Source organism: Rutilus rutilus, assembly GCF_951802725.1.
Source record: "Rutilus rutilus genome assembly, chromosome: 13".
Lineage (NCBI taxonomy): Eukaryota > Metazoa > Chordata > Actinopteri > Cypriniformes > Leuciscidae > Rutilus > Rutilus rutilus.
In genome coordinates, this window is record NC_140218.1 from 29,582,885 (window position 1) to 29,718,820 (window position 135,936).

A 135,936-nucleotide genomic window follows, 5' to 3' on the forward strand; every position below is an offset into this window, starting at 1 on the left:
TGATTTTATTTATCCATTTTTTCAAATTGCTTTGAATCAGCATAAATCTGTTCATTGTGAAAACACTAACATTTATTCAGTTATAAAGTATGAAAAGAGCCAACATGATTACCTGCCACATCCACAGACTTAAAATGGAAGAAAAAACAAGGCTTACACTTTTCATTTTTTGATGGTCCACTTTAGACATTCTACTAACTATAAGTAACTTGTCAACTAACTCTTATTAGATTATGAGTAGAATGTAGTAGACTGATATATATATATATATATAGGCTTATATCAGAACATTTTGGGGTTTTTTTGTGCACTTTTGTTTGTCCCATGGGATGTATGTGCTGTTCCTTAATCTACTATAGGTGACAATTTCATATGATGCTTGATGAAGGGGTCGCTCAGCATCAAAGAACTCAACACCAATCTGCCAGTCACTCACATACTGTCATTTACATTTACAGTGCAGCCTTATGTGGGAACATTGACACCCCTGACTCTGGTCACAGGAACCACAGGAACTACAGCTCTGGCCTGAAGGCTAGTGGAGGAAACGTTTCTCACGCCTGCAGCCAGCAAGTCTGAAGGGGAGAGTGATGAAAGAAAAAGGAACAAACGTTTCGAGACAGTTGCAGGAAGGACAGATATGAGACATTAGAAGAATCCTTTTTGACTAACCAGTCACATTTTTGCATTCAGCATCTGCATACATTCTTGTGATATCAGGAAGACAAAAAAAAGAAGTGCTAAATGTGTTGTGGTTTTTTTTGGGGCGTATTTGCAATTTGGATTCTTTTTTTCTTTTAGACAAAACTGTTATTTTTGTATTATTTATATGATATTATATTTCTTAATGTTTTGAATTATATATGTTTTTTTAATCTTCAGTTTTATGAAATGTCATTTTAATTGAGTTAAGTTTTAGTACTTACTTGTTTTCTAAAAATATTTAGCTAGTTTTTGCAGTTTTAGTTTTATGTCACTTTTGCTGAAATGCAAAATTTCTGGTTCTAACTTTCTCTGGTTTTCATCTAATATTTATATTTAATTTTATTTCAGCTTTATTTCAATTAACATGCTTTTTTAAATAGTTTTAGTATTAACAATAGCCACACTGCAAAACAATTTGGGTTTCTTTCACAACTTCATGTCCAATGTCCAATCTGGGTTTTTGATCAAAACCAGCTGAGATTCACAGATTTAATTAATATAAAAAAAATATAAAATAAAAAAAAAGGATACATTTGTCATAATTTACTCACCCTCATGTCATTTTAAACCTGTGTGACTTTTGTTTCTTTGTAGAGCACAAAATGAGATATTTGAAAAATTTTGTTTTGGTCCCCATTTTTAGGGCAAACCAACCTTCATAATATCTCATATATGATTGGAAAGAAACCAATCATACAGGTTTAGAGTGAGCAAATGATGACAGAATTTTCATTTTTGGGTGAACTATCCCTTTGATATGCAGCATTTAATGTACTTTTTGTGTACTTTTGCCTCGCCTGCCCATTAAACTTCACGCACAATGCCAAGAGCCAGTGTCCAACACATCTACCATTCTAATATACCACAGCAACAATGGTGCAAGTCACAGCGAGGCGCAGACAGGCTCCACAGTATTGTGCTGAATTCAGCTCCTCTCTCTTGCCTAAGCAACTGTGTCTTACAATCCAGTTGTTTTGAAGACAGACAGGATGGCTAGTAAACATCTTGAGAGGTTCTATGCCCAGTATACAGTAAGGCTTCTGACAAATATGCTGAGAATAGCGAGACGTAGGAGTGACTTCATTGGCACATCTTTGCTGAGTATTAAGGCTTTGGTGTTAGAACATTGATCGAGATCTCACACCCTCTCCAGCCTCAAAGACTGAAACGTGCAGATGTTCACACCTCTGAAACCTGAAAGGAATTGAAAGACCCTTTGTCTGCAGACAAATGCCTCTGTCCGATGACTTTAACCCCCAACTCAATAATACTCCAGAGACCTTCATATTTATAGGACTGTAGATTTTGATATAGTGGTTAGTAAGTGTTATGACTCAAAGTTTTAGCATCAATCTTGGAGTACAAAGGTAAAAGCAACACTTTTAAGATCTAAAACGAAATTGAGCTACAGTAAGTCAGACAGTGGGTGAGATGTGGAGAGGAGAACACAGTAACTGTTTCATTCCTGTCTTGTGTTGTGGACTCTTATGTGGATGGATGTATCGTTTTGTTCCCATTGTTCCTGTGTTCTCAGTTCCTGTTTAGTTTCTGCTTGCTAGTTTCCATAGTTTACTTCGTCTGTTGCCATGGCTACTCTTTGCCTTCGCCTGTCCCTTGTTACCTTGTGAAGTTATTAGCGTAATTTCGGGAGGAGTACAACCATCTAATCTATAAAAACCAGCCTCTTACCACTTCTCGTCGTTAGTTCTTTCGGCATCCCTCCTCCTCCCGTTCTCCTCATTTTGTACCATATTTTGCCTGTGTAATGGGGGGGCAATTGGAGCTTGAGTAGAATATCCTCTCTGAGCCCCTCTATAGCAGACAGCAAGCCAAATCTGTTAACCACTTATGCTAAGATTATATGCGCACACAAACTCGTGAAGTGCATTTAGGGTGCGTTTACACGACAACGATATGCTTTGAAAAAGTTTTTCCTTTGAGTTTTCTGCGTACAGACGACACCATTCTCAAAACGATCCCCATTCGAAACCGACTAAAAACGCTGTATTCTGCTGCCAGGAAATTAGATGGAGATGAAACACTATAGACTGAACACGTAATACGCGTGTGCATGACGTCATCGTCTTCAGAGATTCACATTTTTGTTGTTTACATGGAGACCGTTTTCAAAAACTTGTACTTTTTGCGTTTTCCGGCTCCCAAAACGCTGTTGTTGTGTAAATGAACGGCCAAAACGCATAAAAAGTTTTACGTTGTTAAGTTTATCCCCTGTGTTTCTTCTGTTTTGTGTCTGGTGTTGTCCTACGTGGATGTTATGTGCGCTCTGTTTAGTTCTGTTTATCTCGTGTTTGGAATCTCCTGTTTGTTACCTGGATTTACTTTTGTTGTTTTGTTTTAAGAAATCAGTCACTGTATTTGGATCCTCCTCTCTGTCATTTCTGAACTGCCTCATAACAGAACACCAGACCCTGTAAAGATGGATCCAGCAGTCACCCTAACCCGGGACCACATCAGACACTTTCTGGACGATCGACTTCTTATGCCATGGACTAAATATTACACCCTTCAGAAATGTGGTTCCCCCTGAACTGTGGTCTCTAGATACAGTGGTGGTCATGGAGTTTGGGCCACCACGGGTCACAGCCATCATGGTTGCCATGTCAGATCCCTCAGCCGTCATGGCCACTATATCGGAATCCACGAAAGCACGAGGCGGTTGGGATGCGCTGAGACCACCGGACTCTGAACCACCGGACTCTGGACCACCGGACTTGGATGCGCTGAGACCGCCGGACTCTAAACCACCGGACTCTGGACCACCGGACTTGGATGCGCTGAGACCGCCGGACTCTGAACCACCGGACTCTGGACCACCGGACTTGGATGTGCTGAGACCGCCGTAACGGGACAGGCAGAGAGTTCAGAGACGGCCTTCTTGGCCAACATCCCCAAAATGAGGAAGTTCCCAGGCACTGTAGCAAGACAGGTCAGACAGCTGACGTCATCTGAGGGGCACGAGACCTCATCGTCTGAAAATTAATCAAATAACATGTATTGTATTAAAGACAAAGACTGTGCATGTCTTTACATGCTTGTAAAAAATTGTACAGGCATGCATTTTCTCAGAACCGATGTGCATCATTGGCCTAGACAACTCTCCGTAATATGTAATTAGTAAATAGAAGGTCTTTAAAAATAGTTTTGCAATATAAATAAAAAGTTTTTATGCTTTATGTGATCACGTGATCAACGGTTTACTTTCCATTGCATAATGCAAATAATGATGCAAAAAGAAGCTCCACATCTCCTGTGGATTGTCTCTAAAGCCTGACATGTGAAATATGAAATAATAGTCAGAATTATTTAATGGAACAGTTTATTGAACCTTCAGACAAAATCTAAAAAAATCTTTAAAAAAAATTGCATGTTTTTTGTTTTGTTTTTGAGAATCATAATTGATACACCAGGCTTAAGGCTCATATAGGTTTAGTGAGTATCTGGAGGTCATACATGAGGGGGGGGGGGGGGGGGGGGGAGACACCTTAATATTATTCAGAGGCCCAAACTGAGCAAAAATACGCAGTTGCTGATATTTATATGGTCAAAAGTAAGATGAAATTCAGATAGCTTAGTAATGTAAATCAATGAGATATTTATAACAGAATAGCAGAGTACTTACATACAGTGCATATACAGTAAACATCAGTTGTCACTATCTCCCAATAATATGTCTTATTAAGATAATATTTAAATGCTTAGTGTATTTTTATTTTTATCAAAGCTGTAGTTTTTATTGTGGAGGCAAAACATATGCATCCCAATGATGATTGAGAAATAATAATAATAATAATAATAATAAATCCTCAAAAGCCTGATGGATCCTATTTAATATAGCTACAGTAGTCAACATTTGAAGTGGATCAGAACCTTTCATCAAAGTTATACATGAATTTTGATCAATACCCGTTCTTGTCTTAGGACAACTTTGATGATCCACTTCAAGTCTATATAGATAATAGAGTCGTTAGGCGTTTTACTTGCTAAGGCCCCGATCACACGTGACGCGTTTTTTGCAGTGAGAGGCGCCTTTTTTCAATTGTTTTCCTATGGTAGTAGTGAGCGTTCTGCGCGCTGTTTATGCGCCCCAGGCGCCTCGTGTTTTAGTAGGTGTATAAACTATCACAATCAGATGACAGAAGGCATGTAGTAGATTGTGTACAACAGATTTTTTTAGTAAAAAATGTAGAAGTAATTCAGAGACCTTGAAATCAAATATGATACTGGTTAAACCTCACAACCTGTAAGAGACCGTGGTCCGAAGCGTGTCATTTCATGTTTTCTGAATAGAACAAAAATGAGTGAACCGCGCCCCCTCGCGCTAAATAAGTGTCATTACTTTCATGACTCATGAGCTTATGGTCCACAGGATTGTCAACAAACAAGCGACTCATTTATTTACCTTTAAAATAAAATCGCATGGAGCCTCCACAGTAAAATAAACAAATAAAAATAATTAAATACTGTAATAACGCGGTTAAAATTATAATAAAGATAAATTCAAGAAACTATTTAATTCATGCATTATTGTGTCAGTAAATTGAACACCAAAATAAAGTGTTTTTGTCACAGGTCAAAATGTTTCATAGCTAGACAGACAAGGCTTAAGCCTAGTCCCAGACTAAAATGCATGTTTGAGTTGTCTTAACTGAAAGCAACTTTGTCTCAAGGTGCACACTAGTATGTTTTTTTTTCTTTTTATAAAGTCGGGTTCACACTGTACTATTTTGGCCACGATTTGGCCGTCTGAGACAGATTTTGTAAATCCTCCTAAAAGATTCCACTGATCCTATGCCAAAGGTTGCCAGGCACGTCATCTCCGCTGAAGTGGTCTTCAGTCACGTCATCTCTGCTTAAGTGGTCTTCAGTCACGTCATCTCCGCTGAAGTGGTCTTCAGTCACGTCATCTCTGTTTAAGTGGTCTTCAGTCACGTCATCTCCGCTGAAGTGGTCTTCAGTCATCTCCGCTGAAGTGGTCTTCAGTCATCTCCCGTCATCTCCGCTGAAGTGGTCTTCAGTCACGTCATCTCCGCTGAAGTGGTCTTCAGTCATCTCCGCTGAAGTGGTCTTCAGTCATCTCCGCTGAAGTGGTCTTCAGTCATCTCCCGTCATCTCCGCTGAAGTGGTCTTCAGTCACGTCATCTCCGCTGAAGTGGTCTTCAGTCATCTCCGCTGAAGTGGTCTTCAGTCATCTCCGCTGAAGTGGTCTTCAGGCACGTCATCTCCGCTGAAGTGGTCTTCAGTCATCTCCAGTCATCTCCGCTGAAGTGGTCTTCAGTCACGTCATCTCCGCTGAAGTGGTCTTCAGTCATCTCCAGTCATCTTCGCTGAAGTGGTCTTCAGTCACGTCATCTCCGCTGAAGTGGTCTTCAGTCACGTCATCTCCGCTGAAGTGGTCTTCAGGCACGTCATCTCCGCTGAAGTGGTCTTCAGGCACGTCATCTCTGCTGAAGTGGTCTTCAGTCACGTCATCTCCGCTGAAGTAGTCTTCAGGCACGTCATCTCCGCTGTGGGAGAACTGGCCCCCCAACTTCTCCATTCTGTCACCTGATGGAGTCTTGACATTGTTGCCTTTGGCTTTTGGGGCTTGCTTAGTTGGGGACATTTAATATTCAACAATAATATTGATCTGCCTGCATTGACACCATTATATGAGAACTGAACTGAGCTGGACTATGCCATCACGGTTTTCTCCAGAGTGGCTATATATATAAATGAACTAAATTAATAACTTTTTTACAACAAAAATGAACCATTACTGAACTTACTTAAGCTGGACTATGAAGCTATTTTCTTCTAGATCTGCTGTACAGCTCCACTGAAATGGCCGTCGTGGTGGTGTCAGGCTACACCACGTACTTGGCCCTCCTTCCCTGCCCCTAATCCGCCTCCGCTCCACCTCGCTGCTGAATTTGAGGTTCTGTTTTCGAAGCATCTGGAAGCCGCTCCTTTGAGGGTGGGCAATGTCATGATCCCGGTTCTGTATCTTTTGTATGGACTTTTATGTTGAAATGTATTTTCCCATTTCTCTGTGCTCGCTTCCTGTTTTGTTTCCTGTTTCTCCTTGTTTTCATCATTAGTTACACCTGTCACCTGCCATGAATTATCTCTGATTTCATGTGTATTTTAGTTCGTTTTTTAGTCTTGTTTTGTGCATTTATGTATTCAGATAGGGTTAGCCTGGATGCTCTGGTTTTTGCCTTTCGTGTTCTGCGGATCGTGTTCCTGTTTCCTAGTCTGGATTAAATCCCCGTTTTCCTGTTTTTTTTTTTAGTCTTTGTATCTTTGTCTGTGACATAAAATTTGTGCGTGCATTTGGGTGCTTTCTCTCTGCCTTGTCCCGTTGACAGCCTCATGTCAAAAGTACACCCCGCTATAAAAAAAATCAATTAAACAGTGTTACGACCAGCTCAAGCCATAACACAAAAGGGGGATCAGACAGAAACGTTTAAATCAAAATAGGATTTATTGAATTAAACATATCACAAACAATAATAATGAACATAAGTCTAGGGATAAGGGAAAACAAAATATTGACAACATGTGTAAGAAAACACAATGAGCCACTCATGAGGAGAGTTTCCCCATGGAGTGCCTGCCCCAAACAAGGCACAGCACTCTTATATACTCTAACTAATCATCAATTAGGATGAGTAGAACCAATCAGGAACTCCCACGTCCAGGACCAATAGGATCAGGAGACTCAGGGACGTCACACCTCCCACTCCAAAAGGAGGTTCTCTAAAGAACCGACAAAAAAAAAAAAAAAAAAAAAAAAAAAAAAAATGGTACGAATGCAAAAACAATAATTTAAATGTGAATGTACAATAACTTTAATACTCATCTCCATAAATCTCACTCCATTTCAATCCTGGAATCCTGGGCCCTAGGACGTCAGAGAGAAAAACGGAGAAAGAAGAAGAGAGAGAGAGAAGAGATACCAGACACTACTGGGACAGCTTACATACGCGAGAGAGCATCCGCAATTAGGTTATCCTTGCCACGTATGTGTTTAATCTGTAAGTGGAAAGGTTGAAGAATAAGGCTCCACCTCATTATTCTCTGATTCTTACCGCGCATGCGATCTAAGAAAGTCAACGGATTATGGTCAGTGTATACCGTAATAGGACCACATACAGAGCTCAAATAGACCTCGAACTCAACTTTCAACAGCGTTTCTTTAAGCTTCTTATCATTACTCGTTACCTCCACATTAGGGGTGGAGCCGAACCCGAATACGGTATTCGGAAAGCACAAATAATGTGTTTTTTACGAATACTTATTTCGAACAAATACTTTTAAAAATATTTGTATTCGGGAACAAGAAAAACTTTATATCAAAAAGCTGCGTTTCCTCATGAGACATGGCGACCGGCGGTGCTGCTGATGTGGTGGCTGAAATATTTTGGATTAGGCTAATGTCACGTTGTCATAAGGGGTAGTTCACATAGCGCGTTTTTTGCGCGTGCAGATTTCAAATGTAGGCGCGCGGCAATCGCGCTTATAATAGAAGCGAGCGGCGCGCTGCATAGCAACGACAGACGCCACGGGAGGGCAAGCGCTTGTGGAAAGGAGAAAGCGTGCGAACTGCGCTCTTCACGATTACAGCAAAGAATTAATTGATTTCTAGCCCTTGCATTAGCTTTAGATATATTTATGGAGATGAGAAATGAAATAAAAAAGCCGTCATTTTGTCATTAATATCAGTCCGTCAGAAAAGCAGTTCTAGGCTTATTCTTGGCTGGATAACTCTTAGCAGGTTTAAAAAGCTCTTTTAAAATTAAATATGAATGCAGTTTTGGATTAAATATAAGTACAGTCAAGTCAAATAAAACATGTTTTATCTCCTGTTTGGTAACACTACAATAAGATACCATTCATTAACATTACTTAATGCGCATCTAACATCAACACATTGAGTGAACAATATATTTTTACAACATTAATTAATGTTTGTGAATGTTATTTTATACAAACACTTGATTGGTCATGTTTGTTCACTTCATTCATTGTGCATTAAATAATGTTAACATAAATAATGTTAACTTTTGATTTTAAAAATGTATTTTTAAATGAACCCCAAGGAGAATAATTGCGACAGTATATAGCCTAACTATTGTTTATTGTTAGGTCATTTTATCTATTGTTATCTAACAAATGTAATATTAATGTAGTGTTTTTAATACTACAGTTTCCATCTTTGTAACCGTGATATAAACTTTAATATATGTAAATTTAATCTAAATTAAGCTTTACCGAAATTGTTACCGAGAACCGTGGATTTTCACAGGTATTGGTACCGAATACTGAAATTTTGGCACCGTGACAACACTAGTAGCTCTGTTAGCTTGGTAATTTAGACAATAGGCTGTTGACAGAGTAACATTAACGTAGGTAATGGCTGTTATGTTATTTTCTTTTCAATGACGTTCCTTGTTACATGTTCATTGCTGGATTTATGGAAAAACATCAACCAATATTGCATATCCATAATTATTATAATGGATATAATTAAAGAATACTTACACTATAACGTAAATTAGAAGTGTAACGCAAAAAAAATGGATTTTTACACCTATTTTGAAATTTACTCAAATACAAATACAAATACAAATACTTTTCCCCTCTCAACAAATACAAATACAGATACAAATACCGGCTGCTTTGCACACCCCTACTCCACATCAAAGCGCTCGGCAATCTGCAACAACTCGTCCTTCGTACATCTCTCCAATAGAATTTCCGAAGGAAATGAGAAGAAATCCTCAATTACCGACGACATATCTGTTAAAAGATGCAGCAGAGAAACACAATAACAAAACACAAACAACACGCGTGAGACGCCGCGCTAAACTAGAGCATTAGAACTACAAATCCCATCAGCCACTTCGCCCGGAATTGTCACACATACACGCTCTGCAGACTCGGAGCATGCTGCATCTACAGTCCCGCACCCAGAGTCCCGCATTCTCAGACCCCTCGTTTTTCGAGACAGCGCCTCCTATCAAATTAGATCGGATAAACATGTGAAGAACTTAAGCCGAAATGTGAGTATCGTCAATTTTATTTAGCGAATCATACCTCATTCGGTTTCTTTTTTAATCAAACTACTTTATAGCTCATCGATACACCAACATATGAATAGTCCATTTAATATTTGTAAAGGAGTTTGTAACAAAATTTGAGCCGTTAATGTATGTTTTTTCGCCTTTTTTCCCAGAAAATATTTTGATAGCTTACGTTAGCCTTTAACCTTGGACTTTTGGTAGACAAGCCATTGTAAAAATTTGATTAAAATGAGTTGACATTAAAGTAGACCAATTAAATACATTAAGTGTGTTAATATCAAAGAATGTCATCATTAATTATTTAATCAGATTCACAATTTTACCTTTTTTTTAATTACCGGACCTTTTTTCCTAAAACTATTAAGTTGAATTAATTAATGCCGGAGTAATTATTTTACTTTATATAATTTATGTAGACTATTTAAATCAGTTATTATAAAACGTAGTATTAAAATTAATCAATATTAATTTAACTGATATGAAGTTGTTGCCAGCCATTTCCTCCGTGGCCCTATACTTATCACCCTAGGTATGCTTGTAATTTGCATTTGCAAAAAAATATAATTTATTATTACACAATATTTTTGACAATGGCATTCATCTTTTATTTTAGTGAAGTCGAGGAATTTGACAGAGCGATTGCAAAAAGAAGGAACATTCGCCTACCAGAAATTATTTTACCTTATGCATTTACATTTTACATTTATACATTTAGCAGACGCTTTTATCCAAAGCGACTAAATGAGGAGTTTTTTTTTTAATGCAACTGAAGACGAAAAGTAAAGTCAATAACACAATTCTTTCCTTTTTTCTTTCATTTGTCCTGTTTACAGCAAGATGATGCTTAGGTGATCGTTAAATAAAGTACAGAATTGTTTATTATTGGTGTTTTGTCTATTCTTATTTGAGTTTTGCTTCGCATTCAAAATATCAAAAAACAGGTTTTGTAATGTTAGCAGGTATAATGTTAATTAGACCATTATTGAACTGAAAGAAAAATTGGAATTTGAATAAAAAAAACATTGTAGCAATACAGTAAATATCACATAATATTTTTCAGAAGATAGTTCAATATGCAATTGCGACTTTATTTCTCAGAATTGCGACTTTATATCTCGCAATTCTGAGAAAAAGTCACAACTCTGACTTGATATATTGCAATTGTGAGAAAAAACAATCAGAATTGTGAGATAAAAAGTCGCAATTATTATTATTTATTTATTATTCAGTGGCGGAGTCAAGCTTCCATAGTAATTGTATGCCTTCCATCAGTAATTTTCTTTCAATTACACCCACGCTCAAAAAATAACTAGGCTACTGGGTAATTTGTTAGTCAGAGAACACAATGAGTTTTTTTTTTGGCACATGCATTAAGCAGGGAACACAAATATTTATTTGGATAACTTTAAATAAAACGAGGCCGTATTGCATTCTATTGTTTTCAATGGCATTTGGATAAGGGTGTTATCCGATTTTCCGAACAGCAGGAGGCGCTGTCTCGAAAAATGAGGGGTCTGAGAATGCGGGACTCTGGGTGCGGGACTGTAGATGCAGGCTCCGAGTCTGCAGCTTCATAATGTTGCTTCAACCCGCACCTTGGTTATGAGATAAATAAAGACTTACCGAAAGTCATCGCTCAAATTATCCTCATACTCAGCAGGCTTCAAATACGCAGAGATACAGAAAAACAACAAAGTGTTACCTTAAATGAAAAATGAGAGACTCCAGATCCTAACTATAAACAACACTAACTAAACCTAACTAATCTTCAAAGGTGTACCGGACTCGGGGTGGTATTTAAACGCTAAACTCATGGACAATTGGCGTTTTACCAAAAGCCTGAAGCGTACCCCCAACAGAGATTTAAAACCTCCGCCCAGAATAACCTTCAAAAATAAGAAAGGCAAAATAACAAACAAAATAACAAACAGTGTCTCGATGGAAGGATTTTAAACCAGCTGAGAACACTCTAAATAACTGAAGTCTACTCATTCCAAAAAGGTAAACACACTAAGGACATTAATGTATTTACTTACACATGCAGCAATTCCAGGACGAGCGCCCAATTTTATGTTACGACCAGCTCAAGCCATAACACAAAAGGGGGATCAGACAGAAACGTTTAAATCAAAATAGGATTTATTGAATTAAACATATCACAAACAATAATAATGAACATAAGTCTAGGGATAAGGGAAAACAAAATATTGACAACATGTGTAAGAAAACACAATGAGCCACTCATGAGGAGAGTTTCCCCATGGAGTGCCTGCCCCAAACAAGGCACAGCACTCTTATATACTCTAACTAATCATCAATTAGGATGAGTAGAACCAATCAGGAACTCCCACGTCCAGGACCAATAGGATCAGGAGACTCAGGGACGTCACAACAGTTACACTTGCAACATATTTTGTAAAGTCCGCATTTTGTTATAATTATAATTTCTTATTATTTATTTAATAGATAATAACAAGTGACTCAATTTTGATCACTGAATTTTTATTTCAGAAATCTGGTCACATTTATCCCACAAAACAGTAAATAAGTGCTTGTGTCCTTGTTACACGTTACATGTAGTTACTATTACTATTAGTTATTATTTATAGTAACTACTATAAATTGTGCACAATTTGATACAACTAACCCTAAACCAAACCATAATCCTAACGCTATAGTAAGTACATGTAGTTAACTATTATTACTCTGTACTTAAATGTATAATTACACGGTAACAACTAAAAATAAAGAGTAACCCTATTTCCACCACAGAAAATGTTCATGACTTCCAGACAAGAATTTTCCAGTGATTCATGTATGTCTAGTGTTGGACATTGTTAGTAAACAAGTTAAATAAACTAGTGAGAAGTGTGTTGTAAGATTAAGAACGTTTATTTTCTAAAAGTGCACTGTAAAATATTTCCAGGATTTAACGAAATGTTACAGTTACGAATGTTACGAAACTTCTTTGCATTATGATAATTAGTGTTCTCTTCGACATGCAACCGTATTTACTTTTTCAATCCTTTTCTCCCAGTCAGTGTAACAGTGTTACAGAACACAACAAGTTACACTGTGTGATATTGAGAAAACCAAATAAACTCAGTGATTGACAGACATATAAACACCGAGCGAAGCCTTCACTGATGATCCTCACTGCCTAGAGATATATAAACACAGAGCGAAGCCTTCACTGTTGATCTTCAATGCTGGTAGAGATGTTATGTTGCAGTGAGTAAAGGTGCTGTCACATTTGTACATTTCGTGAAATAATTTTTTAGGAATATTACAGCACAATGAGTGTATAGCACTGTTTGTTGTTTGTTTTTGGCATCTGATAGAGCTTTTGGACTTGGAAACAGGGACGTAAGACTTAACAAGCGGACTGAAACACAAATGTTTTAAAGTTAAGTGAAGATGGACATTTTTTATTTAAAAATTTACATTGATTTATTACATGGAACATGTGTTTCCATGCATTTTGTTGAGATGTCTTTTCTTGTGTAGCCTATTGTATATACATGGTTGATTATTCATGTTGCTTATGTATTATAAAATGTTTTGTGTATTCATTGATATTAATCTATTACTAGCTTTTTTCCCAAGTGCATGGAAGTGTATGTATTAAAATGGATCAAAAATATGTAATAACCAATGTAACCCCTCTCACCGGGTCCTTCACACCCCGCTCCGTGCGGATCTCGAACCCGGGTCTCCGGCATGAGAGTCAGGCGCTCTAGCAAGGAGGCTAAAGGCTGCAGCAAAGACAAAGAACTGATTTGAAACTAGGCTCTGGCTCTGAACCAGCACCAACACTGGCTTGGTGGAAAAGGTGTATTAGAGACCTGGTACAGGTAGGAACCAAATTAATATTGTTATTCACCATTCAATTCATCACCCAAGTGGTGCAGGTGCCTTGTGCCCCTGTGAATTGTGGTGTTTTATTTTTGTATTATCTGTACCAATCACTTAATTCATGCTGTATGTGCTTGCATTGTGATAGCCACTATCAGCAATGGACCCTCGTGATGGGCATAGGGAATGCCCTTCATGCCTGGGGATAGCTCATTTAAGAGAGGATGTGGATAATCCCTGCAGTGCGGCTTGTGACCTGCCCAGAGGGGAACGACTTCACCGTGCTAATAGAGTATGCAGTTCTGTACCTGTGCGTGGTAGGGAGAGGGAACGCTCATCGGACAGGCATAGTCATAAGCGTTCTCGAAAGCACTCACGTGATCGCCATGAACCACACAGATCAAGCCATGAGAGGGTGGTGGAAGTGGCTAAACACCCAACTCCTGCTCCACCAGCGGAGGGTGGCAAAACAGACACTCAACTACAGATCCTGGCTGCTATTCAGAGTTTAGCACAGAGGATGGACAGAGTTGAAGCTCGTCACTCATTTTCACCATCACTACCTCCTGGTCAGGAATGCGTTCCTCCACCTGCGCTGCAGGGTAATCCTGACACTGCTGATCCAGATGCTGATGTATTATCTCTTCTTGCTCCCCACTCGCTGGTTGATAATGCACAGCAGGCAGAAGGAGGGAGCCAAGGAGAGAGACCCCATTCAGATTCTGCCGAAGTGGATGGCGAATCAACAGGGAGGGATGATTTTCCAGCAAATTCTCTTGTTGCTTGAGTATTTAGTGCAGCAAAAATTCTTTGTTTGTAGCCTTCTGTGGCTGACCCAGCTCCTGTCGGGGGTGTTTGGGAAGGCATACCTCAGACTAATTCTCCATCTTGCATTCCAGTGGCAGGTGATTATACCTCAATGTTGAGGACAGCATGGAAGAAACCATCACAGAAGCCTCAAATCAATGCAGGCTGCAGACGGTTGGCCAATGCCCATTACCCAAAAGAAACTGGACTGGGGGACATGCCACCGGTAGAACAAAAATAAGCATCATGGACAACTCTGGGACCAGCCTATGCATCTGCTAACCCTCGCTGTCCCAAGAAGGAGTGTGCAAAAACTGACCGTCTGATCTCACAATCCTTTAATGCCACTGCACATGCAGCGCGTACAGGCAATGCTTTGGCCATCCACTTAGCAGCCTCACGGAAAACAGTAAGTGCGGAAGACCAGGATTCTAGGAACCTTGTTGATTCTGCTCTGGCAGCCCACTCACAATTGACACGTGATGTGGGGAGGCTATGTCTTCGGCTGTGTTATGTCGTAGACAGGTATGGCTGGCACAAACCTCTTTGCCATAAGAAGCAAACTAATGAATTTGCCAGTAATTCCCGGTCACGTTTTTAATTCAGATTCTCAGGAGGTGCTGGATAGGACTGAGCGCTCCATTACAACAAGAGAAGCTGTCCAGCGGGCTTGTCATCAACCAACTCCAGTCTTCAGACAGACGTCTCGAGAAACACAAAGGCCGCAGCAACCTGCTTGGTCTAGACACACGAGTGGCAATCCTGTTAGTGTTCAAGGGCAGAGTTTTCGTGCCCAAAGACAAAATCCTGCCACACATCCCCAGAGGAGATTTCAGTCCCATGGGGGAGGCCAACAGAGAAGTTCACGGAGGGGTGCAGGACGTGATGGCGGACCTGCATAGGGGTCAGGGGCTGGCCGTCGACTGTTCCTCTTAACTTTCACGGGCCAGTTGGGAGAGAGTGGTCTCAGACCAGTGGGTTTTATCCACAATAACTCACGGGTATCGGCTACAGTTTCGACGGCAGCATCAATGGTGATTCCCTTAAGCCTACTGAGGACATGGCCGATACAGAGATGGTTCAATTATTTTCGTCTTCATTCAAAAAAGGACAGAAGAACGAGGCTGTTGGTGACAAAGGCCTGCATGCGGGCCTTACTCCATTGGAGGGACAAGGACTTTCTCTGCAGGGGAACCCCACTGGGCAATCTTCCTCACAGAAGATCAGTGATAACATCAGACCATCACTGACAGGCAAATGGGTTCCCCATTGGTCATCAGAACACATAAATGTGCTCAAATTGAGGGCTGCTCATCTCGCTCTCAAGGGTCTGTTACCATTTTTTCGCCACAAGCATGTGCTAGTGAGAACGGACAGTACCTCAGCATTTTACCACATAAATCACCAAGGAGAGACGAAGTCGCTACGCTGTCTCCAGGTGGCAACGAACCTGCTGACATGGACATGGCCATGGCTGTCCTCACTGAGAGCAATCCACATCCAGGGTGTGACAAACAGAGCAGCTGACATTTTGTCCAGAACAGGGCCTCTCCCAGGAGAGTGGCGGTTGCCTCCCAAATTTGGACCCGATACAGGACAGCTCATGTAGATCTCTTTGCTTCCAGGGAGACGACCCATTGCCTGGGATGGTACTCCCTCACGGTAAAAGGGAGTTTAGGCCTGGATGCCTTGTCACAAGAGTTGCCGACAGGCTTATTATATGTTTTTCCCCCCTTTCCTCTGATTTCCCAGGTCCTTCAGAGGATCAGGGAGGTTCATTACACAGTTCTACTAGTTGCTCCACGCTTCCCGGACCTAGTTAAGCTGATTCAGGGTCCTCCATGGCAACTTCCATCACGGGCAGATCTCCTATCCCAAATAGACGGGCAGATTTGGCATCCAAACCCGATGGCACTGCGATTGTGGGTATGGCCCCCTCGTGTTAATTACTGGAATCCCAGTGGAAGGTGTTTAAGCATGAATGTTGATCCAATAACCTGTTCGGTGCCAATTGTCCTTGGATTCCTGCAGGCTCAACTGGATCAGGGCAAAGCAGCCAGTACAATCAGGGTTTATGCTTCAGCTATTTCAGCATCTGATGGGGGAGTGGATGGCCAGCCATTAGGCCTACATCCCTTTGTATGTCAGTTCCTGAAGGGAATCACACTTTGCGGGTACGCAATTGGGATTTGCCTTTTGTACTAGACTCTCTCACTAAGCCCCTGTACGAGCCTATGGCTGATGCAGATTTAAAAGCTTTGTCTCTCAAGACATCTTTTTTTTTTGGGCTATATGCTCTGCTAAAAGGGTAGGAGAATTGTGTGCACTATCCATTAGTGAGGATTGTTTGCGTTGGAGGCCGGATGGCACAGGGGTGACACTCTGGCCCAACCCTGCCTTTTTACCAAAAGTACTTAATCCTCAGTTCTACCAGAAAGACTCGGGAGGCAAAATACCGTAACAAGTATACATTTATCAACAGCCCAGCAAGCAAATATTATGATATAAAGTTCTTTGGTGTAGGCCCCGTCCGTAGCTCGTAATCCGAGGGTACGGAATCTGCATTTCCTGCCTGAAGACGAAGGCAGGGGCACAGCCGACCGCCTGGGAGGTATGGGAAGGGACCATCCTGGTGGTGGTGGGGAGGATGGAGGTGAATGAAAGCGTCAGCATCTGCGAACTCAGACATGTGTAAGTACTGATCTTTTATACTACAAGTATTAGAACACAACTGGATAGATGAGAAGGTAATAAGTGACGTAACAATTGAGTCTTCCCGGCAAAACTTATGCTAAAGCTTTCATTTCAGAAATTACAAAAACAAAGTTCTGGAGGTAGTTCAATTTCAACCCCCTTCTTCACAGGCAGATCAGCAGAGTTTGCTAACCCTATGTCCAGTAAAGGCATTACGCACCTATATAAATTTTACTCAGACCTTGGGGAAGTCTCATTCTCAGCTTTTGTTTGCTATGGAAAGGCCAGACTGGGGTTGCCACTTTCTAAGCAACGTTTATCACATTGGTTGGTTGAGGTTATTTTTCCCAGGCTAATACGGAAAGAGGATTACCAGTTCCTATGGGAATACGGGCCCACTCAACCAGAAGTGTAGCTACTTCATGGGCCGCACTAAAAGGAGTTCCGGTGGGGGAGATTTGTGCTGCAGCATCATGGTCTACACCATGTACATTTGCAAAATTTGACGTAACTGGCACAACGCCTGTCAGCACTGCAGTTTTGATGTCTGTTGCCCAGTGAGGTTTGAATAGTTTGGAATCTGTAAGCTTTAGCTTAAGTTCTGCCAGGAAGACTCAATTACTTTGTCACTTATTACCTTCATTACTATCCAATCACGTCTTTATACTTTTCGTATAAAAGATCGGTACTTACACATGTTTGAGTTCGCAGATGCCGACGCAACAACAACCTCCACCCTCCCCACCACCACCAGGATGGCCTGTCCTTACCTCCCAGGGGGGTCTGCTGCGCCCCTGCCTTCGTCTTCAGGCAGGAGATGCAGATCCGCTACCCTCGGATTACGAACTATGGACGGGGCCTACGCCAAAGAACTTTATAATAATGCTTGCTGAGCTGTCAATAAATGTATGCTTCGTTACATCATTTTATCTCCCGAGTCTTTCTGGTAGAACTGTAGTTCCTCGTGACCCTGTTGACATGAGTCATCCTATTAGCCCGTACTGACGGTCAGAGTGAGGTCGAAACAGATCGTAAGTTATGAATATAACTATGGATCTGTGAGACTGAAGGATGACCGTCACTATCCTCGTCGCTCGGAACACTAGGGTTCAAGGTAAGAGAACGAGCCGGACGTTTAAATCGCCTTTTATAGCGCGTGACGTTCCGCTTCCGGGGTCATGGGCATGACTTTGTTTATATAAGGTCCTGAGAGAAGGCGGAGTGAAGGTTATCATCCTATTAGACCGTTGTGACGGTCATCCTTTGATCTCACAGACTGTAGAGATTATAAATCTCACAGCTTATAAAGGAGTTTGACCCGTGAAGAACGCTCATTTAATATTCAAAAATGGTCTGCCTCCCTCTCACGATGCTGATTGGTTGATGAGAGTCGCGTCTTTTAAACAGCGCAGGCGAGTAGCAGAGATCTGAGATGTGCTGATGGAAGAAAACCTGTTGATTCACTCGGTTCATTTTAAGAGTAAAACAGGAAAAAGCGTGATACTGTTGTGTCTTTCATTTTATTTTGTTTATGTGGTGGCTGTTGTCACGGTAACGGTCTGAAACAGTAAATAATGATTCAGCTGAAACGGATTCGGTGAGGAAGTACTAACATCTCGGCATTTGTGCATTAAATTTCAGGTATAAAATTATCTGTTTGTATAAATGTTTGGACAACAAATATAGAACTTAAAAAACCCGTACAATATATGTAGGCTAAATGTGAAATATTTCTAATACAATGTAAGCAGAAAACTGTAATATACACTTACATAAAGATGAGGGTCAGGATGCATTATGTATGTGGTTTCAATTAAGCTAATTTAATCATTGAAATTAATCAAGAGTTCTGTAAGCCTTTTGACAAATGATATCCTTCAAAAGTGTATAAAACTTTGAAAATATGTCAGATCCTTTGTCAAGTCAGTTCACACATATATCTCTAAATAACTTTTTTGTAGCATGTCAATATCCATCAACTTCTGTCATCCTGATGCCGGTCGTCAGGGTAACGCGGGGTCTTATTTGCACATCAGTCAAAGGAGGACATACTGACATCTGCTGGTCAGAACCTTGTGTTGGCAGGGTATTTCCTGGAATAGAACAAATTTTACATTATTTTGATAATTGAATGGATAATTTTGCATGTGGTGGCTCACACAGTAAAACAATGTTAGTTTAGTATATTATACAGAGGGTCAAAGGTCTTCCCACATCACTTATTGAGGTTTCTAAAGAACAGTTTAAACAGAGAGTAAAATTGTTGCTAAGTTGTCTGAATTTTCCATATGGGTTTGTGCTCTAAATCCAATTTTAAATTGTTTTATAATATGTTTTTAATTTGTTAAATATAATTGTTTCTATGGAGATTGCCACTAATTAAGCCCCTTGAGGGTTTTTCGGCAATTGTCCATCACATTTTTTTTGTGAAACGTATAACACTGTTTTTTATGCTTTTGTTGTGAAAATAAAACAAATCAAATCAAATCAAATCAAATCAATGTGTAGAAGTCTGACAATTTCACTGAGAATCAACTCTACTGTTGCACACATGTGCCCTAATCAGAAGCCATGGTTGACAGGAGAGGTTCACAACCTACTGAGGGCATGAAATGCTGCCTTCAGAGTTAAGGTCCGAAATTTTTGCATGCGTTTTTTCATATTCGTGATTCGGTGGCTCTGAATTGTCAAAACACCATTCAAAATGCTTGCTACGGATGCGAAAAACGCAGAAAATCTAACCTGATCCGAATTTTTTTATGACGGGCGAAAGTTTCGGAGGCAGTGTGCATGCGTGATTGACATAACGCGAGGTCGTATTTACTTTTTAACGTGCGAAAATTTCGGATGCAAATTTCGGACTCAGTGTGCAAGGGCCTTTAGCGATGATGAAGGCCTGAGAACAGCAAGGGCCAACCTGTCCCAGGGCATCAGAAAGGCCAAAAAACAGTAGGCTAAGAGGACAGTCCATAACTTCAGAGACAGTAGAGACACAAGGAGACTGTGGCAGGGAATCCAGAGCATCACGGATTACAAGCTCCCATACAGACCTGTGACAGTGACATCTCTTTGCTGAATGAACTCATTATTTGCATGCTTTGAAGCATCCAACACCACGCCTGCACAGAAGATTCCACCTTCTTTTGACGACCAGGTTCTGTATCTCTCTCCAGCCAGCGTGATGAGATCCTTCTCTAAGATCAACATCCGCAAAGCAGCTGGTCCAGACAATATACCTGGTCGGGTGCTAAAGGATTGTGCAGGAGAGCTCAAAGATGTCTTCACAGACATCTTTAACATATCTCTGAGCCAGGCTGTTGTCCCCACATGCTTTAAAGCTACCACAATTATACCAGTTCCCAAGAAACCATCCCCATCCGTTTTTAATGACTATCGTCCTGTTGCACAGACTTCTATTGTCATGAAGTGCTTTGAATGGATAGTCATGCAACACATCAAAACCCCCCTCCCTGGACCCCTTCCAGTTTGCATATCGGGCCAACCGGTCCATTGATGATGCAGTTTCTACTGCTCTTCATTCAGCCCTCTCTCACTTGGAAACAAAATATTCTTATGTGAGAATGCTTTTCATAGATTTCAGTTCGGCATTTAATACCATCATTCCACAACAGATAATACAGAAACTGGACCAGCTTGGCCTAAACATCTCTTTGTGCAACTGGTTGCTGGACTTTCTTACTGGAAGACCATAGGAAGTTTGGGTCGGCAACAGAACATCCATTACCATCACATCGAACACAGGGGGCTCCCCAAGGATGTGTTCTTAGCCCCCTGCTTTTCACTCTGCTAACCCATGACTGCTCACCAATGTACAGCACAAATCACTTCATAAAGTTTGCGGACGACACAAGTGTGGTGGGTCTCATCAATAACAATGATGGGACAAACTACAGAAATGAAGTGTGCCAACTGGCCAGGTGGTGCAGCGACAACAATCTCTCTCTAAACGCAGAGAAAACAAATGAGATTGTTGTGGACTTTCTCACAACTCAGCTCACACCCAGCACCCTCCTCTGACCATCAACAGTGCAGCTGTGGAGAGGGTAAGCAGCACCAAGTTCCTGGGTGTGCACATAACAGAGGACCTCTCTCCTGGTCTACCAACACTGCATCACTGGCTAAGAAAGCCCAACAGCGCCTCTATTTCCTCCGCAAACTGAGGAGAGTTATAGCCCCGGCACCCATTATATGCTGATTCTATCGTGGCACCATTGAAAGCATCCGGACCAGCTGCATCACTGTGTGGTTTGGTAACTGCACCACTCACAACCAGAAAGTGCTGCAGCACATAGTGAATGCAGCAGGAAAGATCGTCAGTGCCACACTACCTTCCCTCAATGACATTTACAATACCCGATTAACCCGAAAAGCACTCGGCATAGTGGGTGATCCCACCCACCCCTCACACGGCTTCTTTAGTCTTCTGCCATCTGGGAGGAGGTTTCAGAGCCTGCAGGCCCGAACTACCAGACTGAAGAACAGCTTCATCCACCAGGCTCTCCTCAACTCTCCTCCCTCTTACCCCTTCCCTTAGATGCACTGAACTGCTGTGACTCTTCGCCTCCATAACAAATGGACACACACACACACACACACACACTCACACACAATGCACCAGACACTTTTACAATTACTGCACTCTTTTTTTTTGCATACTGCTGGCACTTTATAATGTAAACATATTTAAATTCTCATGTGCCTGATGTTTTTTATTTTTTGTATTGTATTTTATATATATTTTTAATACTTGTCTGTGTTATGTTGGTGTTTTACACCATGGGTCTGGGTGAAACGGAATTTCAATCGTCTGTATGCCCTGTACATATAATTGACCTTAAACTTGAAACAAATGCAATTTGCTTAAATCAACAAGAAATTCAAACATGATGTGAACAAGAAACGAACTGTTCAGAGAAATGAACGTTTTGTTTTGAGTAAAAAAAAAAATCTCATTCAAGAATTGTGCCAAATGGGCAATATAGTCTTCTATTAACAATTAAAGGTATAGGCGATGTTTTTCAAAAACACTTTTTGTTATTCTGGTTGAAAATCTCTTCACATCCTGATAGCAATCAATAATAGAAGTGGTCTACTCTAAATATTAAAACATTTACAAATATTTTCTATATGATATGTTGTTTGTATTGTATTCTTGCAGATCTGTAATAAATTAAGGTGATTAGACTGAAGAATTGCACATACAGATACTTGCACACTCCCCTTTAAATCATGAAATGTGCGTCGGAATATCATGACACCATTTTTCTTTGTAACTGGGGTTGGTGTCTTTAGAAGAAGAATTTGTGCTGAATTTTACATGAATAAATCACAACAATCCCGTTCGATGGGCACAGCCATACAGACTGAAGCAGAAGATTTTTTTTTACGCTACCATTTAAAGCTTCTGCTTTATTGCTTATTTGCAATAAAAATTGCAAATCTGAAATTGCCTACCCTACCATTAACTCACACTTTCCGGGCTAAATCATCGTAACCATGATTTAAATATTTAAATCTACCTTTATTTTTAAAGAAACTGATGACTTAATTTACCCAAGTATTTTAAAATATAAAATAACTAAGTTCACGGTGAAAGAGAAGGGTTCGTTACGTTCATTTATTCCATAATATTCACCGCCAATGCAAACGTGACAGTCCAGAGCAGCTTTAACAAAACAGCTCAGATGATGTATGGCATATTCAAGCTCATAACTCACAGTCTACAGTGACGGTAATCCAACATAACTGCTCATCTAACATAAGTAGAACACGCTGTAACATCTGTACAGTATTCAATCATGCACTTCATGCGAAAACACGCTACATGTGTGGCATACATATTCCAGTAGAGGGCAGCAGATGCTCATATCCAGCCTCCATAGCGCAGTTTATTTGGCAGGTAGACTCGAGTGAGGAAATGAGGAGCGATAGATGCCAGGGACTGGATCTCAGCTTTCTGCTTCAGTCTCTGCATCGTTTCTACCTGAAAAAAATAATAATCACACAGACACATAGATTAGGCGACATCATTCACATTCTTGGCCTCTGCAAACACCTGTCAAAACACTAATGTCACAGACGCATCTTTGACCATATCGTCTGTCCTTTGCATATTGCCTTTGTCATGTCTTAAATGTATAGAAGCATGGAATGAGGCACCTCTCTCTCCCACGCAGGCTGGCAGGTGATGTAGTTTCTGTTCCTCAAGCTGTTGATTTTACGCTCATCTGCTTGAGAAAATGGAATAATACTTTCCTCCGGCACTCTGTACCTGTGACAGACATTCAAATACAGACACCATGAGGCCTTGTGCATTCATAACAATGTACACACAAACATAATCTCAGCAATTTACTCTTACATATAGTCGCTGGCCACTTAACTTGGCACTAGTGTTAGTTGATGCAGATAGACACAAATAGAAAATCAAGTGACTGGAACTAATCTGGATTCAATAAAACAGCACATAATGATTAGCACAAAAATGACTTCTTTAGCAATGCTTTAAAAAGAGAGCTCATTACAGAAATAATATACATTAAAATTGTAAGTGTGAAGTGTAGTGTTTTCAGACACTTAACTGCATGTTAACTGCAATTGAAAATGAAAATGCTATTCGCTTAAATTTATATTAAACGCAATTAGCTGAACTTTAAAGTGCTTTTATACCTACTTCACTAGGACTTAAGTACATCTTTATATGTATTTTCACAATTCTATTGTCTTTAGACTTTAATATGGTTAAAGTTACTGCTGAATGTACTCACTGACAGGCATTTACGGTAGACTAAAATATACTCTAATGCCATTTAAATATATTTGTAATTACACATTTATAATGCTGAAGCTGCAGTTGATTAACTTTAAATATAATATCAAATAACACACAACAGTTAAAATTATAATCAAGTACTTTACATGTGCTTTAGTGTGTTAGTCAACACTTTAAAATAAGTGTATTTATTTAAATCACGACAAAAGATTATTAAAACATGATTTAAAATGTACTTTAAAGTACAACTTTTAATCTGACATTACAACAAAGTGCACTTTTAAAGTGCCAGAAACTCTTTAAGTACACTTAAGTGGTCTTTTATTTCATTGATATTACATTAACTGTAACTACAGTTTAAAAAAAATAAGATTTGAAGTACACTACAACTGCACATTCAGTTCAGTTCATTTTTCACAAGGGCTGTCCCTCCTTTTCTTTAAAAAAAAAAAGAAAAAAGTAAAATTCTGGGTTATAGTGAGGCACTTACAATGGAAATGTAAATAGTACATTTCAATAGTAAAGCTACAAGACGTAAACAATATGCATGTTAAAATAACTGTAGTGTAAAAAAAATTGCTTACTAAACATTTCTGTGTAAAGTTGTATCTAATTTTACAACCTTGCTGCCATGACAAAAATAATGTATAAATCCAAAAGCCACTGTAAAAATGATGAGAACTTCACTGCTCAAATAACAATTTTTTATCAGAACAGAATGTGTTTTTATAAAATTATAAGACCAGGCCAGAATCAATTCTGTTCAGCTATCATACTTTGGTGTAGCAGATTAAATCAGAAAACTGAAACACATTACTTTAATTCAATACATCTGTGCTGAGAATTGTGAGCAGTCTTCTTAATTTCATGTAGACTTTAAGGAGAGTGTTGTTCTACAAATCCTGCCTTTACAGACATGACATTAGTGCATTACAAACATGCAGGATCTCAGTCCAGTAGTGTTTTTGGGATGAGGTGGAGCAGGAAACTGGCAGCATGAATGTGCTGATGCTGTCGGAATCAGAGCAAAAATACCTGAGGATGTTTCCAGCGCTTTTTTGAATGCATGCTGTCATTCAGATTGGTGAATTCACTGAACAGCTGACCCCTTTTACATGCAGTTTGTGCATTTCAATACACAAACCTACAATCCAGATCAGAATCCAGATTCAAAGTCAGTAGCTATGTAAAAAAATGGCGGCGCGTGCACAACGCGAGGCTCAACGTCTCCCCAGTTTTTGCGTTTTAGCAGTGTTCTATTTATTCCTGGCTACTTTGTTCATTCAGAACAGCTTTGCTTTAACATCTTACAGCAGACAGGAACTTATGGGTATTGCAGGGTTCCTGCAGGTTTCAGTTAGTCAAATTTAAGACCTTTTTAAGACATTTTAAGACCATAAAGATTGAAATTTAAGACCTACACGACGCATTGCCCAAAAAATATTCAAATCAAAGAATTCATTTTATTTCAATGAATTCAGTAATTGAAAAAGCATTAACTTAATTTACAGATAAAGCAATCACATTAGTAACCTTCCAGACCCAACAACGCGTGTCAGAGAAAAGAACAGAATCAGATATAATTATTTTATAGAAAATTGTACTTTGCATATTATAGGCCTACTGTAAAAAACACATAATTAGTTGATTTTAGTTGATCATAACTAGAGATGAAATGGCATGAACATTTCATTTAATTATTATAGTGCCAAAAATTACCACTGTTATCACAGAATCCTGTTCAAAAAGTACTAATACTAGTATACTAGTATTATACTAATACTGGGAATACAAGTTTTATGTCGAAAAACAGCAAATAACAAATAAAATTAGCATCAATACACACTAACATAAACATTAAAATAATACGATTAAAAATGATAGCCAGATTTTATAAGTGTATTGCAACACGTTATATACTAACATGTACAAGTTCAAATAATGTTGACAAAAAAGGTTTTTATAAAAAGATAAACCTCACATATTTCAGACTTTAATTTATCTTTTTTGACTCATTCTTTTTATAAAAAAATGATTTACTGACATTTACTATACAGTTTAGCTTATCTTTTATTATTAATAGTAAAATTCGGTCCGATTTTCCCGTGGCGTCTGTCGTTGCTATGCAACCATGCACTGCGCTCTCCACAATGACAAAAAAGTTTTAGTGGCTAATGGATTTCCACCGCCGAAAAACACTTGCTGTAGCTCTGTTACAAGATTTATTTACGGAGAAGAGAAAAACACCCGTAGTGTTTGGGTGCACCCGCATCCTTCATGTCTTTTTTCATGTTTCTGCGCCTGGAAAAAAACGAGCGCGTCGCTTCAATTATAAGCGTGCTTACAGCGCGCCTACATTTGAATGAACTTGAGCGCGAAAAAGACGCGATATGTGAACTGCCTCTTGGCGAGCGACTTCGATACTTTTTTGCTACTTTGTAATAACTTTCTGCAGCCAGCGTTTCTGGAAATGAACGAGGGTAAAATCTTTTTTAAGACCTGACTAAATGAAATTTAAGACCGCGGATGAAAATCTGGCTGTTTTTAAGACGTTTTAAGGCCTTAAATTTAAAGTTCTGAATTTAAGACTTTTTAAGACCCCGCGGGAACCCTGTATTGGATTACAACATTCTGTTACTTTTATTGCCGATTTCGCGACTCATCCCAGAGATCTCCAGAACATCGGAGGCTGCTCACTTTGCCCGGCCGGGCGGAAGTGCTCGCAGACAGCGACAGGACCGTAAACAAAGGCTTAAGAGCTAAGTTAAAGTTAACACCACATCGGCTCTCTTTACCTAGCATTTTTCTCGCTAATGTCTGGTCACTGGTCAATAAAATGGACAAACTTCGCCTGTGCATTACCTGCAATAAGAGAATTATGGACTCTAATATTGAGTTAGCTGAACGCTTCGTTCTCCGGGCAGACAGGACGGCAGAAGACTCCGGTAAGACCAGAGGCGGAGGGTTGGGCATTTATATAAATAAAGCTTGGTGCACAAGTTCTGTTATCACTGGAAGACACTGCTCACCTAACCTGGAATTTCTTATGGTTAAATGTAGACCCTTTTATATGCCCGGAGAATTTACATTGACAACAGTTACTGCAGTATACATTCAACCGGCGCTAATGCTAAGCTTGCAATGAAAGCCATTAGCAAACAACAAACAACTCACCCAGAAGCGGCTTTTTTTTTTTTGCGGGTGACTTCAATCACTCCAACTTAAAGACGGTCCTCCCTTGATTTTATCAGCATGTCTCCTGTAGAGATAAACCACGGATCGGGCGGATGACGTGACGAAAAATTATATTTTAATTAAATTCGGGCGGGTGGCGGTTGAACCAATCAAATGATTGTTAGGCCTGCTGTCTGCCTGAAAAAGACACGCTCTCTTCCCATGCAGTCAATTAACGGGAGTCTTCAGAACAGGCTCGACCTAGTCGTCACCCTGACATGACAGTGCGTAGAGTTAATTAGCCTATAATGTGAATGACATGTTATTTTATTCGCGCTTTCTTTCTTTTTGCAAAAAAAATTAAGTGCAATAGGCATTAATCAGTAGGAACACTGTTCCTTTTTCCCCACGTATTTATCACTTATTCAACGTGTGGAACCTACAGTGAAGACAATCAAAGTGTGGCCAGAGGGAGCAGACTCTGAACTGCAGGACCGGTTTCAACAGACTAATGATTTAAAGGGATAGTTCACTTTGAAATAAAATTTTGGTATGTTTTAGCTTACCTCAAGGGCATCCAAGATGGAGGTGTCTTTGTTTCCGCAGTAGTTTCAATTTTGATATTTTTAGGTCAAACCGTTCTTGTCTGTCAGTCATTTAATGCGGGTCTATGGTCACCACCTCAAACGACACGAAACGAGCGGTTTGTGTGAGAAAACGAACAGTATTTATATCGTTTTTACCTCTTGTACACAACCACGTCCAATCTGAAGCCAGAACGCACGCACACGTCACACACCAGGAAGCGCGCGCGCCCTCAGATCACTTGGACGTAGTTGTGTACAAGAGGTAAAAACGATATAAATACTGTTCGTTTTCTCACACAAACCGCTCATTTCGTGTCTTAGGCCATCAATGTGTACTTACGATGGGGAATTGTTTAATTTGGACTTCTCTGTGCATGCTCTTTGAGGTGGTGACCATAGACCATTGAGGTGGTGACCTTATATGACTGACAGACAAGAACGGTTTGACCTAAAAATATAAAAATTGAAACTACTGCGGAAACAGAGACACCTACATCTTGGATGCCCTTGAGGTAAGCTAAAACATACCAACATTTAATTTCAAAGTGAACTATCCCTTTAAATAACTTTTATGTTCGCTTTGAAAGGGATAACCAGGAACTGACAAACAAAAATGTAGCTTTCTGCAGACCACCAGCCATTTACAATCACAACCAGTGAAGTCAGCGCAGCATTGAGCAGGATTAATGCACGGAAAGCGGCAGGGCCTGATGGCATTCCTGGACGTGTTCTTAGGACATGTGCTGCAGAACTGGCGGGCGTTCTGACAGGCTTATTCAACCTGTCTCTTGCACAAGCTGCTGTGCCTACCTGCTTCAAGACCACTTCTATTGTACCAATACCAAAAAACTCCACCGCAACGTGCCTTAATGCTTACCGCCCAGTAGCGCTTACTAGGGCTGGGACGGTTACCGCATTACCGCAATACCGCGGTCACGTGACGCCTACCGCGGGTCTGAGCTTGTCACCGTCATCACCGCAAAAAAAAACAAAAAAAAAACACACACTGGCCTTCACGTGTTCACGTTGTGTCTAATGACATAGATTCATTGATTCTAATGACATGGATTGTGTCTAATAACATTGTGTCTTACATGGATTCAAGGTTTTCTAAACAAACCATCATCAAAAGATGGAGCAAATCTGACCGTTCGCAAGTTGTTCCATGACGACACATAATAACATTCCATTTGTAGGCTATTGACTATAACCCCTGTGGCACGTTACTGCTGCGACGCGGCTCCCGGAGCTGATCGCGCCCACTCTAGTCAATGCTTGTGTTTACAACAGCCACGACGCGGCGCGTTTCAGAAGCTCTCTCCGCGCCGCTTCGCTAAAGATAGGCGCCTAGTCTATTTTCGACGGACGCCACGTCCAAGCCGCACCGTAAATAAAAAAAAAGTAAAAGCAGGACCTCAACTTTTAATTGCACGTGCTTATTTAACACAGTTCTCTCACGTGAAGACCGCATTTGTTAACCCTCGCGGTGTCGCGTCAAGTGCACACTCACAGCACCAGAGAGGAATCTTGACGGCACTTGCAAGAAAATGGATAAGTAGGCTACATAATTAAATTCATAAATATTACACCATTTAAACATTATTAAAAATACATAGGCTTCTGAGTTACTAAAACAATATTTGCCAAAGAAAACACTTGTATGTTCACAGTTTGAACGTTCTTGTTTCCATTTGTTTAATTTCAAGATCTGAGGTGAATTATCCATTGTTGCTTTTACAGCTACAAAGCTGGAGCACTAAACGATATTCAAAGTCACATTGCATGCTTTTAACATTAAATAAAGCACATAAACAGTACCTGAGATCATCATCGCCAAATTTGTTTGTTGTTCCAGCCGCGACGTCACAGAAAAAAAACTGGGGGAGGGTGGGGAGGGGGGTTGAGGTTTAAAGCGGTTTACCGCAATACCGCGGGAATTTCTTGCTTTTCAACCGCGGTAAGAAAAAATCCATACCGTCCCAGCCCTAGCGCTTACCCCCATCATCACCAAGTGCTTTGAGCAGTTGGTCTTGGCACACCTCAAAACCTGTCTCCCACCCACACTGGATACTTGTCAATTCGCCTATCGCAAACATAGGAGCACAGAAGATGCAATTTCCATAAGGCTGCACTCAGTTCTCTCTCATTTGGACAATAAAGACACTCACACTAGAATTCTGTTCCTTGATTTTAGTACAGAGTTCAACACTGTCATCCCATCCAGGTTAATCATCAAATTTAGAGACTAGGGTATCAGTACTTTACTCTGCAACTGGCTTTTGAACCTTCTGACCAACAGACCCCAGTATGTTTGGTTAGACCACCATTGCTCTTCTACCCTCATTCTTAGCACTGGTGTACCACAGGGCTGTTTGTCCTTTCCTCTATTCCCTTTTCACCTATGACTGCGATCCTGTACGTGGTTCTAACATCGTTGTCAAGTTTGCAGACGACACCACAGTGATCGTACTAATCAAGAACAACGAGTCAGCCTACAGGGAAGGAGGTGGACCGCATAGCTGCATGGTGCACTGATAAAAACTTGTTGCTCAACACTAAGAAAACCAAATAACTCATAGTAGACTTTAGAAAGGAGAAACGTCGAGCATACACACCCATCAATATCAATGATGAGGTAGTGGACTGTGTCACTAGTTTTAAATTCCTAGGGATTCACACATCCAATTACCTTACATGGACAATCAACAGCTCCACAATGGTCAAGAAGGCTAACCAGCGCCTATTTTTCCTGTGGATTCTGAAAAAGAACGATCTCTCCTCAGAACTGAGGGTGGGCCGGTGTAATAAAGGACAGAGGTGGAGCCGGAGGGAAGGAGGAACCCTCTGTAGCCGTAGGGGTGGAGGGACTGAGCACAGCTGAAGGCTGGCAAGTCTGTGGCGGAAGTAGAGTGACGACTGACCAAGGGGGAGCTGGTGGGACGAGGGAACCCACAAGGTCGAGGGTCTCTGGTGGAGCCCAAGGTGGGAGAAGCCTAGGCGAAGCCGACAGGTCGACGGGAAGAGGTGGAACGAAGGGATCAGAGGCCAGAGGCGGAGCCACAGGATCCTTTTGCTCGGGCAAGGCTGGTGGTTGCACAACCTGAGGCTTCACGTCACAGCAAGGTGTTCCCGGGGGAGAAGAAGGGCTGCAGGCATCCAGCAGAGGCAGGGCTGGAGGACTGGCTGAGCTTTGCGGTGAAGGCGACAGAGGAGGTAAACTTGACGTATTCAATAACAGCAATTCCAATTCCCAACAGGTTGATGATACAGTCTTACTACTGTCTTGAAATAGCAATGATGAAGAATAAACAGATAATATCGGATGGGATAAGGTGGGAGGCAGTACCTCCATATCCAGGTTAATCAGCCAGTCCTCAGTGTCCTCTTCTACCAGTGTCCCCTCAGCCGCTGGTGTCGCGGGCTCACACGCCTGGTCAGACTCACTCTGGCGCACCGGCTACGGGGCGATGGTCGGGGCTCTCCCTTTCCCTCTCTCGCAAAGTCTCCGCGGTCGAGGGTGGTGGTGGGCTGGGCTCTGGGTTTGGCTGTAGTCTGGATCGGGGGTAGATGCTCGCTCCAGTCTAGTCCCTGGGTGTCTAGGAGGTCTACTGGCTGGAGGTAGTTGGCCTCAATCAAAAACAATGATTTCAGGGTCTCATCGTCGAAGGGTGTGCTGACGGGGAGACGACAGAACTGTTCAATGTAACTAAAAAATGAAGTCCCTTATGGGGTGACCCTTTGAATGGACATTACGGACTATAAAGGTAAGAAAGAAGTCTCTTCTTCACTAAAATTGTTACGTTTTCTGTCAGCATTTGATATTTTTCCTCTCAAACCCTGAATTTACAGTTACAATGAGCAGTGTTTCCGTGTCCAAAGTACACAAAAATGAGTATGCAACTGGTTGTCTATTGCCAAGCATTCAGCGGTAACATAACACCGTTCCGTTTCACAAAGTACAATGTTGGCACCGCAATGCGGGGTTAACACTACATCTTAATTACCCGGGGTTAAAAACGGCATTTAGAAGGACAATAACCAGGGGTTAAGCGCAGGTTTTTTTTTATTGAGCACTCAAATTTAATCTAGGAATCGTGACAGCCCTATCTTGTAAATGAATGTCATTTCAGTTCTACTTTCTGAGTTTGAGACAGAACGACATAATGCAAGTACTGTAAAAGGTTTTGCCACAAATTCAACTCCTTCATGCTAATATAGCGAGAAAGCTTTTCACCTCAACGAGAAATATCACATTTTAATATCACGAGATCTCGTCACACCCCTAGTTTTTTTTTTTATCAAATAATGACCTTAATCAAATTAAAGTGATCAAAATGAAGTCTTAACTGGGTCTATATCCATACACGCAGTATAATCAAGTGCGCTTTCGGCATTTGAAAAAGCCGATTCAGTTTTCTAGGGTGATGTTGTACAGATAAAGTATGCCAGATCATGGTGGTCTGCTGCATTCTGTACAAGCTACCACTCAGAACTGGGCTGAAAGATGGGAAACTGCCAATTTTTGGTAGTGTGGCATTAATTCCCCTTCTAAAAGCACAAAAGAAACGTAAGCGATACTAGATAATGTACCTTGCAAAGTGGCAAGTGTTTAACATATCACGTAGGCTACATGGTGCTAACAACGGCAGTTAACATTTCTTTCTTCTGTAGTTTATTCTATTTTCCCAAAAAAAAGATATTCTGATTTCTGAAGTCCATGACAGTTGACACATCCACTTAAAAATAGCTTTCAAGAGGAAGGAAATAAAAAACAGCAACAGCAACAAAAACCAAAACAAAAAAAAGCCAGAAAACGGAAACCAGAGCAAGCCCAGCCTCAATCACAAACCACAGAGCAGAGTAATGAGTTGACTTTCCCAAACCTCTGGATGTCTGAAGGCAGGAGGCCCAACCACAGCACACTGGGGACAGTCAGACTGTGGGCCTCGAAGGCCATTGACTGTGGACAAATGACAGTTAGAGTTCCTAAAGCTGGACGGCCGACAGACATTGAACAAGCCAACATGATTTATTAAGTATATGTTCAGGTTTAAGTATATGAAATGTTACAGTCACTGCATGTATTCGTTTTAATGTGCTGGATGCTTTGAAAGGCCTGCAAACAAAATAATTTACACGAATTTTTGTCTTTTTTCAATATAAAATTGTATCAAATTTAATAATAAAATTGTAACTGAGAAGCAAAACTGTGTAAGGTTGGTGTAGAATAGATAACATTTTTTGAATGAAAACTTGATTTGATAAAGACACATTAAATTTATCAAAAGTGACAGTAAAGACATTTATAATGTTACAAAAGACTTAAAATAAATGCCGTTCTTATGAACTTTCGACTCATTAAAGAATCCTGAAAAAAGTGTATCATGGTTTCCACCAAAATGTTAAGCAGCATGACTGCTTTCAATAATGATAATAATAAGAAATGTTTCTTGAGCAGCATATCATTACATTTTAAAATATATTAAAATTACATTTAATTTTTAAACAGAAAACAGTTATTTTAAATTGTACTAATATTTCACAATGTTACTGTTTTAACTGTATTTACTGTTTTTACTTTACCTTGGTGAGCAGAAGAGACTTCTTTCAAAAACATAAAAAAATCTTTCGACCCCAAACTTTTGAATGGTCGTGTATATTGTCTTATTATTTAACACAATTTTGCTTCTCTAGTAAATATGTAATATTGTGTTACAATATGCAAGTATTTAAAAGTATATAATAAAATTTGTATACATTTATTATATTATTTTTTCATTCATATTAGTTTAGATATTTTATAATGGAAAATGACACACACACAAAAAAAAAAAACTCATTGAGAAAAAGATTTTTGTACTGCAGGATTCTGTATGTGAAAGCGAGTTAAACAGCCAAAATGTAGCCACACACTCTGCAGATGTGTCACACATACACATGTAGAAACGCTTTACTTTTTCCACAAGGGTAAATTTGAAGTTCATGAATGAGTGCTTCCTCTTTTTTGTCTTGCCACAAAGAGAGAAGAATAATTACATGTCACCGCAATGCAAAACTGTGCAGGCCTCACTGGAAATTGCACAGAAATAGTAGGAAACAGGACTTACCAGTGAGCCATACTTGTAGACGCACATGATCTCGATGCCTGGGGAAAAAAAAAAAAAAGGGAGAGAGGCTGATTCTGCAATCACCACCATACCCTTGCAATTATCCTTTGGGACAACTTAATACGCCCGAGAACAAAGTAAAGCATTACACATGCACAGACAGCGCTGGAGTCATTGATAATGACAGTGACAGAAATAGCAGGGCCTTCATGTTCATGCTAAACTGCACTAGACCTGCCACAAATGAAAATCACTGCAGGATTGGTTGTTCTCAGGGAACGATGAACTCATGCGAACGATGCGTGTGTTTGTTATCTTTGCGTACATGTGTGTTTGTAGTTCAATAACTTTACTAAGTATAAATTACATATTGCAGAGAACATGACATTTTTTAAGTAACCTTAACACTGAATAATTTGAGCCTTTTCATTGACACCTTGAGAGATATTCTATAATGTAATTTCTATTAAAACTAATATGTCATGTATTTAAATATGTTTGTAATTACACTTTGTAACGAGGAAGCAATTTAGAATTAAATTCACTAAAAAAATTGCATTTAAAAGTCATGACAGTGTACTTTTTTTAAGTACACTTAGCTGGCGTTTTATTTCATTAATATTATATTATATGCAAGTAACAAAATATGCTTCAAAGACTACAAGTGCACATTCAATACAATTAAGCGCAGTTTTTCACAAAGATGCTAGGGGTGTTGTGGGCAGTGTTGGGGGTATTACAATGCGAGTTACTTAATCAGATTACTTTTCAAATAAGAAACACATCTTCTTGTCCTCATGTTGAGAGAAATCGTGAGTAAGTGCAGAGGTGTTGTGCGCGCTGTGTGTAAACATGACGGTTATTGTAGTTCTGGACTAAATGTGAGGCATTTACTCATCTGACTTGCACAAAAATAGGTTCAGTATTCCTCAAAATGAATAAAAACAGTGAAATGCAAACTCAGAATATTACACAAACCTGCAATCTTGAATTACACAAATACACTTTATGTATTTAATCTCACTTTATTAACCAATGTCTTTGCTGCTGACCTCGGATGATTAAATTCAACCATACAAATAAGCTAAAAGGACTTTAGATAAACCTCTACATTTGCCAAAAATAGTAACATAACGCATTACTTTCTATAAAAAACTAAGTAAGACAATTAGTTACTTTTTCAGGGAGTAAGACGATATTGTAACGCATTACTCTAAAAGTAACTTTCACCAACAATGGTTTTGGGTAGTTGCCACCCTAAAATCCCTCATTCTTGAATGAGCAACATGATGTAAGCATGATTAATAAATGTGTGTGTGTGTTTGTACCATGAGGATCTGCATCCACCAGAGCAAAAACTGGGACGTGTAGCGCGTCCCACAGTTTCCTCACCATCAGTCTGCTGTTGACATCAGGCATCCCTTTACCCTGATGAACACACAAGACCAAACATTCAGGCCTTGAAAATACACACCAGCACTGATCTAACAGACGCTTACTGTTATGATGATACAGGGCGAAAGTCTGGTACAAAAATCATCGTCCAGTAGCCTCTGGAATGTTGCATCTTTCTCCACGATCAGAATGAATTTTGCAGATGATACAATGTCTTATATGTTGCTAAGGAATGTAATACATAATACGACAGAGAGTATGAAGTTCATTCATACAGTCCTTCAAATTAAATATAAATTATAATATTTTTATATTTTAATGTATTTGGCTCTGTTTTCTTAAAGGGATATTTCACCCAAAAAATTAAATGATGTCATCATTTACTCACCCTCAAGTTGTTTCAAACCTGTATGAATTTCTTTCTTCTGCTGAACACAAAAGAAAATATTTTGAAGAATATGGGTAACCAAACAGTTGATGGGCCCCATTGACTTCCATAGTATATATAATGCAAATACTATGGAAGTCAATGGGGTCTTATCAACTGTTTGGTTAATGACATTTCTTCAAAATATCTTCTTTTGTGTTCAACATGAAGAAAGGCACTCATACAGGTTTGGAACAACTTCCAACATCATTTTATTTTTTGGGTGAAATATCCCTTTAAAAGCTACAATTAACTTTGGTAGAGCAGTGACATAACTATATCAATGTGAATAATTTCTGTGATTTAAAAGACTCCATTGTGCCAAAAATCCCACACATCACTGGGAAGCACAACCATGAGGCACTTAGCACAGGTCAGAAAGGATCTCCGAAAGTCTTATGATTTAATTCCGCCTTAATTTAATTTAATTATTAATTATTAATAATCTATTTTCAGGAAATATGAGATCACATACCACTGTTATGCTGACGACACTCAATTGTATGTCCCACTACATCCACTTGATAAGTCCTGTTCCAAGCTTGTTAAGTGTCTCGATGATGTAAAGGCTAAGAATTTTCTCCACTTAAATGAGAGCAAAACTGATGTTGTTGTTTTTGGCCCTCTTAGCTCTTCGCCACTTATCTCTAGATACTTGGGGCCACTCTCCAGAAATGTTCACCCCTGCACAAAAAATCTGGGTGTATTTTTTGACTCTGAATTGAATTTTGCAAAACAAGTTGGTGCTGTGGTGAAAACTAGTTTCTACTACTTAAGATTAATAGCTAAAATGAAACCTATGCTCTCATTTAGAGATTTGGAGACGATCATCCATGCTTTTATATCATCCAGACTGGACTATTGTAATGTGGTGTATTTAGGACTCTCTCAGTCATTGGTGAATCGATTGCAGCTGGTTCAAAATGCCGCTGCTAGACTATTGACCGGTATGAGAAAGAGGGACAGAATTACCCCCGATTCTAACATCCATTCAATGGCTACCTATCAGATTTCGGATCGACTTCAAGGCCTTATTAATAATTTTTTACATTTTAAATGGTCTCGCGCCCTCCTATCTGTCAGATCTTATTATTCCGCACTAGCCAGTAAAGAATCTGAGATCAGCAGATAAATGAATGCTCCAGGTACTGCGCTCCCGACTCAAGCGAAAAGGTGATCGCGCCTTTTCGATAGCCGGTCCGAGGTTATGGAATAACTTGCCGCTTGCCATCCGCTCTGTCCCCACTCTGCCCTCTTTTAAAACGGCTTTGAAGAAGCACTTTTACAGCTTGCCGTTTGACTCTGACCTAGGAGAGAACTAAATATTAATTTTATGTTGTTGTGTTTTGTATTGTCTGTTTTTGGTTTTACTAGCCGCTTTCCGACCGGAGGAACCTTTTCACAGTTCCTAGAACTATTGGCTAAAGTACCCGTTCCTGCGGTGCGAACACGCCGACTAGGAACGACTTTAGTTCTAGGAACTCCATTTGGAGGAACTAATTTAGCTCCTACTTCAGAGTAGGGTCTAAACCAGCACTATAGGAACTACCCGTGACGTTAGTGTACGCTGATGACCGAACGCATGTGAAACACCAGCACCCGCCATTTTTAAAACAGCTATATGTAAACACACAGATTATAGCCTATATATTTACTCCAGAAACTAGATACAAACATGGGAAACAGTGATAGATGGGCCTCTAAACCTTTATGCTGAAGAGAAAATCCAATTTAACTTTGAGGGGACCAAGTCAAACATGATTATGTATTTCTGCTCAGCTAGCAACACTGGACATCAACCACACGGCATAGGCTAATAACTTTATTTTCATATACTGTGTACTTTCTATAACAATTCTATCTAATAACATGTTAAACAGTACTGTTAGACAGATCGCTAACTAATAAACAGAGAATGCGAGCATTGTCTGCTCTGGCGTTCTCAGCGCCGCCAAAATAAAGGTCCGTCGCGCCGTCAAAATAAAAGTCGCCGTGCCTGCGTCACTCCCTTACCCCTCCTACCAGTTCCTATGGCCACTTGGCCAGTGCGAACGCAAACAGCAAAACCGAGTTTGGGGGAAGAGTAGTTCATAGAACTGTTTAGAAGTGGACAGTTCCTAGAACTAAGTTCCTGTAACTACTTGGTCGGAAAGTGGCTATTGATGGCTTTGTACAGCACTTTGGGCTGCACTTGAGGCAGTAGAAATGTGTTTTATAAAAAAATAAACTAAACTAAACTTAATTATCACAGTGACTCTGGTGTTTGTCTGATAACAGTAGGCCAGGAGTTTTGTTGTGGGTGGTGGGAGAAAAGTTGCATCTTACTGAAATTATTTTTAGTTGTACTAAAGTACTAAAATGACTAAAACTAAAACTGAAATAAAAACTTGATGATACTATTGTCCTCTGTAGAGTTACTTATAGCTGAGTTGAATTAATTTCATAACTGACGAATTCTGCACCATCAACTGAATGAACCAACAATGACCCGACTCAAGCTGAATAATGACACTATTATCTTTTTAAAAGTTGCTTTACAGCAGAATTTGAATTTGTCTCATATTTGATGAAGTTTGCATCATTGATTCTGTTATTTTCCCTGTTTATTGATGTGAAGCTATTTTGAAACGATCTGTATTGCATGAAGCGCTATATAAATAAAGGTGACTTGACTTGACCTGACAAGGGATTATGGTGGTGTTTTACTTTTACATGGTTTAAGAGAGCAGGAAGGATACTTCTGATGCCATTAACATTGGAAGACACAGGGGTAGCCTGGGGGGGGGACAGAATTATGAAAACATTTCAAATCATTTCACAGCAAAAATAGTATGGACAAAACTTCAGAGAGACAAAATGATTGAGTAGATTGAGAATGGTGTGTCAAAAGTGGAACAGCATTTGAGTTATACAGATGTGAATGTTTGACAGATACGCTCTAAAAAAGTTGCCAGTCGAATTACAGATGAATGGCTTTGGGCAGAAGGAGATTATATAAATCATGCTCTGGCATATAGTGCACATTAGGTGAGCTTTACAGAAAGGTTGGCTGGCGATCTAGACTCACTGCGGAGCTGGAATTGCAGTCCACCTTTGTGCCATCTTCCTCCAGATAACACAGATCACCTGAGATGAAGCCTTTGGATGTTGCAAGCTGTGAGGATTATTAAAAGAAATTATTTACACTCTCTTTGGTGGATATGCAAAGGTCAACCTATGCAAACAAGGCCTTAAATAATACATGACAATCACTTTGTTTTGCTTTTGTGTGAGTGTATAAAAGTCTACACACTAGAGCCATATGCACATACAACATGTAGACTCCTACGAGGAACCTTCAGCAAGCACGAAACGTCATCCACGATGAAATCCAAGGTCCTCTGTGAGCCAAACAGCTGCACGTCATTATAGTATATGTCCCTGACCGATCGAAGAGAAAACATTTCAGCGCACAGGTGCACTTGACAAATCACGTCATAAAAAAAATCAAAGGTTCCACCTGCTCCCTATATCAGATGATTTATGACGCTGTTTGCTGATTTATAATCACATCATCACTTATATCCACAGGTGGTTTGAATGAAACGGTCTGCAAAAGCTGATAAAAATGTTAAATATTTAGACATGAAACAGGTCATATCTTAAAGGCGCTGGAGAAAAACTTGCCAAAATATAGTCCTGCAGTATGACATGCTGAACTCCATCTAAAACTATTTTAAACACCATTTTACTTTTAACATTTTTATGCATACAAGCATGGAACATGGATTTTTTTTTTTTTTTTTACTTTTCCAAATGTATTTGTCTCAACACAAGAGCATGTAAACTGATCTTGTGAAGGTGAAAAGGTTTAACCATATTTTAACCTATAGAGTTTGTGGACATGTTCTGTGTTGACATGGCTATCACTTACCTTTTAGTAGCATAGGAGTCACTTTGTACAAGTTTGTAAATAACAGACAAGAGCTTCAGAATCAGGGCTGTAAAACAGGAACATGCCAGAAATCTTGTTAAAATAGAATATAGAATTTTTCCACAATTCAATGTGGTATATGGTATGAAAGCTTGTTTCCACCACAGAATAAAAAATTAAAAAGGTAATTGCGATTTTTTTATCTCACAATTCTGACTTTTTATCTCAGAATTCTGACTTTTTATCTCACAATTCTAACTTTTTATCTCAGAATTCTGATTTTTTATCTCAGAATTGCGTGATATAAAGTCACATTTGCGTGTTATAAAGTCAGAATTGTGAGATATAAACTTGCAATTGCGAGAAATAATCTCGCAATTCTGATTTTTTTTTTCATAACTGCATGTTTATGTCTCGCGATTCTAAATTTATAATACGCAATTGGGAGATATAAAGTTAGAATTGCATGATATAAAGTCAGAATTGCGTGTTAAAGTCAGAATTGCGAGGTTATATCTAGTCAGTCTATAGTCAGTCTTTTTTTCCTTAGAATTGGACTTTATAACTCGCAATTGCGAGTTTATATCTCACAATTCTGAGAAAAGATGTCAGAATTGCGAGATATAAACTCACAATTGTGAGAAATAAACTCGCAATTGACTTTTTTCTCACAATTGTGCGTTTATATCTTGCCATTCTGACTTTATAACAAGCAATTGTGAGTTTATATCTCGCAATTCTGACTTTATAACATATATATGTCTCACATATATTCTAACTTTTTTGATGAGTTAAAGCAATGTAAAAAAAAAAAATTTGGTCTCTATATGGCTTGGTTCCCTGCATAACTGCAAGTCTATGGGGATTTTTATTGTCCCACAGGCAGAAAATGTATGTCAAATTACTTTTTTTTTGTGGAATGAATTACACTCCTCAGTATAATAACTGAAAGTTTGGTTATGTTCTTGTCAATGTCAAAAATAGATTTGTATATTTGGATGGTAATTACTATTTTATTATCTGTAATATGCAAAAGCAAGTAACCCAGTGTGATCTCACCAAACTTGGTTGCTGATGAAGGGCAGTCACATCGGAGAGGCGTTAGAGAGACATCTGCCTTCAGTACCAAACCAACAGACTTCTGAAATCTGAGAATAAAACCAACATCGCTTTTGCTCATTTCCGTTTTCTTTTGTCTTTATTCGTTTTTTTTTGTTGACTAATATGCAGAAAGTCATAACATGCCCTGAAATATGCACAAGAAATGAAGATGACTTCAGGAGATACTTCATGTCTGGGTGTGCGGGTGAAATGTTTTGGGGAAAAACATCTCCATGTCTCATCTGAGAAATCTTATGATGATCATAACCAAATGTTGCTCTTGGAAATCTAAGTACTGAGAGGTTTTATTGTTGTGGGGGATGAAATTATTCACTTAAATTTTTCATTCTCATATCTGCTATTAAAACTATCAGTCATTTTGCTAGCATGAAGGATACCTTTATAACAGCAGTAAGCCAAAAGCCTAGTCGTTCTCCAAGTTGTCAGGACCCTGGCCTTAGAGGGGCCCAGATGAAACGGGCTTTAAGCTTTAGGGAGGTTTGATGTAGATCTGACCAGACAGTTTTCTTTGTTCTGCACAAGAGCTATTACACTGTGCACAGTGAAAACCTCTTCAGAGGATTGCAAGTGTGTATGAGAGAGAGAGAGAGAGAGAGAGAGAGAGAGAGAGAGAGAGAGAGAGAGAGAGAGAGAGAGAGAGTTCATCCTATCATTAAATTACAGCTATTTAGAGTCGGGAAGTTACTTTATTTGAAAGGTTGAAGGTTCAGATTAAGTACTACAACCAGCCAGACAGTCAGATATTAGATAGATAGATAGATAGATAGATAGATAGATTGATAGATAGATAGATAGATAGATAGATAGAACGACAGAATGATAGGATATAAACAAACCTATTTAAATAAAGTCCTGCATATCTTAATTAGGCTGTGTAAATAAACATTAGGCACACACACACACACACACACACACACCTGACATTGGTCCAGCTGGATCTGTTCATCACTTTCAGCACAGGAGCTTCACCTTTAGACACACTGATGACTATCGTCTGAATGACATTCTCAATGCGCGACAAAACATCCTCTCTGTGAATGGAGAGGGGGATTTATATTCAATTATGACGCTGACAAACTTTAAAATTAGTATTAAAAAATAATATTTCTGCTCGTGGTGTCACCTCACCTGCTGATGTCCTCCTGGCGTTTGTCAGCCATTTCCAGACTCTCGAGCAGCGTCTCTCGTACACGATCTACCTCAGTAAACTGCTCAGCCATCTAAAGGAAGTAAGTTATCTCAAATGCAGTCGAAATTGTTACAAATGTTTTGCGTTCGCTGCAGTTGTAGCTGTTGTTTGTTTGTTTGTAAGTGGAAAACAGTTTAGCTAGCGTTTGGAGCGAGTTAACGTTAGCGGATTAAGCGTCAGAACAAGTGATGAAGCTCTCAGTAAGTCGTCGGAATGGGTGTCACTTTTATGGATATTAACGGCTAAGTGATCAAATAATCGAAGATAAAACCACTGAATATGCTAGTCGGGTTTTTAGTATGTATTTTGTTAAAACAATCTTCTACTCAACACGTCAGCTTTGAGCAGATAACGGCTGTGCGCGCGCCTGCGTATATCTGCCGCGCGCTTGTAAGATTCTCTCAGGTTTGCGGAACGCACTAGCGACTGAAAATAAATAAATAAATAAAATAATACTCATGTATTCTTTAAAATTTCACCTTTTGTGTTCCACAGAGGAAAGAAAGTCATATGGAGGAAACAGTGCAGGCAAGAACATCATGAAGTGTGAAAAAGTACACTGCTTATTACGAAAACAATAGGCCTACATAGCATACTCAAGTGTGTACTACTACTAGGCTACATATTTAATGTTTTCGGACACTTCAGTGTATGTTAATTGCAATTAATTTAAAATGTATTATAGTTAATATTAAATGCAATTAGCTGAACTAAAGTGTTTCTGACTCATATAGGACTTAAAGCAGAGTAGTAGGCCAGGCCTACGTTACATTATTATACAGAATAGGGCCTATTTAGTCATAATTTATTCCATTGTCTTTAAAAATATGGTTAAAGTGTTCTGGCGAGTTCTGTCATGTTGAAACTTGTATGTCATGTAATTTACATATATTTGTGATTGCATAGGCTATTTGTAATGACGAAGTTGGCCTAACTAAATATATTTAACTATAACTTAATATTATAATCAAGTAGGCCTACTTGTACTTTATGTTAGTCAACACAAAATAAGTGTACTTCTTTAAAGCATGACAACAGACATTAAACCATGTTGATGTAATTTCTAACATGTGTTACTCTCTCGTCAAATGAATATTTGCAACAGGTCTGGACCCTATAACTTGATGTTGATGTTTCTTTAAGTAATAATTTGAGGTTTGGTATATTATAATGCTCTTGTTTCTAAAAAAAAATTTTTTGTAAGAAACTGTAATTGTAAGGCTTTCTTTGTTTGGTTGATTTTTACTTAGGTTGTTTGTGGTTGAAATATTGATAAAAAGATGCAATAAAAAACTAACAAAAACAACATTATGTAAAATGTTCTCTAAAGTGAAATGTTTGATTTGAAATCATCACAAAGTTTTAAAAAAGTACTTAGGTGTGTTAAAGAGTCATGAAGATGTACTCTCTTTAAATACACTCTCATATTATCTGCAAGTTTAAAAAATGTATGTTATGTTTATGTTAGCAAGAGTTCATCTAAAATATATATTTTGATCTATTCTTTGAATATGGCTGCTAGTTATGCCGATGCTGAGCGATGTATAAAGCTAGTCTGAAATGAGTATCAGAATTTAAATGTTAATTAGGTCGTCAAGAGAGGGATCTGATCTTGTTGACAATGTGTGAAGAAATTGTGAGACTAAGGGAGACAGAAGGTCCTTGCCCCTGACCTGACCTGAAAACCTCCATACTCCATCTGGACATCTCTCCCTCTTTTCTTGAGTGACATTGACAAGCAGTTTCCGTAACACTTGAGTTTAATCTGCAGATAATTGCTATCTCTCCAAAACCAACACAGCAACACCTCACAGCCTGCTCTAATAGATTGTGAAAAGGTACAAAGAGGCAGACTATCTCTCTTCCTTTGGGCTGAGGTTGTAGTCAAACTCACGTAGTGTGAGGCTTGTGTCTCGGGGTGAGTGTTTGCTTTATTGGGCCGAAGTGCAGGGTTATAAGGCCGCAGAAGGGGGAGTTGGAGACTTCTTGAAGGGAGGGGGGTGCAGGTGATGAGGATTAGCTGAAACCAGAGGCCCCTCCGAAACCAAATACAGATCTGTCAGTCTAATCCCCACAAATAGAAAACAGAGCTGCCTCGGCTCTGCCTCTCTCCTTCTCATTTGGCACATACCCCTCCACTGCTTCATCTCTTTCACATCTGCCCTTTGCCTGTTAATGGGACCCAGAGAAGCATCCCAAAGGAGGAAGTGACTGATTGGCCCTGGCAGTAATGGACAGCTCTGCATAACCTCACAGGGTGATGAGATGAAGAATGTAGGAGGGCTTAGTCTTTAGTGATGAAGGCTGTGCAGCTCATACGGTCCTTGGCTGAGTAGCTTACTAACCTTCTGTTTACACTGACCGTATATAGTATGTATAGTTGCGGTCAGTGTAGGGGGAAGTTACTTTTAAAAGTAGTCTAATGCGTTACAATATTGCTTTACAACCTTAAAAAAGTTACCTGGGAATGCTTGTTTTTTAATAGCCTTTTTTCTTTTTACGCCTGTACAGTAGAGGGCGCCACTCAAACTTTCAACTGTGCTGCCATCCTGGATTGCAGAAGAATAGGACTCAGGAAAAGAAGGTTCAACAGTCTGGCTGCATCTGAAATCACATACTCTCTTAAGTAGGTACTTTGAACAAGTAATATTTTACGACCACTAAAAATGTATGTTCTATATGAGTGTGTGCAGTATAGGCTAAATGTAATACAGACGTACTACATTCACCATGTTGTCATTATCATGTGATCTGCCAGAATCTCACCAGAAGTAGTAGGTCATCCGGGTAATTTTTGCCTACTTTTTTATGAGTACTGTCAAATTGGTCATACTTCTTTTGTCACACATTTTTTTGCCTAGAACTACAATAGCCGTCATGTTCACGCACGGCACCTCTGCACTTACTCCTGATTTCACTCAACATGAGGACAGGAGAGCTGTCAGTCAATACATGGGGAAACAGTTTCTTAGGTTATTTATTTGGAAAAGTAATTCAGATATTTTGTTTTAAATTTTAAAGTAATGCGTTACTTTAATAGTTACTTGAAAAAGGTAATCTGATTATGCAACTCACGTTTCTTGTAATGCGTTACCCCTAACAGTGGTTGCGGTCAAGTTTACATGCACCTTACAGAATTAGCAAAACGTTAATTTTAGCAGAATAAGAGGGATTATAAATACTGTTCATACTGTTCACTGTAAAAAAAAATCCCCTTACATTTATGGTAAGAACTAGCAGCTGTGGTTGCCAGAAATTCACCATACAAATACTGTGACAATGTTTCCGCTATTAAGGGATGCCTGAACATATTACTTATAAACTTTTAACTTTATATTTCATATAATGTTAATATGTCCTCTTGAACTATACTAAAATCTGCCTTTTACCTTAAAGCTTACTGATAACCACAAAAAAATAATACTAATAAGGTACAATAGAAAGACACATGATGAATCAGAGCTCATCGTAAGTGGCCTGTCCAAAAAACATGACCAATACTCATAGATGGTGAACAGGGTCACTCACACATAGTTCAAACAACATCAGGGTAACACACGGCACTAAAAAACGAAATACCAGAAAATGTCAAAACACCCTAATGTACTCTACATTACTGATAACAAAATAAGAGGGAACAAAACTATTTAAATTAAATGTAATCACGTGATTACGGGAATAACTTTTTACTGTTTTTCACTGTGAATTCTATGGTAATTCATAGTTTTAACTTTCAAAAACCATGAATTCGACAGTAAAATTTACATACAATGCAATGTTATTTACACTAAATCAACTTACAGTTAACCAATATTTTTTCTGCAAATATTCAAATGTTTTATTTATTAAATCAATTCACTTAACAAAAGAAAATAATAAATTCCTGAAAAGGATGAAGATGCGTAATTTTTTCTTGTTTAGCACTGACCATTAGAAGCTTCTCAGAAGACAGAAGTATAATTTAGTGTCTTCAAAATGTATCCCCCTCTGGCTCTTAATGCATCGCGTTGCCTTCTTGAGCACCTTTTGTTCTAGGTTTGTCACTGGGCTATAGTGTGCCATTCCGAACATGAACATAACATGACATCATGACTTTGCGTAAACATACACGCAACTTTCAAGTCAAGTGGCGTGTTATCTATACGCATTTTGAGCTATCCGCGTGTATGTCCACGCCGTCATCTTCCGCGTGTATGTCTACGTCGTTAAATGTCCGAGTGATTCCGCGTGTATGTCTACGCCGTTAAATGTCCGAGCGAAACGAAGCAAAATGTAAATCTACATCTGGGGAGCGATATTTTTTTACTAGGATGGTAGGGGAAGACTCATAAATGGTATTAACCCCAGTGACGGGTAGGTTTAGGGACGGGGTTGGGGTAAGTCATATATATTTATATAGAGAGTAATGTAACGTTAAGTCAACGGCGTTGATAAACACGCTAAAAATGGAAATACGAATTGGCGTGTCATACATACGCCATTTCATGAGATCAGTCTGGTTTTAGCGTAGTTTCAGTCTTTAGGGAGTAACAACCCGATCTCAGGGGAAAACGTGGTGGAGATTTGGTATGAATTTGCATGATGTGAATCGTACAAAATCATACGATTATTAGAAAAAAAGAAAGCATGAAGGTCCGCCCCAAAACACACTCGTCACAAAGGCATAAGATCGTATGAAAATGTACGAATGAGACAAAATGCAACGGCCATGAGATTGTGTTGGGAGTAACAAGGACAATTAATTGGCTGATTGATTAATTACTCTTACAATTATTAATTTGGCAAATGCTTTCTAAAACCATCGTAAACGAGGAGCATATCGTCAGCATAAAGCGGTCATATAAGGAGTCAGCAATGTTTAAAGTATGCAAAACAAGGTTCGAATGTAGGCCAGAAAGGCATAGGAACAAGAACAAGTCTACAAACTGTCAAAACTAAAGATCAGAGATCTAATGCCATAACATACAAACACATGAGCGGAAACCATCTTCCCAAGCTTTTCAACAGCTGCCTGAGTGGCCATCTTGCACAAATATGTAAAACACACGGCAGAAATGCAGTGCTACATTTGTTGCATGTGAGAAAGGACAGAGATCTGAAGCCGCGCTTTCTTTTTTCTTGCTTCCCCTTTTCACAGCTGTGTCTCATATGTTCGCGCGGCCTCTTTGCTATTGCTCAGTCCCACCTGGCCGCCAGTGTTTTAACAGCCTGCCGTGATGCTGGGTACTCACACACAGGGTGTCCCGAAAATCTAGACAGGACATAACGGGTGAAGGAACGTGCCTCGCCCCTACTGGACCCTCCTCAGATCTTCACTTCTTCATTTGAAGGTCCGTTTACCCTGAAAGAGTTTTACTGTATGCTTCACAGGGCCGCCCCACTGTTTGCCATCCCGCTGCCTTCAAAAGGCCGCCCCCCGCCTTGAACCAGACAACATGCGAAATAAATATTACTCTGACCCATGTCTCCAACTTTTGGTGCCAGAGTCAAACAGAGCGAGCGAAAAGGAAAAAAAGCAGAGAAGCTTTAGAAGGCCTTTGAGGTGGGAGAGTGTCAGTTATTTCAGGCTGGAATTAGAATCTTCTAATCTCTTTCCTTTTCAATTGGAATCTTTTGATTTCAGCGTCGTTCTCCAAACTGCAAGAGCTAAAATGATTATGACTTATCAGATTCATGTGAAAGTAACGGATAGAGTTTTGAAATAAATTGCTTTTTTGAAAGAAATTAGGCTACTACTTCAGTAACAACGTTTAGAATGTTACAAAAGATTCCCATTTCAAATAAATGCCGTTCTTTCGAACTTTGTATTCTTCAAAGAATCCTGCAAAATAATATTGTATTATGTAAAATTTATTTAGCGGCAAAACCTTTACCTTAAACATGGATAATAACAAGCAAATGTTTCTTAAGCAGCAAATCAGAATATCCAAATTATTTTTTGAAGGATCATGTGACACTGAAGACTATAAATGGTATTTAAAAAAACAGAAAAAAAGTTATTTTAAATTGTAATACTGCTTTAATGTATTTTTTTAACAAATAAAAGCAGCCTTGGTGAGCATATAAGAGACTTCTTTCAAAAACATTACAAAATCTTACCGACCTCAATCCTTTGAACGGAAGTGTAGATTTGACTGCAAAGACTGTGGGAAAAAAAAGCGTCCTTCTTTCTTCACTTGATTACTCAAATTTACATCACTCAACAGTTTGAGCTTGTTTAGACTGAGAAGAACTGTGACCTTTTTTTTTATCTTGCTTTTAAAACATGTTGCAATGTGAGTCATCCATACTGTGTAAACAACCAGGAAAGCTTCATTATTTTTGCTTCATGTGATCAGGGTATTGGCTAAGCCTGTATTGTCAGGAAAATGCCGTGTAACAACATGGCAAGTAATCACAGAATGTCTAATGTATGAAAATATTGTCATCATTTAATCACCCCCATGTATTTCCAGCTGTCTAAGCATCTGTTTTCAATACAAGGAAAGTGGATGGTAACAACGTATAGGCCTGAAGCCCTACGAAAGCTTTTTATGAAGTATAGACTGAAATGTAAGCTAATTTAAGTCATCATTCAATTATAATCATGGCCTCTGTTGTAGCTCTTATCTCATTTGTGGCCATGTTTTTCAAACTTGTCATGTCGCATTTGGTCAAGTGACATGCAAGATCTAATACCTTTTTAACCAAGTGCCAATACTTTTTTGCGTCTAACCTCAACGAACTGAGGTGCATTTCCCAAAAGCATTGTTAGCCAACTATGGTAGCAAGCTCCATCGTTATCAGCATAGTTCAACGAGTCGGTGTTTCCCGAAACCATCGTTCTAACGAACATTCGCAAACGGCATCGCAAAGTTGTGTGGTCTGAACGACAGCTCTCGACCTGTGGTTAGAAGAAGAGTTTCTTGTTTGCAGGACATGTTGACTTAATAAATCCTTATCTTGAGCAAAATAAGCAAGCTGACATTCAGTACAATCTGTATCTTTAATTTAGAATACATACACAAATGTCCTTATTGTCTTTTAGTTTGTCAAGACATTTAAAGCGTAATTTCTGAAGAGTGCGCATGTGCGAATGTGCTCTATAAGAATGAGCCAATGATTGAATATGGAAACAAAGCAAAATAACTGAGAAAAATGAGAACTAGACCTAGACCTCAGATGCCATGTCCATAATTTATAGCAAAACATCTAGCATTAATTTGATCTCAAACATATTCATTAAAGTAGTTATAACTCCACCACGTGCATGACATCATTAACCAACGTGGTTGAAAGACCAATTCGCGACAATACGGTTTCGGGAAACAGACGAGACTTGCTAGTTGATTTCTTCAATGATGCATCGTACTATGGTAGTGAAGCAGCGAGTTGCATCGTTGTACCTGAAACGCACCCCTGATCAATAGAAATGAGATGTCAAAGAAGGCGGAGCCAAAGAACCACACCTACCTATTACACACTCGCCACAAACCAATAGGTGAAAGGTTTTTACCAGCCGAAGCGAACTTTTCCAGAAAGTTCACTTTGGCGAGCGGTTTTGAACTCCTGAAACAAACTCCAAATTAACAATGTGGCGTGATTTTGTTCAAAATAACATCACAACAGTTTGTTCTTCGATTTTGCTTGAAGTATATCGGGGCCTTTATAGTATAAAAAGTTTAAAATATTTCTATTTTTCTCACACACATCAACTTTTGTTTAAAAAGACGTTGGCTTGTATGGATTACCATTGCGATTGCTATGCGTGTTAACTTTGTGTTCATCTGAAGAAAGAAAGTCATAGGCCTATGTATCGACATGAGGGTGAGTAAATGATGAGATCATTTTCACTTTTGGGTGTATTATCCCTTTAAGTATTATTCAGAACATGAGTGACAGTGCCCTTTTTAACATGAGCGTAAACACTCATGCATTGTTTTCATCTTTCCTCATCTCCTTTGCGTAAATGGCTGGCTTTTGTGTACATTCCCTGCTAATAAAAGTCTGTTTTCAAGAGGGTGAGTGAGGGTGAGAGAGAGACTGTGCTTGAAAGAGAGAGATATCAGGGTGCTGTTCTGCTTAACTTCCCCCGGTCAAAAGCTCCTCAGTGTGGCTATCCAGGCCGGCAAATCAGTCTGTGCCCGCTGTTTACTGTGCCGGTCACAAGGGCCACCGGAGCTGGAACAAAGGGGGGTCTGTTCCTATTGTCCTTCCCCAGAATGACAGCTCTCTGTTGGGCCGAGAGGGGGACCGGGGGGCCCTGGCTCCCACATACAGGGATGGAGGACAGTTTTAACTGAAATCATGTCCCTTCCTTTTAAGTCCGCAATCAGACGCTGCCTCAATGTAAACACCTGCAGCCATTCACTGATTCCATCTAATGGAACCGGAAAGCGCTGTTGACATGGTTCAGGCTACTCCTAATAGGTATTTAACACTGATCGAGGTACAAACGGATATCGAGCGCAAGAAAACACAATGCAGATGGATGAGCCACATTTATTTTCATTGCAAATCAAAGGACTGAAAGTATTCCTAAATAAGAAATGAACACAATAAGGGGCGTAAAGCAAAGAGCGACTTCCTCTCCATCCATCTTCCCGAAAGCTAAATCGAAGCAGCTGTTGTTTCACATCTGGGACCGCCCTGTTCCCCTGGCGCTGAATCCACTTTAATGAGTGTACCTGACACCTGTGCTCAAGGCAAAGCTGGTTATGAAAACAACAGGCCTATCTCTTCAACTGTACACTTGTACACATGGCTCTTAACTGGAGAGGTTACTGTGGCCGGGTGACAGAATAAACAGCGCAGGTGAGCTCTGAAGCATCACATTAAAATGAGTGTTTAAGAGGTGGTGAGCCATAAGGGGCATGTGGGATTGGCCCTAACACAACAGCTGTCCACCATACATCAGTCATTATGAGCATTTATATAAATCAAGAAGGAGTTCTCTGAAGCAGCACCTTCATTGTTTCTCTTTAACAGCAATGAGATTAAATGGAAACTTTTGCTTAGCCGTCTGTGTCTCATATTTTTCCCCCTTGAGAAAAAGACCCAAATGTCACATGTCTCCTCTAGAGTTAGGGTGTGTTCATACTTGGCAGGTTCAGGCTCTGGTGTGATTGCTCTGTTAGTGCGGTTCATTTGAAAAAGTGTGAATGCTGCCATCTGAACCCTGGTGCGCACCAAACAAGCGGACCGATCTGAAAAGATGGGTCTCGGTCCGCTTCCAAACGAACTCTGGAGTGGTTCGCAAACAAGCAACATGGACCAAAGACAAACAAACGAAAAACAGGACACGATGTTGTCATTCTTGTCATTCTTGCAATATTTCCCATCATAGTTCGGTACATCCTGGTTGCGTATGCAACCCACCGTTCCCTGAAGGAGGGAACGGAAGGACGTATGTCGACGTCAACTACATCTGACGTTCTCGACTGAAAGGGAACCGAACTTCAAGTATGACTTCTCACACACCCTTAGAAGCGATCTCAACAATGTCTCAAATGTGCTCAGATTTGTCAAACAAAGGTGAGCAGCATCTGAATCGCTTACGAAAGGCCCTTCAAAGACCATTGGTGAAGTGTATGTTTTAGGAAATTTAAAAAAAAGTAATTTGACAATTACCGTGGGTGATGTTTTGATTTATTATTTGAGTTAATTAGTTAAGGATGTAACCTGGGATCTGTAGCCTACCTGTTTAAAAACAACTATATATTATTCCATACATACATATTTTCATGTTTGTTTTTATAAAGCACTGCATGAAGAGTTATAGTTTAAAGATGTAATGAAAGAGAAGCAAGAGATATTTTCTTCCATATGTGACACACATCCAAGTGAAATGAATTATCGATAAAGAAAAACAATGTTGGTTCTTTGCATTGGTTGTTGATTTGATGTTGAGATACGAGGTTTGCAGGTGAACACAAGCTTGCAGGCACGGGTGAGGAAAAGTCCTTTACACATGCCACCAGAAAAGCCTGCCATTTTTACCAGAAGGCCCAGGTATGACATTTTGATTAAACAAGGTTTGACAAGGTAAAAAAAGAAAAGAAAAAAGTATGCACTGATGAATTATGCACAATAAGGTCTAACGTGCATTTAGAAACTAGACAATGCATTTCCATTTCACACTGATTATAAAGTCACAAAGAGGCAATATCCCCCTGTGTTGAAAATCAAGCATTTAATGTTGTTTAAATGCTTTTTCTGAAGTCACAAACTACCTTGAAACCAATCAGGTCAATGTGTGATCTCTGAGCTGGTGTGAGTGAGTGGAGGCGGGGCTAATTTGCATATTCATAGAACCGCTTATACTAAATGAGGCAAGGGTGTACATGGATACATTCAAGCTATTTTAAGGTATGAAGTTTTTTTTTTTCAAGGAAAAAACTTTTATATATGTCTGTGATCAAAGATCAGTTTTAAGGGATAAAATGATTGACTACAGTGGGACTTTAAGAGTTGACGTCATTCAAATTAAAATCTTAATCTCCACAAATCCAGTGTCTTATGAATAAAGGTGTTCCCATCTCAGATCAAACTATCAAAGGCATGTGTATACTTGCAGTTGTGTAATAGGCGTGCAAATTATTCAGTAACAAGGAATTTCAGTCTGTTGAAGTTCATCTTAAAAACCGTTTAAAGGGTTTTTGTGATATTTGAGCTTTATAAATCAGGAAGAAGGGGATTACTAATAAAACGACCACTTCTATAATGTTCTTCGCCAGTGTTTTGTCGATGCACTGAACAATGCATACTGATCCTAACCTAACCAAAAACGCCATGGTTACCTCCTCAAGCAAAAACTTCACATTTAGTTTATAGTCGTTCGAAACATAGGTCACCAAACCTCCCATAGTTCACGCCAGTGTTTTATCAGTGTTCACTCCTTGCTTTTGAGATGTTCTGATTGTAATCTGTGCCCTAAGGCAAGATCTTCAGCTAATAACAGCATTATAATTCACTCTCCTTGACATGTTGCAATATCTTTACGCAGCGAGACGCGCGTCAGGGCAACATGGTGTCGCCGCAGGTGCATTTCTGAAAACGGGCATCCATGAAGCGCGTAAGCGGCCTCCACGCATCATTAGACAAGCATCTACGGAGATAACCCTGCCGTTATCAGTCGCCTGCGTCCTCATACCTCCCACTCTCCGTTTTGCTAGCGGAGTTTACGCATCTCCGCTTCGCTCCTCCTCCAGTTTGCCATCTGCACTGAATCCGCATCGCGCTCTGTGCGTCCGCAGGTTGAAGAAACGCAACAGGTTATACGCGCGTTAATGAATCTGAGAGCGTTCTCGAGAGGGCGAGATGTGGGAACAAAATAACTGATTATACCAGCGATAGCGTTTCACTCATCACCTATTTGGATTGGCTCGTTTATTTGTGTGAAACTCTGCGCGAAAGTTCATCATGGTTTCATTGCTGGATTTAAGCGCTCTTGTTCTGTCGCTCGTGTGGGGATATTGCGTCCTGGCGGACACGGTCTTTACAAACTTTACTCTGGACAACGAGGTGCACTCTAGCTTCATCCACCGGCGCTTGAAGAGCCAGGAGCGCCGGGAGATGCAGCGGGAGATCCTGTCAATCCTCGGGTTGCCGCACCGGCCGCGGCCGCACCTCCACGGCAAGCACAACGCCGCGCCGATGTTCATGCTGGATCTGTACAATGCCATGTCCACTGAGGGAGACGAGGAGGGCTTCTCGTACCCATACAAGCCCGTTTTCACCACTCAGGGACCGCCAATCGCGACTCTTCAGGACAACAACTTTCTGAACGACGCGGACATGGTCATGAGTTTTGTTAATCTAGGTAAGATTGGCACGCGCGCACTGACAGTCCTGGGATGTCAAATGCCATATTTTAACCTTCTTTAGATTGTCCTAGGAAACTGCACCCACCTGTGATTCTCCCACTGAAACCATTTAAAATGCATCAATACTTGTTTAGGCTACAGTGCAAATTGTGTACAGACTCTTATTGGGTCATAATGTGTAATGATAATAGGCTAATTCATTACTGATGGAGTTTAATGATTTGAGTAAAAAGAAACACTATTGGACTTAGACAAAAAAGTGTCAATTTAATGAGCTTTATTAAAGCGATATGTGATACTTCACCAATTCTGATTGAACTGATTGGTCAAATATTTTTGTTTATAAACCGGGTCGTTCTAGTCTTTGCTTCTGATTGGTCGGCGTGGCCGTGCAGCTGTGTTATTTTCCACAATGTGACACCTGTTCACCAATCACAGCATTCTGTTATGTCAGGGACTATTATCTTCTAGCGGATGGAGGCCCCTTCATGAGTTCGCTTACTAAAACAGTCAGGCCACAATATTTATGTTGTAATCGTTTGATTAAGGCTTTTTTTGATTTTTTATTATCCCATAATTTACTCCCCCTCAAGCCATCCTAGGTGTATATGACTTTATTATTTCAGTCAAAAACAATTGGAGTTATATTAAAAACATATCCTGGCGCTTCCAAGCTTTATGGTACCTTAGATACTAAAGCCCCCCAAAAAGCCCACCATAAAAGTAATCCATATGGCTCCAGTGGGTAAATAAAGAGCTTCTGAGGCGAAGTGATGGGTTTTTGTAAGAAAAATATCCATATTTATAACTTTATAAACTATAATCACTGGCTTCCGGTAACGGCTGTATGCGAGTCGAGTTCTGGCTGAAAAGTGTTTTAGTCATACACCTAGGATGGCTTGAGGGTGAGTCAATTATGGGATAATTTTCATTCTTGTGTGAACTATCCCTTTAAGAACACGCTAAGGACTTATGATGGAAATAAAAATGAAAATGTTTTAGGAGAAAATCACATCCAGGGGCCTTTAGCCCCTTTGCACCATATTATTGATGCACCACATATTTTGGGATCAAACTTGATAGTTTTACAAGAAACAAAATAAAGCTGCATAACTCTGAAAAATGTTTTTGACAAAGAACTTGTCACAAAGTGTGGTTCCAATAGCGCAACTGATTTTGCAAGACAAAGAGCCTCTAATGAAATTGCTGAACTTAAATGTGAAATCAGATTACATCTGATAGTCTGGTCAAACAATAGCACTTTTTAAGTCAAAACTTGCATTAAAACATTTACTCCGATTGATCCTCTGTCTCTTCATGTTTTTGGCATTGACAGGAAAGACCTGCCACAGAAATCAGATAATAACAGGGCTGAGTGAATAATAACAGGCCAAAGAATGGGGATTTTCCCCCCTGAGAGTCTTAGATATTTTATTTGTTACAGGGCCAAAATAGCATGCATAGTTCTCTCCTCCATTGTTTGTTTGATTTTATTAGGCCACTTATCTGCGGAAAGTCTTAACCTTGGCATGATTTCCAAGCCTCTGATGCTGGTGAACGCAAACCTATATTTGCATTGTGTGTTTTGGGCAGTGATAATATGGCGCTGTTGCATTCCCAAGCGTCTGCTGTCTCAGCGCCAGCTGTGTCCTCCGCTAATATTCAGGTGTTCAGGGTTGGCTGTCTGGGAGCTCAACAGTCTCTTTATCTTCAGTTTTTTTTTCTCTGCAGTAATGATATCAGCTGACAGAGGCACAAGTGTTTTGCTAAGTGCAAAGTACGTCTCATGACTCGTTTGCTCAACAGTGAGGAAGCCTATGGGGCCGCTCACACATATTCTTGCATTCAAAAGCGACAATGGAATAACCCTAACAAAAAAACAAAATGATCATGGTAACCATAGTTTCTGCCAATAACATTTATTGTTGCTACTATAAAACTATGACACGTAATATATAGGCCTACATAGTGTTCAGAATATTTTCACTTTGATTAATGTCTGTTTTTACCACCATGGTAGCTACAGTAGTTCCACTGTTTTATTATAAAAACAATAACTGTAATAATGACTTGTATTTTCTGACAACACATGAACGGTCCCAGGTCACCATTCAAGTAGCTTTTAGTCATCCACCTTTACCTCCACGTAAAGTGTAATCTTTGACACTGCCTAACTTGGCTTGGCTGAATGTTTCATAAGAACCTGGCTTGTCTTATCAGCAAGCCTGTTAGTTTCCTCATTAAAGCGTCATCATCTGCACACTAGCACAACACTGCCATGCGAAGTGTGATTTATTGTCTGATAAGAGCAGTTATGTTGTTAAGGGTGTGATTTGTAACGCTGTTTATTGGCAAAATGGGTTGGATGTAATAGTTTAGTGGTGATCTGAATTCTTCTTAAAGTCACCATGATACGGCAGTATTTATTATAAATGATTTATCCATGCACATCATTTTTTTATTTTTTTTTATTCATGTGCCCTCGGAATCTTTAATCAAAATAACCTCTTGCAGCAACATCTCATCTCTTCTCTGATGATGCGTTTAGTGATGGAGTGAGGGCGGGGCAACCTGTCACTCACAGGAGACCCACCAATAGCAAACCACAACCATGCAATCAATTCCCCATGGACAAAATCAAGCACGCCCTACATTTGTTCTTGTTCCAGAAGATGTTTCACACTGATATACGTCACAACGGGGAAGAAAAGAATATCGCAACTTCCTTTTCATGCCGACTTTACACTATAAAGCCATCTTACCCTCCTGTTGTTCCAAACCTGTATGACTTTCTTTCTTCGTGGAACACAAAAGATATTTTGCATATACAAATACAATATTAAAAAAGAGAGATTAAAAAACAAAAAACAAACAATTCTTACAGGTTTGGAATGACATGATGTGGAAATGAGGACATAATTCTAATTTTGGGATGAAGTATCCCTTTAAATGCTGATTTAAAGTTAGACATCAACCTTCTTAGTATTCCTCAATCAATTCATTATAAACAATATAACACAAGAAAAAATCAAATTATAAAAGAATGCCTGTTTTAGTGTAAACACTGTTTACACAAAAAATTGTATAGGGTCGCTAACGACCCAAGGTGTGAACAGTGTAAGTATACTTTTTCTGCATGACAATAATTTAATCTTTAATGACTGAAGAAGTGTAATTCACCTTTACGGTGGCAATTTCTGAAACACAATGATGAAGTGATGTTTCACTCATAGTTACCGCAGGCAGAAAACAAAAGAATAGGAAGAATCATCAGCAAAACTTGAAATAGCTCAGTGATTTACTGCAGAGCAAGTACTGAACGCAATCAAATATTAGTGTCACTCACTTGATGATGGATCTGGAGAAGAAGCTGTCAGTGATCCCAATATTGATTTTGAAGATTTTAAAAATGACAGTTTTGAGAATATGTTTGAGATAGCGAATATGAGCAGATGCTGAATATACTGGAAAATGAGCTCTGACGAGGACAGTGATGATGGTATAAAACATCTGCTCAAACTGAACCCTTCCAAGCTCCGAAAGTGAACAAAATATGCTTTATTTTATTCCTCTGTAATTGTTACTCTAATATTATGAGAGTTTTATATTATCACAACAGGTAGAGATCCATCCGTGTTAGATATAGATCCGGTTCGCTAAAGTCCCGGATATGTAATAATGATTGGCGAAACATTCATGCATTTAAGGGTTAAAAGAAATGATTAATCTGAAAATGACTAGTGTGTGTGTGAATGTGAGTATATGTCTACAAGGAGGGAGGTGACAGTGTTTCCTATTCTGAAATGTGTAATTATCCAGAGGACTGCTGTATTGTGCCTATTTTGGACAAGCACTGACACAGATGGATTTGACCACAGAAGCTTGCCTCTCTTTCTTTCTGCTCTGCTTTCTCTCTTCCCGAGGAGAGACATCAGCTTTTAATCAAACAACCTGCTGTAGTCGCTCCGTTCAACCAAACCAAACTGCCACAGCACACCTTTTATATTAAATAAGCTACAATGTCAATAGAGACATGCCTTGGGCATTTCGCAGAAAGAATGTGCAGATATGTATATATTTACTTAATTTTCACAATGGTGGTTTCATAGTTCCTATATTGTATTAGGCCCAGAGAACACTGCATGAATGCCATATGATATAAGGGATTTGCTTCTTTCGCTGAATCTGCGATCCATAAACCTGACAGTCAATCATAACAAAGATGTTTCACATAAGCAAAGAGAACACAAGGAAAACAAAAGAGTTCACAGAAAAACCATATGCGATCCAATAACAGCTAAAGATTTTTTTAATGTTTACTGGAATGGGGTTTTCCCCAAATCCGATAAAATAATGAAATTCCTTATTTTGAATTTTTTTTTTTTTTTTTTTGTTAGAGATCCTCTCAGTGAAGAAAACATCAGTCTCTCTTGTAGCTTGCAAAGTTTTATTCTTCAATCAGAAACCTTATTCATGCATTTTATTAAAAGAAAGAAAGAAAAATAGAGCACACTTTTACAGGATCTGATTTTCTGTGTCATGTCTTCACGATGCATTCGCAGCATGTTCTCTGTGAGAGAAAAGCTGCTTTGTGAGTTCAGTGCCTGAACCTCGTGATTTGATCAGACTTATTGAATCTTATCGGAGCCAATTTGAGAAAAGGCGAGCGATTTACAATTTTATGAACACATGCCATGTTTCAGAAGCAACAGAAGTGTCAGTATCTGTGTCTTTGCTTCCTTAGTGCCAAGCCAGTCAGTGACTAGGCAGCATTTATTGTGAATGAATTCCATCGTGCTTATGATCTAGAACAAATTCCAACTCTTTACATAACCGAACGCATATTTAATGTTTAACATTCTTTTTTCTCTCTCTCTCTGAAGAAATGGATTAATCTCAGCTAACAGAAAACACTCTCAGAACTTTGGCTAATGTTCTGGCAGGGTTCTCTCAAAGTTATGATTATTACAGTAACCATTATAGAGTGCTATTAGTGCTAGTCCACTTTTTCAGCAGCGCTGGTTCCGGAAGTATTTTTTTCCATTCATGTCTCGAATTTCAAAATAGTCTTCGTTAAAGCATAATAAGCCATGAACCAAGCCAACCAGTGGTGAATCATAACACTACAAACTTTGATTTGAAGCAAAAAAGTATTTGAAAATCGAACAAAAATACTAAGGTTCAAGACTGTGTGACGGCTTTAGAGATGGAAAGAACTACAATCCCATGATGCATTGCGAACAGCCTAATCATACTAAAAATGATGGAGAAATATAAAACTACTCATTTACAAATGTTGATTATATATATATATAAAAACAATATATGTTAAGTTTAATTTTTTATGTTTTAAATTTTATATTCAAATATTTAAGTATTTTGAGAACGTAGAGAGACCGACCCGATCATGTCATTTTCAGTGCTTCATGGGAGTGGGCGGGGCTAAACAGCTCTTTTGCCTTGTTTTGCTTTTTTCGACTTTTTGATTGGTGTAATTTTCTATAGCATCATGGGTAATGTAGTTTTTCACCACAAATTCCGCTGTTAAACATGAAATTAAAAATGCTGGTTAACGGCTTCAACAAAAGCAAATATTATCGATTATCAACCTCATAGCTCACAGTAGGGCTGTCTTTAAAGGTGTATACTGTAAGTTATCATTAAAAATCAATTTCTCTGTGCAGAAAACGAATGGAGTATTTACTTCTGGAAACCCGACTGTTGCGCTCTACATTCGTTGAAGGTTATCTGTTGTTTAATAATGCTCTCAAAACATTACCACAAAAACGTCATTTATACATCATTCACGGAAGGTTGGATGTTCATTAACGCTTTTTAAATGTTACATTCAAAAGTAACGTTCTCATAATTTTTGCAAAATGATAAAATGGAATGTTCCCTTAACGTTCGCATAAAACGTTAATTTTGAACATTCAGAAATAACATTTTCATAACTTAATATAAACATTTGCAAAACGTTCTTTGAACATTGGCTGGGATACAGTGAAAACATAAGTGAATGGACATTTTAAAACAGATTTACTCTGTTAAACTGCCTTTGTCTTCTTACCTACATATACATTTCAACTTTTTAGACTACTTCTTCAGATGAAGCAACCTAATTGTTTCTCATAAATGACTGAAAGAAAGTGTACACCTTTTGCCCTCCATCTTGATTATTCGTACTCTTGCCTTCTGAATGAAGCTGGGTGGCATTCGCCCCTTCTAAAATATTATGACAACAGTTGTGGATCTGATTTCACAGATACTCCTCTGAAGCACGGTGGGGAGGTCTGCTGAACGACAGGCTCTAAAGAAGCTTTGTTTGACATGGCCAGACCCTCTTTATACCTACAAATGTTTCATAAGTCTGGGGCACAGTTTACGACAGACATGTGGGTGTCTCGCTGCTCCAAGAGAATGAATCTTTTTTCGTCTGTCAAATAAAGTGGGTTTCAATCCAGCGCAGGTGTGACTCACTTAAACTGTTTGTAGTAACACTGGAGGCAAAGGCTTTGTACTTGGCTTTCAGAGTTTTATAGAGCCAGCCATTTCTGAGTTACATGTTTGTGACTTGAGTAATGGTTAAGATATAGTTTTGTTGCCTTTTGATGGTATTCAGTATGTCTACCCTTGTGAAAAAGAAGTGTGCTTGCTTAATATTATTGAATTTTTAACAACTGTACTTGCAGATAATATAATATTAATGAAATAAAAGGACACTTAAGTGTAACATTTTTGTCATTTACTCACCCTTATGTTGTTCCAAACCTGTATGAGTTTCTTTCTTCTGCTGAACACAAAAGAAGATATTTTGAAGAATGTCGGCATCCAAACAGTTGTTGGACCCCATTGACTTCCATAGTATTTTTTCCATATATGGAAGTCAATGGGGCCTTGGCCCTGTTTGGTTGTCTATTCTTCAAAATATCTTCTTTGTGTTCAGCAGAAGAAAGAAAGTCATACAAATTTGGAACAATTTTGGTATCTATCACTTTAAGTGTGAGAATCTTACTATTGAAGTTTTGATCAGACTATTTTAATATTCATCATAATACTGAGTATATCTCCCAGCTCTAGTTGTGTAAGTCATATATGTTGTGTCATTTGAGTTCCCCTTAAAGGGCCTGCGTCTTGTTAGGTTTAGTGATAACAGAGATGTTACTATGCGCCGTGTGTAGTGTGTAAGTGGGTGGGTCTCTGATTAGTTTGGACCCCAGGGCACGGGACATTTTATCTCTGAGTCACCTTAGTAAAAATCCCAGCTGTGTAAATGGCTTACGGCATTTATGTAAAATGTAAATGCAACACGGCGCACGCAACACTAGTGAACAGTCAACACTGCGGAGGGCGTGTGAACGCTCCAGGGATCTAGAACATGCTTTTCGGTGTGTGATATACAGGCACTCGGATACTACTTAAATAAAAGCACATGATAACTCGACTCAATGTTGATGCTTAGCAGAATGTTCAGGCTGCTCTTTTCCCGAGGACTTTAAGTAGATGGTGACTATCAAGTATCTCAAAGGACAAAACTTTTTTAGAAAAATGGTCTAAACATCTTTGATGATGCATTCTTTACGTCTTTTGCCTCTTTTTTACCAAGGTTCCCATATTCATGAGCACGGCGGATATCAACGTTGTCTTTAATTGAGTCTGTCAGACCACTTTGTAGTTCATTCTTTTAAAGTCGAGGTTACATTTTTAGATGAGGTGTCCCTATCCTGGCGCGTCAGGACACATACAGGCATGTCCACAGCCAGACCTGTAATTCTGGCTTGTATTGACCTTTGAAATAACTGAAATCATTTGGCGAAATGATACTAAGTGAACTACTTTAGTCGTGCGTTTCCCTGAAAATAATTTCACACCGTAGAACGTTCGTCAACCAATCAGATTCAAGCATCCAACATCCCTGTTGTATAAGTAGGCTATATTTCGTCAAACACAATTAACTATGATGAATGATGAGAATCAGATCTTAGCCATACTAATGTAGCCTACAGTATCAATGATCACAATGATGTTGCCTACCTGTTGAAACATTCCTCAATTCGGATGTGCGTCTATGTTTTGGAACCGACCAAGAATTTAGCTTTGACCAAGAGTGCCTCAAATGTTGCATTTCAACAGTTAAGTCAAATTCAACTTCCAGTAGTCTGAGAGTAAGATGGAGAGGGGTGAAATGAGTTTGACCTGACCTGACCCCCGCCATTAGCACAACCGCACCCCGACACCTTCCACACATCGGCCGACCCCGTGCTGAGAGTCCCGTCGGCTGAGGAAATAGCCCGTCTGCTACCTGCCACGAGAAAGAGACGTCATTAGCCTACCCCATCAGTTTTTTTTTATGGGTCTGTTTTCCGTCTCTCAGCCTCGCTAATGCGTTATTTAGAGCGTTAGTCATCGCTCGCTCTCATGCAGTCCTCTGGCTAGCGTGCAAGTGGAATCTCAGATAGATGATGGATGGATGAGAGAGAGGAAGGAAGAAAGACTTAATACCACACTTGTGTGTGGGGGGTTGGTAGCTATTAAGCCTCTAATAGATTCCTCTTCTTTTAATAGGTCACATTTACATCACAGTCTCGGGAAGATTCGTAAAATAAAACACAGCTCCGGGCATCATGAGCCACACTTCGAAACATAGCGAATAAAGGTGAATGAATGTGTGTTTTACCATTAATACTTAGCAGATGTTTAGAGGTGATTAAGAAACTCTGATGATTCACCGACACTGATTCACGAAACAACAAAAGGTACAGGTTACTATTTTTTCAAATACCATTTTCAAGAAACCGACTCTTTACAAGTCATGTTGTGTTACCATCATATTTTCCTTACACCTTGAATACATTTGAGTCATAAGATCTTAAAGTCCCACTGTGGTGAAAATCAAGTTTTTAATGTTGTTTATGTCTATGTGGTGTTTTTAATATGCTTTAAGATAAACCATGTACGAATTCAAAAGTCAACACCTTTGCTGAGCATTTTCTGTAGTGAACCAAAGTGATCTCAGTGATCTCGAAAACTCGGTTTGAAATCGCTGGTGTTTCTGACGTCAACGTGTGATCGTCATCGAGTGGATCTCTGAGCTGGTGTGAGTGAGTGGAGGCGGGGCTAATTTGCATATATATATATATAGAACCGCATATACTAAATGAGGCAAGGGTGTAGAGTTACATTCAAGTTATTTTTAAAGGGGTGGTTGATTATGATTTCACTTTTTTAACTTAATGTTGCTGTTTGTCTGAATCCGGTTTGAACATAAAAGGCTAAACGTTTTTGACATTTTCAGTGTATGTCTGTGTGAGTGCAAGCTGTTGAAGCTCCGCCCTCTGTGCCGGGAGCAGAAGCTCATTTGCTTTTAAAGGAACAGACACAAAACGGTGCGTTTTGGCTCACCCTCAAAAAGTGACAATTTTAACATGCTATATAAAAATATCTGTTTGGTATTTTGAGCTAAAACTTCACATACACACTCTGGGGACATCAGAGACTTATTTTACATCTTGTGAAAATGGCATTATACCACACCTTTAAGGCATGACAAAAAACGGAAAAAAACATTTAAATCCCCATTTTGATGATCAAAGATGAATTTTATATGATAAAATTTATTGACTACAGGGGGACTTTAATAATAATAATAATAATAATAATTAAGATTTTTTAAAAAGTTAAAGTTTTTGGGGAGTTGCACCACATGACATTTTACAACCTATGATATGATCCACCCCCCTCATGGTTCTGCATGACTTTTAAAAGATTAAGAATCAGCGAAGCAGGTTTGTTGAAATATTATATCACAACAATATAAATAATGCCAAACAACTTGATAAGGTTTTGTTTTAAATTAGCTTTTTTTCCTCGTTATGATATTAGGACTGTTGTATCACTCTGACATTTTTAACGTATTCCTTTAACGTAGATATGTAGGCCTGTTCAAGACATTGTATAAATGAACTGCATGTATTTTTAGCAGCCTGAACATTCTGCTATATGACAATCTTCCTTTTTTTGTGAACTGTCCCTTTAACCTTGTGTTGTGAATCTCCTGAGTTTTGGTGAATGTAGATATTTGTGTGTGTGTATCAGTGAGCCTCTCGTTAGCGCACTAACTCTCTGATGTCTCACTACAACAATGGTTAATACTAATGGAGGTTGCTTTCTGCCTCACACACACATGCACACAGATCTCCGGGGACACTCAGGCTCTTGGCTGGTTTTTAATGTTTTATAGTGATGATAATCAGAAGCCTTGTTGGGGAAGTATGACGTGATAGGCAAATCTGTTAATGTGTCTTACTCAATGCACATTCACAAGTGGACACATCATACCATTGTTTTGCTGTGTTTTATGTGGCATGCTTGCGTCTTGGAAGAATAAACTTGTATTTATCATTTTCCCTGGACTATTAACAATTTCTGTCATGGAAAATATTCAGGGGGGATTCTAGGATTTCAGGACAAAAGGAGCCTTAGTTCCTTAGTGAACATGAGCTGATGTGGCACGGAGTATAATATTTCACAAGTCTGAATCTCACTTTAATGACAGTTGTTTTTAAATAAACAAATTACAGCATTTGTTTTTACATGTTGTAGTAGTCTGCAGCAGTCATTATTTACTCATCCTCATGTTGTTTTAAACCCATTTGACTTTCTTACATGGGCCACAAAAGGAGATGTGTTGCAGAAAAGCTGCTCTTTTCGCACAGTATAGTTGATTCACACTGTTGAGCTTCAAAAGATTGAAGACAGATTTCTGAGAGAAGGCTGAACTGATTTACTTATTTTACAAATAAAGTTCATATATGTGACCCTGGATCACAAAACCATTCGCACGGGTATATTTGTGGCAATAGCCAACGATACATTGTATGGGTCAAAATTATCGATTTTTTTTTTTTATGGCAAAAATCATTAGGATATTAGGTAAAGATCATGTTCCATGAAGATATTTAGTAAATTTCCTACCGTAAATATATAAAATATCATATATAAAAGCACAATCGCGAACATAAATGGACAACGTTAAAGGCGATTTTCTCAATGTTTCGATTTTTTTGCACCCTCATACTCCAGATTTTCAAATAGTTGTATCTCGGCCATATATTGCCCTATCCTAACAAACCATACATTAATGGAAGGTTTATTTATTCAGCTTTCAGATTATGTATATATCTCAATTTTAAAAAAATTGACCCTTGTGACTGGTTTTGTGGTCCAAGGTCACATATTTTAAAAGTACAAAGTTGCATCTTCATCATTACAAATGTATAATTACAAATATATTTAAACTCATGTCATACAACTTTCAATATGATATTGAAGTATATTTTAGTTTGCTGCAGATTCACTTCAGTGTTGATAGTGCTGACACAGAAATGCATAAATCCGAGTCTGAGGACGTGAACAGCTCCGGGTAGAACGTCACGGGTTGCCATCTCATAATTATGGTTATGACATGACGACTCTGTAGCAGGACAAACCACTGACACTAAAATGTGGGACGATTTATATGTGATGTCATTTCACTAATAAATGTTCAGTGCAATTGTGAAATGGTCAGTTACGAGATAGCTGTTTGTGCTAAAACATTATGCAGAGTTCCTAAGCAAAGGGCCTTCCTTTCAGCAGCTGTCTTATTCCTTTCTTTTTTGTGCCCGTTTTCCATGTCTTTCTGTTCTTTCTCTGTCTCTTGCTCTGTGGAAGGGCCTTCCTAGCATTCCTGCTCTCAGCGGGCTGCCCTTGGGACACTGCCAGAGGTTAATACAGATGTTTCTGTGCATCTGCTGGCCAAAGCAGCTGTACAGAGAACTTTATCTGCTCAAGGTCCACACACACACACACACACACACACACACACACACACACACACACACACACACACACACACACACACACACACACACACACACACACACACACACACACACACACACACACACACACACACACACTATTGCAGCACTTCTTTTCCAACACTCTTTTCCAAGCATACAAACTGTAGGTCTAGACATGTCAGTTCCTTCTGTGAAGGACTTGTGTTTGCTGATTGTTGATGTGACTGGTGCAGATGGACAAGTCTTGGAAGTTATAACAAACGATAGAGAGTGAGTGAGAGCCATTGGCCTGCCTTGGCACCAAATAAAAGGGAAGATTTTGACAGAATTTGTTTCCTCTTGTTGAGTTTGATTAGGACTCTTGCCTTGACATGTTGTCTTGTGTAACTGAAGTGTTACTTTTCTGGCGCTTGGAGATCACGATTGCTGCTTTCTATATTTAAATGTGAACTTTGTAGCTTTTTTTGCTGTTCAAAATTAACAAAATTGAAATAATGAGTCAATACACCCTCAGTCTTTCTTCCAATAAGTTAAAATTTTTTTGTCTTACCCTGATTCGCTATGGTAAGTATGGTATAAGTGTTTATATTTGAGACCTGTTGGGATGGTTTTTGCGGGAAATTGCGTTCATACGTCACTCGCCAGTGCTTGTTTCGTATTCATATCATATTTCGTTTTTATTTCACAGCGGGCGAGTAAGGTATTTTATTGAATAGATAAATTACCATATGTAGCTCTCTAACAGTTAAATGTAAAGCATTATCTATTGTGAAGGCTCGTTTCATTATGGTTGTTGTTCTGGAATTTATTATCAAGGAAGTACCGTGTCTATTAATGGATAACAGTAACATCTTCAGCTAGTCAGCTTGAGATCCTTTCCATCTAAACGTCTTGTTTTATCTTTTAAGCCTAGTAGTGAATGTTTTATGAGCAGCAAGATAACCATATTAATCTGCACAAACACACAGAGCCAAAGCACAACCAAAACAATGTTCTTCTGCAAAATGCATTCAGTTTGTTTTTTAACCGCTAGAGGGTTAAAAGTTACAGAGTGCACCTTTAATGTCTTCATGTTTGCATTTGTTTTAATCACTTTTTTTTCTTTGTGTTTCTCTGTCCTTTTCTCTTTGTGAGAGGAAAAAAGCTTAACCTGCCCATTTGTTCTTGGTGCGAGTGCAGTTCCCCGCCTGTCCCGTCTGCACACAGATCCAGAGCATCAACATTGTGTAACATTGTTACAGAGAAGCAGGCCACAGATCTTGCTGTGCTAGGAAATATCAGACAAAGTGCAACAAAAGATTCCTCAGCTGTTTTCTTAGTCCATTCAACACAATACAAAAACTACAAGAGAAGAATTGTGAAAAACAAATGAGGAATATCAGTGCATTGATGCCAATTTTCAGTTGTTTTAAAAGCTTGACAGACTCTTTAAAGGAATAGTTCACCCAAAAATCCATGTCATTAGTTACTTACCATCATGTCTGTGCAACGTTAAAGTCCCCTTGTGGTGAAAATCAAGATTTTAAAGTTGTTTATATATGTCCATGTGGTGTTTTTAATATGTATTATGTATGAGTATTTTCTCCTTAAAACTGCAGTGAAAAGTTTTTTTCTGACGTCACAAACTACCTTGTAACCAATCAGGTCAACGTGTGATCGTCAACGAGTGGATCTCTGAGCTGGTGTGAGTGAGTGAAGGCGGGGCTAATTTGCATATTCATAGAACCGCGTATACTAAATGAGGCAAGGGTGTAGAGTTACATCTTTTTAAGTTATTTTAAGACATGACGATTTTTTTTCAAGGAGAAAACGTTTAAATATGTCATTTTAGTGATGAAAGATGAGTTTTAAGGGCTAAAATGATTGAATACAGGGGGACTTTCAAAAAATTTAATATAACAGGATATTAGAACACGCCTGATTCACAGTGATACGAAGATGAATGATGCTATAGATTTTTCCGTATCAGTTCCAGCATGAGTCCTCTTCCTTTGGAAGTGCAAAGTGGAATTGCAGCACTGAAAACAGCGTCTTCTCGACATATCAACAACACAAACCAAACTCTTCCATTCTCAGCTTTATCTGAGGGTCAAAGTAGATGTTGTTCATGGGCAGCCAATGAAGACAACAGGCTGGCATTATGCAAATTTGGTTCAGTGTCATTGTTACATGTGTTACATGTAGTTACTATAGTAATAACTATAAATATGCATAATTATATGCAACTAAACCAAAACCAAACCAAACCCTGATCCTAACCCCTATGTAGTTACTTAAATACTCAGTACTTCAATGTATAATTACAGTGTAACAAAGACACTTCAAAATAAAGTGTAACCCAAATTTGTTACATTGTATGTAGGTATGTAACATAAGGAAGTGAGACTGGAATTGCTGACGACTTGTTTCAGCAGTTCAGAATCAAATGTGTTTTTTTTTTTTGGAGACAATAACATAGTTTGTCGTGCACTTTGATCTTTAAAACTTTTCAGACCTTTTGCATTCACAAACAGCTACATTACACACTACATGAAATGTAATATTGGAAAAAGTGTAAAATGGGCACTTGAAAGACTCACTCAACACTGGAGAGAGTCCTAAAACCCAGCCAGTGACCCAATAACTGATCACAGGCATTTCAAAAAATAAACACAGACGTAGACGCACGCACATGCGCACACGCACGCACACACACACACACACACATGCGGGTCTGGTTCGCTATCTTTGTGGGGACTCTCCATAGACATAATGGTTTTTATACTGCACACACACACACACACACACACACACACACACACACACACACACACACACACACACACACACACACACACACACACACACTCTCTCTCTTTCTCTCTCTCTCTCTCTCTCTCTCTCAAACTCATTAACTCTTCACAGCTGAGAGGCAGAGAGCCAGAGATAAAGGATGTATTAGTAGCTCTGTTTTGTCCTTGAACTGATGCCAAACCAAACCCTGAGATCCACACTTCCTTTGGAAGAATAAAGCTTTTTCAAATCAAAGGCTTCTACATAGAGACATTTTGCTATACTATCACTTCAAAAAACACGAGAATATACTATACATTTTTTTTATTTGTTCCAGAGTGACATGTTGTGACAGAGCGTCCGTATATTTGCGTGTATTCCTGCATGTGTGTGTATAAACAGGATCATCTTGTACACAGAACCCCATAATGCATCACAGGATGTTAGCACATGCTATGAGCCAAATAAAAGCCCATTACTGCACTGCCGAACAATAACTGCGAGGCATCATTTATGAGAGCCTGAAATGTGTGTCAAATTAGTCAGAAAAAATTAATACGGCAAATATTAGATCAGTTTATATCACTAAGAGTGTCAGGAGTCAAGTTTGATTCCTCTGCTTGTTTCTCTTCTCCCTCTTCTACACGTGCGGTCTCGCACAGCTGAGCTCATTCTCAATTAGCGTTCGCGCTCACACTCTTCTCACACCTGTTTCCCCTTTGCCCTGATTTCTTGGCTATTAAGATCTCGTGTTCTTTTCCCCTCTTTGTCTGTTTATTGTTTGTTTGTTCATGCCCGTTACAGACGCATCATCATTGTGAATTACTGCTGCTTATTCTTGTCCTTTGTGTGTATGTCAGACGAGAGATTTCACCTGCTATCCTGTGTCAAGCCTGATAGTCTGTGCTGCAGTTTCTGCCTAGTGGAGTCTGTGCTCGTCGTTACCAGAGTGCACTTCCTGACCGCAACTACCTGTGCCTTTCATCCTGCCTGGTTGCAGCCTGCTCTGGTTTCGTTATCCTCTTCTGCGTTTGCCTAGACGGCCGGTGAACGGCAGACAGCCTGTGTTGACATTTATTCTGATTTCCAATAAACCTCTGTTAACCAGCTTTCGCTTGTTTGGGTCCTTTTCGAACTGTGACAGAATAAACCGACCATTATGGACCCAGCGAACGATACAAGCATCCGCTCAGCTGTTGAACTGCAGGGAGCAATGCTGGGCAGACATGCCAGCGAATTAGCTGCTGCCAAGCATGCCGTGGATTCACTCGTTGCCCAGTTGTCGGATCTGACTGGTCAGCTACACCACCTGCGCCAAGACCTCATCTGGGTCGTGACACACCTACGAGCCTCGTATAAACAATCCTCCCTGCTACTCTGGTGAGCCTACTGAGTGCCGTGCAGTTCTTACCCGGTGTGAGGTGGTGTTTTCTCTTCACCCTGTCACGTATGCATCCGACCGTGCCAAAGTTGCGTATGTGGTGTCCCTTCTTACTAGCCAAGGACCGGGACTGGGGAGTAGCATTCTGGAAGGCGGGAGCTGATTGCTGTGAACAGTTTAAATTAGATGTAATTTAGAATTTAGATGTTGAAAGTTTTCGACCGTTCTGTCTTCGGTCGCAAGACTTCTCGCCAGCTGGCAGCACTTCGACAAGGAAGACGCTCCTCAGCTGATTATGCCGTTGACTTTAAGACTTTATCTGCCACCTGCGAATGGAATGAAGCAGCACTCACAGCACGCTTTTGGGAAGGCTTGAATGAGAAGCTGAAGGATGAGATTTTTGCATGAGAGTTTCCCTCATGCCTGGATTAGTTGGTGGAATTAGCCATTTGTTTAGACAAACGTTTCGATTTACGCCGATGTTCTCGTGCTGATGTCACGGGATTCTGGGGATTCACTCAAACAGCGTCACCTGAACCACACCCACAGCCTGAGCCAATGCAGCTAGGGAGAATACACCTCTCCTCTGCCGAGCGCCAACTGCGTATTTGAGAGAGGTTGTGCCTTTACTGCGATGGTACTGGACATTTCGCTGCCACATGTTCGGTAAAAGAGAGAGCTCGCCAGTAGTTCGGGGAATATTGGCGAGCGCGACTCCACTATCCCCGTCCAAACTTTTATCGCTGCTTTTTTTCGAAATTTCAGTCTGGTTGCCACACCTCTGACTGGGCTCACGTCCGCAAAGTCCCGTTTTGTCTGGTCCGAGGCTGCTCAATGTGTCGTAAGTGCGTTTTATGCGTTTGAGAGTCTTAAGAGATTGTTCTACCATTCTAATTTCGCCTGATCCATAGAGTCAGTTCTCATTACTCGCATCAGCTCTTGTCTGCCGAACGTAACTATGACGTGGGGAACCGGGAACTTCTAGCCATTCACTTGGCCCTGGAGGAGTGGCGCCATTGGCTGTAGGGAACCTCCAGTCTGTTTATCGTCTGGACTGATCATCATAATCTAGAGTGTATCCGCTCCGCCAAGAGGCTTAACTCTAGACAGGCTCGTTGGGCCCTTTTTTTCAGGCGTTTCAATTTCAGTATCTCTTATCGGCCCGGGTCAAAAAACATTAAGCCTGACGCCCTTTCTCGCCATTTCTCCTCTTCCGAGGTCTGCCCCACCATGGAGACCATCCTACCGGAGGGATGTGTGGTTGGATCCGTCACGTGGGAGGTGGAACAGCTGGTGAGAGGCTCTTTCTCACACCGTTGTTCCCCGAGTGTCCGCTCGTTCGGCTGTCCTTTGTTGGGGTCACTCCTCTAAATTGGTCGCTCATTCGGGGGTGGAGCATACTATGGCAGCTGTCTGCCAGCGATTCTGGTGGCCTGCCATGGAACATGAGGTACGTTGATTTGTTGCGTCATGTTCTGTCTGTGCCCAGCAGAAGTCCAGGAATTTGCCTCCCGACGGTCTGCTTAGTCCCCTCTCTATTCCCTCCTGCCCTTGGTCCCATATTGCCCTCGACTTCGTCACGGCGGTTCCCCCTTCCAGCGGCAATACGGTGATTCTCACTGTCGTTGACTGGTTTTCTAAGGCAGTTCAAGGCCCTCTCCCCAAGCTTCCGTCGGCTAAAGAGACTGCGCGGGCGGTTGTGGACCACGTCTTTAGGATTCACGGGCTTCCATCTGATGTGGTTTCGGACAGGGGACCCCAGTTTGTCTCTAACTTTTGGAGGGAATTCTGCAGACAGATTGGTGCCACTGCCAGTCTGTCATCAGGATTTCACCCACAGAGTAATGGTCAAGCTGAGCGCGCTAATCAGGACCTCAGTCGGATGCTCTGTGTTTGTCGGCTCATAACCCCACCTCCTGGTGCGAGCAATTGACATGGGCGGAGTACGCTCATAATTCTCTGCCGTCGTCATCCACTGGCCTGTCCCCATTTTCTTGTTGTCTGGGCTACTAGCCACCTCTGTTTCCCTCTCAGGAACCAGAGGTTGCCGTTTCCTCGGTCCAGGCCTTTATACGGCGCTGTCATCGCACTTGAAGGAGGGTGAGGTCAGCTCTGTGCCGGAACAGGGAACGCACTCGTCGTATCGCCAACCGTCGCCGGTCCAAAGCTCCCAGGTATGTGTGTGGACAGAGAGTTTGGCTCTCCACACGCAATTTACCCCTTCAGGTGCCCGCTCGGAAACTGGATACCCGTTTCATTGGGCCTTATGTCATCACTAAGGTTATCAGTCCGGCGGCTGTACGGCTCAGGTTAACATATTTTCTCAAGCGCATCCATCCCATTTTCCATGTCTCGGTTATTAAACCTGTGGTCCGCCTCCGCTCCCCTCCTTCTCCCCCTCCTGCCCTTGTTGCTAACTCCCCTGTCTTTAAGGTTAAGAGGCTGCTGGACATCCGACCCCGGGGACGAGGCCATCAGTATCTTGTCGATTGGGAGGGATACGACCTGGAGGAGAGAAGCGGGGTCCTGGGAAGGGATGTGCTGGACCGCTCGCTTATCGAGGATTTCCTCCTCTCCCGTCAGTCCCCCTCGGGGGCGCCAGGGGGCGCCCGTTAGGGAGGGTGTACTGTCAGGAGTCAAGTTTGATTCCTCTGCTTGTTTCTCTTCTCCCTCTCCTACACGTGCGCTCTTGCACAGCTGAGCTCATTCTCAATCTGCATTCGCGCTCACACTCTTTTTTATCCTTTTCTGGCTTTTCGTGACCGGCAGACAGCCTGTGTTGACATTTATTCTGATTTCCAATAAACCTCTGTTAACCAGCTTTCGCTTTTGGGTCCTTTTCGAACTGTGACAAAGAGTTTCTGGCTCTAATTAAACTAAATAAACAGCGGAGCAACAGTACAATCCAAACACTGTGATTTGTGTGATGGGGCCTTTGCTAATGCGGATCGTTGTTTATTTTCCGTTTCTGTGGTAGCATACGTTATTGATTGTATTTGTATGCATATTAAAAAACAAGATGAGAAAGATGCATATGGGTGGTTTCTGGGCGATGGATTGGTTTTAGAAAAACACCTGCTGTTTAATAGCATGTAATTATTCATTCATTTTCTAAATTGCCATTGTGTATGAAATGTGCTATATAAATAAACTTGCCTTGCCTTGCCTTGCCTTGCCATTCAGAGCTTGAAAGATCTGCAAGGTGTTTGACTGAAGTGATTTCAGTATCTGTGGCCAGGACGTCATTTATCATAATTAATCTTCTCTGCTAATATTACGCATACTGAGCATATCTCTGCCACTAAACAGCTGTCACAAAGCAAATGGAATCAGTAATGATCACAGATGATATTTCTTTAATATCTCAATTATTTCTCCTAGGCAGTATTGAGATTAAAAGCAGAGCAATGAGATTTGGTAGAGGTAGAAAAATTATTATGTACATGTTTTGTAATTACACATTAGTAATGATGAAGTTGTACATTTAAAATATATTAACTTTAAATGTAATTTCGAATAACACACTACAGTTAATTATAAACAAGTACGGTTACAATTTATTTTAATGTGTCCTTCTTACTGTGTAATTATACATTTAAAGGCCCACTGAAGTACCTTGGAAGGCGCAGCTTTGAATGATGCGTTGATGTAATATCCACTGAAACAGGAGGCTAAGGCGGGACATATTGAATGGTTCCTCCCCCTTTTCAAATAGCCAATAGCATTTAGTTTACCTCACAGACTGCAAGTTGTATTTGACAGCACCATGGAAGCGAATCCGAGCGCTGATGATATGTTGGATTCAATAGCCATTTCATTCTTAACCAACGTACAGTTGGAAAATGGAAAAAAAACTTGAGCGTTTGAGCAACCGAACACACATATGCAACCCATATTGCTCTGTGACGTGTCAACCGTCGCTTTGGCCAGGTGGTATTTATAGCATAGGGGGCGGTAGTCGTGGGACGCTTTAGATTCTAGAGAGCATTTGATTGGACAGAAGATGTGATGAGAAGCTGATGTCCGCGGTGATGTCATAAACATCCGTGATCCATTTTAGCGGAAGTGAGAGACTGTGAGGTTTGAATGCTTATATCTCCTAAATGCAAATTTTGTCATTGTTTTGGAACACACCAGCTTTTTCATAACCTTAAGGCTAACATATTCATACTAAAAGTTAAAAAACGTAAATTTTGATTTCAGGGGGCCTTTAAGTACTGAGTAATATTTATTAACACCATGTTAATTAATATTAATTAACTTACTATAGGGTTTTAGGGTTAGTTGCGTGCAATTATGCATTATTATACTGTTACAACTACTGTAAGTATATGTAATGTGTAACAAGGACACTGTAAAATAAAGTGTTATCATATAAAATGTGCTTTTAATATGTTAGTCAACACATCAAAATAAGTGTACTTCTTTCAGTTCAATTCAGCAGCAGAGTCTAACATACAGCTCTGCGAGAGGGACAAACAAGAGAAGAGGAATGTAACATTAGTGTCAAGGACCGTGAAGGACAGAATCGAGAGAAGCTGAGAAAGAAAGAAAGAGTGAGGGATGAAGGAGGAGTTTTCAGGTGTCCTGCTGAGAAGAGGGAGAACACAGGTCGGGGCGGCGGGTGTGAAGGCTTCTGACGGGCATGTGCTTTAATCTGTTGTGTCACCGCGGCCTCTCCTCTCATCCTGCCTCAGAGGTGTCAACCTACTGAAACCTGTCACACTTTGACAAGGCCCTTTTTTGCCCCACCTGCTCCCCGTGATTCCTCAATGCTTTGCTACAAATTAAGGCCTGCGTTTAAATCATACACACACAATCATACACACACAAACTTCCCTAAACACTTCCCCTCGGGGGAATCCTCGCCGCCATTTTGAAGCGTTCAACTTCGTCAAGTTGTCGAGGGAGGTTTATTTGGATAGACTCTTGACCCTTCGATTTTGAGTCTACTCAACTTCAGGCAGATTACTTTACCCACACAACCCTAGTGTATGATAGTTATTTTGACATTTAACCAAATAATACTTGTAGCTACCTTAAGCTGACTGTTTTTTTTGTAAGGTATGGTTTATTGTACTGTTATCATTTTCGTTTGAGTAATTTTTTTTCGTTTTCAATTCATAGGAACTAAATAAAAACGCTCGCTCCGCGCCAGTGTGCACGCACTGTGAGAGACAGCGAGATAGAGTGAGCGTGGGTTAATGCAGATTTATTTAGAGGTTATGTTTTGCTATGGCCCCAAGTTGTCTGGACAGTGTTGGTCACAGCGGCTTTTAATTGCTGTTTTTGATCCAGTATTTATTTATTTACAAATTAAGCACTGCTTGGAATGGTTCAGTTTGAGCAGATGTTTAATACCATCATCGCTGTCTTCATTAGAGCTAATTTCCCAATACATTCATCATCTGGCTCATATTTGCCATCTCAAACATATTCTTAAAATTATAATTTTCAACATCTTCAAAATCAATAGTTTGATCGCTGACAGCTCAGATCCAGCATCAAGTGACAGTGACACTGCTATTTGATTGCGTTCAGTGCTTGCTCTGCAATAAATCACTGAGCCATTTCAAGTTTTGCTGATTATTCTTCCTATTCTTTTGTTTTCTGCCTGCGGTAACTATGAGTGAAACGTCACTTCATCATTGTGTACCAGACATTGCCACCTTGAGGAATAAAGGTGAATTGCACTTCTTCAGTCATCAAAGATTAATTTATGGTCATGCAGAAAAAATATACTTACACTGTTACACACCATGGGTCGTTGAATAGGAAACAATGAATAGGAAAACAGGCATTCTTTTAGAATTTTGTTTATTTTTTTCTTGTTATATTGTTTATAATGAATTGGTTAAGGAATACTAAGAAGGTTGATGTGTAACTTTAAAAAATGAATGATGAGGAGGGTAGTGAATGACATCCCGGGTCACTAAAGACCTGAGGTATGCTTTTAAGGGTTAAAGGTGGGGTAAGCGATATTTGAAAAACGCTGTTTGAAAAGTTAGTCTGACCGACACATGAACAACAACAACAACAAATGTGTGTTGCCAATCAGCATTACGTATGATGGTGGAGAAGAGAGAACGAGCAAGAGGGAGGTCTGAAAAAAGACGAGATGAGACACAATACAAAAGAGAAAAGCTCCGAAGAAATCACTGAAGGGTTATGACTGGTTGACTGACCCTTGTTAATATTAGAAAAGCTGTCCAGCGCTGGAGAGAGCTAAGCGGGAAGGCCTGAAAACAAACGCGGATGTTGCTTTGATTTGCTCCACACGTGAGTAACACTGGGTTTCAGTGTCATTGTGTGTCTGGAGCTGCTGTGCTGTTGGCAACCAACAACCAACTCTTGTTTGTAATTACTATTGTATGTAAAAAAATGTGTGCTTCCTTGTCATTCTTTTATCAGCTGCACTTTATTTTTCTTGAAGCATTATTCTGTTGCGCTTCTGCTATGATAAATAGACATCCACTCTTGGATTGCGTGTGTAACGAAGGGCAGCTAGTGAGAGTCGCGCTGACGATTGCTAAAGGATGTGGTGTTTAGCGTCATTGTTAGCGCAATTTACACACTTGCAGGGGGATTGGGGTTCGAGACCGACTCGGAGCGGGGCGGTTAGGATTGGAGTGTGAGTTTTGGAGGCGGAGCAATGAAGAGATTGGTGTGTTTGTTTGGGTTGATTTCAAATATCAACAATGTCCAAAAGCGTTTTTGAAATATCACTCACCCCACCTTTAAACGTACAGTATGGAATTTTTCGCCGCTAGGGGTCGCTAGCCTCTTTACAATAACAAAGGCGTAGTTTGATGACGCAACATTTGCTAAGAATTATGTATCTTGTCGTCAACGTCAAGCCGACCGATCTAATAATGTTTATGGATGACTGAATACATCGATGCTTTTATCATGACTGTGATATGAAGCAGTTCGGGATTGCTAAGAGACAGCTATCAGCTCCACACGCGACGCGAGTCCTGCGGATATAAAAGGAATATGGACATTTCATTCTACCGAACTACATGCAAGTGCAGAATTACTACTCACAGGTCAGTTTATTAGACAAATTAAACTTGTGAGGTAACGCAGCGCTGTTTCACTTGGTCTAACATTACACTAGCACACTAAACTGAATTTGAATGTGTTGAAATTTATGTGTTAGTTTGTCTGTATGAGACTAGCAGTAAGCTAGATCAACATTAGAATAACATACAGATCATATTCTAACATTTTATCAGCAGCGCGTCTGTGTTGGTCGTCACACGCATCACACACATGACCAGCGTCGGCCAATAGTGAGCCTACGTGGTGACGTGTAACACAGACGCGCTGCGCAAAAACACTACGTGAACTAACTCGAGGCCCAGATAGAAGGAAATGAATAGTGGAATAAAGTCGTTATTTTTGTTTGTTTTTGCGCACAAAAAGTATTCTCGTCGCTTGATATACTTAAGATTGAGCCACTGTAGTCACTTGGACTATATTAACGATCTCTTTAATACATTTTCTGGGCCAGCAAGTTTCGGTCACCTAGAAGCCTATGGAGGAGTGAGCCAGCGCTCATTTCATCAAAAATATCTTAATTTGTGTTCCGAAGATGAACGAAGGTCTTACGGGGTTGGAACAACATGAGGGTGAGTAATTACTGACAGAATTTTCATTTTTGGGTGAGCTAACCCTTTAAAGTTGTTGGAAACAGTCGGGATAATGTAAGTACACAACTAAAAAAAAACATAGATATAGTGATTTTTGCTCTTTTTAAAGCAAAAAAGTTACATATTGTGCCTTTAAGTAGATCAAATGTGGGAAATGAATTACACATCACCAATCTGTATAATTGCTTTGCTCTTTTCAAATAATTACACTACAGTAATTACACATGAGTCTCTTATTCTCACCAAGGTTGCATTTATTTGGTCAAAAATACAGTAAATGTTGTATAGTGAATGTGTACAGAGCTTGTTGCGAGGTGAATAATGCTTGTTGCGAGGTGGATTTGAAACACTGGGTGTTGTCGGGCGGTCAGGAGGATGTTGGTGAGCCGTTTAGTGTAGGTTGTAAGCGATGAAGAGTGACATCATCTCTGCAGTTCTTCTGTGTGTGTGTAACAACAGCTGCTCTCAGTTTAAATGCTCGTAATCCCACAACTAAACAGGGTGTGCGTGTGTGTGTGGAGGAAGTGCTTGGTGAGATGCTCAACAGCTCCAGTGCTTCTTTCCTGTGGCCAACACATGTGAGAGACTGAGCCCGGCTGCCAAATTGAGCAGTTTGATCATGTGCCCTTTAGAACAGCTTATTACGGCAGAAAAAAATGCAGACAGGAAATGTACCTCATACTTTATAGAGCAAAAACAATGTAGTGACAGTAATTTAATAATAACAATGAGGGGAATGTAAGTGTTTGTATATGAGCAAGAGAGAAAGAGAATTAGAAAGACACGAGGGATAAATAATGTGTGTTTTCATTTGTCTATGTTTGACGGTGTGTTTCCAATTAGAGGTCACATTCATCTCATAATGGCTTTGAGCGCACACACACACATGCGCACGCATACACACAAGCGCATACACACACACACGCACACACACACACACATACACATGTGGGATGAATGGGTTTTGGTCTGGCTGTATTGATGTGGTTCAGTGGAGGAAGGAGAGCTTGATTTCTATAGTAATTAAGTGCAGCACATCACAGGAAAATACATTTGTAACATAAAACAGTTTTTTTCTGTTACTTACAGATATTCTCTTTAGTAGATTGATTGCTTGATCAAGTTAACTTGTTTGGTAAGCTAACTAACCGATGTTAGCGAATGAAACCTTATTGTAAAGTGATTCAAGGATGATATGGCCCAAAAAAAAGTCAATATCGAAAATTGTCTTGATAAATGTCAAATCTTTATTTCTTAAAAGTTTAAGGGCAGATTTTTGCTCCATAAGTGAAAGTTGTAGAAACCAGACCATTCATTGTGGTTTTAAACTACTCTTTATTGTCAGAACATGACAAACACTTGCCAAACAAGTGAACATTTCACAAATCTGAGGTAGAATTCTTTTACATTTTTCCAGTCATTTTTCCTTAACAGAATAAATATCTTAACAGAAAAATAAATGTCTTAGTTTCTGCATGTTCTAAGGGGTTTCAAGTCATGAAACAGGTTTGTGTTGCCTGACTTTCATGACGAATCGCTCTCATCATATTTTGATGTCATACACCGATCGGTCTGTGCAGCGCCACTTCGAGTCGAACACACCTATTGATTTCATTCAGGAACGAAACACTACGACCGTTTACTTAGAGACGGAACGTTTGATTATTCTTTGACTTCATTTGGGTCAAGCAAAAATGAACAAATCCACTTACAATTTCATTATTTAATATTAAAGGCACACTATGTAATTTTTCGCCACTAGAGGTCGTTTATTCATAACAAAGGCGTAGCTTGATGACGCCTTTTTTTCACGAAATCATGGGAGTTGTTGTCTTCACCTCTACAGCCGGTGGAGAATACGACGGGACTTGTGCAGAAATCATATTCAGGGATGACCGGTAATGTATTAAAGATTTATTAATGTTACGAAAGCTGTTGTAGCGTAACAAGGACGCTGGACCGATTGTTAATGAGAAACGAGCGCGACGCACGGCTCGAGAGCAGTGGAGCTTTTATCATGCCGCAGATGCTTCCGCTTCTTCCGGTCATGCGTATGTGGGGAAACGCAGCGCTGTTTTATCATGTTAGATACATTTGAGTGTGATGAAAATTGTTATAATGCTACTCTGTGCGTTAGCTCGGCGGCTACTATATGAGACACTTGTTGCACACTGCAGTGAGATAGATCGATATTAGGCATGGTAAATATGGTACTCGCGGTAAATCAAGAAAACTAAATTTAAACAAAAAGATTAACTATGTTGAGCTGTATAACAATGATTCGTTTTCTGTCGATGAATGTCTCCAAACAGTTCCTCACCTGTCTAATAAAACATATAATATATTAAAGTGTCTTTTGTAGCTCTATGGTTTCTACAGAATAAAACCGGAAATCGAGGGTATGATGTCATTGATAGGCGACGCACAGACACAATCCGTGTCCTGGTTAAAATTGCTTCTTTCTCTGGATTTAAACATTCTTAGAAACATTTGGGATAGTGTAAGTACATAAATCAACAAAATATATAACATTGTTCTAGTGGTTTATTTTGTGGATATTTTGATCCAAAAATCTTACATAGCGTTGCCTAAGTTATTAGAATTGTTTATTGAATTGTTGTATGAAAGCAATTTCACACTCGTAGTCCTGCTGTTTGTATCAACACGGCTGCGATTATCTGTTACTCTTTCTTCTCATTCATCCATGTTTCTTTTCTGCTCTATCGTGTTGAAGCAGTCCTGCACTTCACGGATATATTTACTTACAGATAAACTATATAGAAAAATATCTAACCCCTGGTCTAAACAGTATAGACATATCAATACATTTTTCATTTTATTGTGACTATCGCTGACATTTACAGTGACAGAATAATAAAACCGTATCCGCAACTATTACTTCCACAGAACGACACAGGACTTTTACTGTGCTCTTTAGGTATGAAAGGTATAAATGTTGTAAGTGTGGAGCACATGCATTCAATCTGCAGAGCTCCAGGTGGGCAAAAGGTTTAGCAAGCCTCTGGGGTCTCGATCATTACCTCTCGTACAAACCAAGCGTATGCTGTGCACGTGTGTGAGACTGCAAAAGCAGGAGTAATGCAAGTAAGTGCTAATGGGATTGTTTGTGTTTGCGTGTATTGGGATGAAAAGGAAAAGCAGTGGAAACGGGCAGCTGTTCAGATGCCTGTGGATTGAGTTTCCCTAGCTGCTCATATAAATGCTCTCTCTCTCTCTCTTTCTCTCTCTCAGTAATGTTTATTTTACACAGGTAGGACGACCATGCCGTTAGCCACTTGTTTCCTCTCAGAGGAAGTCATAAATGTGCCCGCTTGGGTTTAACTGCGCCCAGCCCTGCTGCTAATGACTGCCATTCATATGTGGAGGAAGAGAGATAGAGGAAGAGATGGAAATGAAGGGATGATAAGCAAAGAGGTGATGTTTTAGAAGCTGCAGGCATCACGGAAAGCTGAGGAGATTATTCCAATGGATTTGTTCTGGTCACCACCCAGAAACAACATGATGTTTCAGACTAGTTTTTTATCCAGACCTCTTACCCTGTCTAGAGGAATGTGAGGAGTTTGCACAACCCACAAAAAAGTTCCAGTTTAGCTCAGGCAGAAGAAACATGCTAGATAGATGAGAAGACACCAAGCGGCAACTTCACCGAGGGGAGAATTGTTTTATAACTCATCCGTTTAAATTATATAAAGCCTTAAAGTTCTGCATAATTAAGGGCGTGGCCACTTGAGTGACAGGTGGATTGCCGCTGATGTCACTTCTAGCCATTTGTCTGCTTTCTGTTAGCCGTTACGACACCTTAGCTAATCCCGCCTTTTTGCCCTTTTTCGGTTATCCGGGAGTGACGCGCTGTCAAGATGGCGACGGCCGGCTCCGCCCACTTTGGGTTTCAAAAATGCTCTTCAGAAACCTACGGGTGACGTCACGGACACTACGTCCAAATTTTTTTACAGTCTATGGAAGACACTCACAGTCGTGCTGAAACTAAAGTATCAGCAGATCCTTTCTTGTGATGTACATCCAAGTGTAAAAAGAAAAATGTAGGGCAGGGACTTGGTTCTGTGCATCAGCTGTTGATTGGATTTATAGATGTGGCCGTTGCATTCAAAAGTGGAAGGAGATGAACTTTAGCTTGCAGAGGCGAGTTTTAAGCAGACTAAATGATTGGAGAAGTTCTGCATAAGTCACAATAATCTGTCGTTTTCATCGGAAGATTGAGCAATGATATATATTTTAGTAATTTACTTTTTTAGTAAATTAAACGTTCGCATGCATGAATAATTCACAATAAGATCTATTACATGCATTTAGAAAATACATACAGTACAGCTTTTCATGTGGACTTTAAAGGCACTATATGTACGATTTCTGGATTAAAATATGTAAAAACCACTAGAACAATGTTATATATTTTGCTGACTTCTGTATTTACATTATCCCTAATGTTTCCAACAATGTTTAAATCCAGTGTAACGGCCCGTGTCATTGCGTCGCCTGTCAATAACGTTATATCCGCACTACCCGCGATTTCCAGTTTTACTTCCGTAAAAACCATGGAAACACCAAAGACACTTTAATATATTGTGTGTTTTATTAGACATGCGAGCAACTGTTTGGGCACCTTTATTGGTTAGTCTTTTTGTTTGAATCTCTTGTTTTATTGATTTACCTTGAGTAACATGTTTGTACCACGCCTCAGAGACAACACTATTTTGTCAAGTGGCAAACATAGCATATGTCACAATATGAGGCAAATCTGGTCTTGACAGTATCATTTATAAAACATTATTACATTAGCTCATCCATGAACACTATTTCTGCCTGAGTCCCGTTGGATTGCTTTCCATCGGCTGTGGAGGTGAAGACAACAACTCCCATGATTCCACACTCATCAAGCTATGCTTTTGTTACCCAGACAGCGAAATAGTGTCGGCCCAGATTCGGGCCACATCTGGTACATGTGGATTCAACACGTACATGATGTGGGCCGGATCTGTGCCGGCACTATGTTGCTGTCTGGGTATTGTTTTGAATAAACAACCTCTAGTGGCAAAATGTACATACTGTGTGTGCATTTAAAACTGGTATATTTGCTGCATATAATATGTGCACCCCTAGTGGCACAGAAAAGAACTGCAAATCAAAACAAACAATACACTTGTCACTAAGCCCTGCCATAAATACATCAAATACGTTTTATAGAAACATTAGGAACAGTTCTTACAGTACAATAATGGTATCAGCTGGGATCACTTTCAAAGTGATTGTTTTCAAAGGCTTTTTCAGTTGACAGAGAAGCATTTGTCTTGATTCTGATTTATAGTCTTAATTTGTATCATGTTACTGCATATTCAGCATGTCCTGCCCCAATAGAAAATAGTGTTCGTTGAACTGTTTTACTGGGTATTTAAAAAAATAATGCACTACAAAAGAGCATCACAGGACATTTGTGAAAGAACAGAAGACTGCAGGAGGCTGGAGAGGAGGCTGCTTCACATCTGCTCCACACAGTCGATAAAGTCCTCTTTAATATGGAAGTCTTGACAGAGAGATTGAGGGCCGGCTGTGGACCAAGTTCAGAGAGGGTGTGTCTGTCCACAGTGGGAGCGCACCTGCGGCGGGCCACGGGTTTGGGGTACAGAGCTTTTGAGGGCTTTATGGATGGGCGACGCACGCTTACTTGTGTCATCACTTCTGGCTGCTCTGAGCCTGGAGATCTTATTTATTGGTTACAGGGTGGAACAGAACAACTGCTGCAATCATTCATTCTGTGTGTGTGTGTGTGTGTGTCCACATTTGCAGATGTTTCTTGGAGTAGATTTGCCATGATGTATCTGAAGCCACGTGCATTGTGTTTGTAGCCGTATGTTGTGTGTGTACCTGGTATTCCCTACAATATGGGGACCAAATGTCACCTCAAGGATAGTAATACCAGTACATTTTGACCTTATGGGGACATTTTTTCTGTCCTCATGAGGAAAACAGCTTATAAATCATACTAAATTAAGTGTTTTGAAAGTTTTCTGTGATGGGTAGGGTTAGGGCTAGGGTTAGTGTAAGTGGATAGAATATACAGTTTGTACAGTATAAAAATCATGATACCAAAGGATAGTCAAGTCAAGTCAAGTCAAGTATATTTGTATAACGCTTTTCACAATACAGATTGTATCAAAGCAGCTTCACAGTATTAAATTAAAATAATACAACAATGTTTGTTTCTAGTGGAATTTATTGATCGATAAAATCAAATTAAATATCCCCAAAATATCCCCAACTGAGCAAGCCAAAGGCAACAGTGGCAAGGAACCGAAAAACTCCATCAGGTGACCCAATGGAGAAAAAAAAAACCTTGGGAGAACCCAGGCTCAGTCGGGGGCCAGTTCTCCTCTGGCATTTATGACCTAGAGGCCGGATTGTAGTTTGAACTGTAAGATTAAAAATATTATATGAATGCCTGGCTGAAGAGATGCGACTTTAATGTGATTGTTAGTCCCCATTAAACATGGAAGTTATTGTGTGTGTGTGTTTGTTTGTGTGTGTGTGATCTCACTTACTGTGAGGCCGCACATGTGCTCAGACAATGACGCCAAATGAACTAGGGAAAAAATGTGAAGAGACTCTTATTAAATAGCTCAACTATGACACTCCTCTGGTCTTGCTCTGCTGATGCCATTGATTAACAGGTGGCCGTTTGAATCATTTGTTTCTGGTTTGGTCGAAAGCATTCAGAACACTGTGTAATTTTGAAGACACTGCCAAATTGCCCGTCACCTAGATTCCTGTTCTCATAGGATCTTCTCTAGAAATGTATGAACACAGTGGATCCAGAAAGTATTTTGAACAGTATTTAACAGTATTGGTCTAGTATTTAAATGATCATAATATGAGTTTCCTAGTCAGAAATCGGATATGAAAAGCCTCTCAAGTCATATTTATGACTGGGAAACTCTGAGATAATTTGTGCAGCATGTCTCTATGGGTGTCTGTGCTCTGGTCTACATTATCAGGAGCGTGCGTGTTTGTTTTTTCAAGCACATTCCTGTAGGTATGTTTTAATGGTGTAAGGGTGAAGCAATGACAGCTTGGTACACGTCATCCATTAAAATCTACAGAGAAATGGAAAAGCACTTAGACCAAACTTTTTGATCTTCCCAGACAGAAGTAGAGAAATACTCAGGAAAGAGAGATGTGTGTAAGAGTCAGCGAGACACAGAGATAGAACATATGTCCCATCATATATTAGGCCATGGTGCTCATACAGACAACGTGAGTTTGAATCTAGCAAGCAACCGTTCCTGTTGATATTTGTCCCTCTTCTCACCATCATTTCCTCTCTCCTCTCATTTGAACTCTGCCTGAAAGTGGACCTTGAAGGCCAGACTTTATGCTTTAATGTCAGATGGAGTTTGATTGGCCGTTAACATTCATCAGCTGAAATGTTTATCTCTTTGATAGTGAATCCGTTACATATGATATTGTCCACTCGTGTGGATGCTAATATAGTTATCATTATAGTTATCTTTACATTTATCGTTCTTGGTGTGAACGAGCCTTTAGAATCCATATCAGCATGTGTTGAATGATACAGGTTAGTGCAGCTGTCAGATGTGCAAGAACTCGATTTCTTGCTTTGAACCCATGAGAGTATTACATAATAAGAAAGAACCATCTTTGTCAAAGAGGCTTTACTACTGTAGAGGTCTAGGTGTCTCTGTTAGAGCTGTTGCTCTGTGCCAAGCGGGCACAGGTGGCCCTGGTGTTACGTCTGCCCTGCGAGGGGGCACCCTGGGGGTTCAATGGAAGGGCAGCTCTGAATTAGAACGGTGTGTAAACAATTCCAGTCCTCTGAGAAGAGCGGGACAATGAGACACGGAATGCCCCCTGCTAATCGTCACTGCTGGGTAACTGGATCCATGCGCGCTCTCCCTCTCTCGCTTTCACCTTACTGCACAGTAGGGCCTTTGTGCTGTTTGCTGCCATTCTAAAGGCGGTATGAAAGGAGGATGAGGAAAGGTAGTGGATGGAGAGGGCAAAGGATGGGTAGAAAAGATGATGAAAGGATCTGGAGGAGATGAGGGAAGATGAAGGGAGAAAGGGATGAAGGGACAGAGAGTAACTTAGGATAAATGAGGTGAGCAGGTTATAAACCAATGCTTCACGACTGCTGGGTGTCGACCTGAAAATAGGGGTCTGTTCTGTTACAGTCACCAGGGAAAGGTAATGCTAAATGCAAATAATAACATGCAACCATAAAAATAATGCATAAGTAGGACAGCAAAACAGACTAATTAGCTTCTGAAAATAAGGAGAAACCACTTGCCATATCTTTTGTTGTCGATTCCACAGGTTTTGTGGATTGGGATAACCTTCTCTCCCCTTCTCTCTCCTCAGTTTGTTTTAGCTTTTTGTGTCATTCATTGTCTGAAGGAGATGTGCAGGCGTGCCCAAGGCATGGCAACGTGATGCGCCATCTCATTCCCTTTTCATGGAAAGACATTCCCTTTCGAGGGAACTCAATGCCATTTCATGGTGTTGACACTATGGGTGTGTTAATACCAACTACGCCATGCTGAGAGAATATATGCCGCAGCTAATCTGTGAACTGCGCACAATCACAGTGAGCTAGGCATAACAACTCTATGGCCGAGCCCGGAGTTGAGCATCAACACTTCACTGGGCGCATCCTATGCGACTTATATAACAGCCTCATTCCCTAATAGCCAGTGACAACAGGAGCTAGGGAAAAATACCAGAGCGCCATGCTCCAATATTTACCTTATCCCTATTTTAGCAAAGGAACTCCAGCTCAGGTAGCCTGACTTCCGAAAGCGGCACAGGCACCTGCCTAGAGCTCAGGATCAGAGCTTTCCAGGGAACTCCATAAACATAGTCACCACTATGTTCCAGTAGTATGCTTAGTCCATAGTCAAGGGTCACTTTCTCACCACAGAAAGTGACCCTCACACAGGGCAGCATACAACCCTACTTAAAACCCCAATAAATAATTGGGAAGGGAGACAAAATGAGAGAATGGGAACTAGAATGCCTGCCTAGATATCTCTCGTTCCTCCAGCTCTACATCTTACTTTAACCTTAGGGAGTGGCACACAAGGCACATCTCAGCATGTCTAGCTTAAACTGCTGTACAGGGAAGCATGCAAGAGGATGGTTAGTAATGCAGTACGGCCCACCCTCAGCACTGCCAAGCTCATACCGACCTTCTGTTCACCAAAGAAGGCAAACCCATCCACAGATGAGTGCAACACCATACTTAAACCCCAACTAATAATTGGGGAGGGAGACAGAATGAGAAATTGGGACGCTATGTGACCAGCCCATAATAATTCTAATTCATCATCTTTATACCCTAGGAATAGAGTAAAGATACTTTCAGAAGATCTGTAAGGAATAGTTTTTCTTTTTTATTCACTCGGGTGACAGACTGGAGTGAGGGATACTTTCACAAAGTGATCTACCTCTTACTATTGACCCTCCATGGACCATCAGGGGAGACACTGATAAAAATAAAGTGTATCTGTCCATTCCCAATCTTAACTACAATATTTGTATTACTCGGTATGTAAGCGTGCCAGCGTGCCTCATACTCCAGATACTGGAGGAGAGCAAAATACAACATATTCCAGCTCTCAGCAGCACCCATTTTGAAGGACCGTGCTGACACAGAAAATGTATTTCCGTCTGTCCAAGTACCGTTTACAGACGCATTACACAGGCGACAGAGAGAGCAGCCCTCTCGGCAATGGTTGCCATATGTGCCGAGCAGGGCGGGGCCAAGAGCTGTGGGAACGGAGCGAGGTGTGTGGCGGGAGTGTTAATGAGAGTTCTCGAGTCCCACGGAAGGATAAAAGGAGAAATGACGACGGTGGAAGATGAGAGAGGACCAGGCCTGGGAAATTTATGTTGTTGTTTTAATATGTTTATATGCGGCAGTTGTCTGTAACAGACTTACTTTCGTTTTGTTTTGCTTGTTTATATTATTATTAAAAGTTACGTTGAACGTTCGCCAGTTCCTACCTCCTTCCCTGAACTTTGTTACGATATGGTTACAGCCAGATCAACTGCTTAACACCCCCTGTCACACTGGAGGGAGAGCAACCCAAAAGTGAAGGGGTCGCATCATCTCACCGCGACCACTCCTTCACTAAGCTGTTGCCTCAGCAGTTTACTGCTAACACCTCCAGATATATAAAAGAAGGGCAACCGAAAAGTGAGTATCTTTTTACCATGACCAGCCCTTCTATGAAACAGTTGTCCCTCAGCTTTTTTTACCAGCTGTGCTGGAAGAAGGATAGCCGAAGAGTGAAGGGGTCGCATCATATCAATGTGACCACTCCTTCACTCCTTCATTCTCATCACACTAAGAGTTCAAGCTAGAACAGAGCTTCATATGGCAAATGCAAATGCTCTCCAGTGATGCAGTGCCAAAAGAGCCTCCAGCTCCAGTGAGAGCTGAACGCGCTGCATGCACACGCTGGATTTTATCCCTAGAGAATCAAGCAAGAACAAAAGTTCTTACTGCAAATACATCACAATGAGTGCATCCAGCTCCCTCGAACACACTCCAGATTCTCATCTTTAACGCACAAAAACAAAGCAGCTCCTGACGATAAAAAAACTGATGACGTCTAATGCAGGCGCCCTTTTATACGCATGGGCGCTCCATATGACGTCATAGTATTGTAGTCGGCCAATAAAGATTGGTGTGTTTTACACATGCTTCGGACACTGGTCACGCCTGGATGCATTCTCATAGCGTCAACACTATGACACTGCATCCATTTTTCTCGAAAGGGAACTTTAATTTCTTGAAAACCTTTTTCTTTTCTTTTCTTTAAAATGGTATTATTATTATTATTATTATTATTTTTATTATCTATTAAATTTATTATTCTAACAGTTTTGATGATTAATAAATGAAACATTTTCCAAGTGGTGCAGCCAACATGTTCATGTTCAAAGTTGGCCAACATGCAGAGAAATACAGGGAAGAAATAACATCAAACAGGATATGATATCATCTTGAGGACCCCTGCAAACCCTCATGACTATGTCTAAAAAAACGCTTGAAATACAAGATAACTTTACCTTTATTGAATGAGGCAATGTTACTTTATAAGCAAGGAAGAAGAATGTCATGTGGTATGACTCCACAAAAACTTAAATTATAAAATTATATTTATGAATTAATAATTCATTATATATGTAAAAAATGCCATAAAAAATTTTTTATTACTATTTTTTATTTATTATATTTGAAATTTTCTTGCATATATTCAACTTGTTAGTACTTGCTATTACTTTTTATTTGGGTATACCACATGACATTTTTTGGAGTCATTAAATTTGAACTCTCTTGAAATTTTTATACGTTTTCAAGAAACATGAATACAAAAAGGACATTTCTAAGACCTACTGTAGACAAGAGTTGTTTCTTTATTAGGAACAGCTTTCATAATAAATATCATTGACCCAAATAAATTTGGTACTGTGTTGGCTTGGCCTTTGATGTCCAGTGTAAAACCATTTGAGAACCAGAATAGATCACATACTCCGGGAATCAGTAAAGAGAGAGATACAACTTAATTTTCACACAGTTCAGTCTCTTCAGACCATGATTCACTGCTCTCAGTAGAGCTATGAGGATGACAGCTGCTCTCACTGGCTCTGATGCACTGACTGCAGAGTCAACAAGGCTGCTATTGTCTGTGTGTGTGCAGTACTCTCACACAGTGATAAAAGACTGAAGAGGAGCCAAAGAAAGACAGAGAGCTATCTTCAGTCCTTGACAGCGCTTATCAATCACTGAAAAGTGAGAGTTCGGCACATTAGACAACTTCTGTGAGCACATTACACAACAAATACTGTAAGCTCACCTACTGTATCAGACAGTGAAGATCATTACGTGCAACAAGCAGAATAATTTTTTTTTACAAATAAATCAGACATGCAATTTTTCACTATCATTAATCCTATAAAACCTACTGTTTCTTTTCTTTTTTTATACACAATTTTATAAGGCCTCTAAATGATAAAAATATCAAATGTACTATTCACTCAAATCTACTACATGCCTTCTTTTGTCTGATTAAAAAAGTTTATACTTTTTAGCAAGTGAAAGGCCTTTTAACATAATTCTAAAAATGTCCCCCTTCAGGTCGTGATACACGTGTTTGAGCTGTGAAATATTTACTAATTCTTATAAAGTACATATAAGAATAATATTTCAAGATGACCACTTACTGGACTGAAACAACTTAGGTTTATTTGACTATCCACAAATAGTGTTTTATAAAAATCACATTAAAATGTAAAAATCAAATATGATCCATCAGGCTTTTGAGGAACGGTTTTGTTTATCTCTCAATCATCATTGTTTTCAAAACATATGAAATATATGTTTTGCCCCCACAATAAAAACTACAGAGCTTTGATCATATAACTATGAAAATAATTGAACTATTATCTTACTCTACATATTATTGGGAGATATACTGTAATTTGACAACTGATATTATTTATATGAATTTTAAGTAATCTGCTATATAGTTATAAAGATCTTACACTATAGCTATCAAAATTTGCTATCATATTGATTCATTTCTTGCAAAATCACTGTAACCTAGAGCTTCTGTCAGGTCAGTTTGAAGATATCCATTATTGTAATGTTTGTAAAGAAATGTCAACTAAAAGCATTTTTCTTATTGAAAAGCCAATAATTGGCAAAGATGTCACGATGATTGTACACTGTCTGAAAAGGGTGCAAATATTGTACTTTGTAACTTTGCACCTTCCTAAAGGTCCTAAACCCGTGCGTGTTCAAAGGTCCTAAACCCTAAGCCCTATGATTCTTCCTCTGAATCCACACTTTCGTGATGTAACGCCACTCTGACTGATGGGCAGAATTCTGCAGTAGAGTTCGCTTCAGTGCGGGCCTGACAAAAGTGTGCATCCAGGGTGCATATCGGCCGCAAAAGAGGCACTCTGAAACCTAAAACGACAAATGGGATATCCTACACAGTCTTTTGGACTCCACAAGACTGCAAGTGCACATAAAGTGTGCCATTTGGGACAGGGCCATAGAGTAGTAATAAGTATCAGAATGTTACCCTTAAGCAGGGCTTGACATTAACTTTTTTGCTCACTAGCCAATGTGGCTAGTGGTTTTCCAAAGTTACTAGCCACACAGCATTTTTACTAGCCACATTTTTGTTTTTGTGAATTTACCTGATAAAAGTTGACTATGGCGTGCTAAAATTTACTTGAACTAGATTTACAACCCTTTTAAATGTAAAACCACTGTACTCACCCAAATCAAGACTACATAAATATATAACAATACAGGTCATTATCATTAGCTCTGATAAGGTTGTGTGTAAAGCTCCTTTTTAAAAATAAAACCATGTATTATGTAGGCTATTAAATGTCGCCACATAGCTCCACACCGGCATACGACTTAACTCCAGCAGGGCATGCAGCTAACTGTCTCATCATTTCTGTGTTGTCGGTCACAAAGTTGTCAAAATTGCTCAATTACGTTCAAATATTCCCTCTAAAAAAAAAAACACAGCCTATATTCGAACTATTCGAACATCTGGTTGCGCATTTTGTCAATGACGCGCATTACGTCAATAACAGGACAAATGAATACAAAGAGACATAAACAGAGCAATTCCAAGAGGGTCCTCACACCATCGGTGCTCGGGACCTAATAACTACTTGTATAGGTAGTTTATTTAAGTTTAAACATATTTGACAACGTATTACCTACACAAAAACAAGTAAATCAACTATGGCCAAGACCGCAGACCTCTCTCTCTCTCTCTCTCTCTCTCATGCTGCGTTCACACCAAACGTGAATAGAGCATCTGGCGCGAGTGTAAAGACGCGTTTACGCACGTCTGGAGGTCTTGCGGCGCGAATGAGGCGTCACGCTCTCTGTGCATAACGGTTTAAATGAACAACAACAATAAGCAAATGTTGAGTGCTGAGTGCAAATGCAAGAGTTTTGTGCAAGCAATTTAAGGTCGCGACTCTTATATAGCAGGCTTCATTCAGTGATTGAAACAAATATTATTTACAATAATTTAAGTTTTACAGTAGCCAATATAAAACCGACATTGAACGCTCCGAGCGAGCTGTGCTGTGGTAAACATGGAACTTTTCCTTGACATGAAACAGTCAATAATCAAACCAGTGGAAGCCTGCAGTGCATCATGAAACTACTGTATCTAACCTACCTTATTCATGCAATATCAATTCAGTCAATACAGTATGTATTGAATACTGTTTAACGTTAACACTTCTTCCTGTTACCTGTCCCTGATCCCTCAGGCAGCGCGCCCACTCGCAAAGCAGACAGCCGCGCCTCTACCGCGGGCGTTTTTCCACATTCGAATATTCATTTTCACCTTCGAAATTCTGTTTTTTAAACCTATTCGAATATATATTCGAATTTAGAATATTCGTTGACAGCCCTATGGGATTTGTAGTGTCGTAGTGTCACACTTATTTCAGATGCGTTTTGAAAAGACTACAATTATTCAACCCGCCAGAGTGGCTAGTTGGAGTGACTATGTTACCCGCCACGAGCAAAATCCACCCGCATTTGGCGGGTTGGCGGGTGTTAATGTCAAGCCCTGCCCTTAAGGCACTACTGTGAACCTTTATGTGAAAGGTACAGAGGTCCCTTTAAGGGTACTACCCCAGTGACAAGCTGTTGTACCACTAAAGGTAAAATTTACATTTATTTTGAGAGTGCATCTTTTTAACCTTTTGACCCCCAGTGCTTGCGTTATATAGCTTTAACGTGTCTGTGGTCTGCCAGGGACTGTATTTAGCTGAGATGGGCCACTGGGTTTTACAATGAATGGGAGGAATTGGATCGCCCAATATGGCAGCTCCGGTAAAAGAAGTACCGCGCCTTCCAAATGAAAGAGCCAATCAGCAGTCACCACCTTCCAGTCTCTCTCTTGAATCCAACACAGAAGTGACTTAAACTGCAATTCATCAACTGGCCACTAGAGACAGGCTCCAAAGGAGAGTCAATCCCATATACCCCCCATATTAACATGCCCGACTTAACAGCAGAAAAAAACATGTTTACAGCCTGGTACTAAAAGTGGTTTTGGTCAGTATAGCTAATTTTGCCCTTCATAAATGTGAGGGGGATGATTTTTTTAATAACTCATCTGTTTAAATTATATAAAGCCTTAAAGTTCTGCATAATTAAGGGCCTGGCCACTTGAGTGACATGTGGATTGCCGTTGCTGTCACTACATGATCAGATAATTAAACCTAATTAAACACACATGGAGCACATTCAGACAATCAAACCTAATTAGACACAAGTGGACCACACTCTGTTAATCAACCCAATCAACGAGGTAAGAGGTTGTAACGGGGTATGTTGTTACGGGAAGAAGGAGGCGGGAACCGGCGAACATTCAACATATTTTAATGATAAAAATAAACCAAATACAAAATGAAAGTAAAAGCCAGCAGCCCCTCACGGACGACTGCTGGCAAGACACAACATCAAATAAAAATCAGGCCTGTCCTCTCTCGCTCTTCACTGTCGTCGCTCCTCCTTTATGCTTCCGCTCCTCCGTGAGAGATGCGAGACCGGTGCGTCGCGCAGGTGTCACTCATTTGCAATCACGCCACCGGCCTCGTGCCGTTCTCCCACGGCCCTCGACCTCGTCCTGCTCGCCACATACCCCCATCGCCCCTCGCAGGCCGGGGGGTACCACCGAGGCTGCGCCTACTCCCCCCCCCCCCCTCCCCGGGAGGACCGATCACGCCGGCTGCGGTACCTGGGGGTATGGACAGACGAGGCGAGAGTACAGGAGACGGAAGCATGAGGAGCGACAGAGACGAGAGAGGGGAGAGAGGAAAAAAAAAAAAAAAAAATCTTTGATCCGGTTCCCGGACACACTGCCGCTCGGCCCTCAACCAGCTGAGAGACTCACTCGCGGTGCCATGCGATGGTACTGGACATCCGTTGGGGGACGGCTCGACGCTCCTCCGCCTCCTGGCGGACGGCGATGGCTCCTCCTGTCGAGGGCAGCCGGCAGCGAGCCTCCCGTCCCCTGCTCCGCCCCCATCATGGCCGACGGCAACAGGCTCCGGCCCACGGCGAACGGGAGCGACTCCTCCGCTCCCTCGCGGATGGCAGCCATCCCTCCTCGACCCAGGAGGACGGCAGCGAGCTCTCCGTCCCACCTGATCTTCTTTCGATCCAGCACCATCACCTCGGGCAGCAATCGGCGGCCGACGCTCCCTCGTGCTGCCCGACCTCCTCAGCACCGCGATTCCTCCCAGCAGCGAGGGCTCTCCGACAGCGTGTCCCTCCTTCTTCCCGGGTTTCGGCACCAATGTAACGGGGTATGTTGTTACGGGAAGAAGGAGGCGGGAACCGGCGAACATTCAACATATTTTAATGATAAAAATAAACCAAATACAAAATGAAAGTAAAAGCCAGCAGCCCCTCACGGACGACTGCTGGCAAGACACAACATCAAATAAAAATCAGGCCTGTCCTCTCTCGCTCTTCACTGTCGTCGCTCCTCCTTTATGCTTCCGCTCCTCCGTGAGAGATGCGAGACCGGTGCGTCGCGCAGGTGTCACTCATTTGCAATCACGCCACCGGCCTCGTGCCGTTCTCCCACGGCCCTCGACCTCGTCCTGCTCGCCACAGAGGTGTATATATATATACTGCAAACTTACCTACCTTCAAAAATGCTCTTCAGAAACCTATGGGTGACGTCACGGACACTACGTCCATTTTTTTTACAGTCTATGGGTGAAACTTGCCTTTAGCTCTACGCTCCACATTGCATTGGCTGGACCAACCTAAGTTTTACAGTTGTTTTAGGAGCTGTAAAATATCTGCCTGATTGAACATTCCTCAAAACATCTTCTTTTATCGTCAACCAAAGAAGGAAGATCATACCAGTTTGTAAACACATGAGGTACACATGAGTAAATGATGACAGAACTTTCATTTTGGGATGAACGATCTCTTTATTTCAAGCTCCTCGGTTACCAAAACACTCCAGGCTCAGTGTCAGATTCTGCCCTCTTTACGAAAAACATTCAGTTTTCACAATGATAAAATGTAAACACAATTTGATTAGCCAGTTTGAATCAAGTCCCAAGCTCACAAAATGGGAGAGATGTCTTCTGCCTCACAGAGTCCAGATGATGGAGGAAAGAGTAATAAGGAAAAAGTGAGAAAGGGCTTGAGAAAAAGAGACACATAAAGCTGTCTGCAGGACTATGTCTCAATCAGTGGCTCTGGAGAGTTCAAACATCTGTCTAGAAATGTGCTCTGTGTTTATGCATGACAAACCAGAATGGGGTGGCTTGACTTGCCTGCAGGCAGCAATAGTGCAAACGAAGGTGACATTTGAGTTCAAGTGTAAATGAGTATAGTGTAAATGTCAAGCTAAACTTTCACTTTGGTGGAAATGTTTTGACACTGTTTCGAAGCGCTGATGCATCTCTTTCACTGTTTATCTTGTCCAGTTGAACATGATAAGGAGTTTTTGCCCGTGAGGCGCCATCACAGAGAATTCCGATTTGACCTGTCCAAGATTCCCGAGGGTGAGGCGGTGACTGCGGCTGAGTTCCGGATCTACAAGGACTTTGTTCCAGAGCGCTTTGACAACGAGACCTTCCGCATCAGCGTCTACCAGGTGCTGGAAGAACACTCAGACAGGTACATCTATATTCTATACCGTAGGCTATCATTCATGTTAAAGGCTCCAAGCAAGAAGCAACACACATCTGTCATCGGACACTAGGTGGTGCTATAATAAGGTCTTTCACACATTCTGCTAACACCAGAATTAACTTTTTATTACTCTGAATCCTTGGGTCAACATCTAAAAATAATGTAAAATTTCTCTGCTATTTAAAAAACAAAAACAAAAAAAACCTACTTATTCGAACACCTCTTAGGCCGTTCATCTGATCTTCATCAAATTTTGCAAACAGCAGCAAGGGACTGTGCTGGCAGAAATCATTTTGATTTGAAGAAGTGTTGCAAACTTAACGCAACTTTTTGAAACTTTATACACATAAACCACAGGACATTGAGGACGCACTCCAAGTCATGTAAAAATTACACAACTGCTGCAACTGAAAATTCTTAATAATGCCGTTACCGTATGATCGGTGAAGTTTAAAATTGGTGTGCATCTTCTCTGGTGGACATACCAACAGATCCTCTATTATGACTATTATCAAATTTCGGCGACTAATAACGGCAAATATGAATGGCCTACTGTTACAAAAATGGATCATGTGAAAATGAGTATGTGTTATAAAAATTGTGAAAGGTTTTTGCTAATAACTCTAGTGCTGAAAAAAGAAAGAAAAGTCTTTCCTCAGAATACAGTGCCCCCGAAATCGGTTGATCATTATGCATCTCCATATCCACAAGAAAACCTTTCTGGCATTTTGCATTTTTAAATCAGCCTCAGAAATATGAAAAATGTCTGCAGATTCCATGTAGATCGCCATGTCCTGCATATAGTTAACAATTTTTTATGGTGGGTGTTTCTTGCCTGGGAATTGGTTCCAAGGAAAATCCATTCCTCTTGAGGGCTGTAACGCTCTCAACCCCTCTGGTGCATAAACGTTGGACACATTTGATTTGTGTTTCCTTTCCATCTATTTCTTTTTGCCGCACACATAGTGCTCAGTCTATCTAACCATCCCAATGCAAACTTTACTGTTGACCACACCATGTTTCCTATTCCGACTCAGCGGCTCCCCTCTCAAAGAATCAGTTGTGCGCCACAGGGCTTCCCTTCACCGCACGTTTGGGACCTTCTAGAATATCGGCATGACCCGCGCTGTGAATTGGGTTCAAGAACGTCTAGCTCCTCCTACGTGCTGCTCGACCCCTCCTGAAGGCCTCAGTTGCCTCGACAGGTCTGTGGGGAACAACACACCTCATTGTGCTCCCATCAGGGAGAGAAAAGAGACAAAAATGGAGTGATAAAGGAGACTGAATTAGACTTAGGCAGCAGATGTTGAGCAGAACAGGTGTTTGGATCACACACACTGAGCACCTGAACTACTCTGGGGCTTTGAAACTTCTGAAGCGTGTTCATGTAGTTCCAGTCTTTCTCTCCCTGCAGCGTTTCCCCTTATCTTTTGTTGTATAATGCTTCTCAGTCCCTTTCTTACGCTGTCTTCTTGACTTGCTCTAAATTCCTCTGTTTGATTTAGAGCAGGGCAGCCACACTGTGAGATCAACAGCCGTTTATAAAGCCATTATTGTCAATTAAGGAAATGAAGTGCTCCCCAGGGCCTTACCATCTGGAGCGAACGCGCAGTTCATCACTCTCCCATTTCTCCACTTATTTCACTTTCCCCCCTGTTTCCCATTATCCACCACCTTCTCCATCTTTCACTGTAAGGGTCATTCAAATCAGTGTCTTTTCCATTTTGAAAACAATTCAGTCTTCAATTAACATTGGTTTACTGTACACAATCATGGTAACAGATTTGACAGGTTACGAACATCCCCTACTGACAATATATAATATAATACGGGTTAGGTTTAAGTTTTTAATTCTGCGGATACAATATTTATTTAATATATTATGTTAATTATAATATAACACTATTATCCACTAAATGCTCACTGGCCACTTTATTAGGTACACCTCGCTAGTACTGCGTTAGACCCCTTTTTGCCTTCAGAACTGCCTGAATTCTTCATGGCAGAGATTCAACAAGATGCTGGAAACATCCCTCAGAGATTTTGGTCCATGTTGTCATGAAAGCATCAGGCAGTTTCTGCAGATTTGTCGGCTGTTATCTCCTGTTCCAGCACATCCCAAAGCTGCTCTATTGGATTCAAATCTGGTGACTGTGGAGGCCATTTGAGTTTAGTAAACTCACTATCATGTTCAAGAAACCAGTTTGAGATGATTTGAGCTTTGTGACGAGTGTGGAAGTATCCATCAGAAGATGATACACTGTGGTCATAAAGGGATGGACATGATCAGCAACAATACTCAGGTCGGCTGTGGCATTTAAACAATGCTCAATTGGTACAAAGGGGCCCAAAGAAAAAATATCGTTCACCATTACACAAGCCTGAAACCGCTGATAGAAGGCAGGACAGATCCATGCGTGTTCATGCTGTTTACGCCAAATTCTGACTTTACCATCTGAATGTTGCAGCAGAAATAGAGACTCATCAGACCAGGCAACATTTTTCTAATCTTCTATTGTCTGATTTTGGTGAGCCTGTGTGAATTGTAGCCTCAGTTTGCTGTTCTCATCTGACAGGAGTGTCACCGGTGTGTCTTCTTCTGCTGTAGCTCTTCTGCTTCAAGCTTTGACGTGTTCAGAGATGCTCTTCTGCAGACCTCGGTTGTAACAAGTTTTTGAGTTACTGTTGTCTTTCCATTAGCTGAACCTGTCTGGTCATTCTCCTCTGATATCTGGCATCAACAAGGCATTTTCACCCACAGAACCGCCGCTCACTGGATATTTTCTCTTTTCAGACCATTCTCTGTAAACCCTAGAGATGGTTGTGTGTGAAAATCCCAGTAGATCAAGAGTTTCTGAAATACTCAGACGAGCCCGTCTGGCACCAACAACCAGGCCACATTCAAAGTCACTTAAATCACCTTTCTTTCTCATTCTGATGCTCAGTTTGAACTTCAGCAGATCTTCTTGACCATGTCTACATACCTAAATGTATTGAGTTGCTGCCATGTGATTGGCTGATTAGATATTTGATTTAAAGGGCAGGTGTACCTAATAAAGTGGCCGGGGAGTGTGTTTGTATGTATATAGTATACATGATATGTGTTTTTAGACTTGAATAAATTTGCTTTGACATACAACTAATTTCAGTTACTTCGTCATGTTACTGTATGGAAGTTACCAGATGTTATTGACAGCTATTATGAGAATAGAAATGGGGCTTGACTTTATTATTTGTTCATACAGATAGTAGCCTATTCAAGCTGCTATTCATGCTGTTGTGTGAACAGCAAAATTCAAAAGTCACACCTGTAGTAAATAGGGTGTCAGTCCTGCCAGCCTGTGTACAACAGTACATGTCTGCTGGTCTTTTCTTCTGTAGACACAAGACTTAAAGCGTGTCTGTGATGATTTATAAACCAATCTTTGAATCAGTTGGATGCCACTGACTGAACGTATTTTTCTTTTGGTTCACTCCAGTTGCCCTCCATCTCTGTTCCTCTTACTGAGGTTTACATGACCTTCACATCTTTAATTGGATCCAAATATCCTTCTAGGTATCTGTTACTATGGAGCATATAAATATTTGGGGGTTCCCTTGGAGGATGAGGATTATTTTATGTGGTTAAATAATGTAATATATTAAATGTGTATGTAATGTATTGACGTAATTAATTTAAATATTAAAAATTAAAATGAATGAATTAAGTTAAATAATATAAATGTAATACACTACACATATAATAGTGTATGTTCTGTATTCCGGAATTGGATGGTCTTAAAAAGCTATTTGGTAAAGTAAAAAGTAATTAATTAATTAATTAATCACACATCAAATTTGGCTGAGAAATTACCCCCAAAAGATAAAGTCATTGAGAAAGCATCAAGTAGACATTACAAAAAGTAGCTTTAGAAAGAAATATTTTATTAATTTGCCTTTGTTTGCCTGTTTGTGATTTTCATAATGGACGTTTAGTTTGCCTGTCTTTGTTCCTGCCATCATTGTTACTCATTATGCTACTAATTAGAGCACACCTGTTTTGCATTTAGTTTGTTTGCCTGTGTATTTAAGTCTTTAAGTTCTTTCCACTCATTGTCTAATGGTGAACGTGTTTTAGTACACGCTATTGTTTTTTTTTTTTCTGTTATACTGTTATAAGCTAATGCTACTATTTACTCTAAACCTCCCTTTTCGTAATTTTTTGCAGACCAGCCCGTGACAAACACAGCTTTTATTACACAAACTTTTAGGCCATAATTTTTTTTTATAAGCTGCATCTGAATTGGTATCTAGATATATTTACAGACCGTTTACTGCAGCTCAGAGGTGGTATGAAAACATTTACACATTAAGTAATGCCATGAGATGCATGGGTTTTACAAGGGTATTAAAGGGATAGTTCACCCAAAAATGAAAATTCTGTATTAATTTACTCTTCCTCATGTCGTTTCAAATATGTATGATGAAATAAGATGATGATATGAGGGTATTAGTTCAAATGGCTGATTCATTCAGGAATGAAGTAAATGTTTTTGTGTGTATATATACACTCACCTAAAGGATTATTAGGAACACCTGTTCAATTTCTCATTAATGCAATTATCTAATCAACCAATCACATGGCAGTTGCTTCAATGCATTTAGGGGTGTGGTCCTGGTCAAGACAATCTCCTGAACTCCAAACTGAATGTCAGAATGGGAAAGAAAGGTGATTTAAGCAATTTTGAGCGTGGCATGGTTGTTGGTGCCAGACGGGCCGGTCTGAGTATTTCACAATCTGCTCAGTTACTGGGATTTTCACGCACAACCACTTCTAGGGTTTACAAAGAATGGTGTGAAAAGGGAAAAACATCCAGTATGCGGCAGTCCTGTGGGCGAAAATGCCTTGTTGATGCTAGAGGTCAGAGGAGAATGGGCCGACTGATTCAAGCTGATAGAAGAGCAACTTTGACTGAAATAACCACTCGTTACAACCGAGGTATGCAGCAAAGCATTTGTGAAGCCACAACACGCACAACCTTGAGGCGGATGGGCTACAACAGCAGAAGACCCCACCGGGTACCACTCATCTCCACTACAAATAGGAAAAAGAGGCTACAATTTGCACGAGCTCACCAAAATTGGACAGTCGAAGACTGGAAAAATGTTGCCTGGTCTGATGAGTCTCGATTTCTGTTGAGACATTCAGATGGTAGAGTCAGAATTTGGCGTAAACAGAATGAGAACATGGATCCATCATGCCTTGTTTCCATGCCATGCCAACATTTCTAAAGAATGCTTTCAGCACCTTGTTGAATCAATGCCACGTAGAATTAAGGCAGTTCTGAAGGCGAAAGGGGGTCAAACACAGTATTAGTATGGTGTTCCTAATAATCCTTTAGGTGAGTGTGTATATATATATATATATATATATATATATACAGTGAGGAAAATAAGTATTTAAACACCCTGCTATTTTGCAAGTTCTCCCACTTAGAAATCATGGAGGGGTCTGAAATTGTCATCGTAGGTGCATGTCCACTGTGAGAGACATAATCCCCCCAAAAAAATCCAGAAATCACAATATATGATTTTTTAACTATTTATTTGTATGATACAGCTGCAAATAAGTATTTGAACACCTGTCTATCAGCTAGAATTCTGACCCTCAAAGACCTGTTAGTCTGCCTTTAAAATGTCCACCTCCACTCCATTTATTATCCTAAATTAGATGCACCTGTTTGAGGTCGTTAGCTGCATAAAGACACCTGTCCACCCCATACAATCAGTAAGAATCCAACTACTAACATGGCCAAGACCAAAGAGCTGTCCAAAGACACTAGAGACAAAATTGTACACCTCCACAAGGCTGGAAAGGGCTACGGGGGAATTGCCAAGCAGCTTGGTGAAAAAAGGTCCACTGTTGGAGCAATCATTAGAAAATGGAAGAAGCTAAACATGACTGTCAATCTCCCTCGGACTGGGGCTCCATGCAAGATCTCACCTCGTGGGGTCTCAATGATCCTAAGAAAGGTGAGAAATCAGCCCAGAACTACACGGGAGGAGCTGGTCAATGACCTGAAAAGAGCTGGGACCACCGTTTCCAAGGTTACTGTTGGTAATACACTAAGACGTCATGGTTTGAAATCATGCATGGCACAGAAGGTTCCCCTGCTTAAACCAGCACATGTCAAGGCCCGTCTTAAGTTTGCCAATGACCATTTGGATGATCCAGAGGAGTCATGGGAGAAAGTCATGTGGTCAGATGAGACCAAAATAGAACTTTTTGGTCATAATTCCACTAAACGTGTTTGGAGGAAGAAGAATGATGAGTACCATCCCAAGAACACCATCCCTACTGTGAAGCATGGGGGTGGTAGCATCATGCTTTGGGGGGGGGGGGGGGTTTCTGCACATGGGACAGGGCGACTGCACTGTATTAAGGAGAGGATGACCGGGGCCATGTATTGCGAGATTTTGGGGAACAACCTCCTTCCCTCAGTTAGAGCATTGAAGATGGGTCGAGGCTGGGTCTTCCAACATGACAATGACCCGAAGCACACAGCCAGGATAACCAAGGAGTGGCTCTGTAAGAAGCATATCAAGGTTCTGGCATGGCCTAGCCAGTCTCCAGACCTAAACCCAATAGAGAATCTTTGGAGGGAGCTCAAACTCTGTGTTTCTCAGCGACAGCCCAGAAACCTGACTGATCTAGAGAAGATCTGTGTGGAGGAGTGGGCCAAAATCCCTCCTGCAGTGTGTGCAAACCTGGTGAAAATGTTTTTCTTTCAGGAAATGTTTGACCTCTGTAATTGCAAACAAAGGCTACTGTACCAAATATTAACATTGATTTTCTCAGGTGTTCAAATACTTATTTGCAGCTGTATCATACAAATAAATAGTTAAAAAATCATACATTGTGATTTCTGGATTTTTTATTTTAGATTATGTCTCTCACAGTGGACATGCACCTATGATGACAATTTCAGACCCCTCCATGATTTTCAAGTGGGAGAACTTGCAAAATAGTAGGGTGTTCAAATACTTATTTTCCTCACTGTATATATATACATATATATGAAAAAAAAAGTTGCACATAGTATTAAGGGGCTGGCACATATTTCCCCACATTTCCCTACTTGCTTTAATCACTCAGTGCATGCTATGTTTCATGTGATACGCTGTCATATGCGCTCTCTCCATTAGGGATTCAGATTTGTTCCTGCTGGACTCACGGGTGATCTGGGCAGCAGAAGAGGGCTGGCTGGTCTTCGACATCACAGCTACCAGTAACCACTGGGTGCTGAACCCGGGCCGGAATCTGGGCCTGCAGCTGGCTCTGGAAAGTTTAGATGGTAAGTGGACTTGCAAACACCACAGGTCACTGGTTCAAAATATGATACATGAACATTGTGTTGCATCACAGATTGCAAAAATGAGACCGTTTCTGAGCCCACAGTGCACAGCACTCGATTTGTTTTGCCTTTGCTTTTGTGCGGCGTTTAGGTTCAGTGCAGTTCAGTTCAGTAAATGTTTACAGTCTCTCTGAAGGGCAATTTATTACATTGCATTTAAAAGCCATTCAAAGAAAAACATCTACAGTGGGGGTCCAAACGTTTGAGACCACTAGTAAAAATGCACTTGTTTTTTTTTCTATATATTTTGTATTGTTCTAATTTGAATGACTTGAAAAAGAAGTACACTTTAAAAAGACTTTAAAAAAGTGTACTTATTATGGAACTGAATGTAATGTTTTTGGACACTTAATTGCCTATTATTTGCAATTAAATGAAAATGTATTATAGTTTAAATTCATATTAAATGTAATTAGTTGACCTTTAGTGTTTTTGACCCACTTAAATAGGAATTTACTTGCAATTTCATAATTATTGTCTTTGAAATATGGTTAAAGTTACTGCTGAATGTACTGACAAGCTAAACTTGTCTTAAAATCTAAACTTAAATACACTTTTAATATATATATGTGAATATCAGCACTAATTTAAATATATTTAATTGTATTGTAATGACGAAGTTGCAGTTTAGTACATTAACTTTTTTAAACTTTAATTGTAGTTAAAATTATGATCAAGTACTTTACATGTGCTTTAGTATGTTAGTCAACACATCAAAATAAGTGCACTTCTTTAAAGCACGACAAAAGATTATTAAAACATAATGACTTAACTTTTAATTTGACATTAATACATTTTAAAGGTGTACTTAATTGTGTTAATAAAGAGAGTATACTTCCATGACTATGTTTCTTAAGTAGCTGTGTTGATCACTAATGCTTAGTCTAGAGTTTCAGCAGAAATCACTATTAATGGTGAAGTTTAGTCTAATATCAATGCTTGGTTTGGATGTCCACTGTAAAAAAAGTTGCTGCCTTAAATTTGTAAGTACAATCAAGTTGGATGTTTAAGTCAATTCAACTTAAATTACATTAAACTGACTTTACAATTTTTTGTTGAATATTGTATAACATAAAAAAACGTAGAAAATTGCTTAACTTATTTTGATAAGTTATGTTATCATAACTTATTAATCATATAATTTTTTATAGTGTAAGTTCTAAGCAATGCAGAATTGAATCTACTATGCTTTTCACTCACTCACTTTATAGCCAGCCGCAGTGGGAGTGTGTTTTGTACCGTATCTGCGTGATAGGAAGGTGTGTGTGTGTGTACAGGATGTTACAGGTTTTAAGTGTTAGCATGAAAACAGGTGCAGTGTATTATGGGGCTTGTGTAGATCAGCGAGCTTGTCGAGACATGCTTGCGGGACGCCTGCCCTGTCGCTGTAGGCAACCGGCAACCCGACTTTACCTCGGCGCTCAGACAGAGAGAGCATTCCTTCCTCTTACTTACTTACACACACACACACACACACACACACACACACACACACACACACACACACACACACACTAAAGCCGCTGTGTAGGTAAAAGGAGTCCAGGATGGCACAGAAACAGATGTAAGTGCTGGAATTCTCTGAGTAAACAGTGAACTAAAAGCGCTCTTGAGAGCGGGAGAGATTACACAAAATAAACACCAGAAATGGCATATTCTTGGAGAACACACACACTTTCTTACACAAGTCTCATGATTTATAAGACTGTGACCGACAAACTGATTATTATATAATGCATTTTACGCGATTTATTAGGCCACATGGCTCTGACAAAGTAAAGGATTGCTAAACTGTCCCGTTGAGTGATATATAGGGTGTTTAAACAGTCTCTCTGAAGAACCGATTCACAGAAATACATTCAAATACATCTTTCAAGGGGCCCGTATAACTTCACAGAGCTGTGACTGCTTCTCTTTTGGGATTTGTACCTGTCAACATTTTTATTAACAATTCCTAGATGTATTTCTTTCCTCTCAGATCTCAGAGGGAAAACAAATTAGTAATTGATTTCCGATAGTGGTAAATGAGTGTTGTATGTGTCTCCCCCTGCAGGCCAGAGTGTGAACCCATGGGTGGCCGGGCTGGTGGGTCGCAGCGGCCCCCAGAGCAAACAGCCCTTCATGGTGGCCTTCTTCAAAGCTACGGAGGTCCATATCCGAAGCATCCGTTCCGCACAGGGCGGCAACAAGCAGCGCAATCCCAACCGCTCCAAAACCGCCAAGGGCCAGGAGGCACTGCGTGTAGCCAATATTGCAGGTGTGTGTGTGTGTTTTCAATATTGAATACAGAAGTGTGAAGGCAAGTGAAAAAGGAAAGCAAATGTAAAGATGGCAATAACAGAACCGAAAGAAAGGTATTTAAAAGAATAATTCCATGGAAACTTTCTATGGTTCCAAATGAAAGTGGAAATAACATGCTAATTTTTTCTTAATGATGAAACTAGGGCTGTGTTCGAAATCGCCCATCGTACCCTCGTTCACTATTCCTTACATTACTCCACTAATATAGTCCAATTGAAGGAGAGAATGAAAATGAGTGAGTGAATTCGGACACTGAGTGAGCTGGAAGGGCTGCCGCTTTTGCATATTTTGTGCTTGCTGTTGAATTATCATTTGAAACTCTGCAAACTGGCAGCTCCAGTAGTAATGAAAAGGTTTATCTGGAACTTTGTCATGGAAACTAGTATGTATAAACCTTATTAAACAATTTAATAATCAAGTAAAAAGCTATTTATACCTGTATGATATTATGCTGTCGCCACATTGGACCAGCAGTTTTGGAAAATGAATGGATGGATGATTCGCCATCTTCTGGTCGGACGCGGGAATTCATTCGGTACGACTCTCGAAGTGCATTATGGGTATTCTCTAGCCGTTGAGTGTACATCAGTTGTACTCTCGTTATTGCAGTGCACTGTAAAACGTCCACTATGGTTTTGGACACCGCTACAAATGGGTGTCCCCTCAAATAGTGCCCTATTTAAGGGTATAGGGGCGATTTCGGACTCAGCCTAGAGAAGTGCGCTTAATAGTATTCAAATCTAATAAAAGATCACTTAAGTGTACTTAAAGAGAGCACACTTTTATGATATTTTTTCTTAACACACTTATGCACGTTTAACAAGTGCACTTCATAATAATGTCAGTTTTACTTTAAAGAACATTTCAAATCTTTTTGTTGTACTTTAAAGAAGTGCACTTATTTTGATGTGTTGACTAACATACAAAAGCACATAATTTTAACTGTAGTGTGTTATATCAATACAGTACACTTTAACCATATAAATACGATATGAAATTGTAAAATCCTTAAATCCTACTTAAGTGGGTCAAATAAATAACTTTTATGCTCAGCATTTTCTTTTTCAGGTAAACTATCCCTTTAAGGCAAAGGAGAAGCAGAGATAAAATTTGCGTGAGAGTGTGTGTCAGTGTTCATATGGTTCCTATTACTGTGTAATTCTCTGCAGGTTATTTTGCTCAGTAATAGCATTACAGTGTTAAATGGATATTAAATGAATCTGGGTCGATGTTCTGCATATGTATGAGGGTTAGGGATTCGGGCAAACTCCAGAGACCTATTCCTCATATTTCTCCACGTCTCTCACAGTTTAGCCTTAGCTTCAACACCCCGTCACACATTTGAAGTCTGACAAAACCCCTGCTCTAGCATATATTTGACTCTAAAAATAACAGACATGGACTTAAATGTGCAAACCCTTATCGTAAGTGATTATCATTTCTGTAAAAGGTTTAGCTCTACAGCAATCTGTCTCTCTCTTTCTTTTCAGAGAACAGCAGTGCTGATCAGAAGCAGGCCTGTAAGAAACATGAGCTGTACGTTAGTTTTCGAGACCTTGGATGGCAGGTGTGATATTTCTCTTTTTTTGTTCTTGCCACATCTCATATTGTTATTTCCTTGCTTTCTTTATCTATCCTCTTTTTGGCTCTACTCAAGAACACAAGGGGTCAGAAAGTGATTCAAAAGGGAATTATATACACTACCGTGCAAAAGTTTGGGGTTGGTAAGATTTATAAGGATTTTGAAAGTCTTATAGCATAAGTCTCTTATGCATTTATTTGATCAATAATACAGTAAACACAGTTAAATTGTGAATTAATAGTTTCTATGTGAATATATTTTAAAATGTAATTTATTCCTGTGATCAAAGCTGAATTTCCAGCATCATTACTCCAGTCTTCAGTGTCACATGATCCTTCAGAAATCATTATAATATGATGATTTGATGCTCAAGAAACATTTCTGATTATTATCAATGTTGAAAGCAGTTGTGCTGGTTAATATATTTGTGGATACATTTTGTCAGGATTCTTTGACAAATAGAAAGCGTTTACTTGAAAATAGGAATCTTTTATAAATGTGTTTACTGTCACTTTTGATCAATTTAATGCATCCTTGGTGAATAAAAGTATTAACTCCTTTAAAAACAAAACAAAAAAACGTACTTACCCTACTTTTAGGCGGTAGTGTATCTTACAGAGCTCTGCACATGACCTGTGGGAAAAATAAATAAATAAATAAATAAATAAATAAATAAATAAATGTTCTTTGTTTTAGTTAAATCAAAACAAGGGAACAAATTAGATCAATGTGGCCACAGAATATTAAAACGAGGGAAAAAATGAATAAGGTGATTATTAATATAACTAAAACGAGTGAACGAATTAGTAAATTGTGACCATGATGTCTCTAAAATGACAGAAGAATTCTTCATTCATGGCCACAATATATATATATATATATATATATATATATATATATATATATATATATATATAGGACCTTGGAGAGGTCCCAAGCTGGCACAGAAGGGGGCCGAGGGGGGTTCATCCTCCTGGCCCCTTTGAGAAAGCGAACGACGAGGTTGCTTTTCCCTAGTGATTGGCCAGCCACAGGAGCGTGGTAGGCTGTTATAGCCGCCATGTACACTTTGAGCGTGGAGGGGGAGCGTCCCGCATCCAACAGCTCTTGAAGGAAAGAGAGTACAACTGGTACTTCACATGAATGGGGCTCGAGAACACTGACTATTTCAGGGCATAGAGGCACCTCGTAGAGGGCGCTCTAGGCACAGTAATATTATCTAGGACTCTCTCTGGGAGGTCCCAGGATGCCTGTTGAGGGGCCACACATGGAGGGCCCACAGGTCTGGGCGAGGGCGCCAAATCGCCCCGTTCGCCTGCATGAGGTCCTTCTTCATCGGTACAGGCCATGGGGCTGAGTCCATCATTTGTGCCAGTTCTGGGACCCAAACCTGGGTCTTCCAGAGGGGGGCTACCAGAAGGACAGAGTATCTGCTCATTCTGATCTGCTCGATGACCTGCGGCAACATCGAGACAGGAGGAAATGCATAAAGCGGGTGTCTGGGCCAGAAGAACATTGGACAATGAGTGTTGTTCTCTGAAGCAAAGAGGTCGACCTCCGCTCTTCCGAACACACTTCAGATCAGACAGATCGTCTGAGGGTTGAGAGACCATTCCCCGGGGGCAGTGTTGTCTCGGGATAATATGTCCGCAACCAGATTTTGGATGCCCGGAACATGGGCAGCCCTCAGAGAGAGCAGGTTGGCTCGTGCCCAAAGGAGGAGGTTTCTGGCCATGCCATACTGGTTGCCTGACCTGAGGCCGCCCTGGTGATTTATGTAGGACACCACCGACATGTTGTCCATTCGGACTAAGATATGGTGTCCTCTCAGGTCTCGCAGAAACACTTTGAGAGCTAAACAGACCGCTCTCATTTCGAGGCAGTTGATGTGTAACTCCTTCTCCGGGCCCGACCAGAGGTTGGAGACGGGCTTGCTCTCACACAGTGCCCCCCAACCTAGGTTGGAGGCATCCGTGAATATCACCTTCCTCCTGGGGGCCACACCCATGGTTACGCCGGACTGGTACCAGTTCGGAGCCTTCCAAGGAGCCAGGGCTCTTATGCAGCAGTGATTCACTTTGATAAGCAGGCGCCCTGAGCGCCATGCATTGCCAATTTGAGCCAATGTTGTAAGGGGCGCATGTGTAGTAAATCCAGTTGGAGTACTGACGATGCTGCAGCCATGAGGCACAAAGCTCTCTGAAATTTCCTGAGAGGCGAGTGAGCACCCACCCTGAAAGACGCTACCAACCGCTGGATAGAGAGAGAGCGCTCGGCCGTGAGCTGGGCTCTCATCCGCGTTGAGTCAATAACTGTACCCAGAAAGGTGACGTTCTGGCTGGGTGACAGTTTGCTTTTGGAGACATTGAATCCTGAGCCCTAGGCATTCCAAATGGCCCAGGAGCCAGGACCTGTGAATCAGGAACTCGGTCTTCGACTGAGCTAGAATGAGCCAGTCATCGAGATAGTTCTGTACGGCTACTCCCCGCTGTCTCAGGGGAGAAAGCGATGCGTCCATGCACTTTGTAAATGTATGGGTTGCTAGAGACAGGCCGAACGGTAGGACCATGTATTGATACGCCTGCCCCTCGAAGGCGAATCTCAAGAATGGCCTGTGGCGAGGTGTAATTTGTATATGAAAATATGCGTCTTTCAATCCACTGTGAAAAACCAATCCCTTGGGCGAACTTGCGCGAGGATTTGTTTGGTAGTTAGCATTCTGAATGGCCGTCTTATGAGGGCTTTGTTCAGATGTCTGAGATCTAAAATGGGCCTGGTGCCGCCGTCCTTCTTTGGCACAAGGAAATAGCGACTCTAAAACCCTGACTGGCTTAGTGCGGGGGGAAATTTCTCTATGGCCCCTTTTGCTAGCAAGCTTATCAATTCGGTGCGAAGCATGTGAGTCACGTCGCTTCTCACCGAAGTCTCGATGACCGTCTGAAAGTGCGGGGGTCTGCAAGCGAATATAGTGTTTAAAACCCAACTCGACACTTCGGGAATGGCCTGCCAGGCCTGGGGTCGTGTGGCTAGGGGTTGAATGACAAATGGTGGTGGGCCACCTAACAGGGGGACCTGAAACCTGTGTGTTGTGTTTTGTGCACATATTTACATCGGGGCTGGCTTGCCAGGTTTCGGCCCGATTGGACAGAGGTAGAGTGACAACTGGGGATGGGCCGCCTAGTGAAGGGGGACCGGTTACCCGGGTGTTCTGTGCTTGAAACAGAAGAGCGACAGAAGAGAAGCGGCTTCCAAAGAGAAGACGACGCTAGTCCGCTGAGAATGCTCGTTCCAGCTGAAGGGCTTGATTCGACGGCGAGGCTTTGAAGAGGCAGAGAAGTGAAGGTCGCTGAAGGAAATTAAATCTGATTTTATGGTGAAATGGTGGGCTTTTATAGCTATAAGCCACACCCCTTCTGGCGGGTCTCTTTGGAACTCGCGTTAGAGCCGCTTCGCCACACGATGTGCAGTTGCTGCAGCACAGCCAGTCGGTGAGCTAGTTGCTCTGATTGTACTTGCTGTGCAGCTGCACTGCGTTTTAAATATAGGCTTCAATATTCTCGAGGAAAGGAGTTTCCCCACTGCGTATAGCTATGCAATATGAAGTGACCATTCTCGAAAGGGAACTTATTTTAATGAATCTGTTTGAGATTTTTTTTTTGCTATAAATTATCAGCATCTGATAGTTTTTGTCAATTATTGGCATCTGATTAATTCTCATTTTTCTCGTGCTTACGTAGGCTACTAGAGCACACACATGCGCACTCTTCAAAAACAGCGCTTTAAATCTCTTGACAAAATAAATGACATTTGTATGTATTCGAAATAAAAGATACAGATTGTACTGAATGTCAGCTTGCTTATTTTGCTCAAGATAAGGATTTATTAAGTCCACATGTCATGCAAACAAGAAACTGCTTCTAACCACAGATTGAGAGCTGTCATTCAGAAATTTCAGACCACACAACTTTGAATGCTGTTTGCAGATGTTCGTTGGAACTGTGGTTTTGGGAAACAACGACTCATTGAACTATTTGGATAACGACGGAACACGCGACCATAGTTGTCTAGCGATGCTTTTGTGAAACGCCCCTCTGGTTAGGGCTGATAGACCACAAGCTTATAATCAGCAACAAACCAGCTAAAATATTCCAAAAACCAGCTTAATCGGGTTTAACTTGATTTTTTTCCAGCAGGTTTCCTTCTCCATCTCACTCGACATTCCACTTTATCTCTAACTGTGTTTATGGCTCAAACAGTTTTACGAGTCTGTGTAGCTCAGGCCGTTCACTCCATTAGGCTGAAGAGTACGAGCAACAGCAGTCAAGCAGAGATAGGAGAGCCTCGTTTCTGTTTACACACGATAGTCTTGCCACCTGTGGCGTATCTGTCTCTCCTACTGGATCACAGCACATAAACACTCTCTCAGAACAGCTGGCGAGGACTCGGAGACCCCAACTCTACTATGTGGATTTACATTCCCCCACCCCAAATTCCCTTTTGAACCATAACATTTTTACACATACCTCAACACAATTACACTTTATTGTGATCACAATCGGAGCGATCTGACTTGCATGGTGAAAATGAAGAGCGTCTGGTTGGGAAAGGTCTAGCTCAGGCTTTATGACTGAAGGTGGATGTTGTCTTAACAGATCTATTCTCTGTCCATCTCTCAGGATTGGATTATTGCTCCTGAGGGTTACGCTGCTTATTACTGTATGGGAGAATGTGCCTTTCCTCTCAATTCCTACATGAACGCCACAAACCACGCCATCGTACAGACATTGGTAAGCCTCTAAGGTCCAAAATGTACTTGTTGCCACAGCTGCCAATGATAAATACAATGCTGAATCTTTTTTTTTTATTTTTATTTTTTATTAATAATTTTATTCAGCAAGGATGCATTAAATTGATTGATGAAAAGTGACAGTAAAGAAATTTATGTTATGAAAGATTTGTTTCAAATAAATGCTGTTCTTTTGAACAACAATCCCACAAAAATATTATGCTTTCAACATTGATAATAATAAATCTTAGCTGAGCATCAGATCATCATATTAGAATGATTTCTGAAGGATCATGTGACACTGAAGACTGGAGTAATGATGCTGAAAATTCAGCTTTGATCACAGGAATAAATTACATTTTAAAATATATTCAAATAGAAAAACAGTTATTTTAAATTTTGATAATATTTCACAATATTACTGTTTTTACTGTATTTTTGACCAATTAAATGCAGCCTTGGTGAGCAGAAGAGACTTCCTTCACAAACATAAAATCTTACCGACCCCAAACAATTGAACAGTAGTGTATGTTTGTCTTTATGGCATTTGGATTATTTAGCTATTTTGTTCTTGTAAATGAGTGACAAACAAGAAGATGCACAAGTTAAGGGTACGTTTACACGACAATGATGCACTAAAAACGGAAAGATTTTTCCTTTGTGTTTTTCGCGCACAGATGAAACGTTGCCAAAACGTGTATACATGCAGGTTAACAAAGAGACGATAACAGTATTTTTTTTCAAGAACTTGCACTGTGAAACCCGTTTTCAAAAGTTTGTGTTTTTAGACCCCCAAAACGCCATTGTTGTGAACGTGAACAGCCAAAACGCATAAACGTCCCTTAAAGTTGCCATTCCTAAAACTACCAATTGACGACTCCAAAACCAAAACCAAAAAAGTGTCATTTTCGAACCTTGCATCTAGCAATACAATAACTCTGTAAAGTACAGATAGTAAGATGCGTCATCTTCTATCTGTGCAAGTACTTTTGTTTTGACCTTTGTACTTTTTTTCCCTCAGGTTCACTTCATCAACCCCGAAACGGTTCCAAAACCATGTTGCGCCCCCACACAACTCCACGCCATCTCCGTCCTGTATTTTGACGACAGCTCCAATGTCATCCTGAAGAAATACCGCAACATGGTGGTCAGAGCGTGTGGCTGCCACTAGAGTCCTGTCGTACACACACACACACACAGTATAGACAATACACACAGTCACACAACTGACTGCTCCTCATTTGTTATAAAAAAGGAGCAACCATAAGAAGATCTCAGGCCAATTCCAGGATTTATTTTACCATGGACAATGTGCAAAGTTTTCTTATATGTACAACAATTAATGTTTTAAATATGGTATAAAAAAAAAGGAAATAGAAAGGAAATTACCAGACACAAACACCAACATTTGTATGCACACATATACATGCTCACATGTACACACTTTTATATGATACTTGTGCTTTCTACTGTGTAAATAGTTTTTCAACAAAAGAAACAAAAGTGTATTTATTTTCCTGGTCTTCCAACATGGAGTCTAAACATCCTTGTCTTCTGGTCTGTTTTTAATGTGTCCTCCACACTTAAAAAAGAAAGAAAGAATTGTTTCTGACCATACATTTTTTTTTACAAATGTTGATTAATTCAGACGTGTCATAAAATTCCAACATATGGGATTACCAGCTGCCATATAAAGTTATATACCACTGATACAATAATACATCAGTGTAATGTATACAACAAATAGCATTCATTTTCATATTTTTAGGATTTTATCAGTGGATTTGCCAAACTAGTGTAGTTTCTTCACCCTTGTGAAAAAGAAGTGTGCACTTGAAGTGTACGTCAAGTACACTTATTTGTTGACTAAAAAAAGCAAATATAAAGTATTTTATTAAAATTGTAACCATAGTGTGTTGTTAGATATTACATTTAAAGTGAATGTATTTTAAATGTATTAAATTGCAGCTTAATCACAAATTAAGTTGCGCAACACTTTTTGCCAAGCAAATTACAAATATATATATATATATATATATATATATATATATATATATATATATATATATATATATATGACCCAAGTTAGAAGTGACATTTAAGTATATTTTAGTTTACCATAAATGATTGTCAGTACATTCAGTGGTAACTTTAACCATATTTCAAAGAAAATAGAAGTAATTATGAAATTACATATAAAGTCCTACTTAAGTGGAAACTCTAAATTTCTGCTAACTGCATTTCATATAACTTAAGTGCCCCGAAATCATTACATTCAGTTCACCTAAGTATATATTTTTTCCATAATAAATACTTTTTTAAAAAGAATGCTACTTCTTTTTTTTACTTCTTTTTCACAAGGAACATTTTTTGAACAATAAACAGTTATCGGCATTTGTTAGACAGGTCCAAAATGAACTTTTTGCCAAGCCAACAACAAGTGAAATAAGAAAATGCACTGGCCATAATCACTTTGTTATAATAAGAGGATTCATTTTATTGGTTGTCTCCTCCACTGCCTTTCAAGGCTCACCTGGTTGCTGTCATTTATTTTGTCTTTTGTTGAAGGCACAGAACATCCCCCCCCCACAGATGGGCATTTATAAGGAGCATGTGAGGTGAGGATATCATTCCAGACTCTGATAGTGTTTTACTACAGGCTTGGCCCAATAAATAAGTTTGAATAAACACAGGCCGTCCTCTGAGTACAGCGAGCACCTCATACCCCAGCAGTGACCCTGAGACCCACGAGGACACGCACACACAACATCTCTCAGTTTACTCTCCTTTCTCTGACAAAAAAATCCCAAAGGAATGCTAATGGCATTTCTATCCATACATAATTTGCACTGACCCTTATAGGATAAACAAGAATCCTTTAAAAATATCTTAGAATCAAATAAGATCCTGTTGGATAAACTGAAATGAGGAAATCCAGTTTTATCCAGGATTATCTTTTTTTACAGCCATTTTCTTCTCACTGTCTAGTCCAGTTGGTCAACATGTGGTGTACAAATGCTAAAGAAAAGTGAAACACTGACAACCATTACTAACAGGGCCGGGTTTACTTCATATTGTGACAGGCAAAATAATGTTTTCATCAACTTACAGGTTATAAAGTTTATTGTAGCTGTAACTATGTGGGCGCTCAGGGTTAATTGGGTCAAAATCTCATGTTATAAAATGACAGGATTGGCTATGACTCAACAGCAAATGCTAGATTAAGGCACACCTCTCCGCTCCTCAAATACATAAAACATTAGCCTTATATACAGTAGCCTATATATTCCCGTAACAGTCCAAATGTGCGTGCAGCACTACATTCACAAATGAGGTGGGCGGAGTTATGAGGTTTGACTGACAGTTTGACGATCCAATGGAGTCACGAGGTTTAGTCACAAGCTTATTTTAATACTTTTCATTGGTTACGTTTTTGCAAAACCCACAGACAGATATGAAGGCTGACCAATAGTAATGATTTATGAAAAGAAAATAATAATAATTAAAATATTAATTAATAAAGTAATTTTTTTTACAGAATTTTAGCATTAGCGTGAAATAATAATAATAATAATAAATATTTGTAAAATAATTGTAATTATTTTTTGTAATACATTGGCTGCATCCGAAATCGCATACTTCCCTATATAGTAGGCGAAAAACAGTATGTGACAAAAGAAGTATGTCCAAATTCACAGTACTCATAAAAGTATTGACAAAAAGTACCCGGATGCCCTACTACTTCCGGAGAGATTCTGATACGATGGACACTTTACTATCCCATGAGGCCACGGGAGAGGATTTGTGAATGGCAGTGAAGTGACGCAACTGATGCTGGTAGGTCACATGATCATGACAACATGGCGAATGTAGTACGTCCAGATTACATTCATACTACACACATGCATACTATATAGAACATACTTTTTTAGCGGTCTTGAAGTAATTATTTGTTCAAAATGAGAAACCTACTGAAGAGAGTATGTGATTTCGGACGCAGCCATTGTAATTGGTCCCCCTGGTTACAATGGGGGGCACGTATACAACGAGTATAGGCACGTGTCTAAATGCCTTATGCATAAATCCGGCCTAATAGTAATGCTTAATCTGTAAACACGTTTTGAACACAACTGAATTAAATATGGGGGGAAGTGAGAGCTAAAGTGTGGCATTTGCATGCAGGATGTTTTGTGTGCTAATCACAAATGTCTGTTTGTGAAGCATTAGCATAATCTTGCTCCAGCAGTGCTTTAGTGTTGCTTTAGCTGTCGTGCCTACAACAGATTGTGCACACGTGTGCTGTGAGTGAAAGATAACTATTCATAAGCATGTGAGGGGGAAAAAGTTTGTAATGTTAACTGAAAAAAGTAAATCTACAGTAAACCATGCTAATTGGTTTATATGTGGTGAAAATCTATGTTATACATTTAGAATAAAATATTTTTTATATTATTTTGTAATAATAAAAATATCACTTTTGCGTGTGTGTGTGTGTGTGAGAGAGAGAATATGGAAACCTGTTTTTGCCTCATTAAAATATTAAAAGGTTATATAAAATAAAAAATTATCACATATAAAGTCATAATGTGAGATATAAAGTCCATTGTGAGAAACAGCCGTAAAAATGAAAAATAAAATTGTAATTGTGAGATGTAAATGTCACAATTATGAGAAATAGTCACAATTGTGAGATATAAAGTCATATGTGAGAAAGTCAAAAAAAATATAAAAAAATTTAAACTGTAAGATATAAAGTCGCATTTGTAAAAATGCCACAATTATGATAATTGCAATTACAAGAAATAAAGTCACAATTGTGAGTTGAAAAAGTTGAAAATGTGATAAAGTCGCAATTGTGAGAAAAAATACTGATAATTGCAATTGCGACAAATAAAGCCACAGTCGTAAAATTTAAAGTCACGTTGCAACATGTACATTTTACAATTTTCAGAAATAAAGTCACAATTGTGAGATATAAAGTCATAATCAGAGATGTAAATGTCACAATTGATCCTTCGCAGGGAGTTTGATTGACAGGCGACCTGACCAATCATAATCCGCCATCCCATCCGCCGAATCCGCCATTTTTGTCAAGACCATCACCTGCTGTTAGCATTCCATTGACTCCCATTCATTTTGGTGTCACTTTGACAGTGAATAACTTTACATCTGAGGCGTTTAAAGACTCCATTTGTCCATTATTTATTTCTAAAGAAACACGAAAATGTATAAAAGGCTTCATTACCTTTTATCTTACGTTATGGCCCCGTAGAAGCAGTTTTTGTAAAAATAGGCTAACGATTGCATCATAACCACGCGACTCTCTGTCGCACAGTAGAGAGATTACTGTATTGACAGGAGGAGAAGCTCGCGGGCAATCGGGGGGACGTGGAGGCAAAATGACAAAGTAATTAATCAGAATACTTAGCAAAAGTTGCTCCTGCTCCTAGCTCGTGGACACCTCCTACTCACACTCTCCGTCTCTACAAGTTTCGGAAGGGAATGATTCAGATTTCTCTTGGCACAGCTACTAGAAGACAGACGGGTAAGCTCGTCAAGCTCAGTTTGAGTCTGCGCAGTACGCTCAGCCATCAGGAAGTGAGAGCTTCTAATTGACTTCCCTTTTCTCCGTTGAATCCAGTGGGGTCGCTGTGTCCATTTCTTTTACTGTCTATGATTTTTGTCTGACAAAGCAGTCAGGAGAGTTAGCAGATTAACGTTGGAGGATTTGAACTTGAAAAACTAAGTGTACTGACGTCTTTCCGTGGTTAAAATAACATTCCTTTTTATGGTCATTCATGTTTATTTGATACTATAAATGAACTAGAAGGAAGAGATGATCGGTTCACGAGCAGCTTTAACTGAGGCTCTACAGCGATCTGTCAGACACAATAAAGAGCCACAAAACGGTGTTTATTGTTAAATTTCTTAAAAAAATGACCAAATTTGAATGTTGAGACTGTTTCATATCAAAAGTAACCTGCTCTGTCCTGTCTGTCAGCGCATTGTCAGTGTCCTCTTTGCTCCGCAATGTATTTTTTCACTGCGTGAGAACATGGTGTGGCGTGAGAGCGGCGTGGCTTGTCGGACATAGCAACAGTAACTAAAGGGGGCGGGTCTTTGCGAACGGTCAATTACGAAAAATATAGTTTCTGTTGTGAAAAAGACGCAGTTGTGCGATTTAAAGTTACAGTTAGCCAACTTTTTTATTACTTTTACTCTGTGGTGGAAACAGGCTTCCATACTAGTCATATAACCCAGAGAGAGTGAATACGCCTAATAAACAGAGAGCGATGCAAGACTGAGGCTGTGACAGGAGAATCTCCTCAGAGTCTCCAAACCCACACCTTTATCAGGACAGCCTCTCCGTCCCGTCCCGTCCCACTCACCTTCTCTCTCCCTCTCTCCGACATCCTGTTTATAGCGGAGGCTGTTTCAGATTAGCGCTAGCTCCGTGCCACCCGCAGACATCCAAATGCAGACCATGTGTGTGTGTGCGCGAGGTCACGGGGCACACTCCCCACTTTCTCTTTCTCTGAGGCCAGGGGCACAAGCTTGGCCTCTTCTTTCCTCTCATGTATCCCGCTCTCCGCCGCAGCCCTCCTCTGCTCTCCGCAACATGGGGTCAGAGGTTAATGGGGTGGTAATGTGGGACTAAGAGGGGAAATCTCTACGTCAACCCCCAGAAACCATTAACATTGCAGTCTCGCAAACACTGTCATCTTTCAGCACGGCTAACCTGGACTTCCTCTTGGTGTCATGTTGTTTTATGACCTCCTCTTCTGCAAACCCATGGGTCTCCTGCTCGCTCACAAACCTGATGAGGAGAATGAAAAATGGTGAGTATTTATTTCCACCTCAAGGACTGATCCTTGACCTCTACAAGTCCAAGGAAAGACGCGCGCGCACACACACACACACACACACGGACATGACTGGCTAAAAAACATTATTAATCTCTCAATTTACAATTGAAGAGACCTTTAAGTCTGGACTTTCACCTGCCAATAAAATGTATACATAAAAGTACAATATTTTGAGGGTGCTAGCGTGTTCTGCTACGCTATGGCTAACATGTTCTGTGTGTTTGTTAGCGCCTTGCTAGGTGGTTGTTAGGCCTTTCTGGGTGAGTGATTGAGTAACTTACTAGCTTAAGCCAAGGATTTTTATTATCCAGGTGACGTTCTGAGTATTAGCACGTAAATTGATCATTTACAAAAAAGTAATTTTAACTGAGAAAGAATGTACATAGGCTATACTATAGTAAAAACCTGTTAATTACATACAAGGTAAAAATAAAGATCCACAGTTCAGTCACATAGACTGCTGTTGTGCTCACTGAGGGAAGAGTTTTGAAAAAGTGACCTAAGCATTGAGAAATGTGTCTTAGCTAGTGAATGTAAAAACCTGTAACCACAAAGCACACTGTCTTAGCAAGCCGACCGCAGCTGAACTTGAAAAGAGTTCAGCTCACAGTGTTCTGACATTTTTAAATCTTCAGCTCACAGGGACTTATGGGATAGCAAAGTGTCCACTGGCTGCACACTTCAGGATCTCAGCACATGCAGTTGGTCATCCAGGTATTGTCTATCTACTGTATCATGAACACTGAGCATTAGACATCCAGTTCATTTGCCATACCTATTTTTGCATATTCAGACTCTGGTTTTACTCCTTTTGTCCAATAAAAACGTGCGTTTCCAACTTGAAATTACGGCATTTGCTACATGATGTGAACACAGCATTAGATCACCTTTAAAACAGAGAATTCTAAATTCAAGAAACATGTGGAAATTTTAAACATACATTCCCATAATCTATTGTACTACATTTCCATAGTTAGTAAACACCCTAAAAAGTATGTAATCAAACAGCTAATATTTGGCAAGGTTCTCTCAAAGTTATGAACAAACGTCCTTCCAATAACATTAATAGAACAGTTGTTCAATGTTATCCGGTCTTTAATAATGTTAGCACAAAAGCATTTATGCATGCAGTTGGGCGTTCATTTTCAACATTCAGAACATTCAGAAATAATGTTTTCATAACTTAATATGAAAGTTAGCAAAATGTTCTTAGAACGTATTTTAGTTTTAGCACAAAAATAACCAGCCAAATCTTTTCACAAGGCCACGTTACCAACAATTTTGTGTATGGAGAGGTCAATGCTGTCCTCTACTGGTCACCATGCCTCACTGCATGTCCTTATGTTCCTATTCTTTACTCAAGATACAACAATATCTAGTTTAAATAAGTCAATGAAAAAAAGAAAAAAATTTTTTTTTAAATACACTAAAAAATATGTAACCATCAAATAAAAAGTAATACCATAATTTCCCTGAACCATAAATTCATCACAGAAGTGGTGCTTTCAAATGATTGTTTGTATGAATTGCATTGTTAATGTATTTGAGCAACTTAGAACCGGACAAATGAGCATCATGTCACTAGTCAGTTACAGTCTGTTCTGTCCTCCTGCTGTTTAATCTCCTCCCTTGAAAGTCCCTCTATCCTGTGTCCTGTCTCTCCCTCCCTCTCTGTCCATCCATCTCTCCCTCTATCCCTTCTTCTCATACCCGCTGCAGTCTTTCCTCCGCCGACATCAGCACGAGTCTTGTAGTATCAGATAGGAACGATGCAAGACTGTCTGCTCAGGTACTGTAATCAACCTAATCTCTCATCTTCTTTATCTCCCTCAAACAGCTGCACGCCCCTCCTTTATCCTGGGATCCGCAGCATCCCTTCTGCTGCTGGGATGTTCTGTCGGACCGGCTCGCTGCTGGTCAGTGTGTGTGATCTGTGGCCTTGAGGAAGCACTAATGTCTATGAGTTAAGACACTTTGCTTTAGCTGCATGGATTTACTTCTCTGATCTGAGTTTACGTCTTAAGTCTCTTGTAACTTTATGAAGACTTGTGGAATTCTGAGGGAATTGTTATTCATAATATTGAAATATGCATTACTCCATAATATTATGTTCTCTTTGCACGTGAGTAGTTTGAACAGTCAATTTTGCATGAATGTTTGCATGATTATACTATTTACATTACATATTTTATAATTATTTCAAGATAATGAATGTCATTATAAGATGCACAATATTGGTGACAATACATTGTATCATCAATGTTACTGGGCAATATTTTATTATTATACATATTATTATTATTATTAGTAGTAGTAGTAGTACTGTTATTTTTATTTAAAAGTCTGTAATTAGTCTTATTGTGATACTATAATTTTTTCAACACAAGTACACTTTTTTTTTAATTGTTAAATTTAATATTAAACAGTTCAACCTTTCAAGGCTTGGTACTGGATATTATTATTATTATTATATGGATTTATATATGGAAATAAATTTGTTTATAATAGATTTCATGCCATCTCAGATTCTAGATTAGAGCTCATGCTGCTTTAAAAAGACACACACACACACACACACACATATATATAATATACACATACACACACACACACACATATATATATATATATTATTACATATAATATCAAGCCATAACATAAAAAATGAGACATGTATGAATTGTAGTTTGTTTTAGTGTACTTAGAAATACGTGTTTAAATTGAAGTGTGTTTTCAGAAATGCATTTGTAATTTTTGTTATGTAATTTATAATTAGATGTAGGTTATAATCGTCCACACTTGCATTTTTGAGCATTAGCAGATGGCAGGTACATTGTTTTAATGAAATCAAACCGATGCTCTGATTTGGTCCTCTGGTTGAGACTCGTGGCCACATGTCGATCAATAACACTGCTGGATGGGAAGGGTGGGGAACATGCGGAGTGCTAAGTGCTGTGATTTTGCCATTAGTGCTAACTCATCTCTTTGGGACAGCATGTCGTCTGGCCTCTAGTGCTTTCAGTGGCGAAATGCTATACTTATGGATATTGATCTTCTTGTGCAGCAAGAAACAATCTGTTCAGAGCACAGGCATCACTGGTGAACCTCACAAATCATGTCAAGAACATGTCTGGGTCAAATTTCACCCCAAAATCACAAGAATGATATAAACTATATTTTCTTAAAGAAAATGAAATGTGTTATTAGAAGGTATAATGTGCTTAAGTGTCATGAAATAATGGCACAATGCAAACAAGTCTAACTTAGGGCTTAATATTCTTTCGGCAAATAATAGTTTCTTATTTATGACCTTAAGATCTGGTCATGTTTTTGTGAGATTCATCCTAAAAGACGGCATGTTTATGAGTGTTTTTGAGAGAGTATGTGTGTTTGTACGGTTTACTTTCAAAAGTTTGGGGTTGGTGAGATTTTCTAATGTTTCTGAAGTCTCTTATGCTCATCAAGGCTGCATTTATTTGATCAAAATACAGTTAAACAGTAATGTTGTGGAATATTATTTCAGTTTAAAATAACTGTTTTCTATTGTAATATATTTTAAAATGTAATTTATTTCTGTGATCAAAGCTGAATTTTCAGCATCATTACTCCAGTCTTCAGTGTCACATGACCCTTCAGAAATCATTCTAATATGATGATCTGATGCTCAAGAAACATTTATTATTATTAATGTTGAAAACAGTTGTGCTGCTTCATATTTTGGTGGGAACCTTCATACATTTCAGGATTCTTTGACGAATCAAATTCAAAAGAACAGCATTTATTTGAAATGTAAATCTTTTGTAACATCATTAACATCTTTACTGTCACTTTTGATCAATTGAATGTGTCCTCGTTGAATAAAGGTATGAATTTCTTTAAAACAATCTTACTGACCCCATGTTTGATTTGACAGTTTATCTCTGCTTGCATCTAATATCTAATCTAACTGATATTGCTGTTGCAATTAATGTATGACTTTAAAACTACTTGTTTGTAATTACAAAGTGTAAACTAAAACTAATTCTGAAACAAATTATCCATTCATTCTTAACCAAGGGCAAAAAGATATTATACTAATAGGCTATAAATACATCCATTCTTATCTTGTTATTGTGTTGTTCACTGCAAAGATGTAGGCGTATTTTCAGTGTTATTTAGATTTCTTAGTCCTTCGTGTATCCTGTCTCAGGACACACATGATCCCAGTGAGGGATGAGGAGGCAGAGTCTCAGAGGAAGGCCAAATCACGGCAGGCCAGACAGACTCGAAGAGCTACACAGGTATGATAATCACACAATGATGTACAGACACCGCTGTCCTTGCAAAACATGCATGGGGCAAAACATGGCATTTCTGTATGCTTTCATTAGGATTGCATATTCTCTAAAATGTGTCACGTAAGGGGTTAATTTACAGTCATTTAGTCGTTACCACGAAATAAACCAGGACAGGACCCCAATGCAAAGCTTAAAGCTTTCTCTATCCATTTACAATGTAAAAAACAAACACACTAAACAAAATACTGGCGAACACTGCAACAATGTTATTATATATATATTTTTTTATATGGGCTAACTGGCACAAAATATATATATATATATATATATATATATATAGGCCATATAAAAATGTAACATGACTATTTTAAGTTCTTACTCATCCAGTTCTTCGTACTGTATTTCTACCAATTTGTTGTTCTCTTCTGACCGATGAGAGAGAGAGAGAGAGAGAGAGAGAGAGAGAGAGAGAGGGCCGTGCTTTTAACCGTCAGAAAAATAAAAGTGAATCATCTGAAGCCATTTTTACCACAGTCAGTAACTATTACGAATCGCACGATGGCGCCAATTTGCTAGTTTAACTTTCATTCATATAAAAAAAAGATAGAACAGTAGCTTCAACAGTAAGAACACAAGAGAAGTCGGGAAAGTAGCGCGGGATGTTGAGAACAACAATGAAAATGTGACCTTTCAGGTTTGCGTTTGACCAGTCTGAATCATAGTCTTGACTTTTGTACACCTGCTTCAGATAAATTTTCTCAGTTTTAATGGTCTTATTTTTAGGGAGTCACCCTCTCAGAGTTGATAGAGGCAAAAAGGACCTTCAGCCCGTCAAAATTGGACATGCAAACAGGTGAGGTGTGCATATCCACAGAGGGAACGAGTGTCCAGAAAAGACTTCCTGAAGAAGACACGACAGAAACCAGCCCGTCCCTGAGGCAGGAACAGCAGTCTGAGGTGAACATAAGACAGCAGAACCACATGTAGTTTACTCCCGAAAAACTATAATGAAATCTATCAAATCAATACAAAACACTAAAATCATATTTAGTGACCCCAACAGTGTTTAGAAACACAATGTATTAATGTATTAGATGCAAAATACTTTTCAGTTTTTGTATCAGTCTGCTGTGTTTGTTCAAAACTGAACAACTGATCTTTGACACTGAATCATTCACTCATCCTATTCAAAAACTTAATTGGGTCAAAAAAGCAACTAATTGCATTTAAAATAAATGTAAGTATATTATTTCTGTTCTATATTTTATTACATTTAATATAATGTACTTTATAATGCACATTATATATTTCATATAATGTAGCCTACTTATTTTTCACAAGGGTGATCAGTTTTTCAGAAACCAAATACTGTATTGATGATACTGCTGTGGCTTTGTTTGGATTAATTTATTTATTGTGGTAGTATTTTAGTGATTGATTGATTGTTTCTCCAAGCAAGGAAACTGGAAAAGAAGACCAGGAACCAAACCTGAAAGCTCTTCCTTTTGCGTCTCATCAGTTAATGGAGCGTGTGCTTTCACTCCCAGTCTGAAGAGTCACAGCACCTCGATAGGTACTATTACATCTTATCTGGGAAAATGTGTAATACTTAATAGACATCATCAACATCATCATCATTCTAATATATGGTGTTTTCTCTGAGTACAGAGTCTGAATGGGCAGATGAAAATGACAACATTCTTTATGGTTCCTATGATGCATCTCTAACACAGCAGCTGACTGAAGACTGTGATCTCAGTGCTGACCTGATCGGCCTACTCACTGAGGTACCATTATCATATATGTGTCCTTCAAACATGTATTTATATATTTTTATATATTTATACACTGCTCATGTGAGAAGCACAAGGTTGTTGATATCAAAGATTCGATTACTTATTTGTCATTTACTGCTACAACTTTAAGTTTACAGTTTTAATTCAAAGTAAATTTTCACCAATATCATAATTTTTCATAATCATAATATTTTATGGTCGATTCCTATTGCCGATTTTTTACAAGCAAATGGTTTGATTCCGATACCGGTGGCCTATTTCTTTTTTCTTAGATTAAGCAAATGTATTTTGTTGTTTATTTGCTCTATTACAGCCCAAACTGGCCTTAAACAAACAAACAAATATCTGTAGCCATTTTAAATTAGAGGCAACCACTGCATTTTAATCATGATTCAAACAAAGATGCTACACACACGTAACATGAGCAGTTGTTTCTGATTTAAATTAGACTGTATAATTTCAAGATTTAAAGCAAAAACAGAATGGGCTGACTTTAGATTTGTGAAATTATATTATATTAAACATACCTGCACAAGACAAACAGCAGACGGACTGAATGAAAATGCAAATCCACTCTCTGACAGTAGGTGGCGCTTATGGAAGATATAGCAATTCCTTGGTTCCGCCGAACACAAAGCAGCACGGCGCTTATAAACATGACTTAAATAGGCATTTATACGGAGGTAAAGAAAAAAAAATGCCATCGAAACCTTTCTGGAGACAGTCAGTTCCCTTCCGAGACACATTCATATAAACCCCCACCCCCAATTCAATATTTACATTTTTCATCCAGTATTTCAAGCATCGCGAACAGTGAGCTTGCTGTGCCTGATACAGTAGGTCATTTTCTGTGCTCTCCTCTCCTCTTTGCATTTGTCTTCAGCGTGTCCCGTCTCTGGCCTGTGTTAACGTTCTGTTTACACACTTAGTAATATTTCCACACACATGAAATTTTGGAAAATTATTGCAGAAATCGGAACAGAGATCGGGCAAAATAAAATGTCCGTATGTTGATCGTGTGTTTGGAGCAAAAAAAAAGAAAAAAACGGTCGACCGGTCCATCTCTACATTTTTCTCTTTTTACTAATTTTACAGAGCTTACAAGCCCACATTTAATGTAAAACGTTTTTGGACACTATAGGTCATTTGTCCTTGTGAAGAGACGTCTCATCAGTCACCACAACACAGTCTCTGATCTGAAGCAATAGGATTTATTTACAGATGTTGCTGAAGATAGATGAACTTGACTTGAATGTGAACAACACGGTCAGCCTATGTAAAGAACTACATTCAAATGGACTTAAAAGTATAAACTAGTTAGTGTATTAACTATTAGATGGTTATAATGCTTTCGCACCACAAGATGGTGCCGCTGCATAGGTCTATGTAGTCTAAATAGTATGAAATCTTTGGCCTTATAGAAAAATCCTGTTATGAAGTAATCCATTATTCTTAAATTTGCACAATATTCCCCTTTAACAGTATTCCCCTTTACATATTTTTTTGCAGGATTAATTTTTTCCTGTCACTTCTGTTCACGTACAGATGGTAAAGATCTATCAGGCAGAGCTGAGCTCGGAGAAGCGATCTTGCTGTCCGCCCTTAATGTACCCGTGAAAAGTGTGTGAGGTATCCTGACATTCCATACCATGTAGGGCAAAACTACCCATCTCCAGCCTCGGTTCCCACTCTTTTCCTACTTCTCTAAGCCTTCAGGACTATAAGCTTAATACCTCACATCAAATGAAGGACAATAATGAAAACAATACAATAAGAAAGAGACGTACAAGGCAGTAAAATAGGTGGAGTAGAGAGAGACCAAGAACCAAACCTATATGTGGCAGTGAATTTATCCCTTGGAAAGGTACAGTGAATCCCTCTCTCATTCCGTCAGCTGCCTCTCCTCTGAAATCGAAGCGTTGAATCACTCTGGGGAAGCCGCTGTGTAATAGGAGAACGCTTCTGTGCAGCTGCGGCCTATATATGTACGCTGATAATTAACACCGATACCCATCAGATTGGAGCTGCAGTGCCTGCTTCAGCATGCCACATCAATGTAGTCAGTGTAGTGGTGGTCATAATACTGCTGACTGTTAAGGGATGGTTACCCTTGAGCTGGTGTGTAAATGTATGTGTATGTTTAGTGCATCTATTTATATGTGCTTTGTAGGCAGCAGTGCTCATTGACAGCTTGATGGAACATGTTTCAATGTGACGCTATCAAAGTGCTATTTAAATTAGCTTCAGTTATTCCAATTTTAAACATGCCTTCAGCAAACCACATTATTATAATAGCCTATCTTTTATTATATTATATTATATTATAATTAATGTACAGATGTGTGTCTATGTGTGCCGATATTCATTTTATTTATTTAAATCTTAAAACATGCATTCAACTTACCAAATTAGGGCTGCAACAACTAATTGTTCAAATGGATTATTATCGGTAATGAAAATAATCGACAAATTCGATTATCGATTAGCGAGCTGTGCTTGAAAACCACCAGCCAGTCACGTCGCTTTACAGTAGTGAAAAACCCATTTCTATGGACAAAAACACATTTGGAAAATAGCTGAGGACACAGAGTGAGCTGCTGCTGGAATGGTACATGATCCAAGTTGTCCGAAACACGAGAATGCTTTATAAGCGCTTCAAACAAAAGCATTAAGCGTTACTGCATCTTGCACAGTCGTGCCTTGACGCGTGTGCAGTTTAAAGCCTCTGACTCGAGTTTTCCTCAGCGCATAACTTACACTTTAAAGTTATATCCTTATCTATAAATGTTAGAAAGTCCCGTGAGTATTTCATTTAGCATATTCTGACAACAAGCGAGTCTTGTTAAATTTGTTAAAAGTCTTGTTCATCATGCCTTGTACAAGTTAACATTTTGTGCTTTTGTTTTTGTTTATTAAGTTGTTTTAATTTCATAGTATGGAAAAAAAAACTCTGTGGAAGTCAATGGGGTCCATCAACTCTTTGGTTACCGACGTTCTTCAAAATATCTTCTTTTGTGTTCAGTAGAAGAAAGAAAATTATACAGGTTTGGAACAACTTTAGGTTTTTACATTTTTGGGTGAACTATCCCTTTAATTGTCTGTGTACTATATAAAATAAATTAGGTCTTGTGTAGTCTAAAAGAAAATACAAAAAGTCAAAGATTAGCTTGAAGTTGAACTTAAATCTTAAATGTCAGACAAAGTCATAATATGACTGTAAAAATGATTTATGCCAGTTCAACTTTTTCTCAGTGTAGTGTACATAATACAATTTCTGCTCCATAGTAAGACATGGACACTTTTATGATTATGTTATTTACTGTAATAAAAAGGCACAGGCTGAAAGGGAAGGCTAGACTTAGGTTTGCGATGGAATGTAATGAAATGTATGCTGAGATCTTGGCAGTGACCCAGAAAGATGCTGTGCTTATAGCCAAAACTCTGCCTCTTCTCATAAAAGAGCTAAATGATCTGACCAGACCAGCTAAAGTGTGAACAGTGTGTATGTGTGTGTGGACATCAGTATCTGAGTGTGTACTGTATGTGAGTGTGTGTTTTATGCATGTATGTATGTATGTACAAGCAGCCGAGTTTGTTTGGATTCATAATATTTGGTTGTGATTGTGTCTATATTTGGTTAGTGTGAGTCTGTTGTGTTATAATGGATCTGTCTCTGTATGATTCTAGGAATATATGGCACAAAGTGTGTGTGTGAGTGCTGCTGCGTGTGTGTTTATGGTGTAATGGCCTCTTTGTGACCCCAGCAGAGAGCAATGGAAGTTTACTTTCTGCTAGAAACATTTCCATACTTGCATGTCTCCTTTCATATTTTCCACACAGCCCTGATGTTTCCTGCTGTGCTTACACTTCTCCTCAATCTTACATTGGAAGTGCTGCGTTTCTTTTTTGAATCTCCATGGAGGTGTGACATTGTTTTAGCTAGCAATAACACGCTACACCACCATTTCTACTTGGTGCTGAAATACTGAACAAATCAGCTTTCCTAAAACCATGTGTTTTTACAGACATATAGTTTTCTTATTGTGAGAATGTGAGGGCTATGACTGATGTAGCTATACACATTATATCTTAATGTTTTTAACCTGTTGCTTTGAAATATTGATTCATTTAGTTTATAAATACTCATATTAATTTTATCATAACCAATAAATACACATAAATAATTTTGAATAATAAATTAAACAATAATAATTTGAGTTCATTCCTGATTTAAAAAATAAAATAAGAAAAGGCAGAACATGTGCACAGCTAAATGGAAAAGACTGGTTTTCATGGACCGATTCTAAAGTTATAAAGCATTGCTCTTTACGGCATTCATTATTAAGAAATATTTAAATGCATTCATTAAGCCAAAATATTTGGATATTAAAAATGTCACATGCAAATGAATCGAGTCAAGACTTAGAAATTGATTTCTTTAGATGGACAGTTGAACTGATTCACAGAAACTAATCAAACATGCACTACAGTTTGGGGTCAGTACGATTTGCAGGTGTTTTTGAAAGAAGTCTCTAAGCTCACCACGGCTGATCAAAATACAGTGAAAATAGAAATATTGTGAAATATTTTGACAATTTACAATATTCATGAGGATGAGGATCAGGCAAGGCGAAGTGGATCTAAAATGCAAAATTGTAAAATCCAGAACTAAAAATCTAGAACCTCAGTACTAAGGTTCTTGTTTACACGACAACGTAAAAACGTAAAACTTTTTAACAGCAGTGTTTTGGGAGCCTGAAAATGCAAACTTTTGAAAACAGGTTTCAAAGTGCACGTTTTTTAAAACGGTCTCCGTGTAAACAACAAAAATACGAATCTCTGAAGACGATGACGTCATGCACATGCGTATTACGTGTTCAGTCTATAGTGTTTCATCGCCATCTAATGGCCTGGCAGCAGAATACAGCGTTTTAGTCGTTTTCGCGGATCTGTGTGAATGGCGATCGTTTTGACAACGGTGTCGTCTGTGCGGGGTAAACTCAAAGGAAAAACGTCTTTGTTTTAAGCGTATCGTTGTCGTGTAAACGTACCCTAACACTACACATCAAACATAGACGTTAACGACACCCAACAATGAATTGAAAAAATACAAAGAGACAGGGAATCAAAGAAAAAGGGAACAGGTGTGCACTATTCAGAAACCATAGTAACAAACAAAAACTCAACCAAAAAAAACATGACCTACAAACCTAAGCAGAACATGACTATGAAACTATGATGAAAACAAGACACAAATGTGACAAATATATTTAAAAAAGTAATTTATTCCTGTGATGGCGAAGCTACATTTTCTGCATCATTACTCTAAATCATTCTAGTATGATGATTTGATGCTCAAGAATTTTTCTTTTTTATTATTATCAATGTTGAAAACGGTTGTGCTGCTTAATTTTTTTGTGAAACCGTGATGCACTTTTTTCAGGATTTTTTGATGAATAGAAAGTTTGAAAAGAACCGTTAATTTGAAATAGAAATCTTTTGCAACATTATAAATGTCTTTATTGTCACTTTTGGTCAATTTTTTAAGTCAAGTTTAAATCAGAGATCATTTAAAAAAAACACAACTTATTCAAATGAAAGCTGTGAGACAAGAAATTATTGCAATATGACTGATCTTTGATCAGAGTTCAACCTGAAAAAAAGCCAATCCATTAATTTCAGCAGCTTTTTTGTTTTCATCTCATTGATCTCACTGTTGGGATGCGGATCTAAAAGATTAGTTTGTCCTGATTCAAGAGGACAAGTAGAGGACAAGCACTGAACCTGAGTGCTCGCGGATATGAATGTTCCATTTGGAAAGTCATAAAAAGAAGAATAGGTCAAGTCTGCTTAACCCGAAACGCAGATGCAGCTATTGAAACTTTGGCTTCCATACTGAAATCCACTCTCTTAAACAAGTCTCCCAAGGCCCGTTTCCACCGACTTACTCTATCCAGGCTAATGGAAAAGCACAGCCATTGTGGCCGATGTGATGAGGTGCACTGTATGGCTCAGGTTCATCTCTGCAGATGGCTTTGAGTTCTCTTGCATTATTAGTCAGAGACAGACAGGAAGAAAGGATGGGAACTGCTTTTAGAGTGCGGACCAGGTCCAAAACGTGTGTGATTGAGAAGGATTTGAAGAAACTCTTAACCTTAATATTAAACTTCAGCACATAATTCATCCTGGATCGTTTGTGCTAGAAACATTAATGAAAGCGAATGCCACACATTCTGTGTCTTCAAGGATTGTATAACCACAGGTTTGATTGTGGTTATACAATCAAAGATTGGTTATACAATCAAAGATATAAATCAAAGATTGTAAAACTATTGTATAATATAATCAAGGATTGTATAACCACAAAGCAAAAAAAAAAAAAAAAGAAGAAGTTATAATGTCAAGTTATAATGATAAAACTATAGATATACTCTACAAAGTTGGCAAAATGTAATTGTTTTTATTTTTTGGTTGATTTTTTTTATATATTAGCATCAGTGTCAATAATCTGTCATATTTAATTCGGCACAAAGTGAGTGTAGGGCAAGAGATTTGAACTTTGCTTCACTGTGACAGAGCATTAACTTAAAGGGCCTCTGACATTAAGCTTCCTCATTCAAATGTCATTTCAAACCAATTCCATGACACATATGGCACGGAAAATGCTAGTGGGCAGTTGGGGCAGGGCCACTGTAAACAATTTTTGGACCTTTTACAAAATCTTGAATTCATCATTGTTCGTGGGTGTGTTTCTTAGTATGTGTCTGTACACTTTAAAGTATGCATTTACAGATTGCACACACTGTAACACTGTCAAAAAGGGTATCTGTGGTTGTCAAAAATTCACTGTAAAGAATACAGTCACAATGATTTAGATGTTATATTTCTTACTTCAAAACTGCATGTACTATATAATTTACTAATTGAAAATCTGCATTTTATTTTAAAATATATTGATAAGTACCATAATAATAATAATACAGGTGACAAAACAGAGGGTCACATGATGAATTAAAATAAACATTAACTAAACAACATAAAATGTAACATAAAAAACCCTGATAACCAGAGGTGGGACAAAGTCATTGTTATGCAAGTCACAAGTAAGTCTCAAGTCTTTGCTCTCGAGTCCCGAGTCAAGTCGAGTCAAAGATGAGGCAAGTCCCGAGTCGAGTCAAAAGTCAAAGCCAACAAGTCTCAAGTCGAGTCCAAAGTCCTACCATTTTAGTTTCGAGTCATTTCAAGTCCTCTTACCACAGAAATAAAATTTATACAAATCATGTAGGCCTACGTCTGTAAGATTTGTATTTATTTAAACCTCTTTTTACACTTTGATTTATAATCAAATACAGTAAAAAACAGAATTTAATTTTCATAAAAAATGCTTGTATTTCAACAGCATATTGCACTAGAACAATGCACAGCATGCAGCTTCAGTCCTGTATTGTATTAACCTCATATTGCAAAACAGTTTAACTTTCAAATAGACATGGGTCGTTTTAGCCTAAACCTTTTTAAACATGTCATCAATAAAATCCTCACTCCTCAAAATTATCACTTCTGAAAAACTGGACCAACCTGATAATATAATTGGAATGCGGTGCAAGACCAGCACGCGCAATAGTGCTTTCACATATGCTGCGTTTGCAGTGCGTGATCCGCGGCTGTACCACAAATACATACTCACTATTTGTATTTCAAATCCAGAAGTTATTAGCATCTTTTATTTAAAAAAAAAATTTGTCAGCATTGTGATTCTCTTTGTACACACGTATACACTCTTTAATAGACGTATTCACGTTTAAATACAATTTAAACAACGTATTATTTAATGCATTACTCTTATATAATTATATATTAAGTTGCTCAAACAAGTGGTAAAATATTTAACCATGTACTAATATTAAAATCGCATAGCCTACATTTTAAATTAAAACTTAAAATTGACAAAAACAGCAGACTCATACTCTTTCTTTTGCATAATTTAAATCTTTATACAATAAATCTCGTATGTCACAAAGAACTTGTTTTTCCACCTCCACGAATGAGACGAGTGTTATGTTGCCTTGTTGAAATAATTGTATTTTCCCTTGATTTAGGCTACCCCGGTCTTACATCTCAGCATTGCGATTCTCTTTGTACACATACACTCTTTAATAGACGTATGCACGTTTAAACACAATTTAAACAACGTAGGCCTATTATTCTTCAATGCATTACTTATATTAAGTTCCTAAAGCAAGTGGTCAAATATTTAACCATGTAGGCTACTTATATAAAAAAAACAGCCGACTCTCATGCCTTTTATTTTATATTTAAATTAATACAATAAATCTTGCATGTCACAAGGAACATGTTTTTCCACCTCCACGAATGAGACGAGATTTGTTCATTATGTCGCCTTGTTGAGGTAAATTGTAGTTTTCCTTGCTTTACCCTGGTCTTAAAGTGAAAATAGTATTTAATTAAATACATTTATGGTGAGATTACTACATTTTATTTAATTAATCGCATTTATGGTGAAATTACTAAATTTTTAGGTCAATCTGTGTTCATTTTGACCACGAAACATGCGCTGTCACTTTAATTCAGCGCGTGCAGCACAAGTGCAGCACAGCAGAAATAGACTCGGTGCGGAAACGATCGCTGCACTGCTGTATACGCTCCGCACCTGGAACGGATCGACGGACTGCAACCGCGTGCAGTGTGAAAGCTCTAACCTGTTAACATGGGTACGGAAAAAAATTACGCACCCGCTGGCGCATACGCACTGCAAACGGAGTATGTGTGAATGTGAAACGGGCGTTAGATGCTGTCGAATCAAAACAACGTGGGACTACAGTGATTGGATGTCGTGCAGGCAGGGCGCGGCCATGTGGACATTTTTCCCCCAGTTTTCATGGGAAGTAGCAAGTCTTCTCGAGTCAAAAGGCGCAAGTCCAAGTGAAGTCACGAGTCATTGATGTTAAAGTCCAAGTCGAGTTGCAAGTCTTTGTACATTTTGTCGAGTCGAGTCTGAAGTCATCAAATTCATGACTCGAGTCTGACTCGAGTCCAAGTCACATGACTCGAGTCCACACCTCTGCTGATAACAAAACAACACTTTAAACGAATTATACTCAAAAGTGATGTATCGCACAGGGACTTCCGAGAACATCCATGGACTTTTTTCTTAGTAAAAAAAAAAATAAGCAAAAATTTAAATTAAAAACATAATTTGGAAAGTGTTTTACTGTAAAAGTACTTGTAATGCCTTTGTTACGGAGACACAAAACTGGATGGAGATGATAGAGAAGGATGGTGAGGTTTAGAAGTGATAAGTGGAAGGCAGGGTGAATATGATATTGTGGAGGGAGCTTGAGCTGGTAAGTTGCTGGGTTGATTTGTTTAACATTGGAGAAGGGACAAATATAACAGGGACTTTCTGCAGGGGAGACAGAGCCGAATGTCCCTTGTGGAGAGCCACACTTTCTGCCCAGGCTGATAGCTGGAAGCATTGATCTCCAGGCATCGGTGTGGCTCTTCTGGCACCAGGACTTAAGCTAAGTCCTAGACCCTCTCGCTATCCGATAGTCTTCCGGACCATGGGAACTGAGGAGGTTGGTAACTGAGCATGCACTGCAAGAGGGTGAGCTTTGTGGAGGAGTGGCGGAGTCAGTTCGATGTGTACTTAGCCCAGGACAGGAAGTGACTCCACTGGTTCTGGCAGTGATGACAGAGGGTACAGTGGAAGCAACCAATCTTCTGAATTTTGCATTCGGTTTGTTCGTTGCTTTGTGGGTGATATCTAGATAACAGGTTAATGGTTACACCTAGTTCAGACAGGACCACTTTGGCAAGTTACTTTGAGTTTATTAAACACAATTTATCTTTTAATCTTTGGCGGTATGGTTTCTTATGGAGGGTCTTGCTCCATAATTAATGGAATACAGAGCTTAAGCATTAACCCCCCATAGAACCATCAGCTTGAGTGATATACAGTTGATTAAGGCACTTTAGTAATGTCTTTAAACAAAACAGTGTTAACATGTAGACGTGGCAGTAAATCCCGGTACGTCTATTCTGTAGCTTGGCTATGAGAGTGAGTGTCTCTGCTCTATGATGTCCATGACAGCTAGGACTTCTTACCAGCTAGGAAAGCCTTGGTAATCTGAAACAAAAGAAGACGACAGCCAGAAGGTGCACAGTAATATGCTTGATACTTACAGTGGTGAGGGCGGGAGGGTTGCGAGCAGTTTGAGCATGCTTTCCGAGCAGTAATGCCACATATATATATCCTCCCAGTCTAATAGGAGAATGGTAGTGGTTGGAGCGATTTGACAGCTGACCGCATCAGCTGATCGCAGCACTATGCCTACGTGGCCTGTCTGAACTAACGCTGCGCTCGATGAGTTTGAACAATGCCTTCCACACATGAGAGATAAACTGTGTCATACACAATATCCTCTGGAATCCTCTTTCCAAAGATGTGATTGAAAAGGAGTTCTGCAGAGAGAGAGCACTTCTCTTTGGAGAAATGAGCTACAGAGACAAGCACTCAGGTACACCCACCAGAAAGAGGGAGACCTGTTATAAAATCCTCTCCCAGGTGTGACAGTGGACCATGGGGAGCAGTAACAGTTTCCCAGATGGTAGGTGTTGGGGGATCTTAGCCATGGCACATTCCTGACATCCCTAGAGATACCTCCATACGCGGCCACCAGAACCATTCCTGGATAAATGAGAGGGTCCTGTTGGTCCTTGGGTGGCCAGTGCCCACTGATGACTGATCTCATGAGTGGAAGACATTGAGAGGTGGGAACAAATGTCTTATTCACAGGGCAACCCAGCAGAGCAGCTGCAATGCAATCGTCTAGGGACCACTGGATAGGACTGAGGATGATTTCATGAGGTAAGATGGTTTTAGGTTCCTCTGAGGGCTCTCCAGTTAAGTAGAGGCAAAACAAAGCATCAGCCTTGACGTTTTTGACACCTGGACGAAACGAGATGGCGTAATTAAAGTGGGTGAAGAAGAGGGCACAATGTTCTTGACAGGGATTTAAGCGGCAGGCTTTTCGAAGGTACTGTAGGTTACGGTGATCCATTAACACCTGGAAAGGATGATGGGCTCCCTCCAGCCTATGCCACCACTCCTCCAACACAAGCTTGATGGCAAGAAGTTCTCGGTTGCCGATGTCGTAATTCTGCTCCACCGGGGAAAGCTTATGGGACATGGCACATGGATTGGAGGCTTTCCCTACTGATGAGGCAAAACGGCTCCCATGCCAGAGGTAGAGGCATCAACTTTGTTTGGGTTTGTTTGGATCTGAATGGATTAGTAGATGAGCCGACTTGAACACTTGTTTGAGCTGTTGGAAGGCATGGGTGGCTTCTGGGGTCCAGGACAGAGACTTGGGATTAGATTTGACCAGGGATGTTAACAGAGCAGGGATGGAACTATAGTTCTGGATGAATTGATGATAGAAGTTGGCATAGCCTAGGAAGCATTGAAGTTCCTTGATTGTGGTGGAAATGGGCCAGGATTTAACTGCTTCCACCTTCCCCTCGTCCAACTGAATTCCTTCAGGGCTGGTGTTGTATCCCAGGAACTGGATGGCCATCTGATGGAACTCAGACTTTTCTGCTTTGAAGAATAGATGGAACTTCCAGAGCCTTTCCAACACAAGCGCAACATGGTGATGATGTTTGGTCTCATTCTGGGAGTACAAAGGGGGTGTCGACCAGGCCATACGACATAACCTGATATTCATAATTGCCTGTGGGTGTCACAGAGGCGGTCTTCCATTAACCCCCCTTGCCGTATTCAAATGAGGTTGTACACATTGCGAAAGTTCAGCTTGAAGACTTTG

The 135,936-nt window shown here is 39.7% G+C and overlaps 2 protein-coding genes across 2 annotated transcripts; one reads left to right on the forward strand and one right to left on the reverse strand.

Moving 5' to 3' along the window:
• Nucleotides 1-22,773: 22,773 nt before the first annotated feature.
• spo11 (SPO11 initiator of meiotic double stranded breaks) lies at nucleotides 22,774-42,219 on the reverse strand. The gene is made up of 13 exons (XM_084427133.1): nucleotides 41,794-42,219; nucleotides 41,583-41,696; nucleotides 40,603-40,691; nucleotides 39,544-39,610; nucleotides 38,942-39,050; nucleotides 38,698-38,784; nucleotides 38,369-38,405; nucleotides 35,308-35,417; nucleotides 35,137-35,236; nucleotides 33,809-33,846; nucleotides 32,585-32,661; nucleotides 23,328-23,439; nucleotides 22,774-23,151 (listed from the first exon to the last, which is right to left on the reverse strand). The coding sequence occupies exons 1-13, from the start codon at nucleotides 41,883-41,885 to the stop codon at nucleotides 23,032-23,034; spliced, it is 1,152 nt and encodes a 383-aa protein (XP_084283259.1). The 5' UTR covers nucleotides 41,886-42,219; the 3' UTR covers nucleotides 22,774-23,031.
• Nucleotides 42,220-53,053: 10,834 nt separating this feature from the next.
• On the forward strand, nucleotides 53,054-112,733 carry bmp7b (bone morphogenetic protein 7b). The gene is made up of 7 exons (XM_084428929.1): nucleotides 53,054-53,654; nucleotides 94,878-95,070; nucleotides 102,271-102,419; nucleotides 104,533-104,736; nucleotides 106,271-106,347; nucleotides 111,039-111,149; nucleotides 112,170-112,733. Exons 1-7 carry the CDS (start codon nucleotides 53,255-53,257, stop codon nucleotides 112,317-112,319), a joined length of 1,284 nt encoding a protein of 427 aa, XP_084285055.1. The 5' UTR covers nucleotides 53,054-53,254; the 3' UTR covers nucleotides 112,320-112,733.
• Nucleotides 112,734-135,936: the final 23,203 nt, after the last annotated feature.

Coding starts and splice junctions, on each gene's coding strand:
- bmp7b (XM_084428929.1), top strand. CDS start 53,255: ATGGTTTCATTGCTGGATTTAAGCGCTCTTGTTCTGTCGCTCGTGTGG. Junction 53,655..94,877: donor CATGAGTTTTGTTAATCTAG/GTAAGATTGGCA, acceptor TATCTTGTCCAG/TTGAACATGATAAGGAGTTT. Junction 102,420..104,532: donor GGCTCTGGAAAGTTTAGATG/GTAAGTGGACTT, acceptor CTCCCCCTGCAG/GCCAGAGTGTGAACCCATGG.
- spo11 (XM_084427133.1), bottom strand. CDS start 41,885: ATGGCTGAGCAGTTTACTGAGGTAGATCGTGTACGAGAGACGCTGCTC. Junction 40,692..41,582: donor TCCAGCTGGACCAATGTCAG/GTGTGTGTGTGT, acceptor TTTTATTCTCAG/ATTTCAGAAGTCTGTTGGTT. Junction 23,152..23,327: donor AGCCTGCGTGGGAGAGAGAG/GTGCCTCATTCC, acceptor TATTTTTTTCAG/GTAGAAACGATGCAGAGACT.